This window comes from Rhinatrema bivittatum, chromosome 1 (genome assembly GCF_901001135.1).
Source record: "Rhinatrema bivittatum chromosome 1, aRhiBiv1.1, whole genome shotgun sequence".
Classification (NCBI taxonomy): Eukaryota; Metazoa; Chordata; class Amphibia; order Gymnophiona; family Rhinatrematidae; genus Rhinatrema; species Rhinatrema bivittatum.
In genome coordinates this window covers 622,139,609-622,269,361 of record NC_042615.1, presented here as the reverse complement: position 1 = coordinate 622,269,361, position 129,753 = coordinate 622,139,609, and the positions used below count along the sequence as shown (strand labels likewise).

At 47.7% G+C, this 129,753-nt stretch overlaps 1 protein-coding gene, 1 long non-coding RNA gene and 2 other non-coding genes across 12 annotated transcripts; all 4 read right to left on the bottom strand.

Annotated features, from left to right (window-relative positions):
- Nucleotides 1-42,510: 42,510 nt before the first annotated feature.
- On the bottom strand, nt 42,511-48,967 carry LOC115073301. Its single transcript, XM_029571618.1, has 2 exons — nt 48,913-48,967; nt 42,511-44,069 (listed from the first exon to the last, which is right to left on the bottom strand). Exons 1-2 carry the CDS (start codon nt 48,929-48,931, stop codon nt 43,435-43,437), a joined length of 654 nt encoding a protein of 217 aa, XP_029427478.1. The 5' UTR covers nt 48,932-48,967; the 3' UTR covers nt 42,511-43,434.
- Nucleotides 48,968-48,974: 7 nt separating this feature from the next.
- LOC115073311 lies at nt 48,975-118,267 on the bottom strand. Of its 9 annotated transcripts, none has more exons than XR_003851978.1 (7): nt 112,838-113,140; nt 100,089-100,250; nt 95,062-95,303; nt 92,532-92,918; nt 91,791-91,847; nt 59,357-59,629; nt 48,975-49,012 (listed from the first exon to the last, which is right to left on the bottom strand). It is a non-coding gene; the product is annotated as an uncharacterized LOC115073311 (long non-coding RNA). The 9 variants fall into 9 exon arrangements; XR_003851977.1 differs by lacking the exon at nt 48,975-49,012 and adding an exon at nt 58,160-58,182; XR_003851983.1 differs by lacking the exon at nt 48,975-49,012 and adding an exon at nt 118,223-118,267 and having other exon boundaries at nt 59,278-59,629; nt 112,838-112,966.
- Nucleotides 92,049-92,182, bottom strand: LOC115082801. The gene has a single exon (XR_003854290.1). It is a non-coding gene; the product is annotated as a small nucleolar RNA SNORA13 (small nucleolar RNA).
- LOC115082803 lies at nt 112,217-112,357 on the bottom strand. Its single transcript, XR_003854292.1, has one exon. It is a non-coding gene; the product is annotated as a small nucleolar RNA SNORA13 (small nucleolar RNA).
- Nucleotides 118,268-129,753: the final 11,486 nt, after the last annotated feature.

Below are 129,753 nucleotides of genomic sequence, written 5' to 3'. Positions count from 1 at the left end.
ACTAAAAAATGAAATTTCAGACCTATTAGTAAAAATATGTAACCTATCATTAAAATCATCCATTGTACCTGAAGACTGGAGTGTAGCTAATGTAACCCCAGTATTTAAAAAGGGCTCCAGGGGTGATCCGGGAAACTACAGACCATAGTATTTTTTACTAAAAAAAAGTGATAAAGACATTCTAAGTATTTGGACCGATGATTAAAAATGACCCGGAGTGGCTGAGAATACAGGCATAATATGCATGCAGACCACGGGTGTTATGATGGTCCCTAATATATTTAAGAAAAATATTAAATTATTATTGAAAATATTCACACACTGAAAAATGTAAGTATTTTTGTACGTGTTTATTTGCAGTGGTAATTGAAATCTCCCATTATTATTGCACTGCCAAATTGGTTAGCTTCCCTGATTTCTCTTAGCATTTCATCATCTGTCTGACCATTTTGGCCAGTATACTCCTTTTACTATACTCTTACCTAACACACATGGGATTTCTACCCATATAGATTCTACTGAGCATTTAGTCTCTTGTATGATCTTTATCCTGTTGGACTCTATACCCTCCCGCACAAAGTGCCACACCTCCAAGTTGATCCTCCCTATCATCGCGATATAATTTGTATCCTGATATAGCACTGTCCCATTGGTTATCCTCCTTCCACCGTGTCTTTGTGATGCCAATTATGTCACTCATCATTTACTGCTATACACTAACTCTCCCATCTTACTTCTTAGACTTCTGGCATTGGCATACAGACATTTCAAAGTGTGTTTTTTGTTTGTATGAACAACCTGCTTTTCAGTTCTTAGGGATAATTTGGAAATCTTTAGCTCAGGTGATTTTTTTTTTTACATATAGACACATGGACTACGTTTGCTTTTATTGGAACCTCTCTGATGGGATGCCCTAACTCTCCTGTTTCATTAGTATCCTTCAAGGATACATTTCTCTGAACCATGTATTTGTGAATGACTGTCTGCTTTCAGAGGTGTGGTTACAAATCATAGCTTCCAACATACATAATGAAGGTTCCACCATGATATAATAATCTGATCAAATTTGTCCTCAATAAAATGAATAGGGATGTGAATCGTTTTTATAACGAATTGAAATATCATACGATAGTTCTTAATTCATTATATATCGGCTAAAACTTGAAATGAACACTTTTCCCCCCGAATTTTCATGAAAAAAACGTTTATTTTTGTTATTTTATTTTTTTGTTAGCGCACGCTAACTCCCATTAGCGTGCACTAAGCCGAAAAACGATTTTTTTACTAAAAAAAAAAAGCCAATCCACGGGAAAACGAGATTTTTCCCACAGCCACACAAACCCAAAAGCACAAACGACCAGGCATCCGATGCACATCCCTAAAAATGAATACACATGAAAGAATTAAACAGTACATCTAGAGTTTTCACCTGAGATTGATTCTTGTATGAAATCACAGCAGCTGCCAAGGAAAGAGTTGAATTGTTAACTAGAATGAATCCAGAGACATTTTCCCAGCCCAGCTGCTGCCATGCTGTGAGATTCTAATTGCTTGCCTTGCCTTTTGAAATACAAAGGAAAATTAGGGCAGGTGCTGCGTGGCATCCCCTTTTGCCAGTGGAGCTTGGGCGGCCATGGAACCTGACCAAAGGGGGTCAAAGAGAGTCTCCAAAACCAAAGTAGAGAAGGAGATCACCTATCATTAGCAGAACAGCTTTTTGAGCTAGGAAAAAAAAAATCCATAGGAGTTTGCTAATACAGAAGAACAGAAGTAAAATAGAATTTGATAGCCAGAGATTAAACCCCAGGGTCTTTGATCAGAAAATTAGCCGTGGCTTACAGAAAGCCGGGAAATACTGGGAGCCCCTTCCCCCCCCCCATGGAGAGAGGGGAGGAGAGGCATACCTCTCTCGCTTACGGAACAGGGAGCCCAGCGAGGTTACAGAACAGAGAGCTGGGCCAAGAGGGCGCGGAGCTAAGTCAAAGTTTAGCTAAGCAGATTCCGCTCATGAGAAAGGGGTCGAAACTTGCCATAAATCATCTAGCTAAACTGCAGGCATTAATTCTGAAGGGAACAAAATTGCCTTTATCTCTTTGAACTTTAATGAAGCAGCCCAAATGCAAATTGCTGGCTTTTCAAAAGAAGCATTGGCCAGCCTAAGTGAGTTTGCCCTTAAAAACATATTGGCGCCTGTTCCAATAAAATCCTCCTCCTAAGGCTGCACACGTGATGTCCAGCCGAGAGGATGAGTGCCAGAGAGCTTAGCCATAAACTGAGGCAGACTCTCCTCCATAAGAGGAAATGCAATATTGAAGCATTCAGGGATGCTATGAATCTCTTCCCACCAACTATAGGACCCAGCTCTGTGCCTGCAAGGAGACACCTATGGGTTTCCTAATAGAGGAAACTGAAAAGCTCTGTGAAATTTTCAACAAAAGTAAACTCAGCACTAAGAGTCAATATAAAGCAGAGTTGCTTACCTGTAACAGGTGTTCTCCCAGAATAGCAGGATGTTAGTCCTCACATATGGGCGACATCATCAGATGGAGCCCTGTCACAGAACACTTTTGTCAAAATTTCTGGAATTTTGACTGGCACACTGAGCATGCAACTAACCCTGTAGCCACCAGGGGTCCTCCTTCAGTCTCGTTTGTAGCAAAAAGTACGAGCAAAAAATAAAATAAGAAAACGTAAGCAAACCCAACTCCGCGGGGTGTTGGGTGGGTTTCGTGAGGACTGAAATCCTGCAGTCCTGGGAGAACACCTGTTACAGGTAAGCAACTCTGCTTTCTCCCAGGACAAGCAGGATGGTAGTCCTCACATATGGGTGGAACAGCTTCCCCTATGAGGAAAGACTAAAGAGGTTAGGACTTTTCAGCTTGGAGAAGAGACGGCTGAGGGGGGATATGATAGAGGTGTTTAAAATCATGAGATGTCTAGAACGGGTTAATGTGACTCAGTTTTTCCTCTTTCGGATAATAGAAAGACTAGGGGGTACTCCATGAAGTTAGCATGTGGCACATTTAAAACTAGTCTGAGAGAGTTCTTTTTCACTCAACGCACAATTAAACTCTGGAATTTGTTGCCAGAGGATGTGGTTAGTGCAGTTAGTATAGCTGTGTTTAAAAAAGGATTGGATAAGTTCTTGGAGGAAAAGTCCATTACCTGCTATTAATTAAGTTGACTTAGAAAATAGCCTCTGCTATTACTAACAACAGTAATATGGAATAGACTTAGTTTTTGGGTACTTGCCAGGTTCTTATGGCCTGGATTGGCCACTGTTGGAAACAGGATGCTGGGCTTGATGGACCCTTGGTCTGACCCAGTGTGGCATATTCTTATGTTCTTACAGGATGCCCGAACAGAGTGAACCAAGTAGCACCCAATAACATGCAACAGGCACAATAGGTTATGGAGGGCAGCCTGAATTTCACAGTGGGCTGTAGGTAGGAAGAGTTGGGTTACTAAACTGGAAACAAATTACAATACACAGACTGGCCAAAGACGCAATCTTGTCTGTCAGCCTTGTCGAGACAGTAATGAGCTGCAAGGTATGGAGAAAGCTCCAAGTAGCTGCTCTACAGATATGGAATAGAGGTGCACTACTGACTTTGCCATGGCTCTATCCGAATGCGCTTTCACGTGTCCCTATAGCGGAAGGCCTGCTTGTTGGTAGCAGAAGGAAATATAGTCCACCAGTCAGGTGGACAGGATCTGCTTGCCCACCGCAACTCCCAAAGGAAAATTAGGTTCTTACCTTTGCTAATTTTCATTCCAGTAGTACCATGGATCAGTCCAGACAGCTGGGTTATGCCTCCCCTCCAGCAGATGGAGTCAGAGAGAAAACTGAAAGCACCCCCTAGATATACTGGTGTGCCTCCTGCGGTCCTTCAGTATATGTGATATCAAAGCAGAAGCACTACACACAAAGTCCTTCCACAAAAAATTTTTTTTTTTTTTTTTTTAAAAACAGTGACCAGATCAAGTAGCCACGTCCTTGAAACAGGTAAAAAAACCAGAAACAACAAACAGGACACCACAAGTGTACAACAAGAACGCTATAAAATAGCAACCGGCCCCATGACACTGAGGCGACCGACACAAGACAGAAAACTGCAATGAAAACGACAGACTACGAGCGGACTCCCAGAAGCACCAAGGGCGGGCGTCTGGACTGATCCATGGTACTACTGGAATGAAAATTAGCAAAGGTAAGAACCTAATTTTCCTTTCCCAGTACGTACCAGGATCAGTCCAGACAGCTGGGATGTACCCGAGCCGCCTTAACTGGGGTGGGACCCTGAGAGTCCCGCTCGAATCACACTGCTCCCAAAGGACTCTGCAGGAGGTCCCCGGACATCCAGGCGATAATGCCTGGAAAAAGTATGCCAGGATTTCCATGTGGCCGCCCTGCATATCTCTTGGCACGAAACCAAGTGATTCTCTGCCCATGAAGTCGCTTGAGAACGCAGAGAATGAGCCTTAAGTCCAGCGGGAACAGGCTTACCACAGCCAACATACGTGGACGCAATAGCACTTTTCAACCAGCGTGCAATCGTAGCTTTGGACGCTTGAAGACCCTTCCTGGGTCCACTCCACAACACGAAAAGGTGATCTGACTTTCTAAAGTCATTCGTAACCTCCAAATAGCGTAAGAGAATCCGACGGACATCCAAACGCCTCAAGTCCCGACCCTGAGCAGACTGTAGGTCCTCGTCCGAAAAGGAAGGTAATTCCACCGTTTGGTTGACATGAAACGTGGAAACCACCTTAGGTAGGAAGGAAGGAACAGTTCGTAGGGAAACCCCGGACGCCGAAATGCGCAAAAACGGTTCCCTGCAAGAGAGAGCCTGAAGCTCCGACACCCGACGAGCCGAGGAAATGGCGACAAGGAAAACAGTCTTAAGGGTGAGATCCTTCAAAGAAGCCGCCTTAAGAGGTTCAAACGGAGCCACACACAATCCGCGGAGTACCAAGTTCAAGTTCCAAGACGGACAGGGAAGCCTGACGGGAGGACGCAAGTTTCTAACCCCTCGCAAAAACCGAGCCACATCTGGATGACTCGCAAGGGAAGAACCTTCGACCTTACCCCTCAAGCAGCCCAAAGCCGCCACCTGAACTCGAAGCGAATTATACGCCAACCCCTTCTTCAATCCATCCTGTAAGAACATAAGGATATCCGCCACTGACGAACGTCTGGCCGACGTACCTGCCGTGTCACACCAATCATGGAAAACCTTCCAAACCCTCGCGTAGGCGAGAGTAGTGGAAGATCGACGCGCCCGAAGGAGAGTAGACACCACCGCGTCCGAATAACCTCTCTTCTTCAACCGCTTCCTCTCAAAAGCCAAGCCGCCAGACAAAAACGATCCGCCAGATCGAAAAATACTGGACCCTGCCGAAGGAGATTGGGAAGATGACCGAGACGCAGTGGGCCGTCGACTGCCAAGTTGACCAGATCCGCGAACCACGGGCGCCGCGGCCATTCCGGAGCCACGAGAATCACCGGACCGTGATGGGACTCTATGCGCCTTAGCACTTTCCCCACCAGCGGCCACGGAGGGAACACATAAAGAAGAATGTGACGAGGCCACGGAAGGGCTAGCGCGTCCACCCCTTCTGACGCGTGCTCCCTTCTCCGACTGAAGAAGCGGGCCGCCTTTGCATTTTGACGAGTCGCCATGAGGTCTAAGCGCGGAGTCCCCCAACGCCGCGCGATGAGAGCCATCGCTTCCAACGAGATCTCCCATTCGCCTGGATCTAGGTGCTGCCGGCTGAGATAATCCGCTTGAACGTTGTCCACGCCGGCAATGTGGGTGGCCGCGAGACGCTCTATGTGCCTTTCCGCCCAGGACATCAACAGCGCCGCCTCGGACGCTACTGCTTGGCTTTTCGTGCCGCCTTGTCGATTTATGTACGCCACTGTGGTCGCATTGTCCGACAGAACTCTTACTGCTCGTCCGCGTACCAGCGGAAGGAGACAACGCAAGGCCAGGCGGACCGCTCTGGTCTCCAAGCGGTTTATGGACCAAGTCGCCTGGAGTGCTGACCAGGTGCCCTGGACTGCACGGGACTGGCAGACCGCACCCCAGCCCGACAGGCTGGCATCCGTCGTCACCACCAACCAAAACGGGGGTTCGAGGTCCACCCCCTGTAGGAGATTGGCCGGAATCAACCACCAAGAGAGACTGGAGCGAGCCAGCTCCGGCAAAGGCAACTCCATCCCGTACTCCTCCGAGCGGGGATCCCAGCGAGATAGAAGCGCTCTTTGTAATGGACGCATATGCGCAAAAGCCCATTGTACCATTTCCATAGTAGACACCATATGACCAATGACTTGTAAATAATCCCAGACCGTGGGAATCTCGAGCTCTAACAGGCGCCGTACCTGAGTCATGAGATTGAGCATGCGTTGTTGCGGAAGAAAAACCTTGCCCCTCAAGGTGTCGAACCGAGCTCCCAGGAACTCCAGCTGTTGGGTTGGTTCGAGCTTGCTCTTCGCGAAGTTGACTACCCAACCCAACCTCTGCAGCTGGCGCACCACTAAGGAGACCGCCCGGGTGCATGCCTCGTGCGACTTCGCTCGAATGAGCCAATCGTCGAGATAGGGGTGTACCAGGACGCCTTGCCGGCGGAGGGAAGCCGCTACCACCACGAGAACTTTGGTGAACACTCTCGGCGCGGTGGCCAACCCGAAGGGGAGGGCGCAAAACTGGTAGTGGTCCCCCATCACCATGAACCTCAAGTACCTTTGATGCCGTTCTCTTATGCCGATGTGCAGATAGGCCTCTGTCAGATCCAAAGAAGCCAAGAATTCTCCCTTGTGGACGGCCGCAATAACAGACCGGAGGGCCTCCATCCGGAAGCGGGGCACTCGCAACGCCTTGTTTACTCCCTTGAGATCCAGAATGGGTTGGAAGGTGCCCTCCTTCTTGGGCACCAGGAAGTATATGGAATACCGACCCGTCCTGAGCTGGTCCCCGGGAACCGGAACCACCGCCCCCAGAGCCTGTAGATGGGCGACCGTTTGAGCTATAGCTACCTGCTTTTCTACGGGCCCGCACGGCGAAACCAGGAAGAGATCCCGGAGGGGACGTACAAAATCCAACTCGTAGCCGTACCGAACCACGTCGAGGACCCATTGATCCGAAGTAATTGCGGCCCACTCCTCCCAGAACCGGGACAACCGACCTCCGATAACGGGCACGGAGGAGTGGGCCCGCGCACCTTCATTGCGCGGGCTTAATGGCAGGAAAGCCTTGGGAAGAGCCTCCACGTAGAGGCCTCCTGCCACGAAAGGAAGAAGAAGACCAGGCCTGGGATCTCGTCGCCGGCTGCCGTTGGGAGAAGGAACCTCCTCTTCCCCCACGGAAACGCCTTTGTCCACGAAAGCGAGCCCTGGCGTTACCAAACGCCCGAGGTTGCCGAGGCTTATCCTCCGGCAGCTTGTAAACCTTGTTGTCACCCAGATCCTTAATGAGCTGGTCCAGCTCGTCGCCGAACAGCAACTTGCCCTTAAAGGGAAAGGAACCTAACCTCGCCTTGGAGGTGGCATCCGCCGACCAACGACGGAGCCACAGCAACCTCCTGGCTGAGACTGCCGAGGACATAATACGAGCCGATGTGCGCAACAAGTCATACAAGGCATCCGCTGTATAAGCGACCGCCGCTTCAACACAATTCGCCTGTTCAGCCTCACCCGGAGGTAGCTCCTGCATGGTCAGCAGCTGCTGAACCCAGCGGAGGTTGGCCCTCTGTACAAGGCTGCTGCAAGCCGCCGCTCGGACCCCCAGTGCCGCCACATCAAAAATACGCTTTAATAAGACCTCAAGCTTGCGGTCTTGGAGGTCCTTCAGCGCTATACCCCCCGTCACGGGGATAGTCGTATGCTTGACCACAGCCGTGACAGCCGAATCTACCGCGGGTGTCTTCAACAGTTCCAGAGAATCCTTAGGTAAGGGATATAGCTTTTCCATGGCTCGATTCACGCGCAGGGAAGCCTCTGGCAGTTCCCATTCTTTCGAGACAATCTGCAGCACCTTGTGATGAAAGGGAAAAGTCTGAGGGGGGGCCCGAAGCCCCGCCATCGCGATATCCCCCGTGGACGAGTCCGCCTCTTGAGGCGGCGTCGTTAATTCCAGCTCCTGCAGCACGTGGAGAATAAGGGCACTTAACTCCTCCTTGGCAAACAAACGGAGCACCTGAGGGTCATCCCCCTCTACGGACCCCTGCTCGTCCGTTGTTAACAAATCCGGAGCCCCCGGGGACTCTGGAGCGGCCCCTGTATCGCTCAGGCCCTCAGCTCCCCCCCCCCGCGGGCGGGGAGCCGGAACCCCGGCAGACCCCACCCCCGGTGGACTCCCCTGAGGTAGGGGAGACTTTTTGGGCACCTTCGGGGGAGGGGGCACCTCCAGCTCGCAGCCGGACTCAGCCTGTAAAAATGCCTTGTGCATTAAAAGCACAAACTCCGCCGAAAAAGGCACTGACCTTTTAACACCTTTCTGCGGGGCATCCGCTGAGGGGGGGCCTCGAGGCGACCCCACATCGGGCGGAGAGCGCGAGCTGCGGGCGTCCGGCGAGGGGGGAGGGGAGTTCTCCCCCTCCGAAGCTGAAAAATCCTCCTGCCGCGTGGCCAAGATGGCCGCCGCACTCCTCCCCGAGGGAGGAGGGGCCGCAGACCGGCTGCCTGAGGCGCTGCTTTGCCGCGACGCAGAGGGGCGAGGAGAGCGGCTGCGGGCAGCGCTCGGCCCCCCCGAGGGTCCCTCGCCCCCGGGAAGACATCGAGGGCAGAGACCCTCGCGGGAGAGTCGCGCCCCCGCCTCCCCACATGTCTGGCAATCCGAGGATCGCGGCATCCTAGGAGAGAGCCCTGAAGCGACGGCGAAAAATGGCGCCAAAAATAAAAAAACCAACCCTGGTGAGCTAACTCGCGCCGGGTGGACTAGCCACCCCCTCCGGGGTCCGAAAAGGGCACGGGCAGGCGTTTGGTTCGGGGTTAAGCAGGGGAGCTCACTGCCTGTCCCCAACAGGGCTTAAGTGACTCTTCAGACTGAATTTTTTTTTTTTTTTTTTTTTATTTTAACCCCCTTCAGGGCCAAATCCCTGGTATGGGGGGGGGAGGGTGACCGGCCCACCGGTAAACTCTCCCCCAGCCCTACGGACACTCTATCCCAGGAAGAAGAGGAGGGTATGACCCTCCGAGCCTGCCCCACACTTAACCACTAAACTCGCAGCGCAAGACAATTTACAAAGACAAACAGGCAGACAGAGGACAGAAAAGACGAACCAATTGATCTTGTCCCTTGTCTCTTTTTTTTTTTTTTTTTTTTTTTTTTTTTACAGTACCAAGAACACTGACCAGACCAGAACCGCAGGTTATGCCTCTCAATCTGCTGGAGTCAGAGAATATACTGAAGGACCGCAGGAGGCACACCAGTATATCTAGGGGGTGCTTTCAGTTTTCTCTCTGACTCCATCTGCTGGAGGGGAGGCATAACCCAGCTGTCTGGACTGATCCTGGTACGTACTGGGAATTTGGTCTTATCAAAGGAGACAGAGTTGGGTAGATTTCCTATGGGCAGCAGTGCGGTCTAAATAAAAGGTAAGCGCACGCTTACAGTCCAAGGAACGCAGGGTCCGCTCACCTGGGTGTGAGTGAGGTTTTGGAAAAAAAAAAGTGGGTAGTATTATGGATTGATTTAAGTGGAAATCACACTACCTTTGGTAAGAATTTAGGGTGAGTGCTGAACACCAGCCATGGAGAAATCTTGTTTAAGGTGGGTATGTTACCAGTGCCTGCAGCTCACTGACACTGCGAGCTGATTATAGCCACAAGAAAGATCACTTTCCAAGTGAGATGTCTGAGCTCACAGGAGTGTAGGGGCTGGAAGGGAGGTCACATGAGCCGTGCTAGCACAACATTGAGGTTCCATGCCGTAATTAGGGGACGCAGTGGAGGCTTCAGTTGTAAAAAGCCTCTCAGCACCAGAATTGGGGCATCTCCTATGCCTGTATGGTAAGTGGCTATGGCACTTACATGTACCTGGATGGAGGAAGTTTGTAGGCCAGACTCCAAGAGGTGCCAGAGGTAGTCTAGGAACCTTGTTGTGGGGCAGGAAAAAGGATCTATTCCCTTTGTCATGCACCACAAGGAGAATCTGTTCCACTTTGAATGGTAAGATTTCCTAGTAGAAGGCTTTCATGACGCTACAAGGATCTGGGACACTGTTAGAAAGGTTAACGGATTGCAGAATCAACCTTTCAACAGCCATGCCGTCAGAGACAGAGACTGGAGGTTCAGATGACGCAACAGTCCGTCATTCTGCGTTGTAGAGTTGATGCTGTGCCCAGGCGAATTGGTTGCTGGACTGAGAGGTCACGTAGAACGCGAAACCAAACCTGTCACGGCCAGAAAGGGGCTATGAGGATCACTGTGCCCTGATCTTGACGTAATTTCGAGAGAGTCTTGCTGATGAGTGCAATAGGAGGGTATACGTAAAAAAGACCCGTGCTCCACGAGTGGGCGAAGGCATCCATCAGTGGTGTTTTGCGGCTGCGGTGTAGAGAATATACCCCTTGCTTGTTGAGATACCACATTGCTACCTCGTTGTCTGTTTGAATAAGAATTACCTTGTTGGATAGGCAATCCTGAAATGCAAATAGGGCATACCTTATTGCCAGGAGCTCCAGAAAATGTAGCTGGTGGTTTGCTTCCGCCCTGGTCCAGGTTCCCTGGGTTTGTAATGGTTGACATGGGCTCCCCAACCTAGATTGGAGGCATCTGTAGTCAATGTAATCTGAGGATTTGGTGGTTGGAAGGGTAGGCCTATCTGGAGATTGGACTCCTGTATCTACCACGCCAGTGAGTGGCGAAGCTAGCTGGTCATGTGGACAATCTGTGACAGATCTGGTTTGATGGGGACCACTGGGTCTTTAAAATCCATTGTGTCACTCTCATGGCTAGTCGAGCCATTGGGGGTAATGTGAACTGTAGATGCCATGTGTCCTAGCAAGGTTAGCAGTTGACAAGCTGAAGTTGTCTGACGAGTCTGTACTGCTTTGGCCAAGGCTGACAGTGTGCATGCTCAGTCCCTTGGGAGGAACGCTCTGACTTGAATGGTGTTTAGATCTGCTCCAATGAACGAGAAGGTGAGTGACGGAGTCAGATGAGATTTGGGATAGTTTATGAGAAATTCTAACTACTGTAAAAGTTGTATGGTAAGACGGCGGGATTGAAGCACTCCTTCCCTGGATGGACTCATGAGTAGCCAGTCTAAATATGGGTAGACATGGATACTGTGCTGTCTCAAGTAAGCTTTCACAACTGCTAGACATTTTGTGGATACGCGGGATGCCGATGCCAGGCTGAATGGCAGCACTCTGTATTGGAAATGTCTGTGACCTACTATGAATCTGAGATATTTTCGATGAGGAGGGGATATGGGTATATGGGTATAAGCCTCCTGAAGATCTAGAGAACAGAGCCAATCTCCCTTTTGTAAGAGAGGGAGCATGGAGCCCAAGGTAACCATCCTGAATTTCTCCTTACGAAGATGTTTGTTTAGGGCACGGAGGTCCAAGATGGGACGTATGCCGCCAGATTTTTTTGGAATCAGAAAATATCGAGAGTAGAACCATCTTCCTCGCTGCATTCAAGGAACTGTTTCCACAGCTTTGGACTGCAGGAGGATAGAGAGCTCTGCCTCAAGGAATGGAGTGTGGTCGGTTAGACTTCACGCTGGATGTGGTGGAAAGTCTGGAGGGTAGTGTAAAGAAATTCAGATGGTAACCATGGGCTACTATAGAAAGGATCCATTGGTCGGTGGTAATTATGTGCCATTTGGTGGCAAAGTGGCACAGGCGGCCTCCTACGGGAAAAGTGGTTGGGGGGGGTTGACTGCTGCTCTCGAGATGGGAGTCAAAAACCTGCTGCAGGACCAGTCTGGGGGGCTGGTTGAGCCTTGGGGGGTTTGTGCTGATGAGGTTGGCCTCTGAGAGGGTCTGGTCGGTTTAGCACAGGATGGAGGAGGGTAGTACCTACATGGCTTATAGGTCAGTTTTCTGGTGTCTCGTCTCAATCCCCTTTTGGCTGTAGACGAGAAATCTGAGGGGACAGTGGACAATTGGCACAAGGTTTCATGGTGGTCTTTGAGTTGCGCCACTGCCTCTTGAATTTTGTCACCAAATTGTCCCCTGTGCAGGGAAGGTCTGCTAACCTATCCTGAACTTCCTGGAGCAAGTCATAAGATTTTAGCCAAGCCCAGCGCCTGGCCCTAATTCCCGCCGCTGATACTCCGGAAGCAATGTCGAAGATATCATATGCTGCCCTGACTTCATGATTTCCAGCTTCGAATCCCTTTTGGAGGATGGAGGACAATCCTTCCTGGAATTCTTCAGGTAGGGTTTCTGAGAAGTCTTGGACTTGTTTCTAGAGATTTCTGGAGTATTGTATCATGTAAAGCTGGTAGGCTGCTATACGGGCCATCACCATAGATCCCTGGAAAACTCTGCAGCCTAAGGCATCCAATGACTTCTGTTCTTTGCCAGGCGAGGCAGAAGAGTGAGGCAGAGATCTCTCAGCCTTCTTCTGGGCAGATTCCACCACTACGGATTGGTGGGGTAATTGGCTCTTTTGAAAACCTGGAGCTTCCTGAACCAGGTATGTGGCATCAGTTTTCCTGTTGGCTGGAGGTACAGTTCCAGGGTGCTCCCAGATGCGGTGTAAGAGGTCAAGCAGAACTTTGTGGACCGGAATTGCCATTACTTCCTTAGAGGGCATCCACGAATTGAAGCACCTCCAGCTTTTTATGTCTGGCATCCTCCTCCATCTGCAATTTAAAAGGAATGGTTTCGGACATCTCTTTGATAAAACTAGCAAAGGAGAGGTCCTTCGGAGGGGAGTGGAGACTTTCTTCCAGGGGTGAAGGCTGACAAAAGGTCTTCAGAAGCTTGTGAGTCAGAGGAATCGTCCCCCCAAGGGTCATATGGTGGATCTCCTTCACCCCGTGGCCCTTCAGATGGAGGCAGAAGTCCAGTTGGATGAGAACGTGGCACCGTTGGAAAATGAGGGAAACACAGATCGGTGGTGGCGGCACCGAGGGTATCTGTGTCTTCGATGGATGTCAAGGAAGAGCTAAGCCCGATGGTCCAGGAATCTGCTCCTAGAGAGGATGGTCCGTTTCTTCATTGTCCGAAGACACAGGAATTGGGATCAATGCCGGAGGAGGAAGCGATGGCTGGGAAGGCACCGATGGAAGGGCAATGATCAGGGTATCCAAACACTCAAGGAGTGGAGCCAAAATAAGGCACCGGATCAGGCATTGGTGTGGGGGCTGGCGCCGGTGGTAACTGGAAGCCCCGAATGGCCTAAAGTACTGCCTCTTGGACCATCCGATCCAATTCCTTCCAGAAGGCTGGCATAGGTAACGGGGTTGGAGGCTGGTTAGGCATTGCCAGAGGGTCCACAGGAATTTGTGGAGTCTTGGCACCCAGCACTGTTGTAGGTGGGGAATGTCTCTGGGGCCCCGGTCCAGAATAGGATGGGGGCTCCTCGCCCTGGGATTTCTTAAAAGGCGGCTCGGCCGAGATCGATGCTGCTGCCTTGTCTGTGCCGGTGACAATGCTTCACGCGATGCTTGGCCCAGTCCTTCTCTGGCACAGAAGACAAGGACATTGAAGTCTTTGAATGGGACGATGCCGGTGACTGACTGTCACCGGTTTCTCGATGTTGTTGAGACGGCAATGGAGAAGGAGGTCGAAGACTAGGAAATCTTCCAACTCAGTGCGCTTTTAGCTGGAGTCGATGGAGACCAGCGCTTAGAGGCAAACAAGTGCTCCATCTTCTCCAGGTGGGCGCGACGGCCTTTAGGGGTCATTTGAGCACAACTATTGCAACATTGGACGTCGTGGGAAGGCCCCCAGGCATAAAACGCAGACGGCCTGAAGGTCCGTTATAGACATAGTCCTCGGACACTTGGGGCACTTCCGAAATCCAGTCGCCATAGTGAAAAAGGGGGCAGTGTGCGGTCTGTGGCCATCTGACACCGATAAGAACACCACCGGGAACCAACCGCAACAAACATGGTAAACTTATCAGAACGTTAGAGGTCAGCACTCGATGGGGTACCCCAGGACGGGAAACATTTTTAAAGAAATATTTGAAAAGGTTCCATGAGGAAACATTGTGAGAACTTCTCACAGAGCTCCTGAGAACCACGAGACAACTGCTGCGTGGAAAAAGAGACTGAAGGGTGACCCCTGGTGGCTACAGGGTTAATGGCATGACTGGCACACTGAGCATGCCCAGCAAAGTTCTAGAAACTTTGACAAAAAAGCTTTCGTGACAGGGCTCCATCCGATGAGGTCACCCATATGTGAGGGCTACCATCCTGCTTGTCCTGGGAGAAAGGTAAAAACCAGTACTAGGTATTTACCATGTTTCAAAGTCCAGAGAGGGAAAACATGGAAATTAATGCTTTCTTTTCTTATCCCAAATCTAACAAGCCTAGGGCACCTCCTCTCAGCGGAAAACCAAGACTCCGGCTTAGGTGATTCGCAGGACCTCTGGAGCAGCAACAACCACCAAGAGAGCAAGCTAGCACCACCTGAGATGGAGCCCCAGGAAATCAGGAAGGCTGGGTACCCTAAGGTGGACACCAGTCACTCTGTGCTCTCTTCTAACTCAAAATAACTAAATTACCCTTTTATTACTCTTCAGGTATAGACCGAAGGTGTGAAACAATTCCCCCTGAAGTGAATCTTTTGATGCCACTGCCTCTGCAACACTAAATGACACCCTATTACTTGAAAGTGCTGCCCTCGTTTGAGTGTAGACCCCATCCGGAAGCATGAGTGCTTTAGAGAAAGGGAACCTCTGGGATACCAGTGTACAAGCCCCTTCAGAATACAAGAGTATGTTCAGTTGTGAGGATCTCCTGGTATGTGTTCAAAGATCACCCTAATCCCTGAGCTTGCTTAACCATTAACTGCTTAATTTAAAGAGTAGGTTTGCTCCAAGGTTGGTTTGGTGCAATGTGGCCTAGGGTCCCATGGGACATGCCCATGTGGATAAGAGGTAAAATCTGGCTTGCCATTCAGTTAGGAGAGAGAGAATTGACACACTTGGTTCTAGTCCCAAAGAACACAGAGATATTCCCAATTGGGAGTGAACTACTTGGTAGTCTGTCCCAAGTGCCTGATTACCTAAATGAAGTTAGGTGGACTCAGGTCAAGCACCCTCTCCCATCTGGAAGTGTTGCCAAAGAGGGGAAGTTGGCTAGTGGTACCTGCCCAGCATAGCAGGAAGAGACCACCAAAAGGTTCAGTTGCCAGAGATTAGCAGGTCCCACCCTATAGTGCTCCACAATGTGGAAGCCGAGAAAGGGGGGGGGGGGGGGGGGGGGATAATAATGATGTCTTTCTCTGTAGGAAGAAGTCCTATGTAACATTAGAATTATAGAAAATGACAGGAGAAAAAGGACCCAACGGTCCATCCAGTCTGCCCAGCAAGCTTATGGTGGCATTTGCCACGCCATATAGGTTACCCCCATCTGCTATGCCATACACACTTAGTTTCCCAATTTGTCAAAATCAGGGCTCCCGTTGGCTGCTGAGTCCAATTCCCCGTTAACTCTTGCCACTGAAACATAGAGCAATGCCGGAGTTGCATCATATGTATCAGGCTTATTGGTTAAGGGTAGTAACAGCTGCATCAGCAAATTACACCCATGCTTATTTGTTTTCCCCAGACATAAAATTCAATGTCCATGTTGGTTGCTATCTGAATCTAATTCCTCATTTCCTCTTTTCTCCCTGCTGTTAAACAGAGAGCAATAATGGAGTTGCATCAACAGTATGCAGGCTTATTGATTAAGGGTAGTAACTGCCACATCAGCAAGTTACTCCCATGCACTCTTTTCTTCATTTCCATCCTTGAACCTTTAAGGATCCAGTGTTTACCCTATGCCCCTTTGAAACCTTTCACTGTTTTTGTCTTCACCACGTCCTTCAGAAGGGCATTCCTGGCATCCACCACCCTCTCCGTGAAGAAATATTTCCAAACCTTAGTTCTGAGTCATCCTCCATGGAGTTTCATTTTGTGACCCCCTAGTTCTACTGATTTCTTTCCATTGATCTAGATGCTGATCGACTGAAGATCTGCCACAGCTGACACACAGCTGTGGCAGATCTTCTGCTCTAGTCCAGCTGTGACACACAGCTGGACCAGAACAGACATAGAACTCAGGAGGTAAGTTCACGTGTAACAAAGAATACACACTGTCACACTTTAAGAAGATGACAGACGTTTACTGAAGTGGAAAGGCCACTTCTGTGGATGTCCAGCTAATGGACACACAAGTCCTACAGGCACCTCCAAATCTGAGCCATAAAAACTCTCTTGTCAGTGAGACCTTCTCCTACAAAATGAAAGGTAGGGCAGATCTCTACCAGGACAAGTTAATTATTTGTCCTGGTAGAGATACCTGGACAAGTAATTAACATTATGTAGAGAAAATTGGGTGTGGAAAGTAAATGCCACAGATTATATCATCCACAGTTATCTGGCACGGTGGAGAGAGCACCGAAGGCCATGATCAGCATTCTGAGACTTCTCAGAATGTGCTCACATTAGTTAGGGACTGGGAGATAAAATTGCCCCTAGTGCTGGTGGCAAATAGAGCCACATCCTATTGTCCTATGGGTTCTCACCATTGATCTGACATTAAGTAGAAGTGGTATTGCCCATGCACTTGCTTTACAATATGCAGGATGCTAATTTGGGTATGGCCACCCCCTGCCCCAGTATGTTACCTATGTGCAGGAACATTTATAAAGTACCTTGGCATTGCCCAGGTTTCTCAAGGCCAGTGCCAGAGGTGGGAAAGCCTATTATGATGTAAAGCTACCTCGAAGAATATGAAATTGGAGACTAGGTCTTCTATGAAACTAGAGTAAAAGCAGAATTGAAAGGAAGTAAGTTTGCCTGGCTCGAAAGGACCTTTAGTAATGGGAGATAAGGCTTCGCCTGTCACATACCTTATCTGAGATAAGATGAATCCGGGCAGTGAAGACTTCCTTAAATGGGTCCACATTAACCAGTTTAGACCCGTCACCCTCAAAGTAGTGGATCAAAATGGTGTGTCCCATGATGCTGACACTAATGAAGAAAAGAAGAGCAGTTCTCTCTTGACTTTCGGATGGAGAGTGGTTTTTCCTGGTTCTTTCACTGATGGAAGCAGACACTGCCAAGCTAGTCGAAACTGGCCTTCCTCTGGCATTGTAATGCTGGGACTCCAAGCTTCATCCTCCATACAGAAGTCTGTGTTGCTTGACCCCAGCACTGATCCAGAAACATTCTAACCCCTAATTTGGTGTGACCTAGAATTTCCATTTCTTCATTTCCTTTCACATTGCTATCCTCTCTTCTTTTATTATTATTGCTTCATTATTATTATTGAAATGATTTTCACTATTATGCTAATTACTTCATTATTATTATTCACCACTATTATTTTATTAATTTTCTTCCATTTATTATTGCCTTATCAGGACTATAGTTTGTTGGCTCATGTCATCTAGACGAGACTTGCGCAGTGAGCCTGAGTATTTATTAGCTATGCTGGAGCCAAATGAAACATCAGCACAATATTATTACAGGTCCGGTGTGGGAACCAGACCTGCAATAATATTGAGGCCTCTTTTTATGGCTCTTAATGACCATCCGGAATCAGTTAATCAGCGCTTTGTCAAATGTGACCAACTGTCATTCATCAGAGCTGACTGCGTGATGAATCTGGAGATGAGACAAAGGCCTGGTAAAAAAGCATGGGAAGGTCTGCTAATTAAAAGCCTTAATTATGTATTCACCTGACGATGCATGAGCTGCTGAATTTATGCATAAGTGAGCCCTTGAAAAATAGTAGGGTGGTTGTACTCAGGGTCAGCCGATCAAGACCCATCTGAAGAGAAGGAGGTGATCCCTGTGAGTGCTGTTGCTTTCCCCCTGCTTTGTCCCCTTGTATCCTGGGCTGAGGTGACTTGCGGAGACAAGGTCTAAGAGAATTGAGAGTTGAACAGTCTGTCGCTTCAGTGGCCATGATTGCCCTCTCTGCTTCTGTGCTGAAGATCTGCGAAAGGAGGGAGGGACCTCTCGGCGAGCCTGAGAACGTAACCTACTGCCTCCACATATTAAGAACCTGGGCTCCATTTCCTACCCATGGGTTAGTATGGTACAGCTTATTAGTGTTCAAAAGTAAGTCTCTGCTAAAGAGAAATGAGACTAGCTAACATTAATGGTAATTTGATAAGCCCTGGACATTAAATATGCTTTTGTAACTATTGTTTTTCCTATTGCCTGCGTCCCCAATTGCCTGTGTATTTCCTGATGCAAAGTGTTAAGCTTACCCCTGTGTAAGTTTGGAATAAAGGAGACTTGTGTTGTTCAACAGTTTGGCTAATTTTCTAACAACGAACAGGAAGGCACTGGTAAATAGTAAGCACATATGAAAGGATGTGGGGTTAGAAATTATAGCTCTTCGCCCTCCCTGGGTATGTGTGCGATGGTTTGTTTCTGTGGTGGGAGTTGCCGGATTGGGGAAGTAGGTTTACAGGGCAGGAGCAGATTGTTGTGGCAGGGTTTGCTGTGATGTGGGTGGTTATGTAGGAATGGAGATATGGATTGTATTGTGGGTAGTGTTGTGCATTGGGGTGGGTGTTGTGAGTGGCTTTCTGGTGGTGTGAATGGTTGTGGGGAATTTGTGTGTGGAGAGAGGTATCGCAGGATATGTTGTTGGACAGTGATATTGTTGGGGTTCGGGCTATTAGTTGTTTGACCTGGTATGATACATACCATGTCATGGCTCATGTCATCTAGACGAGACTTGCGCAGAGACTTGCGCAGTGACTTTGCCTCAGTCACCTAATCAGCATCCTATACAACAGAGAGCTAAATCAAGCAAGCAAGAACTCACAGACCTGGAACATTGAAGGAGGAACCAGAATAATATTGACACCCTAACTGAATAAGTTTTCTTCAATAAGGGACAAGCCATCTACCACAAACATTTCACCACACTCAAGAAGAAGAGGGGCAAAACTATCCAACTTCCAGGTACTACACCAGGTCAAAACAAAGGATACCCCAAACCATATCAACATCATCAATCTGTTCAACCATACACTCAGCCAGGCAGAGGAAGCTGTCCTTGTACAGGGTTCTCCTGTCACACCCAATCTACACAGATAATACAAATCTGCGATGACCTGGAATCCTACTTCTGTGCTTCCATACCAGCCAGCACACTGACACACAGCCACACACGGAAGCTGATCTGACACACCCATTCCATCTATATAGAACATGGAAAAATAGAAACGTCCAATGGATACCCTCAGATGGGCATAACACTGGATTGGACTTTTACATAAAATGCTTCAGATGACGTGCCCATTCTGAGATAATTAATAAATAGCATCATTTGCCCCACAACCTCAGCTGCATAAAACGGGAAGCCATGGTTGTTACGAATAGATTGGACTATACATGAGAAGCAAGGAGACAACTCTCCAACATAACATTTTACAAATCCCTGCCTCAGATACAGGGGAGAATACGAGAAGGGACTACACAAACTCCTGAAGGAATTCTTCACTCGCATACACCAACAGATTTACATGGACACAACCCAGGAGCCTCAACCAGGTACTTTCTCCCTATTACCCAAAATATACTAACCAGGGAACCCTGGACACCGCATTATTTTGAGCATCAAAACCGTCGCAGGAGTGTCTGGCTACATGGATTGCATCTTCAGACCCTATGCCACCAGCACTCCTAGCTACCTTCATGACACCACAGATTTTCTGAGGAAGCTCCATTCTTTTGGTCACCACCAAGACAGCATCATTCTAGCAACCATGGATGTTGAATCCTTTTACATTCTCAATCCTCACAAAGACAGGAGTACAAGCCATCAGGTATATCATCTCAGATGCCACCAACGCTGATCTGGCCAACAAACTCTGCCATTTTGTCCTCATGTGCGAATAAGATGAGCATCAAAGTCACCACCTCTGGGAAGGGGAGCTATTACTTCCACTACAATCGCATCTGTTTTGACCCCTTGGAGAGGGACTTCCATCTGCAAAAGGTGCCTCAACAAAGTATAGAGTAAAGGGTCTGAACACATATGAATGTGATATTTCAGGGAAGGGATTAATTAATTTGCACACACTTCTACAAACCTGATTTTGATTTGTCATTATGGGGTATTGTGTGTAGATTGAAGAGGGAAAAAAAGTCTTATTCTAAAATGAATATGCAGTAACATAACAAAATATGGAAAAAACGAAGGGGTCTGAATACTTTCTGAATGCACTGTATGTCTACCTCTTCAGTGTTATACATTATAAATTCTCCCATCATACATTTTAGACTTATGGCATTAGAATACAGACATTTCAGTGTGTTTTTTGTTTGTATTAACAATCTGCTTATCTTGACTTGGGTATTTTGGAATCTTTTAACTCAGGTGGTTCTTACAGGCACGTAAGCTACTATTGCTTTTATTGGAACCTCTCTATCAGAATGCTCTAACTTTTCTACTATTTTAGTATCCTTTGAAGAAACCACCCTCCAAACCATGCACTGCTGAGCAACTGTCGACTTTCCCCTATGTTCTAGTTTAAAAGCTGCTCTATTTCCCTTTTGAAGGTTAGTGCCAGCAGCTTTGTTCCACCTTGGTTAAGATGGAGCTCACCCCATTTCCCTTGTCTTATTGAGACCTAGAGGAGAGGGTGACCCTTGCCCAACTCTGCCCACCTGGCTACCATATACAGTATATCACACACCCCAGTCCATGGGCTGTGAAGGATTGCTGTAATCTTTATTTTGTCAGTCTTACATAAGAACATAAGAAAATGCCATACTGGGTCAGACCAAGGGTCCATCAAGCCCAGCATCCTGTTTCCAACAGTGGCCAATCCAGGCCATAAGAACCTGGCAAGTACCCAAAAACTAAGTCTATTCCGTGTTACCATTGCTAATGGCAGTGGCTATTCTCTAAGTCAGTGGTTCTCAACCCTGTCCTGGAGACCCCCCCAGCCAGTCGGGTTTTCAGGATATCCACAATGAATATGCATGAGAAAAAATTTGCATGTTATGGAGGCAGTGCATGCAAATTCTCTCTCATGCATATTCATTGTGGATATCCTGAAAACCCGACTGGCTGTGGGGGGGTCCCCAGGACAGGGTTGAGAACCACTGCTCTAAGTGAACTTAATAGCAGGTAATGGACTTCTCCTCCAAGAACTTATCCAATCCTTTTTTTAAACACAGCTATACTAACTGCACTAACCACATCCTCTGGCAACAAATTCCAGAGTTTAATTGTGCGTTGAGTAAAAAAGAACTTTCTCCGATTAGTTTTAAATGTGCCCCATGCTAACTTCATGGAGTGCCCCCTAGTCTTTCTACTATCCGAAAGAGTAAATAACCAATTCACAACTACCCGTTCTAGACCTCTCATGATTTTAAACATCTCTATCATATCTCCCCTCAGTCGTCTCTTCTCCAAGCTGAAAAGTCCTAACCTCTTTAGTCTTTCCTCATAGGGGAGTTGTTCCATTCCCCTTATCATTTTGGTACCCCTTCTCTGTACCTTCTCCATATCAATTATATCTTTTTTGAGATGCGGCGACCAGAATTGTACACAGTATTCAAAGTGCGGTCTCACCATGGAGCAATAGAGGCATTATGACATTTTCCGTTTTATTCACCATTCCCTTTCTAATAATTCCCAACATTCTGTTTGCTTTTTTGACTGCCGCAGCACAACCCAACATTGTGTAATTATAGCATAGGTTAATTTTCCCTATATGCATCACCTTGCACTTATCCACATTAAATTTCATCTGCCATTTGGATGCCCAATTTTCCAGTCTCACAAGGTCTTCCTGCAATTTATCACAATCTGCTTGTGATTTAACTACTCTGAACAATTGTGTGTCATCTGCAAATTTGATTATCTCACTCGTCGTATTTCTTTCCAGATCATTTATAAATATATTGAAAAGTAAGGGTCCCAATACAGATCCCTGAGGCACTCTACTGTCCACTCCCTTCCACTGAGAAAATTGTCCATTTAATCCTGCTCTCTGCTTCCTGTCTTTTAGCCAGTTTGCAATCCACAAAAGGACATCGCCACCTATCCCATGACTTTTTACTTTTCCTAGAAGCCTCTCATGAGGAACTTTATCAAACGCCTTCTGAAAATCCAAGTACACTATATCTACCGGTTCACCTTTATCTACATGTTTATTAACTCCTTCAAAAAAGTGAAGCAGATTAGTGAGGCAAGACTTGCCCTGAATAAAGCCATGCTGGCTTTGTTCCATTAAACCATGTCTTTCTATATGTTCTGTGATTTTGATGGTTAGAACACTTTCCACTATTTTTCCTGGCACTGAAGTCAGGCTAACCAGTCTGTAGTTTCCCGGATCGCCCCTGGAGCCCTTTTTAAATATTGGGGTTACATTTGCTATCCTCCAGTCTTCAGGTACAATGGATGATTTTAATGATAAGTTACAAATTTTTACTAATAGGTCTGAAATTTCATTTTTTAGTTCCTTCAGAACTCTGGGGTGTATTCCATCCAGTCCAGGTGATTTACTACTCTTCAGTTTGTCAATCAGGCCTACCACATCTTCTAGGCTCACCGTGATTTGATTCAGTCCATCTGAATCATTACCCATGAAAACCTTCTCCATTACGGGTACCTCCCCAACATCCTCTTCAGTAAACACCGAAGCAAAGAAATCATTTAATCTTTCCGCGATGGCCTTATCTTCTCTAAGTGCCCCTTTAACCTCTCGATCATCTAACGGTCCAACTGACTCCCTCACAGGCTTTCTGCTTCAGATATATTTTAAAAAGTTTTTACTGTGAGTTTTTGCCTCTACAGCCAACTTCTTTTCAAATTCTCGCTTAGCCTGTCTTATCAATGTCTTACGTTTAACTTGCCAACGTTTATGCTTTATCCTATTTTCTTCTGTTGGATCCTTCTTCCAATTTTTGAATGAAGATCTTTTGGCTAAAATAGCTTCTTTCACCTCCCCTTTTAACCATGCCGGTAATCGTTTTGCCTTCTTTCCACCTTTCTTAATGTGTGGAATACATATTGACTGTGCTTCTAGAATGGTATTTTTTAACAATGACATTTTCTAACAATGACCACGCCTCTTGCACATTTTTTACTTTTGTAGCTGCTCCTTTCAGTTTTTTTCTAACAATTTTTCTCATTTTATCAAAGTTTCCCTTTTGAAAGTTTAGCACGAGAGCCTTGGATTTACACACTGTTCCTCTTCCAGTCATTAAATCAAATTTGATCATATTATGATCACTATTGCCAAGAGGCCCCACCACCATTACCTCTCTCACCAAGTCCTGTGCTCCACTGAGAATTAGATCTAAAATTGCTCTCTCTCTCGTTGGTTCCTGAACCAATTGCTCCATAAAGCTATCATTTATTCCATCCAGGAACGTTATCTCTCTAGCGTGACCCGATGATACATTTACGCAGTCAATATTGGGGTAATTGAAGTCTCCCATTATTACTGCACTACCAATTTGGTTAGCTTCCCTAATTTCTCTTAGCATTTCACTGTCCGTCTCACCATCTTAACCAGGTGGACGGTAGTATACCCCTATCACTATAGTCTTCCCCGACACACAAGGGATTTCTACCCATAAAGATTCAATTTTGTATTTAGTCTCATGCAGATGTTTATCCTGTTGGACTCTATGCCATCCCAGACATAAAGCGCCACATCTCCTCCGGAGTGCTCCTCTCTGTCATTGTGATATAATTTGTACCCCGGTATAGCACTGTCCCATTGGTTATCCTCTTTACACCATGTCTCTGAGATGCCAATTAAGTCTGTGTCATCATTCACTGCTATACATTCTAATTCTCCCATCTTACTTCTTAGACTTCTGGCATTAGCATACAAACATTTCAAAGTTTGTTTTTTGTTTGTATTTTCATTCTGTTTTTTAATTCAAAGGGATAAGTTAGAATTTTTTTTAGCTCAGGTGAGTTTTTTGTTACAGGCACTTGGACTACTTTTCTAATTATTGGAACCTCACTGTCGGGATGCCCTAATTCTAATGCATCATTAGTATCCTTTAAAGATACCTCTCTCCGAACCATGCGCTGCTGAGCGACTGTCTGCTTTCCCCTTTGTTCTAGTTTAAAAGCTGCTCTATCTCCTTTTTAAAGGTTAGCGCCAGCAGTCTGGTTCCACCCTGGTTAAGGTGGAGCCCATCCCTTCAGAAGAGACTCCCCCTTCCCCAAAAGGTTCCCCAGTTCCTAACAAAACTCTTCCTTGCACCAACGTCTCATCCACGCATTGAGACTCTGGAGCTCTGCCTGCCTCTGGTGACCTGCACGTGGAACAGGGAACATTTCAGAGAATGCTACCCTGGAGGTTCTGGTTTTAAGCTTTCTACCTAAGAGCCTAAATTTGGCTTCCAGAACCTCCCTCCCACATTTTCCTATGTTGTTGGTGCCCACATGTACCACGACAGCCCGCTCCTCCCCAGCACTGTCTAAAATCCTATCTAGGTGATGAGTGAGATCCACCGCCTTCGCACCAGGTAGGCATGTTACCAGGCGATCCTCACGCCCACCAGCCACCCAGCTATCTACATTCCTAATAATCAAATCACCAACTATGACGGCCGACCTAACCCTTCCCTCCTGGGCAGTAGGCCTTGGTGAGATAACCTCAGTGCAAAAGGACAATGCATCACCTGGAGAGCAGGTCCTTGCTACAGGATCCTTTCCTGCTACACCTGGTTGGTGCTCTCCCATCATGAGACCTTCTTCCTCCAAGGCAGCACCAGGGCTGCCAGTCTGAAGTTGGGACTTGACTATGTCGTCCCTGAAGGTCTCATCTATATACCTCTCTGTCTGCCTCAGCTCCTCCAGGTCTGCCACTCTAGCCTCCAGAGATCAGACTCGTTCTCTGAGAGCCAGGAGCTCTTTGCAGCGCATGCACATGTACAACTTCTCACCGGTGGGTAAAAAAATCATACATGTGACACTCGATGCAAAAGACTGGGAAGCCCCCCTCTTGCTGCTGGACTGCTGCCTTCATCTCATCCAGTTCCTAGTTACGTTTTAGGTTGCTATGGGAGTAGGAATGTGTCTAACGTCCTTTAAATGTATTAGTGAATTCACTATGTGTCTGGTAGTGGCCTACCGGGGTCTGATCGAATTCTCAATAAAGTTTTTGTTGATGGTTTTTTGAGAAAGTGGCACCTGCCTATAAATTAAGGGATGAGCTAGGGGTGGGTGGGTTGGGAAATACAAACAGTGTAACTTCAGTTAGTCAGCTTGAGTGACTCACTACTCTCTTGATTAACAAATGTTGGTCCCTATTCAAACCCAATCACACTACCTCAACACCTTTCCAAGGTGAGTAACTGAGCTGAACTATTCAACTTTTTTACTTAGGTATACACTGCTCCTAGCTTATTTCTAGCTTCTGGCTACTTTTTGGGTTGGTTTGTTTTTTTTGGTGTTTTTTTTTTCCCCAATACAAACACTCAGTATTAAATACAAACACTCAGTTCTTTAAAAGTCTGGAGAACACTCAGTTCTGCAGACTTTTAAAAATAAACACACTACCTACTGCTACCTGATTGATTGACTAAAAATACAAACAGTCTAACTTGTTTATTCACTGCCTTTCTGACTATTAAAGGCACAAACACACTAAATAATATTCCCAAATAGTTAACTTTGCCCCAATACTTTTAAAAAAGACAATGTCCCAAGCAAAAACTTACTGATTCCTTTCAGCCACCAGCAAGGTGATCCTCTCCTCTCAGTGTTCCCACTGGAATCTAGAAAGTCTTGTTCTAGATTTAGTTGCCACCCAACAAACAGATAAATCTGATAGTGTAGTTTTGAAATTCCAAGGCAATGAAGGATCTAAATTGTCCTTCTCTACTGCCCATTATAATATGGGTAGCCAGGACAGACGCTTCTGCCTGCGCCTGTCCCTTCACAATGGAATAAATACACACACAACAAATTGGAGATCAAAAAGGCCACAGCTTTATTTCCAACACCCAGGAGCCCAAGCCAGATAACCATAACAATAAGTTCCCACACCATCGCCCATCTGCCACTGACCTGCAAGATGGGCACACGCAGGCTATCCCAGCCTGTATGAAGTGACATCATTGGAGCACATCCCACGATCCCTGCCACCGCCCAGCAAGGAGCCGACTATGTCAACCCCCACCACCGTCGAGCAAGGAGTCATACCAGCAAAAGCAAGTTTGCTTACCGTAAACGGTGTTTTCCGTAGATAGCAGATGAATTAGAAATGCTGTCTGGGTACGTTTTCCGTGCAACTAGGTGGCGGAGCTCTAAGATTGGTAAAGTCTTTCATCTTGTACCTCTTGTATCTTCCCGCGTTTGCCTGAGGCTCCTCAGTCCATATCAAAGCAGGTTAGTATGCCATGTCGAACTGTCTGGGGAGAGGGGCAGGTCAGCATGGCTAATTCATCTGCTATCTAGGGAAAACACTGTTTACGGTAAGCAAGCTTGCTTTTTTCACGTAGATAAGTAGCTGAATTATTCATGCTGTCTGGGAGTCCCCAGCTGTCATATTGAGCATAGTCTGTTTTATTTTCGCTCAATACGTGAATTATGGGCGGACAGTTCTTATGAAGGCATTTTATGTTTTGAACATGTGGTATTCTGTAGTATAGTCCGCCCCATGCGTGCATCAGCTGCAGCTTGTTTGTCCAAACAGTAATGGGATGTGAAGGTATGCAGTGATGACCACTTTGCCGCTTTACAGATGTCTATGAGAGGCACTTCATGGAGGTGGGCGACCGAAGTAGCCATTGCATGAACTTGATGTGCCTTTGGTGCCGCAGATAGATGTTCTGAATGCTGTTGATAGCAGAATTGTATACAGTTGGATATCCAGGAAAATAAAGTTCTTTTGCACTGAACATCCTGGCACGTTTGGGTTGAGAGGTAAAGTTGTGAGGGTCTGTAATAGGCAAGCGCACGCTTACAATCTAGAGTGTGAAGTTTCCGCTCATTGTCATTGGCGTGAGGTTTTGGATGAAAAGTGGGTAAAGTGATAGTTTGGTTAATGTGAAAACTTGAAACCACCTTTGGTAGAAAATTTGGGTGTGTGCGTAATGTCACTTTGTCATGATAAAATTGTAGGTAAGAAAGCTACTGAACCAAGGCTTGAAGCTCACTAACCCGTCTTGCTGATGTGATGTTAAGAAAAGTACTTTCCAGGAGAGGTATCGTAGGTGACAAGTGTCCAATGGTTCGAAAGGCGGTAACATGAGTTGCTCGAGGACTTTTGATATCCCAGGGAACTGGTGGTTTTCTTGTCAGGGGAAGTAAGCGCATGACCCCCTTCACGAATCTGGATACGAGAGAATGACATGAAATATGTTCTCCATTTAGGGGACTATGATAAGCTGCTATGGCACTTAAATGCACTCAGAGAGGCCATAGCTAGGCCTTCTGTGTAGAGTAGATGGAGGTAGGTTAGAAAGCGTTCTGGTGGGCAGGTCAGTGGGTCCATACCTGCAGTTGAGTACCAGGAAGCGTAGCGTGACCACTTTCTTTGGTAGTTGAGTCTGGTCAATGGTTTTCTCGAGGAGACTAGTATGTCTTGGAAAGGAGAAGCAATGTTCAAGTTTTAGAAAACAAACCTTTCAATCTCCATGCCGTGAATTGCAGGGAGAAATAAAGAGAATGACGTAGCAATCAGTTCTCCTGGATAAGTAGCTGAGGGCTGTTGCCCAGAGGAATTGGGTTGTGTATTGATAGTTGTATCAGGAAGCTGTACCACGGTTGTCTTGGCCACACTAGAGAATCAAATCCGCCTGGTCTTTGATGCATCTTTGGACTGGGCGAGAGATGAGTGGTATCTGAGGGAATGCATACAGAAGACCCTGAGACCAGTTTATGAGGAACGCGTCCTGAGCTAGCCGGTGTGGGCTTGGATACACTGAGCAAAATTTCGACTTTCCTGTTGTGTTCTGTCACGAACAGATCGATGCAGGGAAAACCCCAAGTGGAGAAAAGGCGATGTGCTGTCTCCTGATTTAGTTCCCAGGTGTATGGCCTGTAGGTCCTGTGGTAGCTAGGCTTCTTGTAAGTTGAGTATTGTCGCCTAGATGATATAGGCTGATGAGGAGACAACACTGCTGACTTTTGCTGTTTGAGCTTGGTGACAGTCAGGTCGGCATGGCAGGCTGGCTAGCTTGTCATGGACATCATCCATGATGGCGCTTGACCATGGAATTCGCCGAAGTCTTGGAAGAAATCTCGAACCCCTCCATAGATGAAGCGCAGAAGGTGTCTGAGACCCTCTTCCATATTATATTCCATGGGTAGGCTGAGGATCCTTGTATCAGATAAGGTTTCAGAGCTTGCAGGTTTTCAAAGAGGTATTGTGCGAAGAAAAACTGATGGTTTTGAATCTTTGCATTAAGCATGCTGGATTGATATGACTTTTTTGCAAAATCATCGAGGGATCTTGCATTTCGAGATGGTGGCGTGTTTGAGTGCAGCCTAGATTTTTTCACCTTTTGCATCGCAGATTTGACTACTAGAGATTGATGCTGTAGCCGAACTGTGGAGAAAAGGGGGATCCCTCATGCGATAATTGAAGTCTGTTTTTCTTTACATTGGAGGAGTAGAGCGAGGGGTGTCCCATGCTTTCTCCATCCCTGTATTCAGCACCTGGTGTTGAGGAAGTGCTATGGGTGCACTGGTTGTGTCAAAAATCTTTAAGATCCCCAACATCTCCTGACGGGGGTCTTGGAGTTTCGTCTCTACGTTGAGCAGTAGACCTACTTTTTCTAAGAATTGGGAATAAGTAAGGGCTTCTGGCGGAGACGCAGTTTCGGGCAGGACATCAGCTGGGTTTGATGGTAAACCATGGATGAGTCTTCCGAGGAAGATGTATCTAAAAAATCTTCCAGAGGCATTAAAGGTCTCTGTTGCTGGACTTTTGGTCATGGTCAAGGGATAGAGGGGTCCCTCCAGAACCTGTGGTGTGTCCAGTGGAACAGGCGGTGGGAGAGGATGCCTCTGTTCTACCTACTGAAGAAATTGTGATAATATATTTGTTATCTGGGAAATAGCTTGTGAAACTAATCCTGAAGTAGAAGGTTTGGAAGGCAAGGCCTCTACGGGCACTGGGGCAGCTGGAGCTGAAGTTGTACTCTGGCTCCTAGGCTGTTCTGGTGGAGGAGGCAACCTGATGAGGGTGTAGACTAGTAGCAGTACGGTGGAAAGACAGTGGTGATGGTTCTGAAAGTCACCTCGAAGATGATGATCAGTTGCCTGAGAATCGTGGCAGAGAGACATCCCGATCAAAGTTGACCATTAGGAGTGGTGATGGCTCCCTGGGGTCTTTTATGGCCTATGTGCTTTTTTGGCTTCGGCTGCGACAGGCCCTGAGAGACTGCATCAATGTGCGTCGAATGCGTCAGTGATGCATCGGCTCGACACAATTGCGACGTCATCTTTTCAGTGGGTTGGTGCGCCGTTGTTCAGATTGAAGTCGTTCAGTGCGTCGGTGAGCCGATGGAGTCGACGTGGCTGCGATGTTTCCGAAGCATCCCCGGTGCCGTGCGCCGATTTTTGAAGGGGCATCGGTGGTTTTACCCTGGGGGGGTCCACAGAAGAGGCCCTTTGATGAGAGGGGGACTTCTTCTTGTGTTTTGGGCCTGGAGAAGATCTTGTTGAGGCCTCTGAAGGGGCATAAGAGCCCAATGGTGCTATCTTTAGTTGCTGAATTCTAACAGCGTGCTGGCACTGCACTCTTGGGGACATACGGCCGCAGTCCCCGCAGCTTGCCTGGTCATGATCAGGACGTAGGCAGAGGTAACAAGACTGTTGGCCATCAGTCACTGACATTTTTCCACGGGCACAGAATTTAAATCCTGGTCAAGGCATGATGTTACAAAAGCCTTTTCCTGTGATTTTGAAGGTTTTTCTTTTTTTTTTCCTCACAAACTTGAGAAAGTCTGAGAAAGAGCTCCGCATGTGATCAGTCGCACGGAAAAAAACGGATTGAGGAGCCTCAGGCAAACGTGGGAAGATACAAGAGGGAGCACCTAGCTGAAAGACTTTACTAATCTTAGAAAGCTCTGCCACCTTTGTAGCTGCGGAAGTGGTCCCATATTAACAGCGGCGGCAATTGGATAAAATTAAGATAAGTGGAATAAACAATGACGGATCGCACCGCGCACCGGGGAAACAATGCACAAACCCTCACATGGGAATTGAGCAGCACAAAATAAAAAATGTAGAAATGCAGAAAATCACATAAAAATATTGTGAATAAAAATTGAAGAATAAAACACGGAAGCCATCTAAGGGGCCAGTCAAACTAAAGGGCTGGACCACAGAAGGCAACCGCACAAAAAGAACCATGAAATCTGGAGGTTTCCTAATTTGTTGTGGAAGTTGAAGAAACCTTTGTAGCTGCGACAACAAACCCCCCCCAACAATGACAACCACCAGTAGGGGCGGGCGGGAGGGGTTGCAGCATCAGGCGCAGCAGTGGGCAAGTGAAGCTTGTCCTGCAGTGTGCCAGAGAAACCACCCCGACTCCTCCCACTTCCAAACACAAGGGAACCAATCAGTTCCCTGGCAGCAGGTGGTTTGAATACAAACCACCAAAGACCCTAACTTGCAGGCTGAATGCAGCCCAATGGCCACAGGACAACAGCTTCCCTCCCCCAGCAACCTGACCCACCAGGCTTGCATAAGCAAGCCTGGGACCATACTACATCGGCCGGGCAGTTACGGAACCTGCCTGACCTTATATAATATGGGTAGCCAGGCCAACGCTTCTGCCCGCGCCCGTCCCTTCACAATGGAATAAATACACACAACAAATTGGGGATCAAACATGCCACAGCTTTATTACCAACACCCAGGAGACCGAGCCAGATAACCATAACAAGTTCCCCCACCACCGACCATCTGCCACTGACCAGCAAGATGGGCACACACAAGCTATCCCAGCCTGTATGAAGTGACATCATTGGAGAGCATCCCAATACCCCGCCACTGCCCAGCAAGGAGTCATATCAGCAACAACTGCACCCAGTTGTTCTGCTCGGAATCCCTGACATGACCCCTCTGTCCAAGACAGACAACTTTTAACCATGACTTAACCCCCCAATCGGCTCGGGCTATCCACCACAGGCGCAGATAAGAATTACCTGCGACCCCCAAAGTTGTGGCCAGGACCCCCACGAAGAATGCATTCCAAGGCCTCTTGCAGTGAATTCAAGAATAGGTCCAAACCAATAAAGAATAAGTGGACCCCATCCCCCCTGAACAGACCACCCTCCAGGTCCCTGGACCAATCATGCCAAATATGACCCCCCCATCTTAGCCAGCCAGGAACCAATCTGCTGGCTGGCCTTGGCACAACAGCAACGCCAAATTTTATTCGCAATTACAGCAGGCCTTGGAATTATATCGGACCAGCAGAGTACAGTAGCAGACAAGCAGCAGGAGATGGGCACAAATCCCTGCACACCATGCTAATGAACCTGCGGCCGGACATCTTGCCCCAATCGTTACCGCCAAGATGGATGATTAAAACATGCGGTGGGCTGAATTCATGCAAGCCCCTGTCGCAGGCAAGGCAACAACTCCCCCAAACGCATTCCCCTCCGCCCCAGCCCTCCAAGTCCAGTTGTGGCCCATATGGGTGCCCTTGAGTGTGCGAATGAGCCCAGGCCACGTAGGAGTGTCCCACAATCCATACAATAGTACAGTCCCCTGGCATGCTGCACCTGCAAGGATAAATCAATTAATATCATGTGCGACTACGGAGTACTAGTATGCACGTACCCAGTGAAGGAGTCTGACTTCCACCTCCCTATTCTTTGAATCATTACGCCCGACAGACAGGATGTTGCTGCAGATGTTGCTGCACCAATTTGAAAAGAGTGAGTCCCGTACCTCAAGGTATCCAACCCTAATGCAGAAAAGCAAGCCCGCAGCACCGCCTAAAACTGATATTTCGTTAGGGGGCCGCAAGTCACGATGTACAAGAAAATGAGCATTGCCTTCAGGATGGATCCGCCCAAAACCACTGCGTTGGCCACAGGGCAGGTCCACAATCACAGAACGGAATGGAGCACCACTGATGACCCTCTGCCCGCCTGATCCATTTTGGATCTGTGAAGAAGCAGAACCACCAAATCTGCTCTGATGTTCACATGCTGAAATAAGAGGCTGGAAGCCTCTGACCCCTTGGTAGCTCTCGCAACCAACTCACTAATGCAAAAAGCACCAAAAAAAGGCAGAAACGAAGGCAAGGCGAAACAAACAACACATGTAATCACTGTCGCAAATATTAGGCAATGACTCCCACAATTTGCTCAAAATCTTGTGGGAAATAGGTAAACATTTATCTGGCTCAAGAGCGGACCCCCGGGCCCATAAGCATTAAGCGACGAACCAAAAACCTCCCTACGGGAAAACCCCAGCCATGGGCCCTCATGAAGAAGGAGAACCCGACAGCTGCCTAGCAACTGAAGCCCTCGAAGACCCACTTGCCCTAGTGCTTCAATAAATTGCACGATGTGCCCATCTGAAACAGGACCCCCGTATCAACCCAAATCTGCCAGGAAGGACACAACCTTGTTTGCTGATGCCACATAACTGTTCCAGGTAGACGGAGCTAAGGATGCCCGGAGCACCTTCCATGCTTCCAGGAAGCAAAGTTCCAAAGGAAAGGCGGCACCGGCACTCCCAGCTGATCCGCTTCTGGTGCAAGCTCCCAAAACAAGGCTCACTTGCAACGATAGAGAATCAGCCACAGAGTTAGAGACCCTGGGAACGGGCCGAGCCCATACAATAATATTCAACCCCAAACAGCACAGCACGAACTCGCACAACAAATCTGACACCAGTATACATGCTCAGGTTGTCCACCCTCCTATCTTGGAGATGCGAGCCCCACAGGAACACAGAGACGACAATGGGGAACAATTCCAAGAAAGTAATGTTCTTGGTGACCCCAGAATCCTTCCAATCCTCTGGCCAAGGTGCTGCACACCAGGTGCCCTGGAAGTATACACTAAAGCCAACAGATCCAGCAGCATTGGTAAACAATTCCAAATCGTGGTGTAAGACGGACTCGTTTTGCCACAACAAGCAACCATTGAAGCCAGACAAGAAATGATCCTATATCCACATACCTTCATGCAACCATCGAGTTATGCAAATGTGATGACCACTTTTCCGTAAACTGGTCATACTGAAGCTCAACCTGTACAGAAAAACCCTGGCCATAGGGATTACTAGACAAGCAAAATTAAGACTGCCCATTAGAGACTGCATCTGACGTAAAGTTTACTTTTTTGCAAGCAGCGTCCTAGAGACAAGATGCCTCATGATTGCCACTTTTCCCGCTGGCAGCACTGAAATCATCTCGATCGAATCCAACTCAATCCCTAGGAAAGCCAGCCGAGTACAGGGGCCCTCTGTCTTGGCCTCATCTATGGGGATAGCTAAGTCAGTGGCAATGCTCTGAAAGCAGCGCAGCCGATGAAGACAAGTCGCCCACAAACAGAAAGTCATCCAGATAGTGCACGATGTTCGCTACTCCAGCCCGTTCAGCAGCCACCCAATGAACAAACGAACTAAAGGCTTCGAAGTAAGTGCACGCAATGGAACACCACATGGGCAAGCATCTATCGAAATAAAATGAGTCTTGAAAACGAAAACCCAACAAGGGAAAATACTCAAGATGAATAGGGAGCAGCCTGAAGGCAGACTATGTCCACCTTTGCCATCAGGGCCCCCATACCGCAATGATGGACCATCGCCACCGCCTTCTCAAAGGAAGCATACCGCACGGTACAAAGATCTCTGGTAATGTAATCTGTGACCAAATTGCCTTCCGGGAACAAAAGATTATGAATCAAGCAAACTTTTCCTGGTTCCTTCTTCAGCACCACCGACAAAGGCGATAAAACCATGTTAGCAAAAGGAGGAACCAGGAAAGGACTCGCAATCCTACCTAAGTCAAGCTTGTACTGCAATTCAGCAGCGACCACCTGAGCTAATTTCTGAACCGGAAGTTCTGTCCCCGTCCCCGTCCCCCCCCCAAACCCCAAACAGGACCCGCAAAGGGAATATAAAAACAGATGTCAAAAACCGCAAAACAAGAGAAGTGCGGCCTCCTCCTAATACCTACCCAACCACAGCGACACGGCCGCCAAGCGGATGGGAGTGGGAGCCCTCTCCTCACCTTCATTTCGGGGTGATTTTGACAGCAACACTGCCACCACTCCTGACGCTAGATCGTTTCGGACATTCTGAAGCAGGGTGACCCATCCCACAGCTGGAGCACACATGTTTAAATTTGCAGTTAGGGAAGTAGCAGGCCGAACGGTTATACCTCCAGCATACATCCACGATACAGACCCCAGCTCGACCGCCGCTCGCCAAACCTGCTCCAGGCCGAAAGGACTGCATGCCAGACCCACCGGAAACTCCACTAGCGTTAGCTCTGCCGGAAGAACCTGCCTTGACGCTCATCTGGGTCAACCACAACCCGATGTCCCTAGTACCCCAGCTCATGAATTTGTTCTCCTCCATCTGATCTCTGAAGTGCTCATCGTAATTGAGCCATGACTGTCCTTCGTACACCTGACTAGCCGCCAGAATGGCATCAGCATAAGCAAGCAGAGGCCCGTACTGGACCGGGTCGCGATGACCCACCACGCTGGCCAACCGCAGGAAGGAACGAATCCAATTGAAGACATTGCGAGCCACCCTCTGTTGAGTACCCTGAAATCTGTCAACCCCCACTTTTTTTTTCCTCTCCCTTCGCTTCCCCCTGCGTCCTTCCAACAACTGGAAGATATCAATGTACTTACGCTGTCTGATCTTCTTTCGAAGGGACTTCGGAACATCTTCCCACAGTTCAGACAGGCTAACTAGCGCAGGTGCTCCCCTCACCTGTCCTTTCCCACCAGAACCACCTTTCTCGCTAGACCCCACTATCGAAGAGCCAGAAGCGGTAGAAGAATAAGAGGAAGAAGAAGAAGAAGAAGAGGAAGAACTAGATCGAGAACGTTTCTTTTTGCGCCGAGACTTCTCCTGTTTCTTAGAGGTCGAGAAACCAGTAACTGGCGGCTCTGAAACCCCCCCCTGAGAAACAGAAGCCTGTTCGCCCGAGTTGGCCACTCCACCGCTGGGGGCAGCCGGTACCCCAACCTGGGAAGAACCTGCTACCCAGATACCAGCAACAGCAAAGGACTCACCAGGCTGCCCGCTGGCTGGACCCATCTCACTGGGATTTGAAACCACAGAACCAGACGCATTTGCCGCCGTGGACACAGGATCGTTGCACCATCCTTTCCGTCTCGAAGGTCCAGGGCCATCAACCGAATTCCCAGTTGGATACATCTGTGAAAAAGAAGGAGCAGCAGCATCCGAAGACCCCGAGACCGCCGGACTCCCAGAAGGACCCTCGGGGAAGAAGGGCCAACGGCAAGGGCCCATACCAAAGGAGGATGAAGCCGGAACCCCTCGCCAAGAGCCGGAGGTAGCACCCCAAGGGGGCACCGAAGTAGGAGGAAACCTCCCCTGAGGATAACTGTACCAAGGCAATGGATGCCCCTCACCCCAAGGGGGAAAATAAGGACCCCAGTTGTCTCCGGCACCCCAGAAGTACCCCGGAACCCCACTGGCACTACGCCAGTCATTCACCAGATCCGTACCTGCAACAGAACTAGGATCACAAATCCCTGAAGGGACCTCCACCCTAGGCCCTGGAAGCACCCGAGGCGACCCGCACGATTCGGCCCGGCCGCTAGGAGAACCATAAGCACCAACCGGTACACCCCCCGCCCCCCTAGCCCCTGGATCTGCGCCAGGAATCATCCCCATAAGCGGATTTCTGCTCACGTCTTCAGGCGCAGTATTTCCCCCAGCTTCAGCACCGAACAGCTCCGTGTGCGAAGCTCCTGCTGCCACAGACTCCGGCAGAGGCACAGTAATCTCGCAAGGCCCGGGAGTCCCGCGAGACCGAGGGGGGGGACGGCCGGAGCTCGGCCGCGCGTCGGCCCTGGGCGAGGCAGCCGAAACACCTATCTTCCTGCGGACTGCCGCGGCCCTGCCGCGGCGAACCCGGGACCGCAAGGCCCGCCCCTTGGGACCGCCAGCGTCGGCACTCACCGCTGCAGAAGCAGCTTCACAGCCCGAACCGCCAAGAACCTCCTCCAAAGCCGCATCGGACGGCTCCTCGCCTGTCATCGCTGCTTCTTCCGACGCCATCGCACAGGCCCAGAACGCCGCGAAAACGGTAAACCGACCGGAATAGCAGGGAGAGGTCAGGGCTGCAGCGTCAGGCGCAGCAGCGGGCGCGTGAAGCTCGCGCGCCAGGAAACCACCCCGACTCCTCCCACTCCCAGATACGAGGGAACCAATCAGTTCTCTGGCAGCGTTTGAATACAAACCACCAACGACCCTAACTTGCAGGCTGAATGCAGCCCAATGGCCACAGGCCACAACAGTTCCCCCACCAACCTGATCTGCCAGGCTTGCACAAGCGAGCCTGGCACCATATTACATCGTGAAATCGCATATCCTTTGGCACAAAATAACAAGCAGGGAATAGCAATGAATAAACACAATCAAAATAAGCTATGATCCCCAGTAATTCACAAAATTAATAGTGTAAGTACTCAATTGTGATTGAAGGCAGACCTCATACCAAGGCATACGAGTTAACTGCTACTTAGCAATTAGTATACCGGCAGTATAATCATAGGTCTCGTATCGAGTTCTTTTTTTTTTATTTTTTGCTCAAGTGAAGATATAGTGCTTAATCCATTCGTGAAAAGAAATTTTTGAGTTCCACTTAACATTGTTGGGAGAACCGCCAGAGACATGGTCGTGAGATCTTATAGGGAGGCAAGCCCGACACGGACCGCATTTCGGCGTCAGCAGCCTTCATCAAGGGCTAATAATATGTGAAATTTGTGTGCACAGCATATCAAAGCAGTAATGAATGGACTAAGCACTATATCTTCACTTGAGCAAAAAAGAAAAAATCAAAAAATAAGAATTCCAGACCTATGATTATACTGCCGGTATACTAATTGCTAAGTAGCAGTTAACTCGTATGCCTTGGTATGAGGTCTGCCTTCAATCACTATTGTGTACTTACACTATTCATTTTGTGAATTACTGGGGATCATAGCTTATTTTGATTGTGACCAAATTACATCGGCCAGGCAGGTACGGAACCTGCCTGTCCTTATAGATAATCAACCTGACACTTTTATTGAGCTCTCTGAATTCCTGTGTGGCATGGTCTCCATATTCCACAAACTTATACTACTAGTAGATTTTAACTACCACGCAGAGACACCTGCCAGAGATAAAGCAGCTACTCTCAGATGCAACATGGATAAACTCGGCCTCACATGCAGACCAATACAGAACGGTGCGCTCGGCCACGCATTTTTTGATGCGCTATTATTACCCCTTATACAGTAAGGGGTGGTAATAGCGCGTGGAAAACGCACGGCCAACCCCCTCGAAACTAATAGCGCGCATCACATGCAAATGCATGTTGATGAGCCTATTAGTCACGCTCAATACAGAAAGTAAAATGTGCGGCCAAGCCACACATTTTACTCTCAGAAATTAACTCCTGCCAAAGGCAGGAGTTAATTTCAGACAGCACCGGGCAAGTGTACAGAAAAGCAGAAAAAACTGCTTTTCTGTACACCCTGTGACTTAATATCATAGCGATATTAAGTCAGAGACCCCAAAAAAAAAAAAGAAAATCTGCCTGCGGCACGCGGGTTGGAAAACGGACGCTCAAGTTTGCTGGCGTCCGTGTTCTGAACCCATGGCTGTCAGCGGGTTCGACAACCAACGCCGGTAAAATTAAGCGTCGGCTATCAGACCCGTTGACAGCCGCCACCTCCTTATTAGCGCGGGCCCTAATTTAAATACTGAATAGCGTGCCCAGGAGAGATGCCTGGGCGTGCGTTAGGAGAGCAGGTACTCACATCGGAGCACCGGCTCTCCCGCACACTTTACTGTATGGGCCTGATGGTTAATCAAGGTTCTCTCACACACAAGCATGGTTACTCTCGTTATCTAATTTTTCATTCTGCAAACATTAATTTAGACCCTAACATAATAACAGTGGATCTAATCACTTGGTCAGATTACTATCTAGTCTGTGCTACCATTCCAATCCTAAAGTAAATGCATCTTGCCCGCTCCCGCCTCATCTCCCACCACTCACACACATGCAAACCACCCATCAGGAACCTGTCCTTTTTTACAAGTCTTTATTCGTGGGAGAATTATGCACACAGTGTTTTAAAATTTTGCTGAATTTAGTTGTTCATATCTCTTGATATTATAAGAATATTAATGGCTCCAGGTAATCATTTCAGCATTATTGCACATGTGGACACTGCAGTGCATGAAAGGACCAGCAAATAGTTTGGGAGCATGTGCTTACCAGGAGAAGCAAATGTTAAGTGGAAGAAACAACAGAAACTGCTGGATGGGAGGTAAATGCATGCTGCAGTGGTTTTACAAACCCATAGCATCAGTGAGGGGCAAGCAGAAACGGAGGATGAGAAGCAGGCAAAGAAAACATTCAAACTCCTACCAGGGCTTTACAACATCCTCCCAGTCAGTGATAGTATAGAGAGGGTGAGCAACAGGCAGAGAAAGACCCTACAAACAAACCTTATGAAACTTGAACTCTAAGTAGCTGATCAGGTTGTTAAGAGAATAGAGGGAAGAGGAAGGGAGGGTGAGAGCGAACAGCAGATAAGTGCAGAGAGTGTGTGCCAGAGGGAGGGAGGGAGGAAGAAAGGGTCAGGAACTGGACAGAAGGAAGGATAACAAAGTGAGGTATGCAATGAGAAAAGTGTCCATATTCCTGCACTCTCCCCCCATACCTCCCACAAATACCTCAGTCCTCCCCACACTCCTAATGCATGCAATCCACAAGTGCACCTCTGCCACTACCTAACACCATTCACCCCTTTGAACACCTATTCATTCTCTCACTGGTAAAAATAGGATAACAAATAGGACACTGCTACACCAAGGTACAAATTATAAGGGTGGATCAGTCTGGTTGGGGAGGGGGGTGCTTTATGTTAGGGGTGGCATAGAGTCCAAGAGGATAAAGGTCCTTCAGGATTCTAAATTAGAATCGTAATGGGTGGGATATTCCATGTGTGATGAGAAAGAGTGTAGTGGTTAGAGTATGCTACCATCCCCCTGCCCAAAATGAACTAACGATGAAATGCTATCAGAGATTAGGGAAGCTGATAAATTTAGCAGCACAGTAATGGGAGATTTGAAGTACCCCCAGTATTGATTAGGTAAATGTGACATCAGGTACTGCCAGGGAAGTAAAGTTTCTAGGTGAAGTAAATGACTGCTACATGGAGCAGTTGGTCTGGGAACCGACGAGAGAGAGATCCATTTTAGACCTAATTCTTAGTGAAATCCAGCATTTGGTGTGAGAGATAATGGTGGTGGGGCCGTTTTGCAACAGCAATTATTGTGCAATCAAATTTGACTTATTGACTCGGAAGATATTGCGTAAATCTACAACTCTAGCATTAAACTTTCAAACGGGAGACTGATAAAATGAGGAAAATAGAAACAAACTGAAAGGTGCAGTTACAAAGGTTAAGTTTACGTCAGGCATGGTCATTGTTTAAAAATACCAATTTAGAAGCCCAGTCTAGATGTTTTCCACATATTAAAAAAGTGGACAAGAGTTTCTGTATGACATGACCATCCCCCCACCACCCCCAATTTGTCATGATTCTTTGACCATGACAACTGATGCAGAATTTGCCCACTGCCAAAGAATCACTGAACTAGTGTATTTGTCTTGCCTGCTGCAGCAGCTACCACTCCTCCCAACACTGGCTGCCCCAGCAGCAGCCGGCACTCTTTTTCCTCTGATCCCCCCCAGCCACTGTTCCACTCTCCCGCTGCCCCAGCTTCAACTGCCACTAAAATAGCTGGCCATCAGTTCTGCTCCACAGACTCTGCTGTTACCACGTTCTCTCTCAGCCATATGACTCTTTTCCTAGCCCAGAAACACAACTACCGTCACTGCTGCACTGCTCAAAATGAACACAGCCACCTAGGCTGTACAGGGAAGGGACAGGTGGAGAAGGGTTGAGGTGCTACACTGAGGTAGGGTAGGGAGATTGAGAAGACTGTTTAAAATATTAGAAGAGACAGAAAACGAAGAGGAGAGAGTAGAAGGGATGAAGGAAAAACTGCATGAGGGGGAGAGACTAGAAGAAAGGGATGGAAGGAAGGGAGAGTGGAGAGGTGGAATAAAGGCTGCAGGAAGGAACAAGCATGTAGGGAAGGAAAATGATCTAATCAAAAAATAAAAATGAGCAAACACAGTCCTTCAGACAGTATCAAATATCAAAAGATACTGCCCGCACTGGGCTACAACCAGTATCATATGAATGAGCGCCTTATTCAACCTCTTATACTTTTTCCCATTCTTTTAAATCCCTTTACTTGAATCCTATTAGTTTTAGGCATACAATATCACCTATATAAATTTAACTTTTTTATCCTTTGTATTAATACCACCTACATTTTATTTACTAAACCGATCAAAAAATTATTACATTGCTCTTTTTCAAGTCATTAAAATTCATTATACGTCAGCTTCATGTATCTGCAAGTATTCTGCTTATATATCCCACAATGTTATTCATGTGCTCAAATGCTGTCCCACTGTACCGACATTGGCAATGTTTCGGCACCATTGTGCCTTCTTCAGGGGAAAACCAAAAATCTCCAAAATCGGCCTGAACGGCTCACATAACAACCCAAAGAAATGGCGGACTCGCCATTGCCATTGTCGGTACAGCGGGAGAGCCTGTAGATTACATTTGAGAGAACATAACAGTTCCTGATACTATTTCCCATAATAATTGTTTGGTTGGGTCTGTGTTCTTTTGATATTTGATATTGGGAAGGAAAGTGATACAGGAAATGTGAGTGTTCAGTTCTACTGATCAGTGTGTGAGTAGAACCTGTGAGAGTGTTTCTCGAGGACCAGAGTTGGCCATATTGTTATGAAGAGTTTATTCAGGGTAAGATGGCAGTTCTCTCTCATTGGTAAAGTGCAGTTCCCCTTTTCTTAGTAAAGCAGTTAAATTTGTAGTCCTCTTCTTATTTAGCAGGGCAGAGCCAGTGATAACATCCACCTTCCATTTTTACCGAATAGAGAAAAAGAAGCAAATTAAAAAAAGTTCCATCCTAAACACAATACACTAAAATGTTTCAATCTCTAGGACCTTAGTTTTCAGCTTTTATTTTATTTTTTCTGGAATTTATCAGTATTTATTGTAACGAACAAAAACAGTAGAAAATCAGTGGAGAAAAAATCATTTTTTCCAGTTTTTTCTTCCATTTTAGTTTGTTATAATAAATACTGATAAATTCTCAGAAAAAAATCAAATAAAAACTGAAAATGAAGGTCTGTCTAAAAAAACCCCAAAATCTATTCTTTCCTTTCCGAACACACTACCCATAACCCTTATCCACTTTCTCATCAGCCACTGCTTAGACTACTGCAACCTGCTCCTCGCAGGTTTATTTATTTATTTATTTAGCATTTTTCTATACCGACCTTCAAAGTTAAATACCTTATCAGGTCGGTTTACATCGAACAGGGACGTAAACAGTAAAACATAAACAACTTATTATAATCAGGAGAAACAAAGTTACATTTAACAAGGACTGCAAAACTTGGAAGCTTAAACAGCTGGAAAGAAGGCGTAAGAGGGTAGTAAGTTAAGAAACTAAGATCTAAAAGTCCGTGCTAGTGCTAGTTGAGCTATTATGATAATACTGGTGCTTTTCCCAGCTCTCCTCTACAATCTGTCCAAGAATTCAGCTGCTCCATTTATCTTTCAACAAAGTTACTATGCTCATATAGTCCCTCTTCTTAAGTCACTACATTGGCTCTCTATCTGTTCCCGCATCCAGTTCAAGCTCCTCATACTCACCTACAAGCGCCTTCCCTCTGCAGGTCCTCGCTACATCTCCTCTCCTTTCTTTCTCTACACCCCTCCTCATGAAATCAAAGTGATGTACAATAAATAATATTTACAACAGTCCTCACACAATAAGAACATAAGAAGTTGCTACACTGGGTCAGATTGAGGGTCCAATCATGTCTCGCATCCTGTTTCCAACAGTGGCCAATCAAGGATGCAAGTACCTGACAAAAGTGGCAAATATCCAGACATTAAATAAGTCCCTTGCTACTAATGTCGGTAATAAGCAGTGGCTATTTCCTAAGTCAATTTGCTTAATAGCAGTTTATGGACTTCTCCTCCAGGAACTTGTCCAAACCCTTTTTTTTTTTTTTAATATCATTTTTTATTTATTGCAGTTTTACCTTTATACAATCAAGTATACAATCTTGAAAAATGGAAATTAAACAACAGCATTAATACAACTAAAAAGAAGAAAACACACCAAGATTTAATATAATGCCGATGTAGTCAAAGTCCTCCAGAGGGGTTATCTTACACACCTAGAAGGCTTTCTAATATAGGAAAGAAATAAGAAAATTTACGACTAACCTAGTTTATAGAGTTGTTACATCCATTTGTAAAGAACATTTTAACTTAATGAGGTGATACAGTATCAAGCCTATTCTAATATATTATCAGAAACAGTTCTATCAGAAATACATTTTGTAAGCTGAGAGGGATAGAAAAATATATATTCAACATCATGATACTTAATAAAGCATTTACATGGGAACCTTAACATTAAGAGGCTCCCATTTGTAACAATTTGGGTCTCATTATCAGGAACTGCTTCCTTCTCTTTTGGATATTTCTGATCACATCTGGAAATATCTGAACATTTAAATGAAGACATTTTTCCTTGCGATTCCTAAAGTACAATTTTAGTACGCATTCTTTATCCGAATCAAGTACAAAGGAAACAATTAACGTAGCGGGTTGGGCTTCTGCTATATCTGAAGATTCCAATATTTCTGAGACATTCAGTGGTGTTAAAGATTGAAAGTCCTGTCCCTCCTTTAAATTTGCCTTAAATTAAGGTGTATAATAAACCTTCGATAGAGGTAGAAGTGTTTGTTGGGGGATCTTCAAAACCTCTAGAGCATATCTATTCCACATCTCCTTAGCAGATATTAACGGCACTTTAGGAAAATTAATCATTCTTAAGTTCTTTCCTCTTATCTGATTCTCTAAGTTTTCATTTCTTTTATTAATCAACTGATTTTTCTTTATCAAAGCTATGTGTTGTTCAGACATATTTTTTATATCCTGTCTAGCAGAATCCACAACCCTGTCCCTTGTAATATTCTCATCTTGCAAACATTGATTTGACTTTCAATATCCACCATCTTCTTAATTAATGGGTTCAACTGTGAAGTAACATTATCGTTCAGAATAACCAGGGTTTCCCATATAGTTTCCAAGGTAAAGACCTGGGGTCTTACCATCAATGTCATTTTCATTCCCAAATTGAAAATCTCCGGTATCGTGGTTCTCTGTTCAGCTTGAAACTGAAGAAAACCTCCCGTTGAAATCTCTCCAGAAACGCTGTACTCGACAGCTTCCACTGCGGTCTCCCTCAATGTTACTCTGATAGCTCCTCCTCTGTCATTGACATCATCGGACAGCAACGGGTGGGTAGCCAGTGTAGATGTTCTTGATACTGCAGGATTCTCTGGAGGTGTTCTTTGATCCGGGGACAGCGATATTATAGAGTCAAGGAGAGACTCCGGTGTTTCGTTGCCTTCATGACTCCTCTCCAGCAACTGCTTTTCTCCCGGGTAAGCAACTCCATAAACGACATGAGCGTCCATCGGGCCGGATTCTGGACTTGCTGGTGAGGTTTCTAGAACCAGCCTCTCCCGAGCCCGTCGCTTTCGTCCCGAGTGCGGCATAACTGCTTAAAGAGAGAGAAAATTTCTCAAGGAAAAAGAGAGACGCTCAGCGCGACCGGGTTAGTCCACCATCTTGGACAAACTTCCCCCCCTCAAACCTTTTTTAAAACCTAGCTACACTAACTTCCTTTACCACACCATCTGGCAATGAATTTCAGAGCTTAAATATACATTGAGTGAAAAATAATTTTCTCCGTTAGTTTTAAATGTGCTACTTGTTAACTTCATGGAGTGCCCCCTAGTTCTCATATTATCTGAAGAAGTAAATAACCGATTCACATTTATCCATTCTAGTCCTCTCATGATTTTATAGATCTCTGTCATAGCCCCCCCCCCACCACACACACACACACACACACACACACTCAGCCATTTCTTCTCAAAGTTGAACAGCCCTAAGCTCTTTAGCCTTTTCTCATAGTGGAGCCATTCCATCCCCTTTATAATTTTGGTCACCCTTCTCTCTATCTTTTCTAGTACAACTATACCTTTATTGAGATGCAGTGACCAGAATTGCACACAGTACTCAAGATGTGGTCTCACCATAGGGCAAAACAGAGGTAATATGACATTTTTTGTTTTATTCTCCATTCCTTTCCTAATAATTCCTAACATTCTGTTTGTTTGACTACCGCAGCACACTGAGCCAACGATTTCAATGTATTATCCACTATGACGCCTAGATCTTTTTCCTGGGTGGTAACACCTAATATGAACCTAACATCTTGTAACTACAGCATGGGTTATTTTTCCCTATATACATCATCTTGCTCTTTTCCACATTAAATTTCATCTGCAATTTGGATACCCAGTCTTCCAGTCTCGCAAGGTCCTCCTGCAATTTATCACAATCTACATATTGGGGTAAATTTTGTAACATGCTCACAATTACGCCCGATTTTATAACATGAGGCACTCCACTGTTTACACTGTTTACTTTGCTAAATCGAGAAAACTGACCATTTAATTCTACTCTCTATTTCCTATCTTTTAACCAGTTTGTAGTCCACAAAAGGACATTGCCTTTTATCCCTTAGCTTGTTATAAAATCCGGGGTCGGCGCTCGCGAGGGGGTGCACAATTGTGCACCTTGCACGTGCCGAACCGCGCTGCCTTCCTCCATTCCCATCCCCCTAGCCTGACCGTCCCCCCCCCAGCCCTACTGTAACCCCCCCAAAAGTTTTATCCTACCTTTTGCGCCAGCTGGCAGGCTGCTGGCACGCGATCCCTCGACACAGCGGCAGTGGCCACTGTGTTGCAGGCCTCTGGCCCTGCCCACACCCCACCCCTTTTGTAAAGCCCCGGGACTTACACGAGTCCCGGGGCTTTATGCACACCGCCAGGCCTTTTTCAATAGGTCTGGTGCGCGTAAGGCCGGTTATGCTTGTAAATCCTCCGGATTTACGCGCATAACCTTTTGAAAATCCAGCCCATAATTTAACAACTCTAAATTTTGTGTCATTTGCAAATGTGATCACCTCACTCATTCCCTTTTCATTTATAAATATATTAAAAAGTACCAATCCCACTGCAGAACCTTGAGGCACTCCACTGTTTACTTTGCTAAATCGAGAAAACTGACCATTTAATTCTACTCTATTTCCTATCTTTTAACCAGTTTGTAGTCCACAAAAGGACATTGCCTTTTATCCCTTAGCTTTTAACTTTTCTTAGGAGTCTCTCATGAAGGACTTTGTCAAATGCCTTCTAAAAATCCAAATACACTACATCAACCTTATTCACCCCTTCATAAAAATGTAGTAAATTTGTGAGGTAAGACTTCCCTTAGGTCAGTCCATGCTGGCTGTGTCCCATTAAACCATGGCTATATGTTCTGTGGTTTTATTCTTTAGAATAGTTTCCACATTTTTCCCAGCACTGAATTCAGGCTCACTAGTCTGTAGTCTCCCGCTCATCCCTGGAGCCCTTTTTAAATATCAAGGTTACATTGGCCACCTTCCAGTCTTCGGGTATTGATGTCATTATCAACCCAAAGGAAGATTCAAGGGGTCAATCCCCTCCCTCCCCTCTCAAATCTTAATATAAAGGACCTCAGGCCATATCTCCTCCGCGCCGCCCCCACCCGCTCGACACACACAAACCTTTGTAAAGACTTAGGATGGGGCTGGTATTGTAGGCCGGCCCTGGTCCCGATTTTCTATTAAACAGGATCAGCCTGCCTCCCTCCCTGTCCCCACCCACTCACTCACAAGGAATCAGTGGCGCCTACCACCCCATCCCTCCCCCATGCCTTTTAGATCCAAGCCAGGAGCGAGGGAACCCTCTGCCCCGCTTCTCCAGCATTACTCTGACAGAGGCAGCACTGGAAGCATAAACTTGAATGTAAGCTTGCACTTCCAGCACTGCCTCTGTCAGAGCAGTGCTGGAGATGCTGGGAGCGAGGCAACGGGTCCATCACTCCCAGATATAAAAGGTATTGGGGGGAGATTGGGAAGGGTCGGAGAGGTGGGTGGTAGGCACTCCTATGATTCCTTGTGGGGGGCAGGGATGGAGACAGCCTGATCCTGTTTAATAGAAAATTGGGTCCAGGGCCAGCCTCTTCCTAAGTCTTTACAAAGTTTTGTGTGGCTGGGAGGAGGAGAGTACGGCCTGAGGGGCTTTGCATTAAGCTTTGGGAGGGGATTGGCCTTCTGAATCTTTCTTTGGTTTGATAATGACAAGAATACACGTAGCTCAATATCTTTCAAGATATCCGGTTAAGTAGCAAATTATCCAGCCACACGAGGCCGAATAATTAAAAACCTACCCACCTATATTCAAACAGAACCGGTTAGGTTTTTTGTTATCTGGCTATATGTGATATTGATTCTAACTATCTTTATGCTTCTTTTGGGCTAAGATCCAAGTGTAGGATCTGAAAGATGAGCTAATGGTCCCTTTTTGGCCTTTTGGCTGAATTTGAAAAATCGTACAGGATGGGGAAAGAGAAAGGTTAAGACCCTGCCACCTAAACCCATTGGGCACACGATTACAGCTGGATCGCTGCAAAAGCAGGAGGATTACCCTTCCTGCTTTATAAAACAGAGAAATAAATGGTTTGCTCTTGTACCCTTTTTTGTATGTTTTGATTAAATAAGGTATATTTTGAAATACAGGAGAGGGATCAGCTGAGGGGAGGGGGGAAGTGAGAGGGAATTGGTTGGTGGTGGGTGGAGGGGAGGGCATAGGCAGCAGAACTGGGTGGGTCACCAGGTCCATGATCTTAGCGATTTTTTTATCCCACATGGCATCAGCAAGTAGGGCATCTGGTGGTGTGCGGGGGGAGATTGGTTTATTTGGCCACCCCAACCAAAAGGTATTCCGCTGCCCCTGGGGAGGGGTGTGTGAGTGAAGATATGTGGGTTGTGGGATGTTGCAGAGGGTTGACAGAGGATGTTAGATGGAGGTGAGGATGCAAAGAAGAGCAGAACTGGAGCCAAAGGAAGGACACCTGTAACACCCCCCCTCCCCTCTTCTCCCTCGATCTTGGAATCTCCTCTCCAACCCTCCCTGACTCTCTCTGCCCCTGATCCCTGATCATTTCTCCCTTTTCCTATCCCTGCTCTCTCTCTCCCACACTCGCCATCTATCCTCAGCCCTCTTTCTTTCCCCCGTCTCCTGCAATCACACCGCTCTCTGATTTCCAGGGAAAAATCCCCCCTGCCCTGATTCCTCTGCCTATGGGTGCTGTAATTTGAAATCCAGCCCTGTGCGGGATATTTGGGGGGGGGGGGGGGGGGGGGAATGACTGGGACAGGGTGAAGAGGAGGGAATGGAGAAATGCCTTGAGCTATACTGCCAGGGAAAGGGCAGCGAGGGTGCTAGCATCAGTGGTGGGGGAGGGAAGAGAAGGTAATGATGCCAGGGGTATGGGAAGAGGAAAGGTGAGGTTGTGTCCCAGTGAAGTAAACTGCGGGCTGGGTGTGCTGGGATATGAACAAAGCCCTGGGCTACACCGCAGAGACAATGACATACTCAGGAACTGAAGACACAGGTTTACTGAATCCCTGGCCCCCACAACTGAAAACAGGAGAGCACATAATATACAAATCAATAAAACAGATGCCAAGGTTTTCCGCTTCAGGCTTTTGTGTAATGAAGTATAGCGCAGGCAAACATCTTGTGAGCACATTTCAAATTAATGCTGTGCCTGATGGGGAGCTTCTGCCCTTAGCGATGCAAGAAATGGAGTACACAGAGGAGCACAAACTATACATAGACTGCAGAAAATAAGGACATTAAATCAAGTTTTTTGCTTGTAAAACTTTTGTTTCCTAGTTTTTTTGAGGGGTATAGTTTTAGAAAAGATAAAGCATTTGATGAACACACACAATTGTGCCATAATATAAGATGATGTCTGTACAATTCCCCTCTTCTGTTCTTAGCAACACGTGAAGCAAATTTGATTCCTATGTGTAATATTTAGTTGATGGTGCATTTATTTTTATAATCCTTTGCTTCTTACGACACTCTCCCCAGTATCATGTAAAGTTTGATGTATGAGTTTTCTTTATGGTTCATGCAACTGAGAATGTATCAGTATTTATTATAACAAACTAAAATGTCACAAAGATCACACTATTCTAGAAATTTAATTTCCGAATACTATTTTTTTGTTTTGGGAAAAAAGTCATTGTAAGCCTGCTTTAACATAATGGTCCTTGCACTGGGGGTCTTCTGCACCATTTGAAGGCTTGTGGCAGGGGGAGAAATGACAGGTACCAGGAAGTGGATCCCAACTTTAAGCAAAAGAAAATCTAAAAAAACCTAAAAACCTAAAATCCAACACACCGGGAAAGCCCCTCTTCAGATCACGACTAATCCCATCCCCCAGCCCCCGCTCACCTGCCCTGGCTGCGTCCATGGGTGCCGGTCTCCAGGACAACCCCAGTCCTCTCTCCCCTCCTCCCGAAGCAAGGCGCAGGGCGAAAAGTGACTCGACATGCTATTAAAGTATTGGGAATAAAGTGTAACAAAAGTTAACTTACTTTTTCTTACAGTCCTCTCTGCCCTCCTCCAGAGGCGTGCACCGCGGCTCCCCTGCCTCCCGGGGGCAGCCGGCGGCGAAAGGTAAGGGTAGGCGGTAATTTAGCAGGTTAAACATGCGGCTAAACTGCAGGTTAAAAAGGCGATAGTCGGGGCGCACGTTACTGAATGGGGGGGGGAATAGCTAATTGGAGCGTTTACATATCATTTACATGCCGCGGGCGGAAAGGGTTACCCTTTGATTTAAAGAAGCGTTAAGGATGGGTTAAAAGGGATAGTGAATTGCGGGTTGGACTTACGCGTCCAAATTGCGGGTACAAAGCAGGTTAGAAATGGGGTAATCGCGGCCGCACTTTACTGTATCGGCCTGTAAGTAGGGAACCTATTGGTCAGCTATTTCAGGGACAACAATGCTGTGTGTGGGGGGGGGTTTGTTTGTTTTGTGTTTTCTATTTGTGCATCTATATAATGTATGTTTTGTTTGGTCTTGTATTTGCATGTCATATTGTGGTATTGAACTTATTATAATTTGTTAAATAACACTTTTTATTAAAAAATAAATAATTTATTAAATATATTTTTCAAAACTCTTAGCACCATCACCTTAGGTCTGAACAGAGACAATGGCTTCATGATTCACTACAACTATCTATGAAGGTAACTTATCTCAGTTGGCAATAGGCTGTTCTATAATGCTATTAACACTCTCTCCACACCATGTCCTGTCTAATTCAGTGCCTTCCTTTTATTCTGTATATTTTACCCATTTCCTGAACATCACTTTCCTAGCGTGTAGCAGATGGACTCAGGACCAATGGGTATAGTGTACTCCTGATAGAAGTTGGAGACGGATCAGATTTCAATCTGACGTCAGTCCTAGTGCATATACCCCTGCAGGAAGTGCAGCTCTTCAGTATTTTCCGTCTCCATAGCAGTTAGGGACTCTATGCATGCTAGCACAGCGTTAGAGTAAATTTTACCAAAGAAATCCAAATTAAGAAGAAATCTTACCTCTACAGATGAGCCCCGCTCTCCTGCGGTGACACCCGTTGGGTCCCTCCCTCAGTCAAGATTCCCGAGGTGATTTCCGCGATCCCTCGGAGGGAAGCCTCGGTCCGGTGGCCGACCCTCGGTGGGGACCTAGCCCCCAACATCGGGTGAGGCTGAGAGGCAGCGGGTGCAACCTTGAGCGCGGTGGTGAAGGTATTTTCCCTCTCCCCCTGCAGCCGGAGACCGCCCGAAACGAAACCGGGAAGCGCTGAGACAAGGTAAGGTAGAAATCTATTTAAAAGTCTCCGGTCTCCAAAGCTCGAGGAGACGCACAGGTCGCCAGCCAGGACAAGTGCCGCCGGGTTGATCTGCCCTAGCAGGGCTAGACCCCAGTCAGATCCGAGGGTCCTCCCATGTGGAGACCCTCCAAGGTGGTCACCATATTGTCCGCATGGTAGCCGTCACCATTTTGGCCCTCTTCGCCGCTCTGTCTACCGTCTTGATCCGTGCGCACAGAGGCAAACCGCATGCACAAGTACCGGACGCACAAGCAAAGCGCATAGCCATTCGCTCACTGTGCCAGGCGCATAATTTCGACCCGTGCACACAACAGCGCGCACATCGCTCTGCATGCGCGCACCAAACCTAATTGCACAACTTCGACGCACACCGGAGTGCACAACTGTATTGTACGTGCACAAGCCATGGCACCACCTGAAAATAAGCTCAAAGCTCAGGGCCTTTGCCCAGCATGCCACATTAGAGCTGCACAGCATAAGGCGGCCATGGCCCTGTGTATACAATGCGAAGAGGCCTTAGGGGACCCAACTCATGGACCTCCCCAGCCGGTACTGGAACCCAGCCTCTTGAGCGGTACGCCGGACCTAGCATCACACAGCGGGACCCCCCCTCAAACAGGGCTCCCCAGGGACACGGCGCCCCCTAGTCTAGACCCAGCCTCTATCTCCTGGGTGGAATTCTTCAAAGGTCTGCTTACCTTCGTCCACATACAACCGGGGCCTCCTGTAATGCGGTCACAGGCCCTACCAGAGAACCTCAACATGCCAGGACCCTCTATGTCCAGGGAAGGGATCCCACCGCCCAGAAGCCCCACCTTCGGCGACACAGACATCTCAGATGAGGAGTCAGAACCCCTGGAGGAAGGGGAACTCCCTCCGGGGATAGAACCCCATCGAACCATGAGATGCTTCTTCACCAAGGACGAGTTTCCAGACCTGGTCACATACAGCTTAAAAGAGCTTGCCATCCCAGGCACAAGTGCCTCAGGGGAATCTAAGACGAACCCACTTTTGGAGGGATTTCGTCAGACCTCCCGCCATTTCCCACTATTACAAGCCATCCAGCAACTAATTGACCTGGAATGGGATGCCCCAGAAACATGTTCAAAGGGGGCCGGGCTCTGGCAGCCATGTACCCTCTGGACCCTGCCGCCAAAGATCTCCTGGCATGTCCGAAAGTGGATGCCATGGTCTATGCGGTCTCGAAGCGCACTACTATCCCGGTGGAGGGAGGAGCAGCACTCAAGGATGCTCAAGACAGATGTCTGGAATCTATCCTCAAACAGTCCTTTGATGTCTCCACTATGTCTTTACACATTGCAGCCTGCTGTGCCGAAGTGACACGCGCCTGCTTAGTACAGACCAGGAACAACACTCCTGGGGAAAGCCCTGGAACCAGCTGTATCATTCCTCATGGACGCCACTTTGGATCTGGTACACACAGCAGCTAGAAGAGTCTCATCCGCTGTGGCAGCCAGAAGAGAAATCTGGCTCTGAAACTGGTCTGCCAACACATCCTCCAAAACGAGACTCACAAGGATGCCTTTCAAGAGAACACTCCTGTTCGAAAGCGAACTAGAGAAACTAGCCAACAAGTGGGGCGAGTCCCCACTGCTGCGGCTACCGGAGGACAGGAATAAGAGAAACCAGCGATCCTTCCCCCGGACCTCCAGAGGCAGAGGCAGAGGATCACAGCGCTTCAACCCATATAGAAGCTCATATCAAGCGGCCCGCCTTGCAGGCCAAAGCCAGTCCTTTCGGAACAAGCACAATAAAAGGAGAGCCAGCTCGGGCCCAGGCCCCAGCCACACCCCACAATGAAAATCAGCCGACCCATCCAAAGGAAGAAGCCATAGGGGGCAGACTGGCTCTATTTTACCAAAGATGGGTCGAGATAACTTTGGACAAGTTATTCTCTAGAATACTTGGGAGTCCGGTTCGACACCAAACAAGACAAGGTCATCCTGACACCAACAAGGAGATCAAAACTGATGACCCAGTTACGAACCCTATTGAGCGAACTTCGCCCCACAGCATGGGATTACCTACAAGTTCTCGGCCTCATGGCATCCACACTGGAAGTAGTCCCATGGGCACGGGTTCACATGAGACCCCCTACAACGCTCATTACTATCACGATGGAATCCACTGTCCCAGAACTACACCGTGCGGCTTCAGCTCCCGGACAGAGTTTGGGCTCAACTACGATGGTGGCTACAAGAAGGCCATCTGAGCCAGGGAACAAGACTATCCTCCCCAACCTGGATCCTACTCACCACGGATGCCAGCCATCCAAGGGGCTAAGTCCACGCCGGGAGCCAGCTACCGGACTGAGGCTTACCTCCGAGGGATCTCGGAAATCACCTCAGGAATTCTCAACTGGGGGAGGGATCCTTGGGTATCACCACAGGAGAGCGGGGCTCATCTTGTAGAGGTAAGATAAGAAAATTATTCCTTACCTGCTAATTTTCGTTCCTGTAGTACCATGGATCAGTCCGAGAGTGGGTTATATCCCCCGACCAGCAGAAGGAGTCAGAACAGAGTTTGAGAGTGTCAGCATAAGCATATAGAGTAGTGCACCCTCTGCTGGAGCTCAGTATTACGTATAGCAAAGCCCAAAAGAAAAACACAACATTTTGGATCCAGATCCGTCCCCAAAAAGGAACAGAGAAAGATATAAGTAAACAAACGGTCAACGGGACCAACAGTCAACTTGTGAGGAGCTGTGAACAGTAACAATAATCAGAGACAAACAGAATGAAAGTTACCTGGAAGAATCCGAGCAGGACCTAATGAAACCCCTAGTGGCGGGCGTCTGGACTGATCCATGGAACTACAGGAACGAAAATTAGCAGGTAAGGAATAATTTTCTTTTCCCTGTACGTACCTGGATCAGTCCAGACAGTGGGATGTACCCAAGCTTCCCTAAACCGGGTGGGGTCCTGAGAGACCTGCTCGGAGAACTTGATCGCCAAAAGAACCCGTGCACTGAGGCGCCAGGTGTAGTCTGTAATGTCTGGAAAAAGTGTGCAACGACTTCCACGTCGCCGCACGGCAGATTTCCTGGGAGGAAACGGAGCGAGATTCCGCCCAGGACGCCGCTTGGGATCGCGTGGAATGAGCCGACACGCTGCGAGGCGGCACCCGCCCCGCCGCAATGTAAGCCGATGAGATGGCGTCCTTTATCCAGCACGCAATAGTCATCTTGGATGCCTGAGAACCTCTCCTCGGTCCTGACCAGAGGACAAACAAATGATCGGATACCCGGAAGTCATTGGTAACCTCCAGGTAACGGAGCAGCACACGCTTGATGTCCAGGAGCCGGAGAGACCTCTGAAGCGAACGCTGGAAGCTCCACCATTTGATTGACATGGAAGGCCGAGAGCACCTTTGGTAGGAAGGATGGCACCGTACGAAGGGAAACCCCGGAGTCGGAGAAACGGAGATAAGGGTCCCGGCAGGACAAGGCTTGGAGCTCTGAGATCCGGCGAGCAGAAGAGATGGCTACCAGGAAAACCGTCTTGAGGGTCAGGACCTTGAGGGAGGACCCCCTCAGGGGTTCAAAAGGAGGGCCCGACAGCGTTCGCAGCACCAAGTTGAGGCTCCAAGAAGGGAAAGGATCCCTGACCGGTGGCCGTAGGTGTTTGGCACCCTTCAGAAAACGTGCGATATCCGGCTGAAGGGGTAGAGAGCAGTCCTTCTGTACCAAGACATTCAAGGCCGCCACCTGAACCCGGAGCGAATTATAGGCGAGACCCTTATCCAGACCATCCTGTAGGAAATGAAGGATCAGCGGGACAGTCGCCTCCATGGTTTGGACCCCGCGGTCGGAGCACCAGGCTTCGAAGACCTTCCAAATTCGAACGTAAGCGACGGAGGTCGAAGGCTTGCGGGAACGAAGCATCGTTGAGATCACTGTCTCCGGGTAGCCTCTGTGGCGGAGACGGCGCCGTTCAAAAGCCAGGCCGCAAAACAGAAGAGTTCTGCCTGCTCGAAAAATAACGGCCCCCGACGCAGAAGATGAGGAAGATGGGACAGGCGAAGTGGGCCGTCCACCGTCATCTGAAGTAGATCTGCGAACCATGGCCGACGGGGCCATTCCGGGGCGACGAGAATTACAGTCCCTCGATGATGTTCCAACCTGCGGAGAACCTTGCCGACCAGAGGCCAAGGAGGAAACACATAGAGCAGTTGATCCGATGGCCACAGAAGGGCGAGGGCATCCACCCCCTCCGCGCCGCGCTCTCTTCTGCGGCTGAAGAAGCGTGGAGCCTTGGCGTTGAGAAAGGTCGCCATTAGATCGAGGCGTGGAGTCCCCCAACGACGGACGATGAGATGCATTGCCTCGGAGAGAGCCCACTCGCCGGGGTCTAGGTGTTGACGACTCAGGAAGTCCGCCTGAACGTTGTCCACCCCGGCGATGTGGGAGGCTGCTATCCGGGCGAGATTGCTCTCCGCCCACTCCATCAGGGGAGTTGACTCGAGGGAGACATGCTTGCTTCTTGTCCCCCCTTGACGATTGATGTAGGCCACCGTGGTGGCGTTGTCCGAGAGGATCCTCACCTCTCTGTGTCGCACCAGGGGAAGAAAACGCTGGAGAGCGAAACGCACGGCACTCGTTTCCAGGCGATTGATCGGCCACTTTGCCTCCTCTGGCGTCCAAGTCCCCTGCGTGGCGCTTCTTTCGCAGACGGCGCCCCATCCCGCGAGGCTGGCATCGGTGGTCACCACCACCCAATTGGGAACCTCGAGCGAGACTCCCCGAGCCAGATGTGAGGGGACAAGCCACCAATCCAGGCTTTTCCTGGCTAATGGTGGAAGCGGCAGGATCACCTGATACTCCTGGGAGACTGGTTTCCAACGGGATAGCAGGGACGCCTGCAGTGGACGCAGGTGTGCAAACGCCCAGGGTACCATGTCGATGGTGGAGGCCATTACTCCCAGGAGCTGCAGATAATTCCAGGCGGTTGGTTCTTCCAAAGCCGAAAACCGAGACACGTGCTCCCTCAGGGCTTGCGCCTTGTCCTGGCGCAGGAACACCATACCCCGCCGGGTATCGAAGCTCGCTCCTAAGAAATCCAGGTGTTGCGAGGGCACAAGGGAACTCTTTGGAAGGTTCACCACCCAGCCCAGAGAGAGTAGGAATTGTACTACTCTGGCCACTGAGGTCTGACCATGTGAGAAGGCCTTTGCTCGAATCAGCCAGTCGTCTAGGTACGGATGTACTAGGATACCCACCTTGCGGAGGGCCGCCGCCACCACTACCATGATCTTTGTGAAGGTCCGAGGTGCGGTCGCCAAACCGAAGGGAAGCGCCTTGAACTGAAAGTGTTGACCAAGAATCTTGAAGCGAAGATACCGCCGGTGAGCCGGCAGGATGGGAATGTGCAAGTATGCTTCCAAGAGATCCAGTGAAGCGAGGAATTCTCCCTTGTGCACTGCGGCAATCACTGATCGAAGAGTCTCCATGCGGAACCGGCTGACCCTGAGGGCCTTGTTTACCTCCTTCAAGTCCAGGATGGGCCGAAAGGAACCATCCTTTTTGGGAACAATGAAGTAAATGGAATAGTGACCCAAGCCCACCTAGTCGAAGGGGACGGGAACGATGGCCCCTATTTCCTGCAGTCGGTCTAGTGTTTGTTGAACCGCTATCCTCTTGAGATCCGAACCGCAGGGGGAGAAGATGAACCGGTCCCTCGGGGGGCGGACAAACTCCAAGGCGTAACCGTCTCTTATGGTGTCCAGCACCCACTGGTCCGTGGAGATAACTGCCCACTCCTCGTAGAAGTCCATGAGGCGGCCTCCGATCCGGGGAGGTGAGAAGTGGGCTCCTTTGGCATCATTGGGAGGACTTTGTGGGTGGATTTCCCTGCCCTGGACCCTCTCTCGCGGGCCTCCGCCCACGAAAGGAACGAGACCAAGGCTGGGATCTTGTCGGCTGTGTCCGGGAACCGGACTGCCGGTAAGACCTATAACGTCGCTGTGCCCTGGTGCTACCGGAAGAAAATGACCTGCAGGAACGCTGTCTATCCTCCGGCAGCCGATGCACCGAATTTTCCCCCAGTGACTTGATGATCTGATCCAGGTCCTCTCCAAATAAAAACTTCCCCCGAAAGGGGAGGGAGCCAAGGCTCGACTTGGAGGAAGCATCCGCCGCCCAGTTGCGAAGCCACAAGAGCCGTCGGGCTGCTACAACCGAAACCATGGACCGCGCCATTATGCGAAAGAGACCATACAAGGCGTCCGCCCCGTATGCTATGGCAGATTCCAGACGGTCCACCTGGGCGGCCTCTTCGGGGGGCAACTCCTGAGAGGTGAGAAGCTGCTGTACCCAGAGTAAACTGGCCCTTTGCGCGAGCGAACTGCACATCACGGCCCACATACCTAGGGCGGAGACTTCGAAGACCCTCTTGAGGAAGGTTTCTAGTTTACGGTCCTGCGTATCCCGCAGGGCCGTTCCACCCGTGACCGGGATGGTCGTCCTCTTGGTCACTGCCGACACCGCTGAATCCACCTTGGGCACCTTGATAAGATCCAAAAAATCCTCAGGGAGCGGGTATAGCTTTTCCATGGCGCGTGTGACCTTCAAGGACGCCTCGGGAGTGTCCCACTCCCTGGTGAGAAGCTGTAGGAAGGACTCATGGATAGGGAAAGCCCTTGCCCTAGGACGGAGGGCGGCAAGTACTGGATCCCCTTTGCGAGAAGAGGTGGCAACGGCAGGAGCCACAGGGATCGGCGGATCTGGAGGTGGGTCGAGGTCCAGCTCCTGAATAATATGGTGGATGAGTTCATCCAGCTCTTCTTTTTGAAAAATCCGTAGGGCTCGAGGGTCGTCCCCCTCCGTATGTCCATCCGGATGCGCCTCCGGGGGTTCCGGGGAGTCGTCTCTCACCGGCGAAGCCGCCCCCGTGGTACGCCAGGGTGGCACGGGAGAGGGACCCGGCAGGGATCCAGGCGTAACGGGCGAGGCGGTGAGACCAACAGCAAGTTTAGGAACCTTGGGGGGAGGGGCCCCCAGGGGATTCGGCGCCTGCGCTCCCATACCCTGTAAATAAGCCATGTGCATTGCCAGAATAAAATCAGGTGAGAAAAACGGGGAGCTGATTGGAATCCCTGGGGGGGGGACCGTCCTGGGAGCCCCGGTCGGGCAAACCCCCCGCCGGGGGCAAAGCCTGTTGAGAGCCAGTGCAACCAATCCTGTCTGCATCTGGGAGCGAGTCCATCTCACGCTGTCCCCCTAAAATGGCCACCGTTCCCGCCAAAGGCGGCGTCGTGGCCGGCCCGCGCCACCCGGGCTGAGGAGGAGGCAGGTCCGAAATCACACCGGAGGACTGCAGGGTGCCTTCCCCGTTGGGGAAGCACCGCTCACAAAGCCCCTCCCTCAGAAATTGATTCCCCGGTTCGCCGCAGGCCTCACACCTCGAGGACCACGGCATGTCAGCACCGGGAAAAAAAGCCTCAGGGGGGGGGGCCAAAAACGAGCTAGTGCCGCGGGGGGGCCTGAAATGGCCCTAACAACCCGCCGAAGGGGTCCAGGAACTGCGGGGGAAAACCCCCGTTTCAGTTGAGCACACACCGGCGGGCGGAGCTTGCGAATCGCGGGACCCACAAACGACGCGTGGAGCGGCCGGAACCACCGGCATCCACAGGCACCACCAAAAAGAAGCAAACCTGTGGAGAAAGAAACTCAAAAAAACTTCCACTTACCCCAACGGAAGAGGAAAGGAGTACAGAATAGAGAAGGCCGAGCCACAGACACACGCCTCCTCAAAAATTGAAGTCTTTCTTTTTTTTTAATTTTAAGGATCCAAAATGAAGAGACACATAAGACAGGGAAATACTGTGGAGAAAAAGAAATAACCAAAAATGAAGAAACCCTGTCAATCTGGGGGAGCTAGTGGATCCCCCTGCTCACATCTGCTGGAGTCAGAAGAATACTGAGCTCCAGCAGAGGGTGCACTACTCTATATGCTGACACTCTCAAACTCTGTTCTGACTCCATCTGCCGGTCGGGGGATATAACCCACTGTCTGGACTGATCCAGGTACGTACAGGGAATTCTTTCTTCTTTGGTTTGGAATTTTCTAACACTGTGCAAGTGTGTGTAGTGTCCCTATCTGCTTAGGAGATGGAGAAATACTGAAGAGCTAAGCTTCCTGCACGGGTATCTGTAGGCTGACGTCAGCTTGAAATGTGACTTGGTCTCCCATCTGCTATCAGGAGTACACTATACCCATTGGTCCTGAGTCCATCTGCTACACGCTAGGAAATGTTACGTTTAACTGCTGTCTCTACAACCATTGCAGTTATTAATGTCTCAGCACAATTGATTACTGGTACAAAGTGAGAGCACATTTCCCCTACTTTGTTTGAACTGCACTGGCTTCTGATCTCTGAGTGCATTAAGTATAAGGTTGCACTGATTACTTATATGTTAATTTCAGTGTCTACTTCCCCTTGCGCTATTGCCCTCCTAAGCCTTTACTGTCCCAGTAGATGGTTGAGATCATCTCAACAAGGAACATTAGATGTTCCATCACCTCAGTAAGCTAGACTTTGCAACACCAGAGACTGTGCCTTTTTGGTAGCTGCACCTATTCTCTGGAACTCATTTCCTATTGAACTAAGACAGGCAGATGGCTTAAAGTCTTTTAAAAACATGTTGAGTTTTTTTTTTTTTAAAGCATCCTTTTATGATTCATGGCTGTTATTCTCCAAAATATATTTTACCATTGATTTTATGGTTGAAGTTCTTGCCTATGGTTTTAATGTTTTATGTACATCTGATTTTACTGTTATATTAAGTGATTTCTGTTTTATTTAGTTGTTTTGTTTTATTATAGTTGTTTCTATATTTGATTTTATGATGCATGTTTTAGGCCTTTTTCAGACTTTTTGTACATTGCCTAGGATATAGACAATTTATAAATAAAGATAAAGGACTAACAATGGTTGTAGTTTATTTTAAAAAAAAAATACAACTTGCAAATAAAAATGATTCTATAAAACATTACCTAATCAAGGTATACTTTAACTAGCCTGTGCCAAAAGAAGTCCAGTAACATTGTTTCACAGAATGAAGAGCTGTAATGGGGTCCTAAGTGCAAATCTGATCACAGCACTCCCCCTTCGCGTCCAAGGAATTTCTGGTACATTCTTAGCCAGCTTCTCTTGGGATTCTCACATGATTTCCCTTTGAAAAATTGATGCAGAGTAAAAAGTAGGCAGACATGAAGATGTCATGACTGAAGGCGATCTCTTACTCAAAAGACTATAGATGAAAGTTCCTGCAAAGAAAAAAATATTAAGTTACAGAGAACTTAGTTGATTCAGTAACAGTTCATTCACATCAGTCTATTAGTTCTGCTATCTGAATTACCAAAAACAAAAATGATCAAACTAAAACAAATTTTGCTAGATTGCAACAGTCAGCATATAACCGTTACACATGTGTACAGGTTATATCAGAAAGACACAAGAAAAAACGATTAAAGTGTCCATACAAACATAGTAAGGATCAATGCATGAAATTATTTAAAGAGGCATACATGAGCTAAAAACAAACAAACCTTCACCACATGTTTCAGCTGGAATACAAGCTGTCTCAAAAGGCATTAGATAGTCAGCGAAAAACAGATTACAGTGAAGAATAAAAGGCTCCAGTAATGGATTACCACCAGACACAATGGATCAGTCAAGAATTCTGAAGTGCTTTCTGTACTTTCAATTGTGTACACACAATCAGAGCTGGGTAACTAAGTTAAAAAAAATTGTGGTGCTGCAATAAATCCAGCATGCAAATTGTCATCCTGTTCCTCCCTTCTTTACAACCATTTCCAGCTGCGAGTGGATACTTTCAAACATCAGAAAACCAGCTTAAACACTGCATTTAGCCATTCATCCACCATTTCAACCCATGTAAAATCTGCTTTATTCATCGCACCTGTTATTTTAGATTCTCAAATTCAAGCATTCAGATTTTAAAAGGCCCTATGTCAGCTAAAAGGTCTTTTTATTAAAAAAAAAAATTTTTAGAACTATTCCTGTTGTGTACATAGTGCCTGTGGTACATAAGTTATGTGAAGCCTCTCCAAAGGTCCTGTGCATCTGCAAACACTTCTTTACTGGAGCTTTTAAGGTTCTTCACTTTTTGTCTGATTTCAGTGAAGAAGACCTGGCAGTTTCAAGAGATACAAGATCTCTGACAAAACATGTCAAGGGTGTTTGAGGTCAATTATGCTTAAGAAAATAAGTGCCATACTAGGTCAGTCCGGCATCCTGTCTCAGATAGTGACCAGTCCAGGACACAAGTACAGGGCAAGTACAGTTGATCTATTTCTTGTATCTCATGCTCACGGATAAGCGTTGGCTTTCCCAAGGCCACTGCTTATGGACTTTTCCTTCAGGAACTTGTCCAACCCTCTTTTGAACCCCACTAACAGGTCGATACAGTAAAGTGTGCTCCGTCGGAGCGCACTGTCAGCCTGCTCTGGACGCGTGTTTTCCCTTACCCCTTATTCAGTAAGGGGAGGAAAACACGCGGCCCACCCGCGGCACCTAATAGCGCCCTCAACATGCAAATGCATGTTGATGGCCCTATTAGGTATGCGCGCGGGATACAGTAAGTAAAATGTGCAGCCAAGCCGCACATTTTACTCTAAGAAATTAGCGCCGACCCAAAGGTCGGCGCTAATTTCTTCCGGCGCCAGGAAAGTGCACAGAAAAGCAGTAAAAACTGCTTTTCTGTGCACCCTCCGACTTAATATCATAGCGATATTAAGTCGGAGGTCCCCAAAAGTAAAAAAAATAAATAAATAAATTTGAATTCGGCCCGCGGCTGTCGGGCCGAAAACCGGACGCTCAATTTTGCCGGCGTCCGCTTTCCGAGCCCTTGGCTGTCAGCGGGCTCGAGAACCGACGCCGGCAAAATTGAGCGTCGGCTGTCAAACCCGCTGACAGCCGCCGCTCCTGACAAAAAGGAGGCACTAGGGACGCGCTAGTGTCCCTAGCGCCTCCTTTTCCTCGTTTGCACCGCGTCACCTCATTTGAATACTGGATCGCTCGCACCGGCGAAGGGTCGGTGCGTGCGCCGGGAGAGCGGGCGTTCGTCCGCTCTCCCGCGGTTTTACAGTATCGATCCGTATGTTAGTTGCCTTGACTGTGTCCTCTGGCAACAGATTCCTGCAATTTTCTCTCTGCCAGTTTTTAATTGTAGCCCTTAGTCTTAGCATTGTCTGAAAGAGTAAAAACAGCCATTCCCTATTTACCCACTCCACCCCGTCATGATTGAAATTTATAAAATCATATCCCTCTTTTCCCTTTACGTACCCGGATCAGTCCAGACCATGGGTTAAGCCCCCGTTCCAGCAGAATTCTGAGGCATGCCCATATAAGGACAGAACCCACCCAGGAACCCTCAGTATTCGTCTGTCTCCAGCAGTTGGAACAGCTCACCCTTTGGTTCCCTGTTTTCACTTGCCCTCGGTTGTTCTTTTCTTCTTCTTTCTTTGGGGCAAGTTCACGCAAGTACAATTTCAGTTTTCCTCTTATTAATTTAAAAAAAATAAAATAAAGAGAATTTCTTTTTGTCAGTTTTCTCTGACTAACTTTGTCAGGGCAGAAAGTTTTGTCTCCCTCGCTCTTGGGGTTCCTAGGGGGGCTGTGCCCCTTGATTTTCTGTCAGCCTAGGTTCCCTTCCCGGTGACCTAGTGTGGGTGATACTGGTGGTGCCAGTCCCTCTCCCCACTTTTACTGCTGCCTTGCACATACCTCAGTTGAGCCTTCAGGGATGACTCTCATGCCCCTGCTTCTGTGAATTTCTTTATTTAAAAAAAAAAACCAAAAAAAAAACAACTCACTTTCACAGAATATATACCGTATTTTTCGCTCCATAAGACGCACTTTTTTTCCCCCAAAGGTGGGGGGAAAATGTATGTGCGTCTTATGGAGCGAATATAAAAAAAAAACCTAACAAATCCCCCCCCCCCCCCCCCCCCCGACTCCCCCAAGACCTGACAAACGTCCCTGGTGGTCCAGCGGGGGTCCGGGAATGATCTCCTGGGTGTGGGCCGTCTGCTGCCAGTAAACAAAATGGCGCCGACGGCCCTATGCCCTTCACTATGTCACTGAGACCAACCGCTGCTATTGGTCGGTCTCAGTGACATAGTGAGGGCATAGGGCCGTCGGCACCATTTTGTTTACTGGCAGCCGACGGCCCTATGCCCACACTATGTCACTGAGACCGACCGCTGCTATTGGTCGGTCTCAGTGACATAGTGAGGGCATAGGGCCGTCGGCGCCATTTTGTTTACTGGCAGCCGACGGCTCACGCCCAGGAGATCGTTCCCGGACCGCTCCTGGACCCCCGCTGGACCACCAGGGACGTTTGGCAGGTCTTGGGGGGGTCAGGAGGGTGGGGGGTTACAGGAAATTAATTCGGCAGGTCTTGGGGGGTGGGTTTGGGGGTTCCCAGAGAAAGAAACGTTTTCTGATCTGGGGAGTGGACCGAAATGGCCCTCCCCAGACCCGAAAACAAAATGGGGAGAAAAAAAAAAGCTATGCACTCCCCTAATTTGCTCCATAAGACGCCCAGACGCAGAGCCGGTTTAGCACAATTTTTTTTTTTTTAAATTTTCCCCCTCTGAATCCTAGGTGCGTCTTATGGTCAGGTGCGTCTTATGGAGCGAAAAATACGGTAATTTTATTTAACCAATATAAACGGCAGCAGTTTATTGTGTGAGGAAGGAGCGGGGTTCAATCTCCCACTCAGCTCCTCAGGGGCTCCCTGCTCAGCTGTTCTTAATTACCTAAACGGCTGCTTTCCTGCTCGATGCCTCAGCCATCTTGCTGTTTAGCCTGTGGAGAGTCGGCCTCCCGGCTCTCCCGAGAAGGGGTTTGCTCCCGGTGCATTTCAGGGGGTGAGGGCTCCTCCATTGAACTGCCACCTTTTCGACCTCGGGGAAGGGCTCCCCGACGAATTTCAAAGCTGTTCCCGTCCCGGGACCGCGCGTCTCCGGCGGCCATTTTGGGATTTTCAGAAGAAACTCTTCCTGCTTCTCCAAGGGCTGGGGATCCGATTTCCCCCCCCCCCCCTGATTTGAGCCCAATTCGCTCTCGGGGGGGGGGGGGGGCTCGGGCCCCCCTCCCCAGTGAGTAATTCCGTCCAGCCTCATTTTTCCTCAGAATTTGTGTTATTAATGCATGATTCTTACCTGGCCAGTTTACAGAGGGGGAGGGGGGGGGGGGGTAGCCCCCATTTTTTCCTCCCTAACCCTCCTAATTTACCGGTGCCTTCCCCTGACGTCGTCCAGGACCCTCAGGGCCCTATTAGGGTTCGTTTAGTCCCGGGAGCTCCCCCTCCCCCAGTGGACCCTCCTCCCCAGCCTCCTTTGGACCCTTTTAATGCATGGGATGATGATGATTCTACTGCCCCCCCCCCCCCCCTTAGAGGGCGATGATCCCAGGGTCCTGCATTTATTTTGGTGGGAGGAGCTGGAGCCTCTTATTCCCTTTGTTTTGCAGGAATTGGGAATTGATGCCCCCCCAGATGACTCTGTGGCGGCGGCGATGACACCAAATGCGGACCCGGTCCTGGCGGGACTCAGGGCTTTACCGCCCAGTTTTCCTTTTCATCCTATGCACTGCCTGCTCCTCCTCAGGGAATGGGAGTCCCCAGAGACTTCGCGTTGGAAGGGCTATGGATAAATTGTACCCGCTCCCTGAGGACTGCCTGGACATGTTAAAAATTCCTAAGGTAGATTCTTCTGTCACCGCTGTGACAAAGCGCACTACCATCGCGGTAGTGGGTTCTACAGCCTTATGGGATGTACAGGACCGTAAACTTGAATTTTATTTAAAACGCATTTTTGAAGTCTTAGCTCTTGGGGTCCGGGCGACAATTTGCAGTAGTCTCATGCAGCGGGCAAGCCTTAGGTGGATGCAGCAGTTACTCAGCACCCAGGACCTCCCGTCTGCAGAGGCTGAGCAAGCTGAACGTTTGGAGGGTGCTATAGCCTATGGTGCAGATGCACTTTATAATTTGCTTCGGGTCCAAGCTAAAGCTATGGTTTCAGCGGTATCTGCCAGACCTCTTCTCTGGTTGCGCAATTGGTCTGCTGATGCTTCTTCTAAGGCTCGGTTGGGCAATCTTCCTTTTAAAGGGCAAGTTGCTTTTTGGTGAGGACCTGGAACAGCTTATTCAGTCCTTGGGGGAAAACAAGGTACATAAGCTGCCAGAGGAGCGTTCCAAACAGTCAAAGTCTTTTTTCCCGTCTCGTTCTCGCTTCAGGGGGAATCGCCGTTATGTTAACAGAACCTGTGGATCCCTCCCCAGGGGAGGGGTATACAGGTCACAGTCTTGGCCCCATTCCTTTCGTGGCCGTCGAGGTTTCAGAGATGGCCGTCAGCAGTCCACCACCTCTAAGTCAGCTCGCCAATGAGAATCGGCCGGTCCTTTCCTCCGCACTAAACTTAGGTGAGCATTTTTCTCCGTTTCTCGGGGAATGGGCCAAAATCACTTCCGCCCTCTGGGTCCTCAATGTGATAGAGCACGGCTATGCTTTAGAATTTGCCAGACAACTGCCGGATCGCTACATCATTTCCCCTTGCGGCCCTTCCAAGCGGCCTGCCACACCTTGTTGAATCTTCAGGAATTAGGGGCAATCCTTCCGGTTCACGAAAGGGGCGCCGGCCAATATTCAATTTACTTCGTTGTTCCCAAAAAGGATGATTCTTTCCGTCCCATTCTGGATCTCAAAAGGGTCAATCAGGCCCTCAAGGTTCCTCGTTTCAAAATGGAAACCCTGCGGGCGGTAATTGCGGCGGTTTGTCCCGGAGAATTTCTCGCTTCCCTAGATCTGAAGGAGGCTTAGTTTCACATCCCCATTCGCCAGGAACATCAGAAGTTCCTTCGTTTTCAGATCCTAGGTCAGCACTTCCAGTTTCAGGCTCTCCCGTTCGGTCTAGCCACTGCTCCCCGCACCTTTACCAAGATTATGGTAGGCGTTGCAGCAGCTCTCCGCCGAGAAGGGATTTTAGTCCATTCTTACCTGGACGATTGGTTGATAAGGGCCAAGTCCGTCTCTCTCTGCGCGCTCGCGGTAGACAGGGTCTTAGCCCTTCTCTCGGTTGGATAATCAATTACTCCAAAAGCACTCTTCTCCCCTCACAAGAACTGGAATTTTTGGGCACACTTTTCAACACCCGGATCGGGAAAGGTTTTCTTTCAGACTCGCGGACAATCAATCTGATAGATCAGTTGAACAATTTTGTTTCTCTCCCTCTTCCCACGGCGTGGGATTACCTCCAAGTCCTAGGGACCATGGCTTCCACGATCGATCTCGTCCCCTGGGCGTTTGCTCATATGCGTCCTTTGCAGAAAGCATTGTTGTTCCGTTGGAAACCGATATCCGAGCAGTATCAGGAGATCCTCCCCCTCTCCGACTCTACCATCGCCAGTTTACAATGGTGGTTCTCCCCGGCCCACCTTCTCAAGGGAATGCCTCTTTTGACTCCCTCTTGGGTCATAGTAACGACAGATGCCAGTCTCTCCGGTTGGGGGGGCTCTCTGCCAATCTCAAACGACTCAAGGATTCTGGTCCCTGTCCCACTCTCGCTGGCACATCAATCGCCTAGAAGCCCGAGCAGTTCGTCTGGCTCTCAAGTTTTTTCTTCCTCTGATTCGTTACAGAGCTGTCCGGGTTCTATCAGACAATTCCACCACAGTAGCTTACAGAAATCGGCAGGGGGGAACTGAAGTCATCAAATGGCGTTAGAAGCCAGCAAACTTTTTCTCTGGGCGGAAAGGCACTTGGATCGCCTGGCAGCTTCCCACATAGCGGGAAAAGAGAATGTTCAAGCCAACTTCCTCAGTCGTCAACATCTCGATCCCGGTGAGTGGGAGTTATCAGACGTAGCGATAGACCTAATTGTGCGCAGGTGGGGCCCTCCTCACCTAGACCTCATGGCGACGCTAGCCAACTCCAAGTCTCCTCGGTTCTTCAGCCAGTGGAGGGAGCATTGTTCAGAAGGGGTGGACGCGTTGGTTCTCCCCTGGCCCTCCGACGTTCTTCTCTACGTGTTCCCACTGTGGCCGTTAGTGGGGAAGGTTCTTCGAAGAATAGAACTCCATTGCGGTCCAGTCATTCTCGTGGCTCCCGAGTGGCCCCAATGGCCGTGGATCACGGATCTGGTGAATCTCTCGGTTGACGGACCTCTTCGTCTCCGTCATCTGCCCCATCTTCTGCGGCAGGGTCCCGTATTTTCCAACCAGGCGGATCACTTCTGTCTAGCGGCATGGCTTTTGAATGGAGACGTTTAAGACGCAGAGGTTATAAAGATGAAGTTATTGCCACCCTTCTCAGGGCCCGCCAACAATTAACTTCCCTTACTTATGTGAGGGTCTGGAAGGTTTTTGAAAATGTTTGTGAAGAGTTGGTTGTTTCGGCTCGCTCACCTTCTGTTGCGGTTTTACTTTCTTTTCTTCAGCGTGGTCTCTCCAAGGATCTTTCGGTCAGCTCTCTGCGTGTTCAGGTTTCAGCTCTTGATTCTCTCCTGGGCACCATTGAGGGTTGGCTGGTCGCCTCTCATCCGGATGTCGTTCGTTTTCTCAGAGGTGCTAAGCATTTAAGGCCGCCTGTCCGGTCTATTTGTCTTTCGTGGAATTTGATTTTGGTGCTTCAGGCTCTTTGTACGGATCCTGTTGAGCCTCTTCGTCATGCCACTCTCAAGGACTTGACTCTCAAGACAGTTTTCCTGGTTGCTATCTGTTCAATCAGGAGAGTGTCTGAGCTTCAAGCTCTACCTTGTAGAGACCCTTTCTTGCGTTTTTCCGACTCGGGCGTTTCTCTAAAGACCGTACCTTCTTTCTTACCTAAGGTTGTTTCGTCTTTTCATATTATCCAGTCCGTTGAACTCCCCGCCTTTTCACCAGAGGATCTCGCGGCTTCTGGTAATAGTGATCTCCGTCGTCTTGACGTCAAACGAGTCTTATTGCATTATCTTGAGGTCACTAATGATTTTCGGGTTTCCGATCATCTTTTCATTCTGTGGAGTGGTCCCAACAGGGGGAAGCAAGCTTCTAAGGCTACGATTGCTCGCTGGTTGAAGGAGGTGATTTCTTCCGCCTACATTTGCAAGGGCCGACCAGTTCCTGAAGACCTTAAAGCTCATTCTTTACGTTCTCAAGCGACTTCTTGGGCGGAGTCTCAATCGGTGTCGCTGCAAGAAATATGTAGGGTGGCTATTTATTTATAACTTTTATATACCGAGGTTCAATTAACAAGATTAATTATCACTTCGGTTTACATTACAACCAGCAAAATAACATAGACAAAGTCTTGTTTTACAATGAACAGGGAATAATAACCTGGATAAAACAAAGAACAGGGAAGAAATAACCTGGAAAACATAAAATGGGTGAAGCAAGTATAGAGAATAGGGTTTGTATAACTTGGGCGAAAAGCAAGGAAATTAAATAGGGGAGGACTGTGAAGGCTTTTATTACATCACCTTCATGAATGTGGTAGCTCTGGAACTGTGTTAATGGTTCACGCAAGAGGTAAACTACTATCAGTGCATTGAGTTTAATAATGAGTATTCTCAAGGGCCTGAAACTACTACTGGACTGCCTCAAGGCTCAGCAGTTTGAGCTATGCTATTTAATACATATTTAACACCTCTGTGCAATGGATATAAACTATGGGCCAGATTTTAAAAGGGTTACGCGCGCCGAGCCTATTTTGCATAGGCTTGGTGGTGCGCGCAAGCCCCAGGACATGTGTATGTCCCGGGGCTTGCAAAAAGGGGTGGTCAGGGGTGTGGCCAGGGGGCATGTGGGCGGTCCGGGGGCATGGCTGAGTGCCCCGACACAGCGGCCTGTGTCAGGGCTACATGGAAATCTCTTCATACTTTTGCTCGTCACTACCGACTCGATGTTCAGGCTCCAGCCTTTGGTTCCTTTGGTCGGCAGGTGTTTTGAGCGGGACTGTCTGGGTCCCACCCTCTATAGGGAATCTTTGGGACATCCCATGGTCTGGACTGATCCGGGTACATACAGGGAAAGGAAAATTAGTTCTTACCTGATAATTTTCGTTCCTGTAGTACCACGGATTAGTCCAGACACGCCGTTCTTATTCTGTCCACTTGAATTCGTTCTTGTTAATCTTGTTTTTTGGTTTTTTTCCTTCTTACAAGTCTTTTTCTCTATTTTTGTCTTCTGCATCATCTTTCTGGGATTTGCTGTTAGGCACCAGAAGCATCTTGCGATGATCAGGGGTAGTTATACAAGAGCGTTTAGTCACACAGTTCATTCAATTGTTATGTTATTTGGTTCTTTTAAATTAAAATTTACTATTTATCCTGGTACTTGCTTGATTTTATACCTTTTCTGCTTTGACAATAGTTTTACTGAGGGTTCCTGGGTGGGTTCCGTCCTTATATGGGCATGCCTCAGAACTCTGGTCTGTCTCCAACTGCTGGAACGGGGGCTTAACCCATGGTCTGGACTGATCCGTGGTACTACAGGAACGAAAATTATCAGGTAAAAACTAATTTTCCTTTCCAAGCTGAAGAGCCTTAATTTAAGCCTATCATAAGGGACCATCATCATTACCTTTAACATTTTTGTCACCCTTTTCTTTTCCATGTCTGCTATATCTTTAAGAGGGGGAGACCAGAACTGCACGAGATACTCAAGGTGTAGTCGCACCATGGATCTATACAAAGGCATGATGATATTCTCAGTTTTCTTCTCTGTTCCTTTCCAAATAATTCTTAACAGTCTATTTGCCTTTAGGACTACTACAGCACATAGAGCAAGAAAACTTAAACGATTTGTCCACAAGGATTCAAGAGGTCCCTTTGCCTGGGTGGTGACTCCCAACACAGAACCCAGCATCATGTACCTGCAGTTTGCACTACCACATCTTCATACATCTTATCCACTCTTCATTAGGACTTGACAGAAGAATTTAATATGACCAGTAGTCCCAATATTTTTAAAACGTCAAATTGCAATAAAATGTCTTTGTGATCTTTGTCTAATCTTCAGTGTAATGCATGTGATGAAAAATTAGGAAGCCAAGTATTTTTCTTATGAAGTGATTACTTATTGAATAGATGGTGGACATTTATTGTGAACACTGGGTTACGCAAATTACAAAAAGATGACAGATTTTATTGCAATTAAAAAAATTTTAAAATATTGGGAAAGATCATAATAAAATTCCATCAAGGCATACTACTGAAGTGCTGATGTATATGAAGGATCCCTCTTTTTTCCAAGAATTTCTGAGGTCATTTTGTAAACATTCTATGTTTTGGTAGATGAAATAATGCATGTTCCTGGTATTAAATTCCATTACACAAAATATTTGACAGCCTTATGTACCTGGAAATATTGATATTTGTAAGAATTATACTACATCTAGCAAACATGATGATATTTGTTTTGAGCTCTATTTTCATGCGATCCCCACCCCCCACTTTTTTTTTTTTTTTTTTTTTTTTAAACTAAAAACCCCAGCAGACAATATGTTAACTCTTAATAGTCTCCCCTAGCAAGGAATTACCATACTACAGTTAAAGTCAGCCTTTAAAAAATAAATACATAAAAGAAAGTCAAATTCAGGGATTCTCGAAGTATGTAGGTGCAAAACACGCCTATTTCCATCTGTGGAAAGAACTAATTGGAAGCACTATTTCATGTTCAACTTCTGTTCTTCAAATCCCTGTACCGAGACTTAATGACAAGCAGATTGTGATAAATTGCAGGAGGACCTTAAGAGACTGGAAAATTGGGCATCGAAATGGCAGATGAAATTTAATGTGGATAAGAGCAAGGTGATGCATATAGGGAAAAATAACCCATGCTATAGTTACACAATGTTGGGTTCCATATTAGGAGCTACTACCCAGGAAAATGATCTAGGCGTCATGGTGGATAATACTTTGAAATAGTCGGCTCAGTGTGCTGCGGCAGTCAAAAAAGCAAACAATGTTAGGAATTATTAGGAAGGGAATGGTTAATAAAACGGAAAATGTCATAATGCGTCTATAATCGCTCCATGATGAGGCCGCACCTTGAATACTGTGTACAATTTTGGGTCGCCACATCTCAAAAAAAGATAAGAGTTGTGATGGAGAAGGTACAGAGAAGGGCAACCAAAATGTTAAAGGGGATGGAACAACTCCCATATGAAGAAAGACTAAAGAGGTTAGGGCTGTTTAGCTTGGAGAAGAGACATGATAGAGGTGTTTAAAGTCATGAGAGGTCTAGAATGGGTAAAAATGAATCAGTTATTTACTCTTTTTGGATAATAGAAGGACTAGGGGGCACTATGAAATTAGCACGTAGCACATTTAAAACTAATCTGAGAAAGTTCTCTCTCACTCAAGGCACAATTAAACTCTGGAATTTGTTGCCAGGGGATGTGGTTAGTGTAGCTGGGTTTAAAAAAAAGATTTGGATAAGTTCTTGATGGAGAAGTCCATTATTTGCTAGTAATCAAGTTGACTTAGAAAATAGCCACTGCTAATACTAGCATCAGTAGCATGGAATAGACTTAATTTTTGGGTACTTGCCAGGTACTTGTAGCCTGGATTGGCCACGGAAACAGGATGCTGGGCTTGATGGACCCTTGGTCTGACCCAGTATGGCATGTTCTTATGTTCCTACAAAAGGAAACTGGTCCTAACCTATTAATTTTCATTCCTGGAATACCACAGATCAGTCTAGACAATGGAGTTTTGCATCCCTACCAGCAGATTGAGAGAGAAGGAAAGCTTTACGGAGCCTGTAATAATTAGGCAGTGTGTCACCTGCAATCCCTCAATATGCCCTGTACCCAAGCCAGGATGAGCAAATTTCTATTTGTCACCTCTACCAATAGCAGGAAATAGGCAAAGCCCTAGAACTGAGCCTACTGTTTAAAACTCCATGTTTAACACCACAACCAAACAACTCCGTCAATGAACTAACATATCTGCACGGATTATCCGAACTTAAAAACCACAGCAGAGAAATGAGCAGCCTTTCCAGAGTACAAAAGACTCTAGACTGATCTGTGGTATTCCAGAACAAAAATTAGCAGGTTAAAAGCCACTTTTTCCTTTCCTGTTCATATCCAGATCGGTCCAGATGTCTGGGATGTACACAAGCTCCCCTGCACTGAGCAGGACCCTGAAAAAACCCACCCTCTCTAAATCCCTCTTCCTGTGGCACACACACATCCAGGCAGTAATGTCTGTCTCGCAAGTGTGCAGAAAGGCGGCCAAGTTGCTGCCCGATAAATTTCTTATGGGGATACCAATTGACACTCGGCCCAGGATGCCACCTGTGCTCTGGTAGAATGGGCTCGTATCCCCTCAGACACCGAACACACCTTGCAGACATAAGCAGATGCAATGGCCTCCTTGAGCCATCTCGCTATGGTCACCTTAGACACGTTATTTCCTTTTTTTACTCCACCAAATAGAACAAAGCGACCTTCCGAATGACAGAAGCTATTAGTCATCTTCAAACAGCGTAACAATCCCTGCACATCCAACAAGTGTAACTCTTGGCCTGTGGATCCAAATCCAAGCACCTAAAGGAGGGAAGTTACACTGCTTAAGATGAAAAGCAGATACTACCTTTGGCAAGAAAGAAGGTACAGTGCGCAACGACAAAGGGTTCTGACAAATTCTGAAATCCATCTGACCGAATAAACTGCCACCAGAAAAACCTACTTCAACTTAAGTCCTTCCATGTTGCCTCTATAGAGGGCTCAAATGGTGGACTGCAAAGGACCTTGAGCACCAAATTCAGATTCCACAATCCACTGCACCGGAGGGTACAAATATTTTAAACCCCCCCCCCCCCCTCAACAGAATACAAATCACATCTAGATGCGAAACCAAGGCCATGTCTTGTACCTTACCCCTAAAACAGCTAGGGCCGCTACCTGGACCCTTAAGGAATTGTATGCAAGCACTTTCTTTAGCAGAGATATTCAAAAGTAAGTATATAGCTGTACAATAAATTTCAACTTGTATACAAAATCATTTATCATCATAGCAAAAAATGCTTACACAATTCCACATTGTATGTATTTATCCATATTAATAATACAATATGGCATCACATCCCATCCTGAAAACAATGTACACAAATCCCTACTTCAAAAAACCTAAAAGAATTACATTCATACATTAAAAAATCCCCACGCTAAAACCCACTAATTCAGATATTATCAATCATCTCCGATATGAGTATCTTCAAGACAATCCAGATTCCGATATCTTCAATAAACCCCGATCCTAATTCTGGTGTCTTCCATCAACCTCAAAGTCCCTCATTTCTTAACCACACTCCCGATGGGCGCAGTTGGGAGTGTGGAAGAGTTATGCTGATCCAGTTATTTGAATTTGATTCCTAGTGAACCCAGCTTGTGAGTAAATCTGCCGCATGAGGATTTGAAGAGAAGTGACAGGGAACATCATATTACATCAGGGTTAAGCGATCTGGAGCACCCTTATGGAATTGTCGTGTGATTAATGGGGGTATAAAGAGGGTGTTGTGGTATCACCCAGTGAAGATTGTGGATTAGATAAGGCTGTTGACATCCCCTATGCAAATTGATATGATAAAGAATATCCCCTATTGTGGCAAAACGTGGGACCCTGTTGTCTCCATCTGCTGGCAGGGGAGAATAAACGCATTGGTCCTGAATCCATCTGGCTACACGATAGGAAAGTTCCTGTCTCTCTTTTTTTTAGCACAACTATCACCTGTGACAAAGAATTCAGCCCACAAAAGGAAGAAAAGAATTAGTACTTTCCTGTGCTGATCTTCTCCGGTGAGCCGTCAGGAGAAACTACATAGGGAGAGAGGGAACTGAACCACCAGGTTTCAACCCCCACAGACTGAGCCAAGACATAAGAACATAAGAAATTGCCATGCTGGGTCAGACCAAGGGTCCATCAAGCCCAGCATCCTGTTTCCAGAGGCCAAACCTGGCAAGTAGCCAAATACCAAGAACACCCCATGCTACTGATGCAATTAATAGCAGTGGCTAATACCTAAGTAAACTTGATTAAAGGAATTGGATCGAGGAAGAGCACTCGATATCATATACTTGGATTTCAGCAAAGCTTTTGATACGGTTCCGCACAGGAGACTGGTCAATAAAACGAGAAGCTTGGGAGTGAGTGACAAGGTGGTGACCTGGATTGCAAATTGGTTGACGGACAGAAGACAATGTGTAATGGTAAATGGAACCTTCTCTGAAGAGAGAGCGGTTTTAAGTGGTGTACCGCAAGGATCGGTGTTGGGACCGGTCCTGTTCAATATCTTTGTGAGCGACATTGCGGACGGGATAGAAGGTAAGGTTTGTCTTTTTGCGGATGACACTAAGATCTGCAACAGAGTGGACACGCCGGAAGGAGTGGAGAGAATGAGACGGGATCTAAGGAAACTGGAAGAGTGGTCGAAGATATGGCAGCTGAGATTCAATGCCAAGAAGTGCAAAGTCATGCATATGGGGAGTGGAAATCCGAATGAACTGTATTCGATGGGGGGGGAAAAGGCTGATGTGCACGGAGCAGGAGAGGGACCTTGGGGTGATAGTGTCTAATGATATGAAGTCTGCGAAACAATGCGACAAGGCGATAGCAAAAGCCAGAAGAATGCTGGGCTGCATAGAGAGAGGAATATCAAGTAAGAAAAGGGAAGTGATTATTCCCTTGTACAGGTCCTTGGTGAGGCCTCACCTGGAGTACTGTGTTCAGTTCTGGAGACCGTATCTACAAAAAGACAAAGACAAGATGGAAGCGGTACAGAGAAGGGCGACCAGGAAGGTGGAGGATCTTCATCGGATGACGTACGAGGAGAGATTGAAGAATCTAAATATGTACACCCTGGAGGAAAGGAGGAGCAGAGGAGATATGATACAGACTTTCAGATACTTGAAAGGTTTTAATGATCCAAAGGCAACGACAAACCTTTACCATAAGAAAAAAAATCAGCAGAACCAGGGGTCACGATTTGAAGCTCCAGGGAGGAAGATTCAGAACCAATGTCAGGAAGTATTTCTTCACGGAGAGGGTGGTGGATGCCTGGAATGCCCTTCCGGAGGAAGTGGTGAAGACCAGAACTGTGAAGGACTTCAAAGGGGCGTGGGATAAACACTGTGGATCCATAAAGTCAAGAGGCCGCCAATGAAGAGTGGGTGACTCGCCAGAATGATGGCTACTGCCTGGACACAATACCCTTATTCAATAAACATACACATGGTTACTGTGACTCCAACATCACTCTAAGCTTCAACAGCAAGAGGAAATGTGGAAAAAAGGATTTGCACTCACAAAGCCGGGAGTAGCTGGCTTGTTACGGCGGTTACTACCCCAAACCAAATGTGCCTGATACTTCACTTTCGATGCACATCCAGCATAGCTCTCTGCTCCAACAGCAGGGGAGAAGAAAAACTGATACTTCACGCATACCCAGCATAGCTTCAACGGCAGGGGAGAAGAAAAAAGGATTCACACTCACAAAGCGGGGAGTAGCTGGCTTGTTACGGCGGTTACTACCCCAAACCAAATGTGCCTGATACTTCACTTTCGATGCATATCCAGCATAGCTCTCTGCTTCAACGGCAGGGGAGAAGAAAAACAACCAATAAGGGCTGTATAACATAGTCTGGGTTAAAACAAATAAGCATGGGTGTAGCTTGCTTATTGCGGCGGTTACTACCCCTACTACCCCCTAACTAATCAAGCTAGATATTTCACTTGGATGCAGCTCCATCACTGCTCTCTACATTAATGGTGGGGGAGGAAGGGAAATAGAACCAAGAGCTAAAAGAAACAGATAAGTATGAGAGAAAAAATGTGTGAAGCTTGCTGGGCAGACTGGATGGGCCGTTTGGTCTTCTTCTGCCGTCATTTCTATGTTTCTATGTTTCATTCCTGTAGTACCAAGGATCAGTCCAGACTGCTGGGTTATGCCTCCCTTCCAGCAGATGGAGTCAGAGAAAAGCTGAAAGCACCTCCCACATAACCTGGAATGCCACCTGCGATCCCTCAGTATAATCGATATCAAAGCAGAATGAATGGCTGTTGCTATAATTATCTTATTCTTTTATACTTAAATGCGTTTTATCAACCAATGACTAGACCAATTTAAACCTAAATTCGTTAAAAAAAAAAAGTAAAACTTGTATTAATGCCTAAAGAAAGAAAAACTATAACTATGCTGCGGAGATGAGTAGTCTTGGAACAAAATCTGTCAAGAGAAATACAAACAGCTGAACGGACTCTCTTGTCAATGGGCAGGCGTCTGGACTGATCCTTGGTAGTACAGGAACAAAAATTAACAGGTAAGAACTAATTTTCCTTTCCCTGTACGTACCAGGATCAGTCCAGACTGCTGGGATGTACCCAAGCTGCCCTAAAAGGGGTGGGACCTGGAGAGTCCCGCGCGAAGCACACTGCTGCCAAAAGAATCCACCTTCGGATGCCGCACATCCAACCGGTAATGTTTAGCAAATGTGTGCAAGGATTTCCAAGTGGCCGCCCGACAAATCTCTTGGGGCGAGACACATTGGCTTTCTGCCCAGGACGCTGCTTGCGACCTAAGAGAGTGCGCCTTAAGACCATCCGGCACTGGTCGCCCGTGACATATGTAAGCTGAAGCAATAGCGTTTTTCAACCAGCGGGCAATAGTAGTTTTAGAAGCCTTAGTCCCTTTCTTAGGACCGCTCCACAACACAAAAAGATGATCAGACAATCATTGGATTAATTATCTTCAAGTACAATCACTGGATTAGTTAGTTCCAAGTACCGCAAGAGGACTCTACGGACATCCAATCTCCTGAGATCCTTATTCTCATCAGAAAATGCTGGCAACAACTGACTGGTTGACATGAAAGGCCAATACTACTTTTGGAAGGAAGGAGGGTACTGTTCGACGAGAAATCCCCGAATCAGAGATACACAGAAAAGGCTCTCGACATGACAAGGCTTGGAGCTCCGAAACCCGTCTAGCAGAACAGATAGCCACAAGACACACAGTTTTAAGCGTTAAATCTTTTAACGTAGCCCACTTCAAAAGGCTCAAAGGGGGACCAGCAAAGGCTACGGAAAAGCAAATTTAAACTCCAGGATGGACAAATCGTGCACACTGGCGGCTTCAAGTGCTTGGCTCCCTTCAAGAATCGTGTCACATCCGGGTGTGCAGCAATGGAAACACCATCAACCTTACCTCGAAAACAGCTCAAGGCCACTACCTGCACCCAGAGCGAACTGTACGCCAAGCCTTTCCGTAAGCTATCCTGCAAGAAGGCCAGAATGTGAACAATAGTGGCCTGGCGCAGGGACAAACTCAACTCATGGCACCAAGAATCAAACAACTTCCATACCCGAATGTAGGTGATAGATGTAGAAGTTTTTCTTGCACAGAGAAGAGTAGTAATAACCGCCTCAGAGTATCCCTTTTTCCTTAATTGTCTCCTCTCATAAGCCAAGCCGCTAGACAGAAGCGGTTGGCCTGATCAAAAAACACTGGATTCTGCCGTAGTAGGTTCGGCAGATGACCGAGGTGCAGTGGACCGGACCGTCCACCGCAAGGTTGATCAGATTGGCGAACCATGGTCTTCGTGGCCACTCCAGGGCCACCAGAATTACCGGCCCCTGGTGAGATTCTATGCGACGCAACACCTTTCCAACCAATGGCCAAGGCGGGAACACAAAGGAGAATGTGTGTCGGCCAAGGAAGGACCAGGGCATCCACGCCTTCTGAACCGTGGTCCCTCCTGCGACTGAAGAAATGAGCCGCCTTTGCGTTCAGACAAGTCGCCATTAAGTCTAGACGGGAGGGTCCCCCACCGGCTTGAGATCAGCCACAGCGCTTCCCTGGACAGCTCCCATTCTCTGGGATCCAGCCACTGCTGGCTAAGGAAGTCCGCCTGAATGTTGTCGACCCCGGCTATGAGACGCCGCAATGCAGGCCAGATGACGTTCTGCCCAGGCCATTAACATGTCCGCTTCGTCGGCCATGGTGAGACTTCTTGTACCCCCTTGACGGTTTATGTAAGCCACCATGGTCACATTGTCAGAGAGAATCCTTACCGCCCTGCGGTGGACCATCGGCAGAAATTGTTGCAGCACCAGACGAACCGCCCTGGTCTCTAAATCGATTGATGGACCACTTGGTCTGTAACGGCATCCAATGACCCTCTGCTGACCTTGATTGACAAACCACCCCCCAACCGGATAGGCTGGCATCAGTTGCCACAATTATCCATTGAGGATTCTCTAGGTCTACCCCTTGCAGCAAGTGATCTGGAGTGAGCCACCAATTCAGACTGGATCTGGCCGTTTCTAGCAAAGGCAATGGAAGGTGGAACTCCTCCGACTTGGGATCCCAATGAGAAAGTAGTGCTCTCTGCAAGGGTCTCATATGCGCAAAGGCCCAAGGAACCAATTCCAGGGTACAGACCATAAAACCAAGAACCTGCAAATAGTCCCACACCACTGGTGTGGGGAGCGACAGCAGTCGCCGAACCTGAGACATCAACCGGTCCATTTGCCTGAGAGGTAGCGAGACCCACGACTGTGTCGAATCGAGCTCCTAAAATCTCCAGCACCTGGGATGGAACCAGCTGGCTTTTTGCACAGTTGACGACCCAGCCCAGGGACCGCAGGAGACGCAAAACCGAACGAACCGCTGCCCTGCAGAGGATTTCCGATTTCACTCGTATGAGCCAGTCGTCCAGGTAGGGATACACCAAGATCCCTTCCCGCCGTAGGCTCGCTGCCACTACTACCGTCACCAGCCCGAAGGGCAAGGCGCAAAACTGGTAATGTTGTCCCATGATCATGAATTGCAGAAATCTCTGATGATGTTCTTGGATTCCTATGTGAAGGTAAGCATCCGTCAAGTCCAAAGAAGCTAAGAACTCGCCTTTGTGGACTGCTACAATGACCGATCTCAACGTCTCTGTTTGAAACAGAGGTACACGCAACGCCCTGTTGACTTGTTTGAGGTCCAAAATCGGCCAAAAGGAGCCCTCCTTTTTGGGGACCACGAAATAAATGGAGTAGTGACCGGTCCGGCATTCTGACCGGGGAACTGAAACAATGGCTCCTAGAGCCCTCAACCGGGATAAGGTTTGAAGAACAATCTGTTGCTTCTGTGGAGGTCCACAGGGAGATACCAGGAAAAGATCCCGGAGGGGACGAGCAAAATTCAAAGCGTAACCACGACTTATATTTAGAACCCACTGGTCTGAGGTAATCTTGACCCATTCCTCGTGAAACCAAGATAGTCGGCCCCCGATCTTCAGAATGGAGGAATGGGCTGGTGCCCCTTCATTGGGTAGATTTATTGTTGTGGGTGAAGGCATGGGTGGCTCCAGTACACTGAGGCCGCCTGCCACGAAAGGAATACGCCCATGATTATGCCCATGTAGTCGTCTGCCTAAGGGTATAAGCAGAAGAACCCCTACCCGACCTGAAGCGGCGCTGTTCCCGAAAACGTCCCCTGTAGTTACTGGGTGAACGGGCCCACCTGGGTTTGTCCTCTGGTGGCTTATAAACCTTGTTGTCCCCCAAGGCTTTTATGAGTTGCTCGAGTTTGTCTCCAAATAAGTTTACCCCGGAAAGGGAAGGAACCCAGCTGAGATTTAGACGAGGCATCCGCCGACCAGTTACGGAGCCATAGCAGGCACCTTGCGGATACCGCCGAAGGCATAGTGTGTGCCGAAGTACGAAGGAGATCATACAAAGCATCTGCCGTATAGGCTACCGCTGATTCCATGTGGTTCGCTTGCTCAGCCTCTCCCGGGGGAAGGTCTTGGGCCGTGAGCATTTGTTGAACCCAACGGAGAGTAGCCCTCTGCATGAGGCTGCTACATACTGCGGCGGACACCTTAAAAATCCGCTTAAGTAAAACTTCCAGCTTCCTATCCTGGAGGTCCTTGAGCGCTGTGCCTCCCGTCACCGGGATAGTAGTATGCTTGGCTATGGCCGTGACCGCCGAATCTACTTTAGGATTCTTTTTTTTTTTGAATTCTTTATTTATCAAGTTTCACTATGTATTACAATACACGTTTCTCATTACATAATTATAGAAATAACAATGTATGGTTAATGCAATGCATTAATACTTATTACTAATGAGGAAAAAAAAAGGAATTTAACCACCACATTTTTATTATCAACCATAATGGAGGGTTATTATTCCTGTGTAAATTGGGAGCATATCAAGCAACAAATTTATAAGAATATATGCATATCCTATACCTTTTTTCCTTTTTTAACCTTAGTTTAACTAGAAAGTGGGGTAGAGGTTGGCACCCTAGCTTGATCTAAGAACATTTTTAATTGGTCAGGAACAAAAAATATATATGTATTCTCTTGTTTTTGTATTATACATTTACACGGATAGCGTAATGTATAGGAATAACCTAGCGAAATTACTTCTTGCCTAAACACCAAGAAAGCTTTGCGTCTCGATTGAGTAGAAGGAGCTAGATCAGGGAAAATTTTAATAGATTTTTCGTAATAAGTAATTGGATACTTACTAAAATATTTCTTCATTATAATGTTAATATCTGTGGTGGCATAGAAGGTAACCAACAAAGTTCCCCAACTTATTATATTTGCTGTGGAGTCCTCCAAGAAATTGGTAAGGTCTCCTTGGAAATTCTCAACTCTAGGCAATTCATTTCTTGTGGGGAGAAAATAACAATTGTTAATAGTAGGGGACCTCTCTAAGGTAAATCCTAATTGTTCAACAAAAAACTTCTTTAAGGATATTATTGGTTCTTCCCCAACAATTCTGGGGAAGTTTAAGAATCTTAAGTTGAACCTTTTTGTATTATTTTCCAACATTTCTAGTCTCCTATTAATAGCAATCCTATCCTTCACCACAGCTACATTGAACTCCAATAACTTTTTTCCCTGATCTTCCAATTGTTTAACTCTTTCATTGGTATTTTTTATTTGCTTTTGGGTCTCTAGATGTTCCTGTTCATGTTTTCCATTTAACAAATCCATTTTCCTTTCCAAATCTTTAATATTAGTTGACATGCCTACCATCAAGTCCCACAATGTTTCTAGCGTCACTTGCGCTGGGCGGGTTGGTGTACCTGGTAACTGGACATTTGGCACAATGATTTTCCCCTCCATTTCTGGAGTTGCCAAGGACACACTTTCTTTCCCCCCTACAGCAAGTGGGGGGGTAGTTAAGATGTCTTTTTTCCCATTTGAACTATTGATGTGGGGTTGAACATTCCCCACAGTAAGCCCAAGATCTTCTTGGTCTTTCACAGTTAATCCAGGGGCAATTCCCTTTTCCCTTTGCTCCGGTGGTAGCCCGATGTTGGGGCTAAGAGAGGCCTCCTCTGTAGGCGCAGTGGGCCCTCCCTGACCCACTGGCACACCAAAGTCCCTGGCCTCTCCATCTATTGGAATAGGAGAAGCCATGAACCTGGTAATATCTTGTTGCAGCAAAGTCGGCATAGGAAGAGTAGGAAATACTCTTACTCTGCCTTTACGTTTTGGAGGCATAATTTAAAAAAAGAAACAAAACAACAAACTGCAAACAGGATACAACCCAACTTCGCTTTTTATGCAATTTTTCTTTAGAATAGTTGACCCCCAGAGAGAGGAGTAATAAATTGATCTTACTTTGGGCGATTCCGGCGAAGTCCGGCAAAGTCCGTTGCTTAAGTGCGCGCCCCTTGAGAACGCGCGGCTTGTGCGACGCGCCGGCTTTGCTTCGCGCCGCAGGACGGCGGATTTTATTGCCGCTTCCGGGTCCGCCCCTCTCCACAGCCGACGTCACGAGGCAAAGCAGCTGGCCTGAGGGAGCCCTGCCGGGACCAGCTGAAGATGGTAAAACAAGCCAAACTGCGTCGCTGTATTCCTCTGCTCTCCTCTCTCTCTCCCTCAGCCAGGAGAGCAGCACGGCCGATTTTATTGCCGCTTCCGGGTCCGCCCCTCTCCACAGCCGACGTCACGAGGCAAAGCAGCTGGCCTGAGGGAGCCCTGCCGGGACCAGCTGAAGATGGTAAAACAAGCCAAACTGTGTCGCTGTATTCCTCTGCTCTCCTCTCTCTCTCCCTCCTACTTTAGGATTCTTAAGGAGATCGAGAGACTCATGAGGCAGCAGGTAAAGTTTTTCCATGGCCCTGCTAACTCTCAATGAGGCCTGAGGAGTCTCCCACTTCCGGGTCACGAGCTGCAACAGTTTTGGATGAAAAGGAAAAGTTTGGGATGGAGCCCGAAGCCCTGCTAAAACCGAATCCCCTGGAGAGGTATCCGGTGTCTCCTGCGGGATGGGAATCTCCAGTTCCTGAAACACATGAGAAATTAAAGGATCCAGTTCCTCTCTGCGGAAAAGACGGAGCATCTGCGGGTCATCCCCCTCCACCGGGGTGGCATTGACAACCGCATCACCCATGTCCTGGGTGAAGGGATCCAGAGTCCCCAAATCCACCAGGACAAGAGGGTCTGTCAGCCCATCCCCCAGATCAAAGCGAGGAATGAGAGGTTCAGACCTTACCTGGTTCGTGGAAGCTTTAAAAAGCTTAGTCTGGCTAGGAGACTGGGATTCCCAATCAGCCTCTGCTTCCATATATGCCTTATGCAAAAGTAAGACAAAGTGAGAAGAAAACAGGTGCTTCCGCTTTAAAGCCCCCCCCCCGGAGGGATGGACGTAGGAGGAGCCGAGTCTGAAGATAAACCGCGTGGTCAATGTGGGCTTAGGGCCAGCGGGGAAAGAGGAGGAGGGAGATCCTCTCTCTCAGACAAATCAGCATCCCCATCTGAGGGAGGCAAGATGGCCGCCACTCCTGCACTAAAATCGGGAGCGAGCCAGGCCTCTGTCTCCCAGCTGTCTGACCACCGCGCGATCCTTGCGGCCGCGGAATGGCCGTCCCCCATGCTGACATCGATCGTCGCGAAGGCCCCTCGCCCCTGGGATACACTGGGAGCAGAGGCTCTCCACAAGCAGTACACACTGTTCCTCGTGGCATGAAAACACCCCCTGTAAGCGCGCGAAGCAGCCGAGTGAACACTCCACTCCCTCTGGAGGCCCAGGAGAATTCTGGCAGGCTACGGCTGAGGAAGAAAACCTGGCAAGTAAAAATAGCTCCTTCGGTGTTTTGTTTTGTTGTTTTTTTGTTTTTTTTAACTACTCAGCCCTCATTGAACGGCAGTGCTGGGGGACAGAGGAATTGTATTGTCTCTGAAGAGGGGGAGAGTGACCGGCCCACCGGTAAGTTTTCCCCCTCTGCTCACTGGGCTATTGCACAAAACTCCAGGAAATTGGCTGTAGGGCAATGCCCTGCCTCACCTGCCTGTGACTGGCTGCTTTAAGCCCTGCTAAAAGGTTTATAGAGATCAAATTAAACAAAACACTATTCTTTTTTTTTTTTTAAATGATCTAGTCAAAGGCTCTTATGCATAGAAATTAAACCTGTCGGGACAAGTCCCCAGGAATTTAGATAGAGATATTCAGGACCGCAGGTTATGCCTCTCAATCTGCTAGTCAGAGAAATACTGAGGAATCACAGGTGGCACTCCATGTTATATGGGAGGTGCTTTCAGCTTTTCTCTGACTCCATCTGCTGGAAGGGAGGCATAATCCAGCAGTCTGGACTGATCTTAGTACATACAGGGAACATCAGTTAATGGACTTCTCCTCCAAGAACTTATCCAAACCTTTTTTGAACCCAGCTACACTAACTGCACTAACCACATCCTCTGGCAATGAATTCCAGAGCTTAATTATGCGTTGAGTGAAAAATAATTTTCTCCAATAAGTCTTAAATGTGTTACTTGCTAACTTCATGGATTGCCCCTGGTCTATTATCCAAAAGTGTAAATAACCGATTCACATCTACTCGTTCAAGACCGCTCATGATTTTAACGACATCTATCATATCCACACTCAGCCGTCTCTTCTCCAAGCTTAACAGCCCTAACCTTTTTAGCCTTTCCTTATAGGGGAGCTGTTCCATCCCCTTTATCATTGTGGTTGCCCTGCCCTTCTCCATCGCAACTATATTTTTTTGAGATGTGGCGACCAGAATTGTACACCGTATTCAAGGTGGGGGTCTCACCATGGAGAGATACAGAGGCATTACGACATTTTCCGTTTTATTAACCATTCCCTTCCTAATAATTCCCAACATTCTGTTTTTGTTTTTTTGACTGCTGCAGCATACTGAGCCAATGATTTCAAAGTATTATCCACTATGATGCCTAGATCTTTTTCTCAGGTAGTAGCTCCTAATATGGAACCTAACATTGTGTAACTACAGCAAGGGTTATTTTTCCCTATATGCAACACCTTGCACTTGTCCACATTAAATTTCATCTGCCATTTGGATGCCCAATCTTCCAGTCTTGCAAGGTCCTCCTGTAATAAAGCACAAGCAGATTATGATACAACTACTCTAAATAATTTTGTATCAGCAAATTTGATAACCTCATTCGTCGTATTCCTTTCCAGATCATATATATATATATATATATATATATATATATATAAGCACCGGCCCAAGTACAGATCCCTGAGGCACTCCACTGTTTACCCTTTTCCACTGAGAAAATTGACCATTTAATCCTACTCTCTGTTTCCTGTCTTTTAACCAGTTTGTAATCCACAAAAGGACATCACCTCCTATCCCATGACTTTTTAGTTTTCTTAGCAGCTTTGAGTGACTTTGTCAAATGCCTTCTGATAATCCAAATACACTACATCTACCGGTTCAAATTTATCCATGTTTCTTAACCCCTTCAAAAAAAATGAAGATTTGTTAGGCAAGACTTCCCTTGGGTAAATCCATGTTGACTGTGTTCCATTAAACCATGTCTTTCTATATGCTCTATGATTTCGATCTTTAGAATAGTTTCCACTATTTTTCCCGGCACTGAAGTCAGGGTCACTGATCTATAGTTACCCAGATCACCTCTGGAGCCCTTTTTAAATATTGGTGTTACATTGGCCACCCTCCAGCCTTCAGGTACAATGGATGATTTTAATGATAGGTTACAAATTTTAATAGATCAGAAATTTCATTTTTTAGTTCCTTCATTACCCTAGGATGCATACCATCCCGTCCAGGTGCTTTGCTACTCTTTAGTTTGTCAATCTGGCCAACTACATCTTCCAGATTCACAGTGATTTCGTTTAGTTCGTCTGACACATCACCCTTGAAAACCATCTCCAGAACTGGTATCTCCCCAACATCCTCATTAGTAAATTCAGAAGTAAAGAATTAATTTAGTCTTTCTGCAATGGCCTTATCTTCCCTAAGAGCTCCTTTAACCCCTCCATCATGTAATGGTCCAACCGACTCCCTCACAGGTTTCTTGCTTCGGATATATTTTAAAACGTTTTTATTATGAGTTTCTGCCTCTACGGCCAACTTCATTTCAAATTCTCTTCACTTGTCTTATTGTTTTACATTTAACTTGACAATGCTTATATTTTATCCTATTTTCTTCAGATGGATCCTTCTTCCAATTTTTGAAGGATGATTTTTTGGCTAAAATAGCCTCTTTCACCTCACCTTTTAACCATGACGGTAATTGTTTTGCCTTCCTTCCACCTTTCTTAATGCGTGGAATACACCTGGACTGGGCGTCTATGATTGTATTTTTAAACAAATGTCGATGCCTGTTGAACACTTAACCTTTGCAGCTGCACCTTTCAGTTTTTTTCCCAACTATTTTTTTCAATTTAGCAAAACGTTTCCCTTTTGAAAATGTAGTATTAGAGCTGTAGATTTACTTATTGTCCCCCTTCCAGTTATTAGTTTAAATTTGATCATGTTATGATCACTATTGCAAGTGGCCCCACCACCGTTACCTCTCTCACCAAATCCTGCGATCCACCAAGAATTAAATCTAAAATAGCTCCCTCCATCACCCGAAGAATGGGCCAGCAACGTTTCATAGGGCAGATTTAGCTGGAGCTCCTTGCGTAGGAGTCCCGAGCTGGTCTCCAGTCTCGAAAAGAATGAGACCAGGAGTGTGACCCCGAAGAGGGAGCCCTGTGAGCACCAGTCTAGTCTGACGACCACGCCATTGCCCTCTGAACCGGGGCCGCATACTATTGGAATTTCTGGCAGTCCGAAAACAATCTTCGGGCAATTTGTGTGCCTTATCCACCCCAAGTGCTTTAATGATATGGTCCAACTCATCTGGGGCGGACCTATCAAGGTCCACGTCTCCATCCCCAAGGAGAACATCCTGCGACCCAGGGTCCGGCGGATGAGGAGCTAATGACCGAGGAACTAACAGCTATCTGTCCTGACTGTCCCCTAGAGGGATCAAACACCCCTGATGGCCTGGGGTCCTTCGCTAGTGTAGGTCCCTCCTGCCATTCACCCTACACTTCTAAAAAAGCTTTGGGCATTAAAAACACAAACAGAAGAAAAAAACCTGCTGTCTCTAAACCTAGAAGAAAAAACCTGCTGTCTCTTTAAGGCCCCCCCTAGAGGAGGGGCCGCATTGGGAGGAGAGGCAGGCTCTAGGTTAGCCGGTGGCACAGGCTTAAGTTAGGTGTAATAAAAGTACAAAATCAGTAGTAAAGTAAGAAGGGGCTTTCCCTGGAATTGAAGAAGGGATATCGTCCTAAGGGTCCAGGATCAAATCTGGCGAGCCCACGGGGCGCAAAGCCAGAGGGGATTGATGAACTACAGAATTCCTTCCCCTGTCCGGCAAGGAAACAGGCTTGATTTGTGCAGACGCAGGCCGGCTCTCCACATGTGGATACAAAATGGCAATCGAGGCATAAGGAGGGAGAGGAGTTGCCGTGGGAATGGACAAGTTCTTCTGTGCCCGGCTGGTGCGAGCGGGTGAGAGAGAAAACTGCTCTCCCCTGTAAGCTGCCGGTCCTTGTACAGGGTACTGATTAATAAAAAGTAAAAACATTTCCTTTTTTTTTCTTCCCCAGACAGCTTAACGTGACAGAGGACTGTTACTTCTCTGACAGTAAGAGACCAGTGACAAGAGACCTGAGACATGAAGGTTCACAGGGGTTTTAAGTGACAGAGGAATGTTACTTCTCTGACCAGAGGCCTGAAACTTGACAGGGGTCTCCACGGGAAAGGACTGGACCACCCGTCCCCCTTGCACCCAGCTCTCCCCCCCCCCTGTGGGGAAGGCAAAAAATCCACCATTCCCACAGTGTGAGGGGATCCTGAGGCACTGGATCCAAAGGCATGGAGGGCGAGGGCGAGGGACCCCCCCCGGAACAGAGTGGGGGAGCCGAGGCCCAGATTTCCCCGGGTCTGCAGCCGGTCTAAATTGTTTAGCCAGGGCAGGATACTGTGCATCCCAGTCAGCCTCAGCTTGCTTATATACATCATGTAGTAGAAAGAAAAAATTGCAACAAAAATGGGTGCTGCCTATGTAAGGCATCCCTTTCGTAAGGAAGAATATGCATAGGCACCACCTATCCAGTATAATCCATTCGGAGCAAACCAACTCGGGGGAGTTAGACCATTTCTCAGGGAGAGGAAAGGCTCACCTTTCCCAACCAGTAAAGTTCGGGGGTACAGAGGAATTGGGTCAATAGGACATGATCATTTGAGCTTTCATGGTATAGTTGAGGGAAGATTGTGACAAGCAAGAGGAATTACCTACAGCTATAGTGTACAATACTGTGTAAAGTCGATAGATGCACCATTTTGCAAAAATGGAGTGGGCCAATATCCACTGTGCTTTCCCATATCTGGGTGGTAACTGAATACTGGAAACATTATAAAGTGATTTCCAATCCCAGTCTTTTGCTTCCCAAGGACAATTATCTTCCATATTAGTTCCCCCACAAACCTAACAATTAGAAACATTTAGGGAAGTAAAAGATGCTATAAGAAAAAAAGAAGATCCAGAGAAAAAAAAACCAGATACTCAAAGAATAAGGAATTCAAGAAAACATTTGATCCATACTGAGGGGAAGCAGTGGGATATGGTATTTGAGTAATGTTATCAAAGCAGCTTTCATAGACAAAGGTAAAGAAAGACATATTATACAATCATTCAGCTGATTCAGCAAAGAAATGCATATAAGTGGTGGAAGTTAGACTGGAAAATGCTACAAAACTTTGAAAAACTACCTTAAATTCTGTTTAAATAATGGCCTTTGCAAATAGGTCCAAACAGCATCTGAGCAAGACACAAAGCAATGAACACACAAAAGAAAATCAAATGATGAAACATATGATGAAAGGTGTACAATGGCTTTGACAACAGTTCACAGTCCAATTCCATGGCAAAGGATGCAGTTATAAGGATGGGATAATCTCTGAATTCAATGACGCATGCGGGGCAAACAGTTCTCTCGGCTTAGTGCACTTCAGCGACATCGAAGCACAGCCTTTCAATTCAGCACTAGGTATATTACTTGATCAGAATCTAACATAAGAGCAAAACCAATTCAGATTAATCAGGGAGAAGATTCCATCAGTATTTACATAGAACATTAAACTTTGACACACAACTTCATTCACTCTTCAGGTGTAAGGACACAACACAGAAAAAAAAACAAACAAGTAACATTTTTTCTTTTGAGCTCAAAACCCTGATCAACAATAAATTAGGCCAAAAAAGTGTGCAAAAAAAAAAAATACTTATAGTGTCTATATCGATCTAGAGTAAAAATAAAAAAGGAGAAAATGTAATCTTCAACAGTCTTCAAGCATTTCATCTGCTATTAACCTGGAACAAATATAAAATCTGGCAACATAAAGATTAGAGAAGTTGCAGCTCAATTGAAACTAAACATTCTGATATTAATTCAGCAAATTGCGGTCAAAGCTACCTTTTGTCTTTTCTATTGCTGTGCCTCTAGAAGGCACTATACTCAGTAATACTCAGCTGCAGCATTTTATTTTCGCTTCTGGAATATAGTCCTGCAACAGAATCCTTGTTACTGAGATTACTCTTTCGCTTCTGGGGAAGTCTCTCTCCTCTGTAAAATGGCAAATCGTTAATGCATACATATAACTTTTACATAAGGGCAATTTTAAATTTGCACGAAAAGGCTTAGGGATGTACTGTAAGTGTGCCAGTGCGATGACCAAATCTTTGTATGCTTGGTAGTTGCCTGAATCCTGACTGCTGAATAACCTTTTCTCAATGTCCCAAGAACTATTCTTCTTCTTAATATCTTAATTCCTTGCCAATCTGTTTTTAAACTAAACTGATCAATTCATTAAAATGGAATCTCTCTTTTTTCCTTTGTCTCTGTCCATCTCTCTGCATCCCCACTCAGCTGACCCCCCCTTCTTTTTTGTTCCTCTCTCCGCACTGCCACACAAGCGGCGAGTTGTAAACTTTAACACTAGTAATTAACACCTTGGGAACTCTGAAACAAGGAAAAGCAATACGTCCTCTCCTAATGATAAATCAAATCTAATTATTAAATGAAAGTAGCTTTAAATAAACTTTTTTTCACAAGCATAACGCAGCGCGGGGAACAGAAAATGCCACTAGATAAACAGCAAGAAAAGGAATTTCTCAGAACTCTGTCTTAAAGAGAAAGGCACCTGGAAACTAACTGCATTTAACACTTCAGGCAAAATGAACTAGCATCACGAAAGTTAAGGAGAGGTCACCCCAGCTCTCTCTCTCCCTCTCTCTGCTCTACACAAAAGTAGTATTATGGTGGGGGCCAACTTACTCCAAGTTAAGACTCCAACTCCCAGCAGCCTGGCATGAAATATGAAACCACTGGCTAGCACACTGAGCTGGCAAACCACTGAGGCAGGCAGCAGAGGGCAAAAGCTATTGAAAAATGCAAGCACGGAAACAAGTGCAGCTTCACAAGACCCACCTCCAGAAAGGTGGGGGCCTTAAGCGAGCAAAATCTAGGAAACGGAATGATCTTAGAAAATGGAAAATAAGACAGAAAAGGCACAAGCTAAGGGACGGAAAAATCTAATCTGATAGAAAATCAACACTTAAACATACAAGTATAAGAACAAGAACAATAGGGACCCCTTTTTATAAGAAAGGGATCCCGGGCCTTACTTTTTCTGACATCTCGGACAAGGCCAGTAAAACAACTTGGACTCCAGAACATGTAACGGACCCGCATACGGGCACCAGAACATGTCATGGCCCCGTTTGCACCACTCCTGGGTGCTGCTTACCGACTCCAACCACACCCGTAGCACTGGGACTGTCTGTAGCGTTGGGCAGCCGCCGCACGCCCGGTAACAGAAACAGACTGCCCATGGAAGCGAGTCATTGCACCAGGTGTAAAAACCTCAGATAAAGAAAGACTAATAAAGACCATCTTTAAAAGTCAAACAGTAAGTTTATTATAAAGAAATGCGTGGTTTCTTTAGGAGTAGCAAGCGTTACAAAGCAAGTAGTATAAGCTCAAACCTACTCAGAGATCTATTGCTTGTGCACAGTGTTATAAGAGTTTACCTTCAGCCAATCAACAGGTGTCTGCATTTACCCACCCCTTATCCCATGTCCAATTAGTACATTTTTGCATGTGTACATGCCTTGTTGCTAGGGGTGCTTGTTCTGCCATTTGCACTTGCTGTTAGTTTCCAGGAAATAAATCTTCTTAGGTTTCGTTTTCTCAGGTCAGACATCTCTTGTACTGGCCATATTCATACATATCTTAGCATAAGCTAGCATCCACCAGAGGAATGTTATCATCTCTGGGCTGGTATAGAAGGGGGGGAGAGTGACCGGCCCACCGGTAAATACTCCCCCACAGCTCAAAGGATCACAGGTGGCACACTGGTATATCTAGGGGGTGCTTTTCAGCTTTTCTCTGGCTCCATCTGCTGGAAGGGAGACATAACCCAGCAGTCTGGACTGATCCTGGTACGTACAGGGAACTAAAATAGCTCCCTCTCTTGTTGGTTCCTGAACCAATCATTTATTACATCCAGGAACTTTGTGTCTCTAGCAAGTCCTGATGTAACATTTACCCAGTCAATACTGGGGTAATTGAAATCTAATATGACATAGTAATTTGTCCAATGATCAACGACTAGAAACAGCTAAGAACAAACACGTATCACAATCTTATTTTTTTGTATCGTTACTGGTATTCACATTAACACTCTTATTAAGAGTGGTAATTGAAATCTCCCATTATTATTGCACTGCCAAATTGGTTAGTTTCCCTGATTTCTCTTAGCATATCATCTGTCTGCTTGATTTGGCCAGGTGGACGGTAGTATACTCCTATCACTATACTCTTACCCAACACACATGGGATTTCTACCCATATAGATTCTACTGAGCATTTTAGTCGCTTGTATGATCTTTATCCTGCTGGACTCTATACCCTCCCAAAGTGCCACACCCCCACCAAGTTGATCCTCCCTATCATTGCAATATAATTTGTATCCTGATATAGCACTGTCCCATTGGTTATCCTCCTTCCACCAGGTCTCTGTGATGCCAATCTCATCATTTACTGCTCTACACTCTCTCCCATCTTACTTTTTAAACTTCTGGCATACAGACATTTCAAAGTGTGTTTTTTGTTTGTATGAACAACCTGCTTTTCAGTTCTTAGGGATAATTTGGAAATCTTTAGCTCAGGTGATTTTTTTTTACATATAGACACATGGACTACGTTTGCTTTTATTGGAACCTCTCTGATGGGATGCCCTAACTCTCCTGTTTCATTAGTATCCTTCAAGGATACATTTCTCTCAACCATGCACTGCTGAGTGACTGTCTGCTTTCCCTCTTGTTCTAGTTTAAAAGCTGCTCCATCTCCTTTTTAAAAGTTAGTGCCAGCAGCTTATTTCCACTCTGGTTAAGGTGGAGGCCATCCTTTTGGAAAAGTCTCCCCCTTCCCCAAACATTTCTCCAGTTCCTTACAAAACTGAATCCCTCTTCCCTGCACCATCATCTCATCCACGCATTGAAACTCTGGAGCTCTGCCTGCCTCTGGGGACCTGCACGTGGAACAGGAAGCATTTCAGAGAATGCCATCCTGGAGGTTCTGGATTTCAGATTTCTACCTAAAATCCTAAATTTGGCTTCCAGAATCTCTCTCCCACATTTTCCTATGTCGTTGGTGCCCACATGTACCATGACAGCCGGCTCCTCCCCAGCACTGTCTATAATCCTATAGGTGCCACCTTCACATAAGGCAGGCAAGTTACCAGGCGGTCCTCACATCCACCAGGGCTAACCTTCTCCAGTCCTAACATCGCCAGGAACAAATCCAACTTATTTTCTTTTAAAAGTCTCAGATTGCAGGTACTTTACACCTCTACCATCAGCTGGAGACAGAAAAATACTGAGGGACTACAGACTGCACACTGCTTAAGTACTGTAGGCTCAGTAAAGCTTTTCTTCTCTGTCTCCATCTTCTGGTAGGGATGCAAAACCCAGTCATCTGGACTGATCTGGGTAGGAACAGGAAATACCATGTTCTAAGCTCAGCAAGGACCATTTACTTACTTGTCGTGAGACTTCAAGAGAACAGGAATATCCAGTGCCCGAAGACAGGTGGGGAGACTGAAAAGTTTAAGAAAAATAAAAGCATTATTGGTGGCAATAACCATTCCCCATCACCTGCTTCTGCCCAAACACTGCATAATGTCACCACTTCCTGCCTAGACAGGAGAAAGTGTTTATGAAATAGAAGGGGTCTGTGCCTACATCACCTGGAAGTAGCAGAGGGTAGTCTTATAATACCATGCATGCACGTTCCTCATGGTTTGTTCCATAACCAGCCAAAACACTTCCGGAATATGATCCAGCAGCAAAGCAAGGCTGTGATGGAGTTTTATGTCTGCCTTGTCTGACACCACATTCACTAGTGACAAAAATGAACGGGCAACACAAAGGCAAAAAAAGATCATCTTGGAGTAGCAACGCTCTCTTTCATCTAAAAATACAACAGAAGTGCCTGCAAGATCTCCTGGCACTTACAGAAGCAGCTCTACAGCCTGCCTCACAACTGGTATCTAAAAAGTATTGCCTGCAGAATAGAATCTTAGGGGAAAAAAAGAGACCTGTAGGAACCAAAAGCCTTCTGTGGCAGCAAAAGCGGCAAAGCCAGCTACACTCCCTACCCGCAAATAAGGCGGCACAGGTTAAAGCTGCCCATCCCACTCACCAAAGCACTGCAGACACCTTGGGAACATAAAATCTTTTATCTACTATAGTGCATTACATCTGAACTAATCACTTTCTCACCAGACAGGCCTGGTGTCCTCTTTGTTCAGTTTCCATCCACCACACACACATTGCAAGAGTAGCAGTCAGCCAGATGCTCCTCGTCCCTAGGTCTGCTTCCAGATGCAACAGCTGAAGAGCAAATTCAAATTATAGCTATTAAAAAAGTGGTAAGAAATGAGTCAGGAACCAAACAATAAATATGCATTACAAATTCTACAGTCTGTGTTGTACACACAATTGCTGCCAAATAGCAGCTTGCAGAGCATTTGGGGGGTTTGTTGGATTTCTTATGATGTAGAGCAGGCATCCGTCTGTGCTTCCACTGGACAGAGTGAATTTTTTGTTCTGGAGACAGAAAGGTGGTGTTCATGTCTCCTTTGCATCAAGTCCCTGTTGTAAGCCAACCTAGAAGATAGAATTATTGATTCATTTGCATTTCTACTCCATAACCACTCCTCTTTCAAATGCTGTGAGCCAGCTGTGGAGCACACAGGACAGGACTAGTTATCTTTGCAACATTTGCCCTGGTGGATGGCTTTCAAAGATCAACAGCATGTCATGTTTATTTATTTTGATTTGATTTTTATATTCCGCTTTTCAAGTACTTCAAAGCAGATTACATGCAGGTACTGTCCGTATTCTCCTGTCCCCAGAGGGCTCACATTTTTAAGTTTTGTGCCTGAGGAAATGGACTTGCAGGAGGGGAGTGGGGAACCGCCAAAATAGAGTCCTCACCCGCCTGCAGCCCCGAATCGGGGGCTGCCGAGACTCCCAAGATGGCCACCATTCCCGTGGTTTGCCGACCCAGAAACTGCCTAGCCATGCAGTTTGAGGAGCGACCTCGGGCTTGATATTTTGCCGCTGCCGGGGAGGGACCTTCCTCACCCGGCCGACATCCGGAGCAAAGTCCCTCATGCGACAGGCACGAGGGCTCCCCAAACGCAAGTTAGCAGTGCTATCACAGCATCCTCTGAGGGGAGAAGCTGTGAGCAGGAAGCAATCAGCTGAGCTGTGCTGCTGGGAGGAGTGGAGGCAGCGGATCGAACTCTGCTTGCTCCTCCAGAAAAAAAAACACAAAAAAAAAAAACCATCGGCTGCTGACTATGTTAGAAAAAATGCCCAATTCAAAAGTACACTTTTTTTTTTTGTGGTAGTACTTTAGATAGAGGAATGGCACACATCCCTAGGGGCACTGGACCACCAGTTTCACCCCACCTGTGGATCACCGGGAAAGGGGCCTAGGATACGGAACGCAAGGGGCAAGCCCCCCTAGGCCCCGCAAGAGCGAGGAGACAGAGCTGTCTCCTATGAAGAGAAAAAAATGCAGAGACAATTCTATGTACTATTTTTTTTGTAAACGACAATAAAGTACTTGCTTGATCTTGAATAAAGAAATGAAGGAGATAACCCGCTGAAAGAAGGCTATGACAGAACAGGGAACCGCAGGGTGAGCTGTCGCATCTGCTGGAGACAGACAAATACTGAAGGGCTGCAGGGTAGGCTCTGTCCTGATATAGGATACCCTTTCAGTTTTGGTCTGTCTCCATCTGCTGGACAGGAGGCTCAACCCATGCTCTGGACTGATCCGGGTACATACAGGGAATGCCTGCTTAAAGACAGTCTCCATCTTTCTATCATGAGCATCCTTCAAGGCCTCACCTCCTTCCACGCGGCCTGAACATGGGTACTCCGAATTCAAGACTTTACTGTGCACCCAACAAGCCTGTAGAGAGCAGCCTTAGAAAGTGTGCAAAACACAGTTCTGGCCTATCACACTGCGCACAGCAAAAAGCCTCAAAGCGGGGCCTAGCCAACAGAGGCTGCTCAACCCGCCAGGCTGCCAATGTCCCTCTACCCATGGCATACAGCGTCCTGTAGTTAACTGAAAGGGGGAAATGTTTAATTTAGCAAGAGGAGCGTTCCTTAAATATAGCAGAGCCCATGGTAAACACTCTTTCCATGTCCGCTTTGTTTGCTCCATTATCAGGCGGAGCCTAGTTTTCAGTAAGCCATTATACCTTTCCACAAGCCCATTGCTCAGAGAGCGATAAATGGCCACTCGTCTGTGGTGACACTGCAATAGAATTGTAATTTGATCCACTAACCTGTTCACAAAGTGGGGTCCATTGTCGGTGACTATACAATGCGGAAAACCATGTCTTGGAATTATTTCAGTGCACAATACCTTTGCCATAATGTTCCCTGTTTCTCGTCTACATGGGTATGCTTCGATCTAGTGTGAATACCTATCCACACTAACCAGTAGATATCGTTGGCATCCGTCTCAGCTACCCATATCTGTAAAGTCACAGTGCCAATCAACACCAGGGCCCTGTGGCTTGGGAATATGTCCTGGGGTAATTGAAAAATCCCTTTTTTGCAGTATTAGCCATACAGTTATGGACTATCTCGTGACATAAAGAGCAGGTTTTGGGGTTCCACCATGCCATAGTAATTTCTTCAATAAGTTGGGCTGCAGGGCGGTGGGCAGGTAAATGCAAGCAGGGTATCATCTCATGTAGAGCAGCTAAAGGTAAGCATGGTTTACCTGAGGGATGTACATACAAAAAAAAAAAAAAAACAATCTTCAGAAGTAGAGTTCACTGGGAAGGCTCCAACTAAAAAGCCATTCCTCTACTTCAGCGGCTGTACTCATTTGTTGCAAGTGATATGCTGCCTGAATAGGGTTCAGAAAGGGCTTCTCCTCCTCCACCTTTAAGGGATCAATTTCCTGGTCTTCCTTTGGTTTTAGAACCTGACCCATGCGCTTCGCCTGTGCTCTAGTAGTAACTAGAAAAGAAGAAGAAGCAGTTTGAGATTTAAACTGTTCCAATTTTCTATCTACAGCATCATTCCCGAACGCTTCCCAGGACGAGCGGGGGTCCTGATGCCCCTTAACCCAAACAATGCCAACAGGTGTTTTTCCGACTGTGAATTCTTCAATAGACTCAATCTTTGCCAAATACCTACACTATTTAGGGTCATCCCGGTACCTGAAACCATACTTCTCCATTCCCACTTGTGCCTATGCTGGTGTAATGATGAAAAAACATAATGGGAAATCGGTGTAAATAGTTACCGGGGTAAGAGGTGATCTGTTCTTGAGCAAGTGGGTCAGCACCCAGGTGACTGCTGTTAACTCGCCTACTTGAGCCGTACACTGGGGAGGAAGAGTGAATACATATTCCTCTAAGATCTGGGTAGTGTTCCTGCAACTGCAGGGCGGCAAAACCCAGAGCTATGGTAGTATGACCTCCTGCATCTGAAAACCAATGTTCTCTTCCCTCCAAGGGGCTGGCTTGTAACCAGAACTTATCCTCTGAGGGCAATTGGCAAGTGCAATCATGTGGGTTAATTATCTTATCCGAAACCTCTAATATGTGTTGTAGAGTAGTAGCTACAGCTGGTATTATCTTACCCAATGGTTTCAATTCAGTGGCTGACTAAGCCAAGATAGCTTTATATTTCCCTGTACGAGATGCAGCAGGGGTCATATTCATTGGGGCTAGCAAATACTGCACATCATGGATAGTTTGCATAATCACCGTCGCGTGAGGAATATAATGGTTTAACTTTTCCCTAGCGGAAGCACATGCTACTACTCCCCTCTCGCAGGTTGTCATCCCTTTCTCAATGGGGGTGAATTTCCCTGATAAGTAAATCAAAGGTTCCATGGAATTCTGTATACCTACTGCTGACCAGGTACGATTACCAGCCATCACCCATAAATGGACTGGTTGGGTATCATTGTATGACTGCAGCATGTGGGCCTGTAAAGCTTCACACAACAGTGTTTTAAGTTCATTAATTTCCTGTTCAGTTAATGTCACTGTCCTTTCCATTTCCCTTAGTGTGGTCATACAAAAAACAAGCCTTTTCACTGAAGGCTGGTATCCAAAGTCTACAAAAGTTTAGGAGCCCCAATACTGCACGGACCTGAGTAACCTTGGTAGGAGGCATAGGTAAATTGGTAAGAGTCTTCACTAGATCACCACTAATAGAACGTACCCCATTTTCCAGATATATACCTAAAAAGGAAACTGTAGTTTGGGCTAATTTAAACTTGGCCTTATTAACCTTATTACCCCAAATCATGTAATTTCATCAGCAACATCTGTGACCATTTAATACAGCAGTCCTCATCGGTAGCCGATAACAATAAGTCATCAATGTACTGACAAACTCACACCAGGAGGGATTGTTGCTTCAAAGGTTTCGAGATCTAACCTAAGCTGTGTACTAAAGAGATAGTGGGGGCTGTCCCGGAACCCTTGTGGAAGCCTGGTCCATTGGTAACTATGGGGGCCAAATTGGAAAGAAGTGAGGGGTCTAGAAGATTCTGCTAAGGGCATGCAATAAGAAGCATTGGATAGGTCAATACATGTTTTATACAGATAAATGGGGGTGGCATGTAATAGTGTTACTGAGTTGGGAACATTCGGGTATATGGGGACAGTCAACCCATTTAATAGTCTCAAATCTTGGACTAACCTCCATCGACCATTTTTCTTTTTTACAGGATACAGAGGAGTATTAAAGGGAGAACTGCTCTGTTCAAGAAAGTTAGCCTCTACTAGGTGGGCTATTTCAGCCTGAATAGAGTCGAGAGACTCGGCTGGTAATGGGTACTGATCTTAAGACCATGGGTCGGGTTTTTTAATTGAATATGGTGTGGTGCTGCGGTCTTAGCCAATCCAAAGGCATTAGTATCTGCCTCTTTCCAGAGCTCCTGAGGTAAGCTGTGTATTACCTGCTCTCATTTGGTAGCAGAGGCGCTGGCAAGTGCCAATAACAGGGAAGGTTGGGCACAGCACGATAATTTCACCTTCAATTCAAAAAGCAAATCTCTATCCAAGTTGACTGGACAGTCCGGCACCTATATGAACTTGCAGGTAAGTACTGTATCGTGCCATTTGACAGTGCACAGTGTAGTGTAATGCATGACATTTGATGTTCCTGTAAGCCCAGTGATAGTCTGTGTCTCTGAGATTAGGGTCATATTAGGCGGTAATTGCCTTAGGAATGATACCGCTGCACCTGTATCAATCAAAAAATTAATTTGGGAATTGCCATTCAGCAAGAGTCTGGCATGTGTTTCATGTTTGTGAATTGGAATATGGATATCAGCAACTAAGAGTGGTTTGTGTTCCTCAGCAGGTTTCAACTGGCGGCATTGTGGTGGCGGAGCAAATTGGCTCGACTTCCACTGTTGGGGTTGAATTGTTGTACTGATCTATTCATTCCCCCTTTTCGGGAAAATCTAACCCTCCCGCTCCCTCTAGGGCTTGGGGCGGTATTGCCAGGATAGTGGCAATCTCTGGCAAAATGTCCCATCTGTCCGCACCGAAAGCACTGTAGATTTGGTGTGCGGCGTTGCGGAGTCGGCCAATCTGGGGTATACCTTCCTTCCTCTCATTCCCATATTTCCCTCTCTCTCTCCCAGTCCCAAGGTCCTGTACGTAAACTTCTATCTATTGGACGTCCACTTCCTCTGAATCCTCCCCTCTGATTTTGATTTATACCAGAAGACTGATAAGAACAATTCTGATCTTCTGTGTCTCTAGCTCCCTGTTCACTCGCCAATTGCTCTTCATATCCCTTAATCTGCAGTGTGCAGACCTTAGCCTGTGCTTTAACCAACTCTTCTTGTGGTTTCTCTCTAGCTTCCTCAAACCTCCGTACATGATGTAGTATATGACTTTTCATCTCCGCCCAGTGCATATCTACTAATCCCACTACAGAGAGTAATGCACTACGAAGCTTATCTGGAAGTGTCTGTAAAAACATGTGACAAAAAACTGGGAGGGAGTTAGGTTCGCTATAGGGTGCACCCATTTCCTGGTTGTAAATTTCTTGAAAAGTATGCAAGTGAGAATCAAATGTGGTGGTCTTAGGGTTCCACCGAGCTGTGGCTAATCTAGCGAAGTCCCTCTGTTTGGGGTATATATGTCATAATGCCTGCCATATGTCTTGACGGTGTGGGTTAAAAGCATCCCCGTCATAAATCTGTGTCTGCATTACTTCTTGGCGGTTACCCCATGACCACACTGCTGTTTGTTCTAACCCAGGGGTTTGGGCAAATAATGCTTTCATATCCCCAATAGCCAATTCCATTCCTATCATGTGTTTTTCCAAAGCCTGAATCCAGCTATCTGCTCCCTGGGAAAGAGGCGGCAGTTTAGAATGTATTGTATGTAGGTCTGTGAACATCCATGGGACATACACCGGGCGAGGAACACCCTCAGTGGTAGTCTTGGTGACTATAGGCAGGGCGTGCACAGTGTCCTTAGCAGTGTCTGGTACTTTAAGGAGAGGCGGCGCATACTGCCCTTCATATTTTTCCCATACTGACAAACCTTTGGTCATGTATGCTAATTTCTTGGAGGACCAACTAGGGTCGGGGTTGTCTCTTATGGCGCTCCGGGCTGTGTTCAAGTCGTTTGTAGTCAGAGATCCTTCCAGGGGATAAACTCTCATCTGTGGGCTTAAAGCGAGGGTCCATCTATGTAAAGTGTCAACCCACACAGTGACATAGAAATAAGACTGTTCCATTTTGGCAACATAATCTGCTGGGGTGTGGACAGTGGTAGTGGCTATTAGCACTGAACTAGTATCCTCATCTGCCACTAAATCTCCCTCCGGGGCGACATGGGCACAGCGCTGTGATATCCGTTCAAGTAGCTTGGTGTTAAAGATGGGTGACTCTTTGTTGGGGGTTGTCTTAGGTTTAGGTACCAGCGGGGGCTTGGGATTGGGGGTTAGTGCAGGGTCGCAGAACTCAGCATTATCCGGTCCTTCGGGCTGTGTGCCGTACCCCTCCGTTACGGAAACATCTTCTCCAAGGGGGACACAATGTAAAGTAGCCTCAACCTTAACAGTCCCGGATAAGGGTGTGCCCGTAGGTACCGGGGGGCCCATTCGGGGTTCCTTTTCGGGAGGTGCAGTGGGAATCAGATGCGAATAACCCACTGCAGTCACTATCTCCTCCAGGGGTAACGGTTTGGTATTCTGCACTAAACATCTTCGGGCATATTGTGAACTGTCCGTTGCATCATATGGGGGCGGTGTCTGTTTAGTTTCCTTGTCTAAAAATACTCGTGTCATAACAAACCAACTAAGAACTTGGACATGGTCTGCTAACTTCTTCATGTCTTTCGCATTAGACTTGCTATACCTGTTTTCCAGGAAAGTCATCAGTCACATAAGCATAGATGGGTCGAAGGAGCCCCCTGCTGGCCACACAAGGAAAGCGTCCTTCGCTGCCCACGCAACCCACTTGGTATGGCAAAGGCGTATTAACTTCTCGTTAGGCTTATGCAGAGAAATGACGCAATTCAAAGGACATGACTGACTGACCTCAACCCTTTCCTTAGGACCTAACATCCCAGACCAAACTTTCAACAAATATTAAAATTTGTTAGCCCTCCCTTATTTGGAGAGCGTAATCTTATCTGGGCGTGTCTATCACCGAATGATGTTTCCGGTGTACTTCGCCCTTCCGGAAGAAATGACGACTATCGGGATTAAGCGATGCCTCGTGGACAATCTGCTTGAAAATAAAACAGTTTAGCTTACCCCACTCGATGGCGCTCCTGGGTCGACCGTATCTGAGGGCTTGATACTTATACTCGCGACGATGCCCCGCTGGACGATCGTGTCGGAGTCCCTTGTGGAGTTTGTAGTCCAATCAGTTTGTTCAGTCAGAAGGATCCGAGTCACGGCACCAGAAATGTTTACCTGATTAATGAGGCTTCAGTTAGTTGGTGATCTAAAAGCAAGTTTTATTAGTGACAAGACAAAAGAGGAACAAAAATTTGTTCCGGAGTAGCGAGCAGTACAAGCAAGGGTGTAAGCTCCTAACCTACTCAGCGTATCTGCAGCGTGCACAGCTTTTTAATCCTTTCCTTGTGTCCAATCAGTATGCATTGTCAACTTTCCTGGGTGTGTTTTCTTCTTCCGGTTACCAATAGGACTTGTTACTCCTAATCCAATCAAATCCAGCCTTTGGGGTGTTGGCCCCTTTTCGCGAGTACACAGGATGTTCTTTGTTTCACAAGGGAGTCAGTTAAACTAGCCAGAACTGGTTTCTCAGAAGCACATTAAAATATCTGTAACAATTTCTATACATTGACAAAGTCGTATTCTTCAAACACATACAAGCCAGGGCCTTTCAGCTACTCAAGCAAAACCAACTACCGGACCAAGGAAATCACCTCAGGAAATCTCAACTGGGAGAGGGACCATTTGGTATCACTGCAGGAGAGCGGGGCATTAATTTTCTTTCCTGAATTCTCCTTCTTAAAATTGAAGCAATCCCCAGTGGGGAGATACACATCCACCATCTGCTGGAGATGCAGAATACTGGAGGGCTGAGGTCACTGACGTCAGCTTGCTCTGTCTCCATCTGCTGATAGGAGTGCATAACCCACTTGTTCTGGATTTATCTGACCGGACGCCAAAAAAAACAAAAATAATTATAACTGGCAAACACAAAACATTCCTCCAGACCTGCTACAGGAGCCAAAAGCCTCAAACTCCATCGTGAAATCTGAAAAGGCTCAAAGCTACAGACTAGACAAGAATGGGATATTCTTGCACTTCATCTCAAGTCACACACATAGCTGAAGAGAACAAAAAACTAACATTAAATTACTAAATTATCACTGAATAATCTATTCCCTGTGAACAATGGCATGTTAATGGGGCTAATATCAAGGAACCAAATTTGCTCCATCTCCTGCATCAAAGTAATCTACAGAGCTTTAGAGCTATGATCTCAGATTTGAGTATAGGTCAGGGGGTGGAAAAATCCCAGGCAACCAGACCTTCATGCTTGGCACTTGCCAGGTCATATGCCACACTGCATGTTACTGTGGCCCCGCCGGGGCAGCATTCTCTGGGAGGCAGAGATGGGAAGGAGCTTCAGTGAGGAGAGCTTGGAGAAAGCCAGGGAGAAAAGAAACAGACACATGAAATATGACAGCAAATGAAGTCAGTTTGGACAGACTGGATGGGCCCATTTCATTCCTGGTGCAATGCCACTGACTTCAGCAGTCCTCTGGCTTTTCCTTCACGACATAAGATCAACTGGCTTTATCCTATACTTTCTTGAATTCTGCTACTGTTTTTGTCTCCCTGCATCCACCTACCTATGAAGAAATGTTTTCCAATACTGCACCACGACCTATTGTTCCCGAACAGGGTTTCATAAGTCTCTGCTGGGGACCCCAGAGCTAAGTGCATTTTCAGACTATCTACAGTGAACATGCAGAGTAAATCTGCATATATGTTGGGTCCCCAATGTATGCAAGTTTCTCTCATGCATATTCATTGAGGATTTCCTCAAAACTTGACTGGCTGTGGGGTCACCAGCACAAGTTCTGGAAGCCCTGTTCTAGAGCATTCTTTTCTCTGAAAAAAGGTTCTCTTTTTATGTTACAGGAACCTTAGTTTGATTATTTTCATTTTGCTGGGGAATGTCAATGATACAAAAAAAAAAAAAAAAAAAGTCAGTGGAAAAGTCATTTTTCCTGATTTCTTTTTTTTCTCTAACATTGAAATTCACAGGCAAAATAAAAATTGAAAATGAAGGTCTCTGCCTTATTTATCTCTGATGTATTTTAATGTCCATCAAATCCCCATACTGCCCCACTTAACTATACATATTTAGGACCTTAGGTTGCACCTCACATGAGTTTTGAAGTCATCATTTTGGTAAACCTCTCTGGACTGCCTCTAGCTCAGTTATAAGTACCTGGCAAGTACCCAAAAACTAAGTCTATCCCATGCTACTGATGCTAATAATAGCAGTGGCTATTTTCTAAGTCAGTTTGATTAATAGCAGGTAATGGACTTCTCCAAGAACTTATCCAAACTTTTTTTTAAACCCAGCTACACTAACTACAGCCCCTGGCAACAAAACAAAATTCCAGAGTTTAATTGTGCACTGGAGTGAAAAAAAGAACTTTCTCCGATTAGTTTTAAAATGTGCCACATGCTAACTTCATGGAGTGCCCCCTAGTCTATTATCCGAAAGAGTAAATAACTGATTCACATTTACCCATTCTAGACCTTTCTTACTGGTTGTTCTCTCCTTAACATCCCTCTAGTTTTGACCACCACCTTATCCCATTGTTTAGGTACCTTGAGATCAGACGCAATCACTCCAAGGTCTCTGCCCAGATCGGCGCATACTAGTTATCTCACCCACACACATCCCCCACCCCTAGAGTACTGCTCTGTTGGAATTCTGTATCACTCCATGGTGAGACCGCACCTTGAATACTGCGTACAATTCTGGTCGCCGCATCTCAAAAAAGATATAATTGCGATGGAGAAGGTACAGAGAAGGGCTACCAAAATGATAAGGGGAATGGAAAAGCTCCCCTATGAGGAAAGACTAAAGAGGTTAGGACTTTTCAGCTTGGAGAAGAGACGGCTGAGGAGGGATATGAGAGAGGTATTTAAAATCATGAGAGGTCTAGAACGGGTAGATGGGAATCGGTTATTTACTCTTTCGGATAATAGAAAGACTAGGGGGCACTCCATGAAGTTAGCATGTGGCACATTTAAAACTAATCTGAGAAAGTTCTTTTTCACTCAACGCACAATTAAACTCTGGAATTTGTTGTCAGAGGATGTGGTTAGTACAGTTAGTGTAGCTGTGTTTAAAAAGGATTGGATAAGTTCTTGGAGGAGAAGTCCATTACCTGCTATTAATTGAGTTGAATTGGAAAATAGCCACTGCTATTACTAGCAACAATAGCATGGAATAGACTTAGTTTTTGGGTACTTGCCAGGTTCTTATGGCCTGGATTGGCCACTGTTGGAAACAGGATGCTGGGCTTGATGGACCCTTGGTCTGACCCAGTATGGCATGTTCTTATGACTTTCCACCGAATCTTAATTGCCCTGCATCTTTAGTAAATGACAAATGAAGATCTAAATGATCCATCCAGTCTGCCCAGCAAATTGTTCAGTATAATAACAGGATGTTATAGGAAAATTAGTTTCTTACCTGATAATTTTCATTCCTGTAGTACCAAGGATCAGTCCAGGACACCTGGTTGTGACTCCGCACCAGTAGATGGAGACAGAGCAAGACCTGTCGGACTCAGTCATATATGACAATGTGCCAGTCACAGCCCCTCAGTCTTACGCAATGTCAAAGTAGAAAACCCCAACCAGGAAAAAACTAGCTAGGAAAACCTTACTTGAATGGGGAACAAATCAAAACCCCCTCTGGAACAGAACTCCCCAACCGGGAGAGCGAAACAAACCATGAGCGGACTCTCCGTTACTTCAGCACAGCAATGCGGGCGGTATCCTGGACTGATCCTTGGTACTACAGGAACGAAAATTATCAGGTAAGAAACTAAATTTTCCTTTCCCTGTACATACCAGGATCAGTCCAGGACACCTGGGATGTACCAGAGCCAACTTACCAAGGGTGGGAAGCAGAGAGTCCCGCTCGGAGTACCCTCTCTCCAAAACCCCCGGCCTCAGCAGCCTGAACATCCAACCGGTAATGTCTAATGAATGTATGTAACGACTTCCAGGTAGCCGCCCTGCAAATCTCTTGAGGCGACACCTGCGAAGATTCCGCCCAAGACGCCGCATGAGACCGTGTCGAGTGAGCCCCGAGGCCCACGGGAACCGGTTTTCCCCGCACTAGGTACACCGAACCAATGGCCTCTTTTAGCCAACGGGCAATCGTCGTGCGGGACGCTGCGGCACCTTTCTTTGGACCAGAGAATAGAACAAACAGATGATCCGTCACCCGAAACGGATTAGTGACCTCTAGATAGCGAAGGAGGGACCTCCGCACATCAAGCTTCCTTAATTCCCTCGTTTTCGGGTCAGAGGACTCCCCGACAGCAAAAGCGGGCAGCTCAACTGTTTGGTTTAAATGAAATGCCGACACAACTTTAGGCAGAAAGGAAGGGACCGTCCGCAAGGAAACTCCCGAGTCGGAAATGTGCAAGAACGGCTCCCTACAGGACAGGGCCTGCAACTCCGAAACACGTCGCGCCGAGGAAATCGCCACCAGGAATATGGTCTTTAGCGTGAGATCTTTAATAGTCGAGCGCTTCAAAGGCTCAAACGGCACCGAGCATAAGGAGGAGAGAACCCATTTGAGGTTCCAGGAAGGGCAAGGATGACGCAATGGAGGACGGAGATGCTTTGCCCCCCAAAGAAAACAGGAGTTATCCGGGTGTAGAGCCAGGGAGGATCCCCGAACCTTACCTCGCAAACAACCAAGCGCCGCCACCTGGACTCGTAGGGAACTGCACGCTAGCCCTTTGGCAAGACCGGCCTGGAGAAATGCCAGGATATCGGGAACAGAGGCAGAAGCGGGATCTAATCCACACTTCACGCACCATTCCTCAAAAATCACCCAGACTCTGACATACGCCAGGGACGTAGACTGCTTCCTGGACCTCAACAGCGTGGCTACCACCGCGTCTTGAGTAACCTTTTCTCTTCAACCGATTCCTCTCAAAAGCCATGCCGCGAGACAAAAGTGATCCGCATCCTCCAAACAGACGGGGCCCTGGCGGAGGAGCCCCACAAATCCCAGAAGCCGAAGGAGAGTATCCACCGACAACTGAATGAGGTCTGCAAACCACGGACGCCGCGGCCACTCTGGTGCCACCAGAATCACGGTGGACGGGTGCAACTCTATGCACCGAAGAATCTTGCCTATCAGCTACGGGGGAAACACGTACAACAATACATCAGTTGGCCAGGGTAGCACCAACGCGTCGACGCCCTCGGCTCCTCTCTCGACACAGACTATAAAATCGCGGGGCCTTCGCGTTGTGCCACGTGGCCATCAGATCCATGTGAGGCACTCCCCACTTCTCGCAGATGAGGAGAAACGCCCCGTCCGCCAGCTCCCACTCCCCGGGGTCCAGGCGATGACGGCTGAGAAAATCCGCCTGGACGTTGTCGACCCCGGCAATGTGAGACGCTGCGATGTTGCTGAGATGTTGTTCTGACCAGGCCATCAAGAGCCGCGCCTCCTCCGCGACCAGCGGACTTCTTGTCCCACCTTGACGATTGATATAGGCGACAGTGGTCGCGTTGTCCAACAACACTCGGACCGCTTTCCCCCTCACCAGCGGCAGGAAGGACTGCAGTGCCAGGCGAGCCATTCTGGTCTCTAGCCGGTTGATAGACCACTGCGCTTGAGTCGCTGACCATAGGCCTTGTACCGACTTGCCTAGGCAAACTGCTCCCCAGCCGGAGAGACTGGCATCCGTGGTCACCACCGTCCAGTTGGGCACTAGCAGGGACACTCCACAGGTCAGATGATTCGAATCCAGCCACCAGTCCAGGCTGGACCTCGCGTGGAAGCGGCAGATGGAACTCTTCCGATACAGGCTTCCAGCGGGATAGTAAGGCTGATTGCAATGGTCGTAGATGGGCGAACGCCCAGGGAACCAATGCGAGCGTTGACGCCATAGAACCCAGAACCATCAGATAATCGCAGACCTGCGGTAGTCGAAGAGACAATAACCGCCTCACTTGAGACTGCAGTTTGCCCCGTTTCGTGTCGAATAAAGCTCCAAGGTACTCCAAGGACTGGGTGGGCAACAGTTGACTCTTGCTGAAGTTGACAACCCAGCCTAGAGACTGCAAGACCCTGGCCACTGCCAGATGACACTGACTTTCGGACTTTGCCCGAATCAACCAATCGTCCAAGTAAGGGTGAACCAGGAATCCTTCCCGTCGGAGTTGCGCCGCAACCACTACCATCACCTTCGTGAAAGTACGAGGGGCCGTTGCGAGACCAAAAGGGAGCGCCCGGAACTGGTAATGCCTTCCCAGGATGCAGAACCTGAGGAACCGTTGAAACGACGGCTGAATGCCCACGTGTAGGTATGCCTCCGTGAGATCCAGGGAGGCCAGGAATTCGCCTGGCCGTACCGAGGCAATTACCGATCGAATTGTCTCCATTTTGAAGTGAGGGACGCGAAGGCATCGGTTTACCCCTTTCAGATCCAAAATTGGTCTTGACGTGCCGTCTTTCTTTGGAACGATGAAGTAAATGGAGTAACAGCCCTTGCCTTGCTGATCGGCCGGGACGGGGGCAATAGCTCCCAAGCTTTCCAAGCGCCGGATGGTTCCTAGCACTGCCGCCCTCTTCTCGGGAGCCTTGCAGGGCGACACCAGAAACTTGTCTGATGGGGTGTGAGCAAAATCTAATGCGTAGCCGTGTCTTATCACGTTGAGGACCCACTGGTCCGACGTTACGCTGGCCCATTCCTCGAAAAACAACGTCAACCGCACCCAGTTTGGGATGACGGTCTGGAGCTGCCGCGAGGGATGGGCCGACCGCATCTCATTGCGAAGCTTTGGACCCCGTGCCCGACGGGGTTCCCCCTTGCCTACCGAAACGTTTCCCACGAAAGGACTGCTGCCACTGGGAGGGCCGGGAGGAAGACGACCTATAGGAGGGGCCGGTAGACCTTTGGGGATGCGACTTCCTGGGACCACGAAAGCGGGACCTGCCAGGAAACTAGGACCGCGACCTGGATCTGTCCTCAGGCAGCTTAAAAGCCCTGTTCTCCCCCAGAGAAATCATTAAATCATCCAACTCCTTGCCAAATAACAACTTTCCCTTAAACGGCAGCGCCCCGAGGTGGGCCTTGGAGGATCCATCCGCCGCCCAGTTGCGCAGCCACAGGAGGCGGCGTGCCGAGATGGCCGCCACCATGGATCTAGCCGTCGTACGCAGAAGATCGTGGAGAGCATCTGCTCCATATGCTATTGCCGCCTCCAATCGATCCGCCTGCGATGCCTCCTCCGCTGACAGATCAGCATTCGCCTGAAGGACCTGGGCCCAGGGCAGGCTAGCTCGCATAGCAAAATTGGTGCAGATGGCGGCCCGGACCCCCAGGGCTGACACTTCAAAAATCTTTTTAAGTTGCACCTCCAGCTTCCTATCCTGTATGTCCCTGAGAGCCGTAGCTCCCGTGACCGGGATCGTAGACCTCTTCGTCACCGCTGCATCCACCTTCGGGAGCCGGAGAAGCTCCAGTGCATCCTCCGGAAGCGGGTAGAGCTTGTCCATGGCCTTGCTAACCTTCAGTCCTAACTCCGGAGTATCCCATTCCCTGAATAAGATATCCGTTGACGAAAAGTGAAAAGGAAAAGCAACTGCGGGCCCCGTGAGACCTAATAGAACAGGATCCATGTTGGCTTCTTGTCGAGCGACCACCAGCGGGGCCTCTATTCCCAGTTCCTGGAGAATGGCCGGAATTAGTGGGGACAGTTCCTCCCTGCGAAACAGGCGGACCACCTTGGGGTCATCCCCCTCAGCCTGCGCACCTTTGCCCGTGCTGGGCTGGCCGGAACCATCTGCTGCCGCCCCCTCGGCCCCCCCGGAGGCTCCTCAGGGGAATCCGTGTCGACCTCCGAAGACTCGGTGTCCGATTCCTGCGGGGCGCCTCATGGAGGCCGCTTCCCTCGGGCTGGCTCCTGGGAGGATCCAGTGGTTTCTCTGGCTTTCCTTTTTCGTGGAGCGGCCTTGGGAGCTACCCCCACGGAAACTTTCCCGTAGCTGCGTCTGCGGTGCTTATATTTAAGCACTTTGGCAATAAAAGCGCAAAATCAGCCGAAAACGACCCAGAGCCCGACGAGCCCTCAGGAGTATCCCCAGGGGACCTATCTCCCCCAGGGGCGGCCCCCCCCCCCACAGGTCCCGGCTGCGGGGAAAGCGCGGGAGGCAAGCCGGAATCCCCAGCCGTTTCCCGCGCGATTTCGCGGCTGGAGCTCAAAATGGCCGCCACTCCCGCACTAAGCGGGAAGGGATCCTGGGGCCTTTCAGAGGAAGCACTACCACGCGGCGGCGATCGCATGGCCCGGGATCGGCCCCCCCGACGTGCCCCGGACGAACCCTCACCGCCCGGGACGCAGGCTGCACAGAGGCCCTCCCGCGCCGAGCCGCAGGCCCGGCAACTCGACCCCCGCGGCATGGCCCCGATCGCGATGGAAAACAAAGCAAATAAAAAAACAAATTCTAAATCAATTTGTACCCTCCGGCCAGCGGCGCCCCCCCCCCCCCGAGAAAACCCCGAGCGGCAGCGCGAAGCAACAGAGAGCCGGCCGAAAACAAAAACAAGAAATTTTTTTTTTTTTAAAGCACTTGCCGCTGTCCTCAGTCCTGGAGCCCTGTTCCAGTGGGGGTGAGTGAACTGGGCTCCCCGGTGTCACCCCCGGCGCTGCTACTCGCTCAGCCGGGTCCTCGACCCTAGCAGCGGCCTCGACCGGGGGGGGGGGATGGTCCCCTCAGAACCTCCCAACCCCCCTGGGAGGCAGAGCGGACGGGACTTCTCTCAGCAACCAAACCAAATTTGAAAAAGAAAAAACTTAACCAAAACTCAAACAACTTAACCCTGACTGACAACAAGCACTCAGGGCCGGTAGGGGCTGTGACTGCACCTGCACCATCTACTGGAGACAGAGTAAGACTGAGGGGCTGTGACTGGCACATTGTCATATATGACTGAGTCAGACAGGTCTTGCTCTGTCTCCATCTACTGGTGCGGAGTCACAACCAGGTGTCCTGGACTGATCCTGGTACGTACAGGGAATTTGGGGGGTTTTTGTTTTTTGGTTTTTTTTTTAAAGGTCACTTTTTATTTTGTCTGCTCTCTCAGAGGTGTCCACGTGGTTGTATTTTTACAGATGCTAAGATCTGCAAGCGTTTCCTTTTCATCCTTCTGCAATATTGCTTGCAAAGACAGTGAATCAGTCCCTGGGCAGATAACTGCATTCCATTGTTCACTCCTCTCTCCTCACAAGAGTGAGCTCTTGTTTACCATTACCCTCTGCTGTCTACGGAGGCAGAGGCTAGAAAAAAGGAAAGGAACAGGAATGCAAGAAAGGCTGAGGAAAATGGAAAAAAAAAAAAAAATCCCCTCCCCCCCTTTTTTCTTTTAAACTCCCTATTACCTGGAAAAGAAAAAAAGGCCACATCCCCCCCACCATCTGTAAACAAAAAAATTACTCCCCAGCTTCTAACTTTTCTAAATAAGTTTTTCCACTCCCAGGTATAGGACATGCAGGACTTATAAAATGGCTGCCACTCTGAAGTCATAAGATGGCTACCCATCCACAGGGGCTCTCTTGCTGAGAATAATGTACCTAAAGAACTTTTAGATCACAAACTGAAGCTATAGGGCAAGGTCAATGGCTGTACAATTTGTGTAGTAGGACAGAGATCCCAATAGGCCTGAGTGATACCTGCCAGGAAGGGGAAGATGGCTGAGAGACACTTAGTACTAAGTGTATCTAGCTATAATAAAGAGAACAATTGCCTGCCATCTGCATTGCTGGTATGCACATTAAGCTCCACCCCTCTCCCTCCCTGTATTTTCCAGCTTCACCCCACTCTTCAGCTCTGCCCATCTGTATGGAAATTGAGCTCTTTCTCCCTGTACTCTCCTGCTCCACCCCTCTCTCTGAATTGCCCTATCCACTGCCCAATACCACATGTGGAAATTGAGCTTCTGGTCATACTCTCCAGCTCTCTCCCCCCCTTTGAATTGTTAATCTGCTCAGTCACAGGCCGATACGGTACAGTGCGTTCTGGCGGAGCGCACTGTTAACCGGCATTTGGACGCACCTTTTCGATGCGCTATTACCCCTTACTGAATAAGGGGTAAAGCTAGCGCGTCAAACGTGCGTCCAACCCCCCCCCCCCCCGAGACTAATAGCTCCCGCAACATGCATGTTGATGGCCCTATTAGTCATTCCCGCGCGATACAGTAAGTAAAATGTGCAGCCAAGCCACACATTTTACTTTAAGAAATTAGCTCCTACCCAAAAGGTAGGCGTTAATTTCTGCCGGCACTGGGGAAGTGCACAGAAAAGCAGTAAAAACTGCTTTTCTCTGCACCCTCTGACTTAATGTCATGGCGATATTAAGTCAGAGGCCCCAAAAGTTAAAAAAAAAAAAAGTTTAAAAAAAAGTTTAAAATGGGCCTGCGGCTTGAAAACCAGATGTTCAGTTTTGCCAGCGTCCTGTTTCCAAACCTGTGGCTGTAAGCGGGTTTGAGAACAGACACCGGCAAGATTGAGCGTCAGCTGTCAAACTCGCTGACAGCTGCCGCTTCCGTCAAAAGCGTCCCTAGCGCCTCTTTTTACCGCGGGTCCTAATTTAAATAAATTAAGTTACTGAATTGCGCGCACAGGAGAGTGGCCTGTGCGCTCGCCCACGTGGTTTACTGTATCAGCCCGAGAGTGATTTAGGGTCTTGGCATTTCTCCATGGCAGGGCTCCTCTTTTGCATCTCCCCCACCCCAAGGTTGGACAATAGGGGAGCAAAAAGCCTTAAGGCACAGACCCCTAATTTCCTGTGCAGCTCAGGGGTAGATTTTGTGGCAAAAATTTTAAAATTCTGAAGTAAAACTAGCAATTGTATATTATATTATACAAATAAAAGTTTTTACAGTACAGTTAGTATATTTTATTTTAATTGGGTGAAAAAATTGATCTTAAGTATCAGCACAAGGAGGAGACCTCAGATGGGGGAAAGGAAGAGAGAGGATCAGGAATGAAATGAGGAGGCATCTGAGAAGGAAAGAGGATTAGGGATGGGGGATGGGGAGAGAAGGAGGTTCTTGAATTAAGGAAGGAGAGAGGTAGCAGGTTCCAGGATCTGGGGAATAGTTAGAAAAAAGGGGGGGGGGGGGGTAGGTTTAGGATCTGGGAGACAGAATCCAAAACCAAGGGAGTGAAGATCTAAACTGCAGGGGGGGGGGGGGGATCTCCATGCTCCACTCCTGCTCCTCCTTGCATCCCCTGTCTGTAACATCCCACTCAATATGACACTCCCAAGCTAGGTACTAATCCCTTCTCTCACACACTAAGGCTGCTGCCCCTTACCCTTGTTTCCCTCTCTATCACACACATACATATACCCCCCCCCCCCATTCATCCCCTACTTCTCTTCTCACCCTCCAATTATCTCTACTCCGTCCCTCCTTATGACTCCAAAATGATCTCCTTTTGCTGTATCTGCCGGAAGCTCTCCCCCCCCCCCTCCTCGAGGAGAGAGGCTAAACAAGAAAATGGGAGGCTGCTCTCTGCTGACAGAGAGTCAGCATCTAGGGACCTTTGTTTTCAGTTTTTATTTAATTTTGCCAGGGAATTTCAATATTGTATTAAAAAAAAAAAAAGAATCAATGGAAAAATGATTTTGTATAGTACACGGGGGCAAAAATCAATAGAAGAGTCAGTTTTCCACTGATTTCTTTTTGTTCTAACACAAATGCCCAGGCAAACAAACAAAAACTGACAATAAATGTCCCTAAGCATTGCTGAGAGGCAGCAAATCTACAGCCAACCTGCTGCCCGCCCCCGCACCCCCGGATTTTTGCCATCTTAGGCACAGGCCTAGCGACAAATGCAGGTCTGAATCCACTGGCTACTACCACATAGTACAGCTGAGCCCAGCTTGCATTCGGTACCACACATTTCAAATACACACTTCACAGTGTGTCTCGTCCTTGGACCTGCTTTTACTACTAGTTTATTAAGAAAGTGCGCTAATAAGGAGAGGGAACAGGATGTATAAATAACTGCTTTGTGCAGAAAGGAGGAACTGAGTTTTGCCAGAGACAGATTAGAAACAAATGACTTAAGCTCATGCTAAGAAACTGTCCCTGAGCTTCGCGGCTTTACCTTCACACGATTGTCTTTGCACAGCAAGCAAGGAAAAGGTACATGATCAGCACCACTCCTAGAAGCAAAGAGCTGTGCAAAAATCACTGTCTGCCTTTTCTGACACCACATTCATCGGCTGCAGTTAATGAATGGGCAACACAAAGGCAAGAGGTCACCCACACTCATCTATTATACTGTACAGTGCCAAAGAGGGGGGGGGGGGGGGAAACCCCACACACATTTAAGGCATTATTAGCCCTACCAACTAAAAGTTTTGACAGGCGTCCGAGTTTTCCCTAAATATGTTTTCATTTCTGGCCCTCTCAAGCAGTTTCTCACATAAACAATGACATTTGGCTTTCCAAGTAGAGTCAATGCTTACTTATTTTCCTCACACCAACATGTTCAATTTAAATTCAATACCACCAAATTATTCCAAACAGGAAGGGGAAATAATGATGTACACTTAGAACGTAATGATAGAACTTAATTGTAACCGGCATGGATGTACTGAAGGAAAGGCGGGAAGTCAATTTATGAAATAATTAACAAAAGGAGAGACTGTACTAGCACAAATCTAGTCCAGGCTTTGCACGTATTTTTTTTTTACTACGGAACACCCCAATACATCTGCGCTCAAAACTCACCTAGATACCGCATCCATACTCCAAAGAATTTGCAACTCGAGTCTCAGCAGAAGGCCCTGAAGCACATTGCTGATACCCATAACGAGAGGTAAAAAGATCTGTAGCAGCGCCTGCAGCTTTTACAGCTCCCTGAAGAAATCAGAGAAGAGCACATTGCAGAAAATAATGAAACAGTTCACGCCTCGATTTAAAGCTAAAACCAGTACAGCCAGAGATCATCCATTTATGCAATCCAGCAAAAGACCCAAGTCTCCTTCACCACGTGGTCTATCTCTAATCTTTCTCCTCCACGAGAGCTCCGGATATTACCTCACTTCCTCAGGACAGCCAGCGAGACGAAACTAGTGCTGCCAACCTCGTTTCTTTACCGCGAGATTGGGCTTCTTTTTGTAGTCATTCGCGGTTTTTCTTTCTGATTCCCGACTTGCTTTTAATTGGGCTATTTTGCCTGCCAGTCGCGTTGTGTTGGGCGGGACCTGTACTCTGAATCATGTTACAGTGATTGCCTGCTGATGCAACGAAGCCTGTCCATAACAAGCGCACCCTATCCCTATATTGCAGCAGAAAGCCAATCAGAGCAAAGCTGCAAGCCTTGTTGATGCACACCACACGAGGCGCACATTTCATGGGCAGACCCAGCCAGCACAGCATCGCACGTGGACGGACCTGGAAAGAGAAGGCCAACAGCAAAGGAATCTTCAGACTGTGCAGCTACAGCCAGGTATCAGGAGGGGAGGAATTAGTATGTTGGGAGGAGGGAACGAGTAGGTGGGGGCCAGAGGTGTGCTCGGAGGGGGTAGGGAGGGAGGAATGAGTATGAGGGGGCCAGAGATGTGATCGGAGGGGGGGATGAGAGTGTGGGGGCCAGAGATGTGATCGGAGGGGGGGGATGAGAGTGTGGGGGCCAGAGATGTGATCGGAGGGGGGAATGAGAGTGTGGGGGCCAGAGATGTGATCGGAGGGGGGAATGAGAGTGTGGGGGCCAGAGATGTGATCGGAGGGGGGAATGAGAGTGTGGGGGCCAGAGATGTGATCGGAGGGGGTAGGGAGAGGGGAATGAGAGTGTGGGGGCCAGAGATGTGTTTGGAGGGGGGAATGAGAGTGTGGGGGCCAGAGATGTGTTTGGAGGGGGGAATGAGAGTGTGGGGGCCAGAGATGTGATCGGAGGGGGGAATGAGAGTGTGGGGGCCAGAGATGTGATCGGAGGGCGTAGGGAGGGGGGAATGAGATGTGGGGGCCAGAGATGTGCTCGGAGGGGGGGAATGAGAGTGTGGGGGCCAGAGATGTGCTCGGAGGGGGGGGATGAGAGTGTGGGGGCCAGAGATGTGCTCGGAGGGGGGAATGAGTGTGTGAGGGGGAGATGTGCTCGGATGGGGGGATGAGAGTGTGGGGGCCAGAGATGTGCTGGGAGGGGGGGATGAGAGAGTGGGGGGCCAGAGATGTGCTCGGAGGGGGGTGGGGAGGGGGGAATGAGTGTGGGGGGGGGCCAGAGATGTGCTCGGAGGGGGGAATGAGATTGTGGGGGCCAGAGATGTGCTCGGAGGGGGGGATGAGAGAGTGGAGGCCAGAGATGTGATCGGAGGGGGTAGGGAGGGGGGAATGAGAGTGTGGGGGGCCAGAGATGTGCTCGGAGGGGGGTGGGGAGGGGGGAATGAGTGTGTGAGGGGGGGGGGGAGATGTGCTCGGATGGGGGGATGAGAGTGTGGGGGCCAAAGATGTGCTCGGAGTGGGGGATGAGAGTGTGGGGGCCAGAGATGTGCTCGGAGGGGGGGATGAGAGTGTGGGGGCCAGAGATGTGCTCGGAGGGGGGGATGAGAGAGTGGGGGCCAGAGATGTGCTCGGAGGGGGGGATGAGAGAGTGGGGGCCAGAGATGTGCTCAGAGGGGGGAATGAGTGTGTGAGGGGGAGAGATGTGGTCGGCAGGGGGGGAATGAGAGTGTGGGGGGTCAGAGATGTGCTCGGAGGGGGTAGGGGAGGGGGCAATGAGAGTGTGGGGGGCCAGAGATGAGCTCGGAGGGAGGGGGGAATGAGAGTGTGGGGGGGGGCCAGGGATGAGGGGGGGGCCAGGGATGAGGGAGGGGGGAAAAAGAGTGTGGGGGGGGGGCCAGAGATGAGCTCGGAGGGAGGGGGGAATGAGAGTGTGGGGGGGGCCAGAGATGAGCTCGGAGGGAGGGGGGAATGAGAGTGTGGGCGGGGCCAGAGATGTGCTAGGAGGGGGGAATGAGTGTGTGAGGGGGAGAGATGTGGTCGGCAGGGGGGGAATGAGAGTGTGGGGGGTCAGAGATGTGCTCGGAGGGGGTAGGGAGGGGGCAATGAGAGTGTGGGGGGCCAGAGATGAGCTCGGAGGGAGGGGGGAATGAGAGTGTGGGGGGGCCAGAGATGAGGGAGGGGGGAATGAGAGTGGGGGGGCCAGAGATGTGCTCGAGGGAGGGGGGAATGAGAGTGTGGGGGGGGGGGGCCAGAGATGTGCTCGGAGGGGGGAGGGGGGAATGAGAGTGTGGGGGGGGCCAGAGATGTGCTCGGCGGGGAGGGGGGAATGAGTGTGGGAGGGGGAGAGATGTGTGAGGAGGGGGGAATGAGTGTGTGGGGGGGGCCAGAGATGAGCTTGGAGGGAGGGGGGAATGAGAGTGTGGGGGGGGGGGCAGAGATGTGCTCGGCGGGGGGTGGGGAGGGGGGAATGAGTGTGGGGGGGCCAGAGATGTGCTCGGCGGGGGGTGGGGAGGGGGGAATGAGTGTGGGAGGGGGAAGAGATGTGTGAGGAGGGGGGAATGAGTGTGTGAGGAGCAGAGATGTGCTCGGAGGGGGGGTGGGGAAGGGGGAATGAGGGTGGGGAGGGGAGGGGGGAATGAGTGTGGGAGGGGGAGAGATGTGCTCGGAGGGGGGTGGGGAGGGAGGAATGAGTGTGGGAGGGGCGGAGATGTGCTCGGAGGGGGGAATCAGTGTGTGAGGGGGGGAGATGTGCTCGGAGGGGTGAATCAGTGTGAGGGGAGGAGATGTGCTCGGAGGGGGGTGGGGAGGGGGGGCCAGAGATGTGCTCGGAGGGGGGTGAGGAGAGGGGAATGAGAGTGTGGGGGCCAGAGATGTGCTCGGAGGGGGTAGGGAGGGGGGAATGAGTGTGTGGGGGGCCAGAGATGTGCTCGGAGGGGAGTGGGGAGAGGGGAATGAGAGTGTGAGGGCCAGAGATGTGCTCGGAGGGGGGAGGGGGGAATGAGAGTGTGGGGGCCAGAGATGTGCTCGGAGGGGGGTGGGGAGAGGGGAATGAGAGTGTGAGGGCCAGAGATGTGCTCGGAGGGGGGTGGGGAGGGAGGAATGAGTGTGGGAGGGGCGGAGATGTGCTCGGAGGGGGGAATCAGTGTGTGAGGGGGGGAGATGTGCTCGGAGGGGTGAATCAGTGTGAGGGGGGGAGATGTGCTCGGAGGGGGGTGGGGAGGGGGGGGCCAGAGATGTGCTCGGAGGGGGGAATGAGAGTGTGGGGGCCAGAGATGTGGTCCGAGGGGGTAGGGAGGGGGGAATGAGTGTGTGGGGGGCCAGAGATGTGCTCGGAGGGGAGTGGGGAGAGGGGAATGAGAGTGTGAGGGCCAGAGATGTGCTCGGAGGGGGTGGGGAGGGGGGGAATGAGAGTGTGGGGGCCAGAGATGTGCTCGGAGGGGGGGTGGGGAGAGGGGAATGAGAGTGTGAGGGCCAGAGATGTGCTCGGAGGGAGGGGGGAATGAGAGTGTGAGGGCCAGAGCTGTGGTCATAGGGAGTAGGGAGGGGGCAATGAGAGTGTGGGGGCCAGAGATGTGCTTGGAGGGGTTAGGGAGGGGGGAATGAGTATGTGAGGGCCAGAGATGTGCTCGGAGGGGGGAATGAGAGTGTGGGGGCCAGAGATGTGCTCGGAGGGGGGAATGAGAGTGTGGGGGGCCAGAGATGTGCTCGGAGTTAGTAGAGAGTGGGGAATCAGTGTGTGGGGAGCCAGAGATGGGCTCTGAGAGGTTAGGGAGGGGGGTGGGGAGAGGGGAATGAGTATGTGAGGGCATTAAATGCAATAAAAAAGTTTCAATCTCACCTGTTTTCCGCTTTTTTTGGGCTTGTTTTTTTTGGAAAAAAGTGCTTGTTCTTTCATGAAAACCTGGCAACACTGCATCAACCACCACACAGAGGAAGCCGGAAAAGTGCAGGGCAGGCACAGAATTGCATAACTTCCCTGCTTTGGTTAACTGTTATATGAAGGGGTGGGGAGGGGGGAATGAGTGTGGGAGGGGAGGAGATGTGCTCGGAGGGGGGTGGGGAGGGGGGAATTAGTGTGTGGGGGCCAGAGATGTGCTCGGAGGGGGGTGAGGAGAGGGGAATGAGAGTGTGGGGGCCAGAGATGTGCTCGGAGGGGGGTGAGGAGAGGGAAATGAGAGTGTGGGGGCCAGAGATGTGCTCGGAGGGGGGAATGAGAGTGTGGGGGCCAGAGATGTGCTCCGAGGGGGTAGGGAGGGGGGAATGAGAGTGTGGGGGCCAGAGATGTGCTCGGAGGCGGTGGGGAGGGGGGAATGAGTATGTGGGGGCAGAGATGTGCTCCGAGGGGGGAATGAGTATGTGAGGGCCAGAGATGTGCTCGGAGGGGGGTGGGGAGAGGGGAATGAGAGTGTGAGGGACAGAGATGTGCTCGGAGGGGGGTGGGGAGAGGGGAATGAGAGTGTGAGGGCCAGAGCTGTGGTCGCAGGGAGGGGGCAATGAGAGTGTGGGGGCCAGAGATGTGCTTGGAGGGGTTAGGGAGGGGGGAATGAGTATGTGAGGGGCAGAGATGTGCTCGGAGGGGGGGTGGGGAGAGGGGAATGAGTATGTGAGGGCCAGAGATGTGCTCGGAGGGGGGAATCAGTGTGTGGGGGGCCAGAGATGTGCTCGGAGGGGGGAATCAGTGTGTGGGGGGCCAGAGATGTGCTCGGAGGGGGGAATGAGTATGTGAGGGCCAGAGATGTGCTCGGAGGGGGGAGTCAGTGTGTGGGGTGCCAGAGATGAGCTCGGAGGGTGTGGGGAGAGGGGAATGAGTATGTGGGGGGGCCAGAGATGTGCTCGGAGGGGGGAATCAGTGTGTGGGGGGCCAGAGATGTGCTCGGAGGGGGGAATGAGTATGTGAGGGCCAGAGATGTGCTCGGAGGGGGGAGTCAGTGTGTGGGGTGCCAGAGATGAGCTCGGAGGGTGTGGGGAGAGGGGAATGAGTATGTGAGGGCCAGAGATGTGCTCGGAGGGGGGAATCAGTGTGTGGGGGGCCAGAGATGTGCTCGGAGTTAGTAGAGAGTGGGGAATCAGTGTGTGGGGAGCCAGAGATGGGCTCTGAGGGGTTAGGGAGGGGGGTGGGGAGAGGGGAATGAGTATGTGAGGGCATTAAATGCAATAAAAAAGTTTCAATCTCACCTGTTTTCCGCTTTTTTTGGGCTTGTTTTATTTGGAAAAAAGTGCTTGTTCTTTCATGAAAACCTGGCAGCACTGCATCAACCACCACACAGAGGAAGCCGGAAAAGTGCAGGGCAGGCACAGAATTGCATAACTTCCCTGCTTTGGTTAACTGTTATATGATCTAATACTATCATTTGCTTAACAACAAACTGAGCCCTCCATGCTTTCAACCACCACAGAAGTAGATGTCTGGTATTATACTATCTGCCTTCAGGTGGTTGATGCACATGGTATAATAAAGTTCCACGTTGCAGATTAGCGGTTCCCACAGCTGGGGTCTTCCTTCTAGGTACGTGCCTGCCTATGTAGGCTCCATGGTGGAATTGTTACTCCCGGCGCAGCCCGATCACATCACACAGCCAGCCATGCACCAGGTCGATTACAGCCACGGTAATCGAGGCTGTCTCAGCAACCGGTCGATTACAGCCTTTGTAGTGTGAATTGCGGCCCTGCCTTCCTCTCTCTTAGCCTGCCTTTGACTCTTCGAGCCCTGCCTGCCTACCTCATCTCCTCTAGCCCAGCCTCTTCTCGGACTGGCTCTCGGATTGACCACACCCTGGACCTTGTCCATTCTCGCCTGCCACCTACCTCTAACCACATCCTGGATCTTGACCATTCTTGCCTCCACCTGCTTCTGACCTCAGCTGAAATGGCAACCATCTCTGTCTGCCATCTGTCTCTTACCCTAGCCACGACCAGGACTTCCCACCATGCTCCACTTCATGAGACACATCTAAGTCCTGCTGGCCCCCAGAACCCGAGCGTTCAACTTAAGGGGAAAGGGGCTGGTAAAGGTGAAGCCCTAAACCACTCTCGCACCAGCCTAGTCCCACCAGCCATTGGGGAGGTTCTATAGGGCTTTCCTTGTAGGTTGAGTCAACCTCCCCATGGCAACAAGGGCCCACAATGCTTTCACACAGGTTGTGTATATCCTCTAGTTCCTCCAGGATGGATTGGATAGAGGCCTGTCCGTTAACTCATTAAGGATTCATACAGCTGCCGAAGCATGCTATAGGAGGTATCTTAAGGAGATCTCTGTGGCATCATACCCAGATTTAGTTCTCGTCCTCCCAGCTGACCGATAGTCCCACTGTGGGATTTGAATCTGATCCTGAAAGCATTATCGAAAGCACTATTCAAACTCCTTAAGAGCTTATATAAAGGATTTAATCTTAACGACAGTATTGTTGGTAGTGATTTACTTGGCTAGAAGGATCTCGGAATTACAGGTGCTCCTCAGGGATCCTTATCTGTATTTTTCCAGACATGAGGTCTTGATGAGACCGATCCCATCCTTTTTGTCAAAAAGTAGAGTCAGTCTCACATGAACCAAGTGATTGTTCTGCTCAGCTTCAGAAAGGAGGAACCCTGGGAGAGCAATAGAGAGCTTAGATTCCTAGATGCAAAGTGAGGTAGATGTCACAAATGAGTTCAGAAGGTCAGACAGACCTTTTTGTACCATTTGCAGGGTCACCCAAAGGCAAAGCGGCTTCAAAAGCTTCAATTCGAAGATAGATTAAGGGAACAATTGAGGCACTGTACCTACTAAAGGGGAAGCTGGTACCAGCGGGCTTGAAACCCCATTCTACTAGAGTGCAGGCAGCATTCTGGGCAGATCATAGTCTAGTATTCCCAGCAGAAATGTGCATGTAACTGCATATCTTCACAAAGCATTATAAGCTGGATCTCCAGGAAAGGAGGGACTCGGCTGGGAGTCCTGGAAAGAGCAATAGGTTACACCCACAAAGGATAGGTACTACTTAGGTACATTCCACTTACCTGGACTGGTCTGCAGGACGATGAGGAAGGTTCAGTTAGGTCTTAGCTGCTAATTGGCTTTCCTTGAGTCCTGACCATCTGTATATATTCATGTAACTTCTTGATGTGTTTGGATTTAACTTTTTTTATCACTTTCTCTTCCCTATTTTTTATTTTATATGCAAATAAAACCATTTAAAAACTTTGCACTTGCTTCATTTCTCTATTTTTGCTTTTTTTTCTCTCTCGCTGCTGTTAACAATAACATTGCAGGATGACTACACACATCTTTTGATCAATATGATGCCTTTGCGTTCTTCTGTTATGCTGTAATGTCCTGCATTGTTCCCACTGCCTGACACTGAGACTGTTGCAACAATGAATGTTGCATTCGGGACTGGAGAGAGCTTCAAGAAAGATCAATAAAAATGTATTGCATAACATTTCCTCAATAGAGACAAATAAAAGTTTGTAGGTCTTACAAACAAAATTCTGTTTTTCCTGTTACAAACAAAATCAGATAATTGTAGAAAAATGATCATTTGCTTTCTTTTAATGATTTAATATTTTCATGGTTGATGAGGAAACAACTTGCTTTTTCAAGTGTAAGTTACATAAAACTTTATCTGGTTAAAATAAATCTCTTACATTTTTCCTGAGAAGTGGCTACCAAAGCGAAAATTAAAACAATTCATACCATGAATTGAACTCTTGAGTTCCTATTACATGAGCATACATTGCCTGAGCCAGTCCTGGGTTTGGTCCTTTACAGCCACAAGTATGTGCTTCATAATTTTAATATCTTCCCCCTTTCCCCACATCTACAAGTCCCTAGATCTATCATATTTAAACCATATCCCCCAACTTATTCCTGCTGTTTTAAGACTTAAAGCTAGCTGCAATCTCTCCAGTTTCACCTTTGGCAGGTGCTGTCTCCCTAGCGTGCGCTGGAGGCAAGGCAGCACAGCCTCAGATGAGGATTTTTGTGCATGCTCTGTACAGGGAATCTTCTACTTCTCTATCTTTCTCTAATGTCTGCAGGGCTGCAATGAGCAGAAAAACGTCAGAAGCAAAGCAGAAATCTCCTGCCTCTGCAAGACTGGAATTCCCTGTATCGTAGTCCCAGATCTGCCTTTCCTGTTTTACAAAGAAGGAGAGATGGGATTTTATCTGAGAACTTCAGAAATCATCCCCTCCTCCTATCATATTCATCTTTCTTGCCCTTTTTTTTCCTGGAAAGTGCTATCTTCAGCTTGAATCCATCTGTGTAGTTCCAGAATTCAGAGGGAAATGTCAGCACTGCTTCTGCTCTGGTAAATAAACTTTCTAGTCATAGCACCAGAACATAAAGGAAATGAAGAAGGAATTTAGGCTGAAGGGGTAGAGAAATACGAGATGGAGAAGGATAGAAGTACAGAGGAAGCAGAGGATAGGGTAACCATGGAGAAGGAAAAGGAATGACAGGAGAGGGAAGACAGGATCAAGAATGGTAGGGATGATTAAGGTTCCCGTACATACCCGGATAAGTCCAGACCATGGGTTTTGCCTCTCTTCCAGCAGGTGGAGACAGAAAAACTTGAAAGGAACCCTCACTTAACCTGGTGTGTCTCCTGCATCCCTTCAGTATTTCTCTGTCTCCAGCAGATGGAGGTGGTACAAATCCTGCAGTCTTGCCTTGTTTCTGGGGTTAGGCTATCCCTTAAAATTAACTAAGAGTGAACTAGCTATAAGTTTTGAATCAAGCAAGTTTAAAAAAAAAAAAAAAGGAGAAGCTCCTCCTTAGGGGAGTGTTTTCCCAATCCTCCCAGAGGGTTGCTAGATCCTGTGGGGTCATCCTCTCTGGTGGCAGGTAATCGGAGCTGATTTGGATTCCTTTTCTTTAGATTTTGTCCTCCTTATGCATAAAGCATTTTTGGCTTCCAGGTCTCCGCAAGGTGCTGCTTTGCCATTGAGACCTGCGCAGGGACCGTCCCCCAAGGTAGCCAAGCGCACGGATGTGTCCATGTGTCTACAATTCGCAAAGTTAAAAGGCGCTGTGGCTTCGGGAGGCTCATCTGCCATTTGGATGCCCAATCTTCCAGTCTTGCAAGGTCCTCCTGAATGTATCACAATCCGCTTGTGATTTAACTACTCTGAATAATTTTTTATCATCCGCAAATTTGATAACCTCACTCGTCGTATTCCTTTCCAGATCATTTATATATATATATTTTCCACTGAGAAATATATATATTTATATATATATATATTTTCCACTGAGAAAATTGACCATTTAATCCTACTCTCTGTTTCCTGTCTTTTAACCAGTTTGTAATCCATGAAAGGACATCGCCTCCTATCCCATGACTTTTTAGTTTTCTTAGAAGCTTCTCGAGGGACTTTGTCAAATGCCTTCTGAAAATCCAAATACACTACATCTACCAGTTCAAATTTATCCACATGTTTATTAACCCCTTCAAACAAATGAAGCAAATTTGTTAGGCAAGACTTGCCTTGGGTAAATCCATGCTGACTGTGTTCCATTAAACCATGTCTTTCTATATGCTCTACGATTTTGATCTTGATAATAGCTCACTGGTCTATAGTTACCCGGATTGCCCCTGGAGTCCTTTTTAAATATTGGGGTTACATTGGCCACCTTCCTGATTTCAGGAACAATGGATGACTTTAATGATAGGTTATAAATTTTAACTAATAGATCAGAAATTTCATTTTTTAGTTCCTTTAGTACCCTAGGATGCATACCATCTGGTCCACATGATTTGCTACTCTTTAGTTTGTCAATCTGGCCTACTACATCTTCCAGTCCTGGCAGGATTACAAACGCTGACCCGGGATTTTCCTTTCCATCCCATGCTTCAGCAGCTCATGACCAGGGAGTGGGATGCTCCGGATGCTGGTTTGTGGGTTGGTCGAGCCATGGATAAGCTTTATCCATTATTGAATGAGTTTCTGGAGCTCCTGCGGTCCCCTAAGGTAGACACTTCAGTTTCGACTGTTGTCAAGCGGACCACTATTCCAGTCGCAGGCTCGGCGGCTCTCAGGGATCTTCAGGACCGCAAGCTGGAAGTCCTGCTTAAGTGTATTTTTGAGGTGTCAGCCCTGGGTATCCAGGCGGCAGTGTGTAGCAGTTATATGCTGCGAGCGAGCCTGCGCTGGGTCCAGCAATTACTGATGTCTCGAGTTCTTCCTCCAGGAGAGTCCGAGCAAACCCAGCATTTGGAAGCTGTGGTGACATATGGGGCGGATGCACTATATGACCTGCTCCGCACCTCCTCTCGCACCATCTCATCGGCATTGTCGGCAAGGCGGCTTTTGTGGCTCCACAACTGGTCAGCGGATGTTTCCTCCAAAGCTCAGCTTGGGGCTATTCCATTTAAAGGTTTTTTTTATTCGGGGATGATTTGGAGTAGTTGATAAAGTCCCTGGGGGAGAACAAAGTTCACAAGTTACCAGAGGACAGACCAAAACCCTCCAGAGGTTTTCCATCCTCCCGTTCTCATTTTCAGGGGCAGCGGAAGTTTCGGCAGAACAGGCAGCAAGCGGCCAGACAGCGGCAACCGTTGGTCAGGAACCAAGCCTGGTCCTCGTCCTTTCGGGGATGTAGAACCTCTCGAGAGGGGGGTCCTTCCTCCTCTCTCGCCTCCAAGACTACACAATGAGATGGGGCCAGCCCATCCCTCGATCTCTTGGGTTGGGGGTCGCCTATCCCGGTTTTATGAGGCATGGGCCAGAATTACTTCCGATCAGTGGGTGTTAAGCACAATAGAATGAGGCTACGCTTTGGAATTTGCTCGGCCTCTCAGAGATTTCTACTTAATATCTCCATGCGGTCCACAAGTCAAACAGTAAATTGTGCGTCAGACTCTCAAATGTCTCCTAGGTCTGGGAGCGGTAAAGCCGGTTCCTCCAGAACACTGGAGGAAAAGAAGGTACTCCATTTACTTTGTGGTTCCAAAGAAAGAGGGATCCTTCTGGCCAATTTTGGACCTCAAGAAGGTAAACAAGTCTCTCAAGGTGCCACACTTTCACATGGAGTCCTGGATCTGATGGAGGCATACTTGCACATTCCCATCTGCGAAGATCATCAAAAGTTCCTTTGCTTCATGGTCCTGGAAATGCATTACCAATTCTATGCTCTGCCCTTCAGTCTCGCGACCAAGGTCATGGTGGTTGTGGCAGGGTCCTTACGGAGACAAGGCCTCCTCATTCAACCCTACCTGAACGATTGGCTCATCAGGGCGAAATCAAGGGAATGCTATCTGGAAGCGATCCACAAGGTGACCACTCTCTTGGAATCCCTAGGCTGGGCAATCAATCAGGCCAAAAGCAATCTTGTCCCCTCTCAGACATTAGAATTTCTGGGAGCCCGGATCGACTCCTCGGTCGGAAAAGCTTGTCTCCTGACAGACCGAATGAACAAATTGATGGAGCAAGTTTGTCGCTTGTTGGCACTCCCCCTGCCCAGGGCCTGGGACTACCTTCAAGTTCTCGGCTCGATGGCATCTACTCTGAGGTGGTTCCCTGGGCCTTTGCTCATACGAGACCGTTACTTCAGCAAAGCTTTTGACACGGTTCCGCACAGGAGACTGGTGAATAAAACGAGAAGCTTAGGAGTGAGTGCCGAGGTGGTGACCTGGATTGCAAATTGGTTGACGGACAGAAGACAATGTGTGATGGTAAATGGAACCTTCTCTGAAGAGAGAGCGGTTTTAAGTGGTGTACCGCAAGGATCGGTGTTGGGACCGGTCCTGTTCAATATCTTTGTGAGCGACATTGCGGACGGGATAGAAGGCAAGGTTTGTCTTTTCGTGGATGACACTAAGATCTGCAACAGAGTGGACACGCCGGAAGGAGTGGAGAGAATGAGACGGGATCTAAGGAAACTGGAAGAGTGGTCGAAGATATGGCAGCTGAGATTCAATGCCAAGAAGTGCAAAGTCATGCATATGGGGAGTGGAAATCCGAATGAACTGTATTCGATGGGGGGGGAAAGGCTGATGTGCACGGAGCAGGAGAGGGACCTTGGGGTGATAGTGTCTAATGATATGAAGTCTGCGAAACAATGCGACAAGGCTATAGCAAAAGCCAGAAGAATGCTGGGCTGCATGGAGAGAGGAATATCGAGTAAGAAAAGGGAAGTGATTATTCCCTTGTACAGGTCCTTGGTGAGGCCTCACCTGGAGTACTGTGTTCAGTTCTGGAGACCGTATCTACAAAAAGACAAAGACAAGATGGAAGCGGAACAGAGAAGGGCGACCAGGAAGGTGGAGGATCTTCATCGGATAACGTACGAGGAGAGATTGAAGAATCTAAATATGTACACCCTGGAGGAAAGGAGGAGCAGAGGCGATATGATACAGACTTTCAGATACTTGAAAGGTTTTAATGATCCAAAGACAACGACAAACCTTTTCCGTAGGAAAAAAATCAGCAGAACCAGGGGTCACGATTTGAAGCTCCAGGGAGGAAGATTCAGAACCAATGTCAGGAAGTATTTCTTCACGGAGAGGGTGGTGGATGCCTGGAATGCCCTTCCGGAGGATGTGGTGAAGACCAGAACTGTGAAGGACTTCAAAGGGGCGTGGGATAAACACTGTGGATCCATAAAGTCAAGAGGCCGCCAATGAAGAGTGGATGACTCGCCAGAATGATGGCTACTGCCTGGAGACAATACCCTTATTCAATAAACGTACACATGCTTACTGTGACTCCAACATCGTTCTAGCTTCAACAGCAAGAGGAAATGTGGACTAAAGGATTTGCACTCACAAAGAGGGGAGTAGCTGGCTTGTTACGGCGGTTACTACCCCAAACCAAATAAGCCTGATACTTCAATTTCTATGCATATACAGCATAGTTCTCTGCTTCAACGGCAGGGGAGAAGAAAAACTGATACTACACACATCCAGCAGAGCTCTCTGCTTCAACGGCAGGGGAGAAGAAAAAAGGGTTCGCACTCACAAAGCGGGGAGTAGCTGGCTTGTTACGGCGGTTACTACCCCAAACCAAATGTGCCTGATACTTCACTTTCGATGCATATCCAGCATGGCTCTCTGCTTCAACAGCATGGGAGAAGAATAAACTGATACTTCAAACATATCCAGCATAGCTCCCTGCTTCAATGGCAGGGGAGAAGAAAAACAACCAATAAGGGCTGTATAACATAGTCTGGGTAAAACAAATAAGCATGGGTGTAGCTTGCTTATTGCGGCGGTTACTACCCCTACTACCCCTAACTAATCAAGCTAGATATTTCACTTGGATGCAGCTCCATCACTGCTTTCTACATTAATGGTGGGGGTGGAAGGGAAATAGAATCAAGAGCTAAGAGAAACAGATAAGTATGAGAGAAAAAAATGTGTGAAGCTTGCTGGGCAGACTGGATGGGCCGTTTGGTCTTCTTCTGCCGTCATTTCTATGTTTCTATATTGCTTTCCCGGTGGGATCCCAAGTCGGAAAATTTCCAATTCTCTCTGCCACTCACCGATCACGCCAGGTCCAGCCTTGGGTGGTGGCTTTGCCCACACAACCTATCTCGAGGGGTGGATCTGGAAGTTCCAAACTGGATAGTGGTGACCACGGATGCCAGTCTCTCCGGCTGGGGAGCTGTTTGCCAGTATCTTTCAGTACAGGGCAGCTGGTCCCCAGAGGAGTCTGGATGGTCGATCAATCACCTGGAGACCAGAGCGGTTCGCTTGGCCTTGCAACACTTTCTCCCCCGATTATACCATCAGGCGGTTCATGCCCTGTCTGACAATGCGATGATGGTGGTCTATATCAACTATCAAGGAGGTACCAGAAGTCAAGCTGTAGCCATGTGTGTGTATGTGAGAACCTATGTGTGTGTTTTGTGTCTCTGTATGAGAGCCTATGTGTGTGTCTGTGTGAGAGCCTATGTGTGTGCGTATCTGTGAGAGCCTATGTGTATGTATGAGCAAATATGTGTGTGTGAGAACCTGTGTGTGTGTATGAAAGACTATGTGCTTGTGTCTGTGTGAGAGTCTATGTGTGTGCCTGTGTGAGATTCTATGTGTGTCTATGTGACAGATTATGTGTCTGTGTAAGAACATATGTGTGTGTGAGAGCCTATGTCTGTGCCTCTGTGAGTTTGTGTGTGTGTGTCTGTATGAGAGCCTATGTGCCTGTGAATGTGTCTGTGAGAGCCTGTGTGCTTGTGTGTGTGTATTTGTGAATGTGTGCCTGTGAGAGCCTATGTGTCACATATAGGCTCTTACTGGCATTCAAACACACACACACACACAGATAATGTATCTGTGAGGGAGAAGGAATCCGTGTATGTGAGAGAGAATGAATGTGTTATTGTGCTTGTGAGTGAGAGGGAAGATAACATTTGTATGGCTCTACCTCCCCCAATCCATGATGATCTCAAGGTGACTGTAAATCAAAAGATCCCAGATATGGAGAACAGGAGATTTTTAAATTCTTATTAGTTTTAATTATTGGGTGTAATTTGATGTTTCTGCTTTTTTGAAATATTTTTTTGGGGGGGGGAAATAGAACATTTTTTAATTATTAGATTTTTTATTCATCAGATGTTTTGAAATATTTTATTGGAGTTTGGGAAATTTTGGATATTATTCATTAACTGGTTTGAAATATGTATTCTTTTTATGAATATGATTTTATTATTATGATTGATGTTTTCTATTTCTTGATTTTATTATTTAATGTTTTATGAAGAATGGTAATGCTCCTGTTTTTCCATTGTTGCTCTGCATATAGAGGCTGGCTTGTTGTGGGTTTCAATTCAGTTCTTCTCAGCACGTTTCTGTTTATACTTTCTGATCTCTTCATTCTGTATTTGGTGAGTGACTGTTCTGCATATGTGATGGAGGTGAGGGGTGGGGGCGTGTCAGCTTTTTAAAATATAGATTGCAGGAGGGAGCTGGGCTTTATTTGATGGGCCGGGATAGAGATTGAATCATGGGGGGGGGGGGGGGGGGGGGGTTAGCACAGTAATTGTTTGCACAGGGCAGCAAAAAAACTAGCACTAGCCCTGAAGGGAGTTCATCACACATTCCTTCCTCTTTAACAAATGCTTGACCACAAGTAACCGAACAACTTTAGCATGTTTATTTATGCATTATTCATCTTCATCACATTGGGCAATCCCTTGCAGCTGAACATAATAATTGCTTGCCCAAGAAGAGTGAGTGATAGGCCACTTTTGAATGGACTTCACTGGCTCCCTGTCAGAAAGAGGTCAACTTTTAAGACCATAACCTTAATGTTTAAGGTGGCCTGGGAAGAGGGAGCAGATTATTTACGGAAGTCAGTAAGGAGACATGTACCAAGTCATAATTTACGATCAGAGAATGGTATCTTGTTTGTTGTGCCAGGGGTCACAGAGATTAAGAAGATGGCTTTTCTAAGCATAATGTTTTCAGTGTTTGGCCTAACCTTGTGGAACTCAGCACCAGTAGAAATCAGATTGGAGACCCAACTACCTGTCATTTAGGAAGAAACTAAAGGCTTGGTTGTACCCAGGTGAACAACATGGCACGTAGATGTTTAGGTGGCCTAATGCCGTATTAGAGGAATTTTGTATTGCTTTATTGTTTTATGATGTTATGAACTGCTCTGACCAGTTGTTTTTTCTCAACGTGTGATATAGAAAAAGCTTGGAAATAAATAAATATGATTATGTACTATGGTTGTCCTATCTGAGGACCCAACAATGGCTGGTGAGGTTGGATCCTGATAGGCAGACTATCACAGCATGGGCATGTGTTTATTAGATGGGTGGGTAGCCCTGGGATGTTGATGCAGGCCATTATTCATATTTACTTTGTTTACTGGAGTACAACATGCACAGGAAAAACAAGAGTTCCAGGAATTCTGTGAAGATTAAAACCAACAACCTTCTAGTCTAGAGGCAGCAGCGCTACAAGTCAGCCTAAAGGTCACTCTCTTATTGGTTAAGTTGTTATCTTTATTACAATTACAGCTTTTCTTGCACTACAAGAGGGGGTTCATCACTAAATTATTTAAGTGGAAGTTCAAGCCCATACACTAGCACCGACTCTCTATCAGGATCTCAAGTAATTGTCTAATAATGACTACTCATTTTGGCCACTAGGTGTCGCCCTTGCACAATGACTATGACTTCCTCCTCTCCAGTGCCTGTGAACAGTGCTTCTGCAGCATCTCTGACTAACCCACACGCAGAAGACATGAACTAGGAATCAAAACCAGGTCCCTCTGCATGCCAGTGCACATGGTTCTACCACTGAGCCAGTAGGCTGGTGTTAAGAAACTGCTCACAGACCCCAGCCGCGAGCAGCCTCTCACCTCTTGCAGCCCGAGTGCCACTGTCTGTTCCTCCCCTGCGCACGGGAGCACCGCCGAGCCCTTTTCCTTGCAGCCTGAGGCCTTCCGGGTCCTTCCTGCAGCAGGAGCCGTTCTTGTTCCCCGCACCTGTGCAGCCTAGAACTGCTGCTGCTGCTGCCCTTCCTTGCACGGCGGGAGCACCGCTGTTGTTCTCTCTCCGCCGCTGACCTTGTCCCCATGTGGCTTGGAGGCTGCTGAAATTGCCTCTCCTCCGCAGCAGGGAGCTGCTTGGGTCTTCCACTTCCGCGGCATGGAGCCTCCATCATTCCAGTCTTCGTGTCCTGTTGCCGCCAGCGTGGTCCTCTGCTCCATCTTCTTCGCGGCAAGAATGCCGCCACCACTGTCCCCGGTCCTGGCTTCCCTTAGGCATGCGACTG